This window comes from Callorhinus ursinus, unplaced genomic scaffold, assembly GCF_003265705.2.
Source record: "Callorhinus ursinus isolate GAN/ISIS: 27379988/994484 unplaced genomic scaffold, GSC_fseal_2.0 scaffold29, whole genome shotgun sequence".
Classification (NCBI taxonomy): Eukaryota; Metazoa; Chordata; class Mammalia; order Carnivora; family Otariidae; genus Callorhinus; species Callorhinus ursinus.
The window spans coordinates 1,025,566-1,161,888 of record NW_027397091.1 but is presented as its reverse complement, the minus strand read 5'-3'; the positions used below and the strand labels follow the sequence as shown (position 1 = coordinate 1,161,888).

Below are 136,323 nucleotides of genomic sequence, written 5' to 3'. Positions count from 1 at the left end.
CAGTCGCCCAACCAACTGAGCCACCCAGGCGCCCTCTTGACCCCTTTCTTATTCAAAGTTAACCTCTCTTTGTTTTGGAACCCTTTTTCATCCTGCTTTTTAGGGGGACCTTGCCTTTTCCTTGTGTCTCCTGTGCTAGCCCCCGGCTTCCCAGTCTATAAACCCAGTCCTAGCTTTCCTGTGCCTATTATGTGACCCTCCTGCACCACTTGTATGTTGACAGCCCCTCCTCCCTTGGCCTCTCCGCCCTCTGCTAGGGGCTCTCCTCTTGTAGCCCCCTTCTGGCTTAGTGACATCCACCTGGTTACCAAATCAGCCAAGCCAGAGATTTACATTGCTCCTCCCTCTCTTACGTCATCCTTTCTAACTTGACACCAATCATGGCAGTTCTCCCTCCTGCATGTCACAGGAATCTGTCCCCAACTATCTGCACGTTACAGTCTTAGTGTAGCTTTATCCTTTTGGGGCTCAGGGGCTACGTGTGTTCTCCCTGCAGACTCTGAGAAGGCCATGGAGGTCTGCCATAACACTCTGGCCAATTCTTTGAGCATTGTCCCTGTTTTGGAGGGACCCTCGCCACCGCCTGACTCCCGAAGCACACCTCAAGAAAGCAACGGGCAGCAGGAATGTTACCTCGTGTTCATCGGCTGCTCCCTGAAGGAAGAAAGCGTCAAGGACTGGCTGCGGCAGTCAGCTAAGCAGGTGGTTTCCAAAGCCCAGACACCTCTGGCACAAATGTGACCAGCACACCTCATAGCTGCTCCTGGCCTTGGGGTAGAAGCCCCTCCCATGACCTCCCTCCTCGTCCACCCTTCACAGGCTCAGCCAGCACTTTCAGGGATGGTTTGCAAGTAGGAGGAAGCCACTTGGGATAACCTCAAGGCAGACCTGTTCTTACAGCCATTTCTAATTCTTTTGCCAAGGCAAATTGCAGTTATTAGGTGGCTTAACTAGGACCTGGGTGAAACCTAGGGTTCCATGTGGATCCTGGGTCAGCCTGGCAGTCTAAACTCAAAATGTCTTTTCTTAGCTGAACCTAATTCGGGGCTGTCCTGTGTTCTGAGCCCAGAATCCTTCTATACTTGGGCTCTGTCTCTAGAAATGAGAAACAACAAAAATATGCTTACAGCTGTTTGCAAACCAAGACTTGAAGCATTGATACCAGTGAGCCCAGGGAGTCTCAAGGGAAGAGGATGCTTGCCTATAGAGGCACATAAGCATCTTTAGCCCAGTACTGCAAAGAAAAACAAAACCTAGACTGGAGTTAAAATCCTCTAATATGATGCAGGTCGGGTGCTAGGCCTCTTAGCACAGCCTCAGGGGTTGAGGTTGACTTAGAACTCTGGAAATAGAGTTGCTGGGCCCTGGGTCCTTTGTAGATGCTTAGTTGGAACCTGTCTTTTATACTGAGGGATGGCTGCCTGTAGGCTGTTTTTCTCAGATAAACTGGATAAACTCCTAAGTGGTTGAGTAGGGGACTTCATGTTGTCCCTTTGTCTGCATACCTGGCACTGGTAGGGCTTAGAGTCGAGGATCTTCAGAGACAGGAACATGCTATTTGCAGAAGCACTGGTGTTTCCTCTGCTGCTTGTTTCCCCTGGCACACAGGGTTCTGTGGTGGTAAGTGGTCTCCTTGAGGGGCAGGCAGGCAGGATATTGTGTCCAGGCCACGACAGTACTGTGCTTTCTTTCCCCACCGCTGGGATCTTAAGTCATGTAACTGGCCCTCAGAGCCCTGAGCCCTCACCTGCCCATGTACTCCATCAGCTCCGTTGGGACCTGACCCCTCCCTCCCTACATCTCTGCACAGAAGCCTCAGAGGAAAGCCCTGAAGACCAGGGGAATGCTGACTCAGCAGGAGATCAGGAATATCCACGTGAGTCCCCTAAGAGCCCCAAGGCTATCCGTCTGGGCTGGCACAGCTCCATCCTTTAGGATTCCCTGAGTGAGGGGCCTATTTATAGGGCATGCTGGAGGTCTTGCTCCTCTTAAGCCACAGAGGGAAGCTGGGTAAAGAGGAACCTCAGACCCTCCAACCTTGTAGCCTGAGAGGAAGAGGGTATAGGGACATCTGGTGTGACCTGGGCATGAGATGAGAAGCCGTGCCTGTGGGAGGAAGGGGTGACATGGAGCCCTGTTTTGACACACTGTTGAAGCAGCCACAGAAGTCCTTTCTCCTCTCATCCCTCCATGCTAGATATAAACCACAGATAAAGCAACAGAGCCCAAGAAAAGCTGTCTAGATCCAGAAGCTGCCAATAAGCAGGGGATAGAATTCTGGGACCACCATGAGAGGCTCTTTGATGAGCCCCTCAGCCTTCAGGCTGACTCTCAGCCTCTGTTCCAGTCCCGACCCCCACTGGGACCTTTTCCTGGGGGCTTGGGGGCAAAGGCTACAAGGGACACGGAGTCCAGGCCCCAGCACAGGCTGTGCCACTTCTCCCAGTAATGAATGGGTGGGAGAGGCTCTGGGACCCTAGGAGTCCCTGCTTTGGACTTGAGGAGGTCCCTTCATATCCAGCTTCTGTCCTGGGCAACCCTGGGTGCTCCTGGGGAGGAGACTGTGGGTACCTCAGAAGGCAGTCCTTGTAGTGTATGTTCCCCAGAAGCAGACCTTAAACATGGATTTGAGTACACGTAGCTTATTTTGCAAGTGATTCTAGGAGACACTAGCAGGGAAGTGGGAAAAGTAAGGGAGAGAAAGAAGGGGAGACAGCTAACAAAGGGTATGTTATCAAACCAGTACCACTGAGGATGAGTGGAGCTTAATCCCATGAGAAGCTCCCAGAGTTCCTCCCTGAGAGCTTAGGGACCTCCATCAGTCACTACTTGAGAACTGCTGCAGGGAGGACATTCCCTCGCATGTCTAGCCTTCCGTGGGGCAGAGTGGGCTGTCTTGCTAAGGTCATAGGCTTGTTTGTTTTTAATGAATGAGTAGATGATAGAACGTGGTCAGATAATTTTAATAGGACTCTTTTTTCCTACAGGTGAAACGCCACCTGGACCCCCTGCCCGCAGGCTACTTTTACAATGGCACCCAGTTTGTCAACTTCTTTGGTGACAAGACTGATTTTCACCCACGTATCCTTGGAATCTGTGGTGGCCAGGTTGGGCGTGTGTGGAAGCCTGATCGTAAAGAGGGTGTCTGCTAGAGCCACTGCAGCCCACCTCCTAGAGAGGGCTGGGTTCTGAGAGCATGCAGCAAGCCACAGAGGCAGACTTTTCATTTGGGCCTTCTGACGTCATTAAAATTAATTTCGCCTTCGTTCGCTGAAGCGTCTGTAGGTTGTAGTTTAAATGTAGCTGTGGTGACATCCTGCGTTCTGTGGTCATCAGGGATCATAATTTACAAGTTGGAGACTAGACGTGATTGCCAAAGGGCTCAGCTCTAGGACCTCATGGAGGAACCTTTGCCAACCCTGGCTTACTCTCTGTAGCTGGGGTGCGGCCAGTATAGAAAAAGAGCCTGGCAGGTAGGCTTTGTGTGGGCTGGGCATTCACTACTTAAGTGTCCCCCACCTCAGCTGCCCACAGATCCCTCTGGGCCTGGGCAGCCTCCCTTGTCCTCCTGGCTCAGGACTCTCTTCCTTAATGAGATACCAGTCATGGACCAGTTCATGAATGACTACGTGGAAGAAGCCAACCGGGAAATTGAGAAGTATAACCGAGAGCTGGAACAGCAGGAGTATCATGACCTCTTTGAGCAGAAGCCCTAGGGGAAGGCTAGGCCATACATCCTGGAGAACGTCCACCCTGGAGGTGGACGTTTAAAAATGGGGTTACTTAACCTCAGCTCTCCCAGAGGCCCTCCCTAAAGGGGCTGTCTTTCTTCTTCTTGGCCTTTGTGTACTGGCTTGAGTGCATGTTGTCTTTATTCTCTATACAGCGCTGAAGAGCATCACCTGCACCGCCCCACTGATGGGGGGCGGGGGGTCTTCATGGAGGATGAGCAGATAGGGACTGCCCTGTGTGTGGGGCTGGCAGCCCGGAACCTCTGGGTATCTCCTTTGGGCTGCTGAGGCACTGTGACTGTGGGGAGAATCATTTGTTACCCAGAGTTGCTGTTGGCAAGCAGAAGGAACCCTGGCTGCCTGAACTGTGCCCATGCCTGGGGGACCAAGCCACCACAGGCGTTGGGCCTCAGACACTGTCCCAGGAGAGCCCTGTCCCCAGTGGAGTGCCTGGCTTCCTGCTTAGGCCCCTTGCATTGAAGGAGCGGGCCCTGCTGGCCCTGGGCCCGGTCCTGGGGGGACCACCCCAGGCCCTGCCTGAGCCCCACCCACAGAGCCAGCAGCTTGGGCTGAGATCAACAGCTTGTTTTCAGATGAGGAGCTGTCCCTTACAGACTAAACTGAGGGGAAAGGCATGTTGCTTTCCAGAAGCATGTGGCTTTTGAATTGATACAAGCAGTCTCCCTGGAGGATGGTTTTGAGCTCCCCTCACTCTGGTTTGCCTCATTCAGGGCAAGAACAAAGCAAACCTGCTGCTTCGGCCTCCCTGGTGATGCTTTGCCTCACTTTTGAGGGGAGCATCCTCCAACCACTTAGTCTTAGGCCCAGGGCTCTGATCACTTGTGCGGCATCCCTGAAGGGGGCTCACTCTCCAGCACCCAGCCCTCCCTTGAGCCTTACCAGGGAAGGCTTGGTTTGTAGCCACAAACTTCAGGAAACTTATGTCCCCAAGCATTGTTGCTGGCCCTGGACTTGTTAGGCTCCTGTAGACCGGGAATTTCAAAGAATTCCAATATCCAATTTAGAATTCCTTCCAGGGGCTTTGTTTGCAGCTAGACCATAAAGCAGAGGGGAATTAGAAATGGATCCGGTGCCTGACTTCCAGAATTAGTTTGGGGTCGGGGGAGGTCACAGGCACTGATATTTGGGTGATGTCTGTTAGGACTTCAGCGCCTCAGCTGCCTAGATTGTAAATGCTTTCTGAATTTCACATATTTTTTTTTGCATGCCTTAGGAAGAAGCACATAGACGAAACCAGCAAAGTTTCCAGTAATGTAGAGGGGTTTTTGAGAATAGCCCCTGGCACAGAGGAGAGACTGAGAAAGGATGGAGCACATATGATCTGTGTGCCTGGTTACTCAGAGGCCTCCATGCAAGTAGCAAAGCAGGTGTTAAGGGCTTGTCAGTAAAATGTACTTGTATTAGAAAAAAATAATCTATATTTAAAGCCAAATGAACAAAACTCAAAATACCACTAAATAAGAAATCTTGCATGAAGAAAGCCTTCTGAAAAGGCCCATGTGTTCCATTCCCAACTCCCAAAGCTGGTGGTGACAAGGGCCCTAGTGTGGAGCCCAAGTCTGGGAGCACCTCACTTCTGGTGGGCCGGAGGCTGGGGTCCACAATGGGCCTGCCTCTGCTTCAGAATCAATAACGTAGATCTTAAGTGCAATTGATGAACTAAGCAATGAGTTACTGTAGCTTCTTTTAGCTCTACTGAGCTCTTTTTAAAAACTCAACCTTGAGCAGCCTTAGAGAAGGGAGAAGTGGGGTGGGTGGGTGGGGTAGGGGAACCATAGGCCATTTACTCCAGGTGGGTTGCTGTGAACTTTTAAATGAAAGCTCTAGATTGAGGAGCTCGAGCCATTTCCTGATGGCTGCACAAAAGAGTTTTTAAAAAGGGTTCAGAGCCCGCGCATAGAAGCGGGTCTTCCCACTGCGTGGGGCTGCACTACGTGGTGGTCTTGGTTTCTGACCGTTGTCCGCAGAAATGCTCTCTCACCAACTTGCCCCACTACCCCAATTCCTCTGCTGTTAGAGGGAAAACTGTGATTACCTCAACTTGAATATGAAACTGTGATTGAAAAAAGTCAAAACGTTAAGAAGTTCCAAAGCCAAAAAGGCAGAACTGGCTGAGGCCTCCATTGACACTCCTCAGCCTGCTCGGGAGTGCGAAGGGGCACACTGGCGAAAGGGCATTCCTTGGGGCGCACTTGCTGTGCCCCTGGTAAAGAGGCACACTGACTGTGTGAGCTCTTTGAGGACTGAGGCAGGGAGGATGCTCTTCCCCTCCCCCCCCCCACGCACTGCCCCTTCTGGAACCTGCCAGGCACCTCTGGGTTCTGACTGTGAAGTTTAATATCCACTTGATTCCTCTGGGAGCTCCACGTGGAGGGACAGGGTCTTAGGCTGTCTCCAGAGGAAGGGCCATGACACTGTGTTGTAGATTTTGACCGGGAGTGGATGCCAGGGACCCAGCAGAGACATCAGATGTAGTAGGTTCCGTAGGGACAGGCAGAGAAGTCCTCCAGGGGCTTACGTGCTTTTTGCCAACTTTCCTATTAGCAGCTTCAGTTTTATATCACCCAGAGTGAGTGTGATAATTTGAAGTCGCTGAAGTTATGGGTTATTTTACGTTTTGATGTGGGACTTTTTTTTCTTTTTTTTGATTGGAAGGAGGAGGCTGAAATTGGAGAAAAGGGATCACCCTAGGAAGGGGCTGCTGGCAAGGAGTCCAGTTGGCCCCATCCGAGCCCTGGGGGCTCTCTGACCTGAGACCAGGACCCTGGGCCCTGGGGGTCGCAAGAAAAAGTTCCCTCCTAAATTCTATTAGGATTTTGGAGAATTTTTGCACAGTAATAAGCTCTGGGTTGCTCTTTGGGCTTCTCAAAAGGGAAAAGTTAACTCAAAGATTGTAAACTATTAAGTATTCCAGTGTGTCGCTGACCTAGTTGGATAGTTGTACCTCAAAAAGTAGGTGAGAAAAGGCTTCCTTGTCCCAGGTTGTCAAATACTAATGACAGAAGAGCTCACTTACGTGCCAAAATTCACTTTTATACTAGTTTTTCAGTGCTTTAATATTTGTAACTTAAATTTTAAAACTCATATTTACAAACACTACTGTAACTTCAGTGAAACTGAATTGTGTGATTGAAGCTTTTTGCTTATTATAGTATTTATTACACTACTTAATTCAGTAAATATATAAAAGTAGCCTTCAATTTATTTTTATATTATTTTACACGTTTTTACCTGCAGTCGTGTATGTGAATTTACCTTGGTAACTGAGATGTCATGCTAAGGACCAATAAACTCTCACTGAACAAGCAGGACCTGGTGCAGTTGCCTGTTCCTGTGGACTCTGCCCCAAGGGCGGGGCGGGACTTGGGAAGGCTCGCCCCCTGGGACTAGGGCCCTTCCTTGGGCCTCCGGGGGAAGCTCTTTGCTGGGCAGCTGGGGAGAGGTCCTTGGGGTGCACATCCCCATCCCCAGACCCCAGAGGGCCCACAGAGAGTAAAGTTCACGAGGAGACCACCCTGTGTGGGGATGGGCACTCTCAGGACTCCCAGAACCCGAAGAGGGGCTTGAGGAAGCTGGCTGTGGCCATGGGGGTCCCCCAGGGCCCCAGAGAAAAGCCAGCCTGTCCCCACCCCTACCCTCATGGGGCCCTGGGAGAAGCTGCATCCACTGCTGCCCTTGTGTGCGTCCTGGTTGGCGGGGCACTGGTGTCTGTTCAACAGGGTGCTTGACAAGCTGGTCGGCCCGTGTAACTCCAGCCAAAGCTCCGTGAGGGGGCCATTGCTCCCACTTTACAAATGGGAATGACCGAAAACGAAAGGGGTGGGGCTGGCCCGGGGGTCAGAGCCACTGCCCTGGCGTAAGATCCCTCCAAGACGCCCCTCTGGCGCTGCCCTACCCAGGGAGCCTGGGGCCACTGGCTCCCAGGGAGAGGCCGCCCTAAGGCCCGCAGCTCTAGCGGAGTGGTCACCAGCACCCCTCTCTGCGTGCGGTGGGGGGCCTGGCTGGGGCCGTGGGCGATGTGGGGCAAGAGCTGATTGCCAAGGAGGTGCCACGCTTTCACAGAGACCCTGCTTTCTGTCCCGTTCTCAAGGCAGAGGCCTCCGGACAAGGGAAGTGCCCTGCTGGGAAGATGGAGAGCTGGCCCAACGGAGGAGGCAGCCTCCCTCAGGTGGTAGGGAAGGTGGTCTTGGGTTTGGAGGTTCTGTGTGCTCAATGAGTCATATACAAACCAAGGCAAAACTGCATGTGAGGGGCCCAGAGAATTGGGAGAGAGGGGGTGGCAGAAGCATCCCCTTCCTCACAACCCCTTTCCCCAGAGTCTCATGCCTCCCAGTCCTGCAGGGCCAGATTTGAACCTTGAGGGAGCTCCTGTGCTTTGAACTCCTGGGAAGCCACCAGGGCTTAGGGATTGCCCTCACAATTGTCAGGGAGATGGGGTTGACACTCTATGTGGAAGGGCTCCTGGAGGAAATGATCATTGAGGGCCAGGAGAACCGAGGCCAGGAAGCCTGGGGCTGGGGAGGAGGCCTGTCCCCACCTGGAGACCACAGTAGGGCCACTGGACTACTGAAAGCTGAGGGCATGCTTGACAGACTAGGAGCCTCAGAATCAGGGAATCCTGGCTGATCGATGGGAAGTGACTTGGAACAGAGGGTCTCCAGTAGAGCTGCTGAGTATCACAGAGCTCTCTCAGGAGCATGGAGAAGTAAGCATGTGTTCATTTCTATCATACAATCTAGGAAACAGTCATGCCCAGAGGAAACATGACAATATGCCCCCCCTGCCAGCCCATGATAGAAAGGGAATGGCTTGGTTGCTGTAAGAAGAGTCTAGGGTGGTACCAGCTCCAGTGTCATCAGAGCCCTCTCCCCATACTTGGTGGCCTCCCTCTCCCCTGGCAGTGAGGTTCCTTTATGCTGCCAACAGCCCCAACACCCCAAAGGGAAGACCCAGCCTACTTCTCCAAAGGCAGCACCAAAGTCTGAGGTCACATTGCCATCCCCAAACCAGTCACAGTGGTCAGGAATATTCTGACTGGCCTGGCCAAGGGTCATCGTGCATTTCCAAGGGCCCCCCAAAATCAGGTCCACTGGCGAATCTCAGTACCCCAAAAAAGGGCTTGCTCCCCTAGACCAGCATGGCAGACCATTTCTGAGCTTTTCTGTTAAAATCAGATATATACTTGATTTTTCTTTTAATTTTGCTTTCTGCTAGTCTCTTCTAGTATAAGTGATAGTGAACACAAAGTTGTTCTGTTGTGGTGGTAGTGATTTTTAACCAAGGGGGGGAAATGTTTTAATCGAAAACATTCCGTGCAGTAGGACCATTTCCCCCTGCAGACTGAGAAAAGACCACAATTATTTGGCTCTCTAGTGCCTCAGCATGCTCAGGGACACCAGTGTTCAATGGGAGGCTGTTTTGAGAATAATTTTTTTCCCCTAAATAAGAAAAATCATATAGACTGTAATGTGGGGGTGGACCGCTGCTCCACATTGCTGGGGATGAGAAGAGGACTAAATGGAGAGTGATTTTGAAGGAACAATTGACAAGTCAAAATGACTAATTAGACAAGAGCGAGGGGGTGACCTTCAGGTAGAAGTGGAAAAAACCAAGTGGAAAAAAACCCAATGTTGTGAAAGAATTCCAAAAACATTCTTGTTTCATTATCCAAAAATTTGGAGAAAAATAAATTTATCCACAAATTATTCCTGTTTTTCCCAGGCTCCTGCATTGCTAAAGTGACCAGCCAAAATAATTTGGTTTAAAAAAAAAATTGTATCAGGATCAATACATTTTATGTTAAACCAATAAATGACTGTAAATCTGCTTTTAAAAACTAATCAAATAAAATGTGAATATATGTCCATTTTATCCTACAATTACTACTGCTTTTACTGTACCCATAGAGAAGTTTTTTTTTTTTTCCTCACACAGCTTCAAATTTTTAAGAAACTACATATTTACTTAGAAGTTTCATGCCTGGATGAATGTACAAATAATAGCAAAATAAGGACAACAGGAAGAGGAAAGATGATTTGATAACCAAAAGTTCATGGAATTTTCTAGCTAAAAAGACTCCACTTCAACCTCTAGGCTGTGACTGTGAGTTGATGGGGGCAGCGGGTGGCAAAAAGAGATGTCCTCCTAAGGGGAGCAGGTCCTTGTTGGCCGTCCACGGGGCTTTCTCCCCTCCTAGGAGCCTGGATCTTTCAGTGTGGATATACAGCAACTGGGAGAGGGGCACCATAAGGCCTCACCCCCCCATCTATGGGGCTTGGAAATGTCCCCCAGGAGAGGAGGGTCAGTGAAGGCCATGTTCCCTCCCCCAGCCCACCAGCAGCACCAGAGGGATAACGTGGGAACAGCATCTCTCCTCCCGGGATGGTGAGGGCCTCTGAGGGGCTGCAAAGCCTGCTCAAGGCAGCAGAAACTCCAAGAGGCTTATAAAACCCCAGCCGACTTGAGGGAAGCCTGATGGCTGCAAGATGTGGGAAGCCATGCTTGCCAAAGGTCCAAGGAAGGGGAAGGCGGAGGGATGGGGCCTACCTGAAGTAGAAATAAAAGGATTTGGTGCCCCAACTGAGGAGTTTGGGGTGAGAGGGAGGGAACCTAGGGAATCAGGGGTCTCTGGCTGGGCCCCCATTAGGTGCAGCTGGAAAACCATAGTGGCAGTGGAGGATAGAGGGCTTCACTGGCTTCAAAGCCTCTGGGAACCATATGTGGAGACATCAGTTGTGCTTTCCACTTGTCACAGTTCGTTGAGCACCTACTGCACTGGGTGCTGTGCTGGGGAAAGACACACAGCCTTGCTCACAGGGAGCTCGTGGTCTGGCCCAGGAGATGGGGCCCAGGCAGCGACCAGAATGCAGAAGGCCATGCTGCAGCGAGGGGCCACGGGGCTCTGTGAGGGAAGGAAAGAGCAACTACTATGGCTGGTGGGAGCAGGGACGCCCCCCTCCCAGAGCAGAAGGATGAAGTGAGCAGTGGTAAGGGCTGCAGACACCCCTTCCAGGCACCCACAGCAGGGAGATTGCTTTGCTGTTTGTTTGTTTGTTTCTAAACACCAGGAGAAGCTGTTGGTGATGGAGAATGGATAGGGGTGGGGGCAAGTCAGAAGGCCAGATGGTGGACCAGGCTGGAGGCGAAAGGGGGCAGAACTGTGCCCTGTTCTGAAGGTAAACCCAACAAAATTTGCTCATGGATGCGACGTGGATGCACTGGAGCAACTCCCGGGTCCAAAGCAGACAGGTGGGTGGCGGACTTGGAAGCTCTGTTTTGCCTGGATTTGCTGAGAATTGCCTATTAGCCATCCAGGCTGGAGGGAGGGAGGAAGGACTTGCGGCGTGTCGCGGTCCAGAGCTCAGTGACAGGAGTCATGCAATCTGATGGTTGGCTGTGGCTGGAAGAGAGCCGTGGGGCCAGCTCCGACAGAGGAGGAGGGGGAAGGTGGTGCTGGGCCCTGCCAGGGGAGGGGGGAGGGCCTGGCAAGAGAGCTGAGGCGGTTTCAGTGCCGGATTGGGGACAAAACACATATGAGGGGGGTTGAAGAGAAGTAAGAAAGGGCGTGGAGATAGAGTTGCAGAGATAAGTCTGGAGAAATGTGCTCTGTAAAGCACCGCTGAGGAATTGGATGGTTCCTGGAGGAGGAAGGGAGTTCAAGGGAGTGGTTTTGTTTTTGTGTGTTTATTCTTATTTTTGTAAAGATTTCATTTTTAAGTAATCTCTACACCCAACATGGGGCTCGAACTTACAACCCTGAGATCAAGAGTCACATGCTCCACCTGCTGAGCCAGCCAGGCATCCTCTATTTTGTGTTTTTATATAGAGTTACTTCTCACTCCAGGCTCTACAATCTATAAGCCTAAGAGGCTTACAGGGGAAACTGAGTTGAAACTCCTTTGGAAAGCCATTAAGGGCCTTGTGGAACCCAGCACTCATGTCCGCAGCCCAGTAAAGGGAGCCCAAGGAAGGGGAATGAGACGAACTGTGTGTACCTAACGTCTGGATCCCTAACTGCCTGCCCGTGTAAGGACCCAGTGGGGCACAGGTAGGGATATCTGAGGCACCTCTATTTGCCCTCGGCCTCTAATCCACAGAAGGCAGGTGGTGGGTGGGAGAGCCAAAGGAAACAGCTTCTTGTGTTGGGGGGGGGTCTGCGGAGTTCTGGGGCTCCCTCCAGGGCAACTAGGGGAACAGAACCTGCAGGGGCAGATGGCAGGAAGCAGGGAAGGGCTCAGTGGACGTTCCTTTGAGAGTCAGGTCCATCCACCACTGGGGAGAGGCCTTCCCTGTGGGCTAAGCCATGGGGTCCCAGATGAGGGAGGAGGCTGCCCCTCCAATCCAGGGTAGCTTCCTGGAAGGCGGGTTGGAAGGTCTGGGTGTCTGGGAGCTGGTGCTGACACAGGAAGACAGATGCAGAAGCCTAGGCATTCCCAGATTGGGGGGGCGCAAAATAGGTGGCTTTTCAGGGGTCCAGTCCTGGTACCACCCACCCTATCCAATTGCTTCCTGGTAGTCAGCCTGTCTGTCCTTCAGCTCCTCCTCAACTTCCAACCCACCTCCTGGGGCCTCTGGAAGTCTATGAAATGGGCTGCGGGTCTAGCTAGAGGATATCTAAGGAAGATCCCAAGGGTGCAGGGGTTCTCCAGGAGACCCTGTGTGTCTCCTCCCAGGCTCAGCTGAGCCAACATGCGGCCAGCCCCCAGCTAGTCCTCTGAGTCTGGTAGATAATCTTCTGCGGCATCTCCTCTGGTAGTAAGGAGCTCAAGTGCTCAAAGCCCTCCCGACTCCCGGGCCATTCATCTGCAGAGGGATGCCTCCATGGCTTCCCTCCCAATGCACTATCTTGCCGGGAGGTGAAACCGATAGCCGGGCTCATCCGGTCTGCGCACAGGGGTCCGCCAACGCACCAGGAGCCCTTAGGGGCTGCAGAGCAACCTCTCCGCGGAGGTGGGCTCGCCTCTGCTTGCCTAGCCCGCCCTCTTCCAGGCCTGGGGGACAGTGGCTGAGGACTCCTTCCCAGCAGGAGGTTGCGGGGGTGGGGGGGGCCGGAATCGCTGCCAGTCTTCGGGCTGGCAGCCAGAGTGTGGAGGGGTGGGGGTTAAACTGGGGGGGAGAGTTCCTGAGTCCAACTGGGGCTCAAGGGCTGTGGAATCGTTTGCTGAGAAGACATCGAGGGTCAGGCCAGGGGTTCATCGCATGGGCTGGATTTGCCTGACCGGTCGCAGTGGACGCCGGCCTGCCCGCGCGCAACACCGCCTCCCTATACAAGCGCGCTCGCTCTCTCTCTCTCACTCTCTCGATTCGCTGAAGACCAGGCGCTGGCAAATGCACGTCCCCGGGTCGGGCTCCCCCGCTGTTCGGGAAGGAAAACCGGGCGGCGGCGCCACCTTGGGAAGGAAAGAAGCCGCGAGCCAAGACCTTGACCCAAGAGAAGGCCGGGGGCGCACCGAGGCCAGAAGAGAAACCTCGAGGCGCGCTGCGAGCAAACCCGACGCCTTCGAGCCGGGAGCGCCGCTGGCTCCGCGCACTAGGGCGTAGCCCAGGGAACGCGCGCCGGCCCATCTAGTTAGTCGGGGCGTGCTTCCTGGAGGAGGAGAAGGAGAGTTTACCACTCGAGCGACTGGGATGAATGGAGGGGGCGGGGCAGCTGGCAGGCTGGGCCTTGCCGAGGCCCCCTGCCGAGCCGGGGGCGGGGGGCCGGCAGCGCGCATAAAGCTGACGCCCGGGGAGTCCTCCAGCGACCCGCCGCAGAGGCACAACTTCGTGGGTCCTTGGGCCAGTCGAGCTTCTTCCCAGAAACTTCCCAGCCCCGCCCAGCCCCTAATCCGGCGACGCCTGGGCGGGCACGCGGGCTCGTAGGAGCCCGACCTACACGTTCTGGCGGAGTCGCCCCGGGCTCCCGGGAGCAGCCTGCTTGGGACCGACAGGAGCGCGGGTGAGGGCGCCGGGCGGGCGGACGGGACCCCGCCCAGGGCGGCACCGGGGCGGGGCGTCGAGCGGCATTAGGACCCAGGCGCGGCGCGGGGGTGTGTCGCCGGCTCCGGCCGCTGGCGCGCCCCAATCGCCAAGCTCGGGGTCCTGGAGATGGGGGGGTGAGGAGCCGGGGTGTGCGCGCGTCTGTGCAGCCGTCCGGCGGCCGATCGCCGGGGCCATGGCCGCGGCCACCCGGCGCATGTTCCATATCCAGCCATGCGGTGGGTGCCTAAGCCGGCAGGCGCGGCGAGAGGGCCGTCCGTTCTCCGCGGCCAAGGGGTGCTAGGCGGGGTCGCGGAGCCGTCGGAGCACCGGGGAGAACGCGGCTGCCGCCGGCCTGCCGAGGCCCCGGGCCACGGTGGGCGAGGGGGTCGTGGAAGCTTCCCAGGCCTGGGGTCAGGTGTGAGTTCAGCGGAGAGGGAGGGGAAGGCCGGGGGAGTACGAGGGTGGTGGAGGGAGGCCCAGGAAGCCTCGTGGACACTGCGTGCTCGATTTAATGTCCTCTCGCCGACTTGAAATTCTTAGTCTTTGAACCAATGCGGTAGCCAGCGGAGGAGTGGGGCGTGGAAGTGATTGGGACGGAGCTGTGGGGTCCCTAGCACCCCGAGCGCCGGGCCCTTCCCAGGGGGTACGCTGCCGCCTCATGCTACGTTCTGCCGGGACACCTTCTCGTCCCCGCGCTGCGGAAAAGCCTGCCCACTCTTAGGGATCCCGGGGTGTCCGACTGCCCCCTGCGAGGCCGCAGCAGCCTTTACCTCGCGGCCCTGACGCCTGAGGGCCAGCCTGGGGTTTGTACGGCCACTTATTTACCTGCACGTGGGGCGCCCGGGATGAGAGTAAGGTGTGCACCACCCCCACCCTTCCAGACCCTCGTCATTCTCGTCCTCTGTCCATCCCTGCAGCCTCGGATGCTAGCTTTACCGCCCCCGCCCCTCCTCTCTGGATGCAGCCCGGGCTCCCGTCCCGCGCGTCCGTCCGCATCCTGCCCCCCGACCCCCAGGGTCTCCGAGTCTGGAGGCGCTTTCCTCTCGTGCACGCGGCCCCTCCTGTCGCTTCCTTCCTCGCACGGAGCGGCACAAACAGTCGGGACCATCCGGGGCCCGGCGCGGTGAGCGCGCCCGGCGCTCCCCCTCCCCCGAACCCCCCCCCCCCCCCCCCCCCCCCCCGCCTTCTCCCGGGAGGACCAACGGCTCCGCCTCCCAGGAGGCCCGGAACGCGGGTGGCACCGAGGGGAGGAGGCAGTTACCAAGTCGGCCCCCTGTGACCCCCGGCGCGTGCGGTTGGGGGCGACTGCACGTGTGATGGGTGTTGATGGCCCCTGGGACCGATGTGAGAGTGAGAAGCGCTATGTGCGGGCAGGAGGCCCCTCCGCCCAGGTGCTGGGCTTGGCAGCGAAACAGCGAGAGAGGGAGGCCAGGGAGGCCGTCCACTACATGGAGGGTGGAGGGACGGGCCCCCTCCCTCCAGCTCTGGCGGCCGGTGCTGAATAACACAGTCCACGGTACTGCACGGGTGCTGTTAATAACTCCTGGAGGAAACGGTGCTGGGAACGTCTCCCCCCCACCCCGCTTGGCCCTTTCCCACTTGGGCAGACCCTAGCAGACTGGCTGAAGAGTGACAGGCTCGGCTTCCTCTGGCTCCGTAGGGGGCCCCTGCCTAGTGCGCCCCTGCCCTTTCCCCCCCAGGTTGGCCTGTATTGGGTACCTTGGAAGGGTAAGAAGGCATCAGCACGGTGGGTGTTGGGTGGGGAGCAGCTGGGCACAGGAGACTGTCCAGGGCTGGTTGGTGGAGCTGGTAACAATTCTTGGGCTTCCCTTACAGAGAACTCCTCTAACGTCATGTCACAGAACGGATACCTTGAGGATGTAGGTGAGTACCTCTGTGGGGGGGGGTGTGTAGAGAGAGCTCCTTGGTCAAAAGTCTCTAGGGAACCTGGTCCCTCCAGCTGAGTACCCATGGCATTGACCACCCATCTAAGGGCCTCTGCTGGTGCTGGGATGCCTTTAGAGCCTCCCGTCCAGGAGGTGGTGGTATGGTCAGGGGCGGACACGGACAGGTCACTCCAGTGGTCCTGGGAGGGCAGGCAGTTCCCTCTCCTGGGCTCTGTGGACCATCTGGTGACTTCCCTTGGTTCGCTGTTAGAATGCTCTGGTTACTGGGCCAGCCTTTAGGCCATGTCATATGTGCCCACATCCCTCAGTCCTTGCCCAGTCCCTGCGAGGGAGGGGGCTGCCATTGTCCCCCTAAAGCCATGTAACTGGACCTTTCCCTGCTTCAGCTCTCCTGCTTGCTCCGGACCAGCTCTCCCCCGTCCATGTCTCGGGGCTCTCCTGTGCCCAGACCTGGGGCCTGGCCTGACCATCTAAGGGGTGTTCAGTGGGACAGTGCTTGGACAGAGTGGTGATAGGCTCTGACCCAGGGCCCCCAGGGCCTGGTGACTGCGGGGGCCAGGCTGTTGGCAGGTGGGTTAGGTGTGTGGTTGAGCTTACAGGATGGACGTGGGGACATGGCCTTCTAGGAGCATTGCAGGGACCTGGTCGTGTCAGCTGGGTAGGTCCTAGGTAGATCCCAGAGTAGGGGAGAAGGGGGCAGTGTGAAGGGCAGCGCCCACAAATAATGGGTGCTGGTGGGGGTGACGGAAGGGAGGCTAGGGCAGGTGGGGACTGGGGAGGAAGGGGTTTTTCGTGGACATGAGTGAGCTCCATGACAAAAATGGGAAGGACATCTTTTGACTCAGAGCTCTGAGTGCAGTGCAGACCCAGCACCTCCTGCCCAGAAGGGCCCAGGCTGAGCACAGGACCCTGGGGGAATGGGGCCCGGGGTGTGCAGAGGAAAAGCGGCGGGCTGGAGTGGAAGTGAGTCAGGGTGAGTCACTGGCTGGCAGGTTTAGGCGTGCTGCCGGCCTGTCCCCGGCCCTGCACAGGTGTTTGTCAGGCATCCTTGGGATCTGGGCTCCAGGAGCCCCTTTCCTGGGAGTACTCCCAGGTGGTGAACCATAGGGACCCACAGGACGGTCAGGAAGGGGTGCCGGCAGGGCCCTAGGAGGACCGGCCGGAAGAGGAAGCTTCTGTGGAGCCTGGAAGAAGGCCCTCTGGGGAGGGAGGCCCTCTGCTTGGAGGACAGCGCTGGCTTGCCTGGGGTGTTGGCCAGCTGGCCTGAGGATGACCCATCAGAGGTCGGGAGTGGAACCGGGCCCGATGGACCGGGGGTCAGGATGAGGGTAGCAGGCCTGGCCCAAACTGCCATCCCAGAGCTCGCGAGGAGCCCAAGCAAGGGTGGAACATTTGCATGTCACCAGGACGGCTTCCTCTAGAGGAGGGGCACCGGGGCTGTGAGCCGATGGAGGAACTAAGGCCCACCCAGAGAAGGGCTCCGCTCTGGGAGGGAGTCCCAAGGTGCCACGACACTCCTTCTGCCTGCCATTGGGTCCCCCCTCTCAGCCCCTGACTGTATCTCTGGCTCCCCTACTTCCTGGGCCTTGTCTGCTATCTGGACCGAGTCTCTCAGCCTTGATGCTTCACCCCACATGCCCTCCCTGAAAGGAAGCACTCTAAAACCCTGTGCCAGTAAGGCGCGGAGGGGACTGGACACCACAGTAGTTCCGGCTTCCCTTGGGTCCCAACTAGGGAGCCCGGCAGGTCTGGGTCCTGTAATTTGGGGGCTCAGGGAGGGCAGAGGCCAGTCTTAACTCATCATTGCACCACCTACCGGGCCCAGAGTTGTGGAATGACCATATCTTTCTGTAGCTGAGAGGATACACATGGGTCGGAACAGTGCAGGGCCCTGGTTCCTGCAGCTGAAGAATGTTGGAGAAAGCCGTTGGGTGGGGGCTTCCAGCTGGCTGCCATACTCTGATTGGGGCTGGGCTGGGACTAGACATTCGGCCCACCTGGGCCTGAGGCTTCCTTCCTGGACTACAAGAGGCCTCCCTCACCACTCACTGAGAGTGCACCAAGGGGGACAGCCCAGGGGCCCCCGCTCCTTGAGCTTGGAGTCCCTCCCCCTGGTGTGTAGCACTGACGGCCGGGTCCTCTTTGGGGGTGGGGGTCTCTCTCGGTGGTGGTTGGGTCTCTAGGCTACCTCAAGTGTGAAATGGATGATGCCTCTGAAACCCGTGAGGAGAGCCTGGGGGATGAGGCCTTCGACACGGTCAACTCCTCCATTGTGTCTGGCGAGAGCATCCGTTTTTTTGTCAACGTCAACCTCGAGGTGCAGCCCACCCAGGCTGGTATGGGGGTTGTAGCAGGGACAGGCTGGGGGAGGGGGGCGGGCAGGGGACTGGGGGCTGGGCAGACACGGCCCCACGCCACCAAGAGAGTCCCGACGAGGTGGGGCGGCCCCCTGAGCCCTCCCGCTTTTCTCTAGCTGAGAGTGAATCGCCTGGCGGCTGCGGGCTCCTACACACCTCCCGCAAGGTGAGTGGCCCATCGGCAGGACAGGACCTTTGCTCCTGGACCACCCATTGGGGGTGGAGGTGGCTGCTTCCCTGGGGTAGCTCACACTGCTCCCTCTCACACCGGATAGACATCTCACGCTAGCCCTCGACCTGGCCATGGGGGCCAGCCAGGCTGGGCCGTCCCTCTCGGAAGGGGTACTGGTCCTGGTGGGCAGGGGCCGGGGCAGCTGGGGGGCACCACGGAGGAGAGTCCCAGGCCGTGACTGCAGATCTCACTCACGGGCCTGTGTGGTTCTATGTGTGCGGTCCCCACAGTATCTGAAGCTCAAGAACTTTGAGGAAGAGATCCGGGCACACCGGGACCTAGACGGTTTCCTGGCCCGGGCCAGCATCATCCTGAATGAGACGGCTACCTCACTGGATGACGTGCTGCGGGCCATGCTGTGCCGCTTAGCCCACGACCCCCACAACACTGAGCCTGACTGCAACTTGGACCTGTTCATGGCCATGCTCTTCACCGATGCCGGGGCCCCCACAGAGGGTAAGGGTGGGGCCTGGCTCCCCAGTGGGGCACGGGAGCTCAGGGAGGTGGGCTGGCGGGCCCTCTGACCCCCTTCACTCTGCCCTCAGCCCACCTGCTGTCAGATACCATTCAAGGGGTCACTGCCACGGTCACAGGGGTGCAATACCAGCAATCCTGGATCTGCATCATGTGAGTTGCAAGGCCACCACGTTGGCCTCCCCAGTGACAGTTGGCCTCCCCAGTGACAGCTGGCCCACCCAGTTTGGGGGTGGAGGGTGTGAGCACTCCCGTCAGAGGTCACTGGGGCGTCAAAGTCAGGGGTTCTGGGGGAGGGGGAGCCCAGCTCCCAGGGTGGCAACCGTGTGCCCTCCCCGCCCCTGGCAGCTGCACCTCCAAGGCCCTGCTGAAGCGCCATGTGTGCATCAGCCGTCTGGTTCGCCCACAGAACTGGGGGGAGAATTCGTGTGAGGTGAGGTTTGTCATCCTGGTGCTGGCCCCGCCCAAGATGGTGAGTAGGGGTCTGGGGGTGGCTCTGTCTCCTGAGAAGGAAGGTCCCAGGTTACTTGGCCCTTTCCCTGGATGCATCTCCTCCATGTGCTGGGGGATCCCAGAGTCCGGGCCCCTGAGGGCCTTGTGCTCATGCTGTCCTTCAGATCTGCCCCACCGAGTCTCCCTGAAGCATCCTTGCTAGGTCCTCATCAAGCCCTAATTTTCCCCGAGGTTGCGCAAAAAGTGGTATTTCCTTCTTGACTAAAAAGAGATACTTGTTAAAATTAGTATTATTCCAACGTGGGGGCTTTTCATAGGTCTGCCCCAACCCCGATCCTTCTTCCAGGTGGCTGGCTCTATGATTTCCTGGCCAGGGATCCCCACTTCTGCCTGGGCCATGTACCCCCTGGTCAGGGGCACATCTTGCTCGTGTGGGGGCTGAAGCTAGTATGGTTTGGGGAGTCTTCTTTGAAGGAAACGGATTTCAAAATCATAAATAGAAAATGGCGAAGGCCCCTCCCCAAGCCGGAGAAGGGCCTTCATGCTTAAACTTCCACTAGCTTCTTGACGATTCTGCCCCCTTAGGCAAAGCAGGCTCTGAGGGGAATGTCCCTCCCGGGGAGGTTATAGTGCTGGGAAGAGCAGAAGTGGGCTGTGCGTTGGGCAGAGGGAGTGACAGCTGGTGAGGCGGCCAGAGCCGTGGAAGGGGCAGCATCCCAAGGGCCGAGTGCCTGGACTCATGCCTGGTGACAGGCGCCAACCAGCCCAACACCTGGCTCCTCCTCTGGAGAGCAAGCCTGTTCTAGAGTGAACAGGAAAGCAAAGCGTGGGCAGGACAGGCCTGAGACGACTGCTCTGGGCAGCACGAAGGGGTTGCCATGGGGGAGGCTGGGCCCGGAGTTCATGGACACAGTTGACTTTGGTCAGGCAAGAGGGAGAAGGCTTGACAGGCCTGGAGCCCTTTGGAAAATCAAATAAACCGGCAGACAGTTGGGAATAGCACTAGGGAAGCAGAGCTGGGGAAAGGTTTGTCTCCATCATTGTGATCTCGTTATCCGCGATGATGCATGTTTGTGTTCCTCGGGACAATACCAGTACCTCAGTTTATAAGAACTCATGAGTTTATTAAGGAAATTCGGAGACTTGGTGGTGGTTCTGGTGATCTGCGGGATCCGTTGGCCAACTCCACTAATGCTTGACCTTTGGGGGACAAAACTTGCTGCCACTTCACAGTGGGGGGCACCTGCCCCATGCCTGGGACTATCAGTGATGGCAAGGGCAGGGCGGGGGACCCCCCAACTCTCCAGGAACTGCAGGTGTGATTTCTTCTGCCCCCAGAAAAGCACCAAGACTGCCACAGAGGTGGGGCGCACGTTCGCCACCATGTTCTTGGACATCACCTTCCGCCAGAAGCTCCTGAACACCCGCACGGAGGAGGAATTCAAGGAGGCCCTGGTGCATCAGAGACAGCTGCTCACCATGGTGAGCCAGTGCCCAGCCCTTGGCACCAAGGGCTACAACATGAACTCCATCTGCAGACACAGACCCCTACAGGTACAGCGGGGAGGCAGGCCTGGGTGGCTGCGGTGAGACATGGGCCATGGGCCGCAGAGCTGACAGACATCTGTCCCCTTCCCCAGCCCCTGAAGCACAAGGACTTTCTCCCTGTGGGGAAGGGCATCCGGGAGGACATTGCCCGCAGGTTTCCCGTGTACCCATTGGACTTCACAGACGGTACGTGGCCCTATGGTCCCCCACCCCCGCCAGAGCTCAGCCTGTGGCTTCGATCCCCAGGACAACACATGGGCCTGTCCTGCATCCCCAGCAAACTTCCTGTCCTGTCCCTTCGCTAGGCATTATCGGGAAAAACAAGGCCGTGGGTAAATACATCACCACCACCCTGTTCCTCTACTTCACCTGCCTCCTGCCCACCATCGCTTTTGGGTCTCTCAATGATGAGAACACAAACGGGGCCATCGGTGAGCCAGGGGCCGGAGGCTGGTGGGGGTGGGGCAGGAGGCCCAGGGCTGCGGCGCCCCCTGACCGCTCCTCCGCCACCACCTCCTCAGATGTGCAGAAGACCATGGCGGGGCAGAGCATCGGAGGCCTCCTGTACGCTCTCTTCTCTGGGCAGCCGCTGGTGGTGCTGCTGACCACCGCGCCCCTGGCCCTCTACATCCAAGGTGCCATGGACTGGCGGTGGGGAGGTGGCTCCTGTGGTCCCCGGCCCCAGCCTGGCCCTGACCAGCCCCCTCATCCTGCTGCCTGCAGTAATCTGTGGCATCTGTGGTGACTACGAGCTGGACTTCAACACCTTCTACGCGTGGACGGGCCTGTGGAACAGTTTCTTTCTCGCACTTTATGCCCTCTTCAACCTCAGTCTGGTCATGCGTCTCTTCAAGAGGTGACAGGGCCTTCCCCAAGCTGCTGGGACCCTCAAGCAGGAGGGAGACCAAGGCCGGGGATCTGGGTCAGCCTGCATGCCGGCCTCCAAGGCCCTGTAACCCCAAAGTGGATGGGGTGCCCGCACCGTATCATTGCCCCAAGAGAGAAGCGTGGGACCCTGGTCTTCATGGCAGGAGGAGGTTGGGGGCTGTGCAGAGGCTCAGGGAAGCCTCCCCCCACCCCCGCTGCCCGGCCCCCTGACAGTTCACCCCCATTTGATGAGGCATGACATCCCTCCCGCCCCCCGGCAGGTCGACAGAAGAGATCATCGCCCTCTTCATTTCCATCACCTTCATGCTGGATGCTGTCAAGGGCATGGTCAAAAGTGAGTGTCTAGGGCGCCTGGGTGGCTCAGTTGGTTAAGTGACTGCCTTCGGCTCAGGTCATAATCCTGGAGTTCCGGGATCGAGTCCCGCATCGGGCTCCCTGCTCAGCGGGGAGTTGCTTCTCCCTCTGCCCCTCTTCCCTCTCGTGCTCTCTCTCTCAAATAAATAAAATATTTAAAAAAAAAAAAAGTGAGTGTCTAGCCGGTGGCCGCCTGCTGCAGGGGAAACTGAGCTGACCTGGGGGACTATAGGCTGTGGCCAGGGCCGCCAAGCAGCATGCAAGCTAAGGCTCCTTCCACGGTCCAGGGTGCTCTTGGGAGCTGTGACCGGCAGAGAGCTGCAGTGCCATGTGCTGGAGGGTGACAGGGCTGACTCAGGCAGGATCAGAGGCACGGGGCCAGGTGTGGGGCACTGTCAGAGATCGGGGTGGTGGGGTGGGGTGGGAGGCGGTGGGTGGACAAGCAGGTCAGTGGGGCCCTCCTGGCTGACAAAGGCAGTCCCCTCCCTTCCCTGTCCCCCCCAGAAGCCCTTTCTCCCCTCGGGGGCCCCCTCTCCCCCACATCCAGGAGGGAGCTGGGCCTCAGCCTCCCTGAGCTCAGATGGCTGAGGCCTGCTGGCCTGTTTCCACAGTCTTCCAGAAGTACTACTATGACCATGACTTCGGGAACTATTATACAGACAGCACTTCCCTGGTGAGCCTGCTGGGCCTCGGCACCAGCCTCAACAACAGCCTCCACACTGCCCTCAACACCAGCCTCCTGACCCGCCCATCGCAGCTGACCTCCATGAGCCACCACGCCGAACACCCGGGCCGGGAGACCGCCGTGCTCAGCCTCCTCATCATGCTGGGCACGCTGTGGCTGAGCTACACCCTCTACCAGTTCAAGAAGAGGTGAGGGGGGGCCTGCGGGCGAGGGGAAGGAGGCACAAGCCCCCAGGCCACACTGATACACCCACCTGTGTCCCCAGCCCCTACCTGCACCCCTGCATGCGGGAGATCCTGTCAGACTGCGCCTTGCCCATCTCAGTGCTCACCTTCTCCCTCATCTCCTCCTACGGCTTCCAGGAAATCAAGAGTGAGTCGGGGTCCGGCAGGGGGTGCGGTGGGGTGGGGTCGCCCCTCGAGGGCCACAGGCTTGAGCAGGGGCCTGTACCTGCTGCAGTGAGCCAGTTCCGCTACAACCCCAGCAAGAGCCTCTTTGAGATGGCCGAGATGCACTCCCTGTCCCTGGGGGCCATCGCCAGCGCCATGGGCCTGGGCTTCCTGCTCTCCTTGCTCTTCTTCATCGAGCAGAACTTGGTGGCTGCCTTGGCGAATGCCCCAGAGAACAGGTTCGCAGGGCTGGGAGGGGGAGGGCTGAGCGTGTGCCCGATCCTCCAAGGGGCCACGGGGCTCTGGCCACATGTGCCCCTGTCTGCTGCAGGCTGGTGAAGGGCACTGCCTACCACTGGGACCTCCTGCTCATCGCCCTCATCAACAGCGGGCTGTCTCTGTTCGGGCTGCCCTGGATCCACGCCGCCTACCCCCACTCCCCACTGCACGTGCGGGCCCTGGCTTTGGTGGAGGAGCGTGTGGAGAACGGGCACATTTATGAGACGTGAGTGCGGGCCGGGTCCCTTGAGACCTGAGGCAAGTCATGTGGGCCCCTGAGGTGGGGGTGGCCCTGGGCCACATAGGACCCAGGAAGGGAGGGAGCCCCATGTGAGCTGAGGGGGGACCAGGCCCCACGGACCAGGGCCAGAGGTGAGCTGGTGCCCTGGGACGGCGCAGGATCGTGAATGTGAAGGAGACGCGGCTGACCACGCTGGGCGCCAGCATCCTGGTGGGCTTTTCCCTCCTGCTGCTACCCTTCCCGCTGCAGTGGATCCCCAAGCCCGTGCTCTACGGCCTCTTCCTCTACATCGCGCTCACCTCCATCGATGGCAACCAGCTCTTCGAGCGCGTGGCCCTGCTGCTCAAGGACCAGGTGAGTGTCCGGCCCTGGGAGTGAGGGGGCTGTGGGGCGGGTCACGGCTCCAGGCCTGCCCACAGCGGGTCCCTGCCGCCCACAGACCTCATACCCGCCCACCCACTACATCCGGAGGGTGCCCCAGAGGAAGATCCACTACTTCACAGGCCTGCAGGTCCTGCAGCTCCTGCTCTTGTGTGCCTTTGGCATGAGCACCCTGCCCTACATGAAGATGATCTTCCCCCTCATCATGATTGCCATGATCCCCATCCGGTACGGACGGGCGGGCTGGGGGCGGTGGCGGGGGGGTGGGGGGGGGGCGCAGGGGGAGGTCCTCTGCCTCTTGCTCTCTGACCCAGTGCTCACCTTGAGGTCTGTTCTCCCTCCACCCAGCTACAACCTGTTGCCCCGAATCATTGAAGCCAAATATTTGGACGCCATGGATGCTGAGCACTGACTGAGGCCCTGACGCACAGGCCCCGGCCGTATCCCCTTCACTCGTCCCTCTGGCTCTGTCCAGGCTGACTCTGTGGCCATGGGGGCCGGGGGGGCGGGGGGGTAGGGGTATGGGTGTCTTTTGGGGTGTGGCTCTGTGCTGCACCCCCTCCCAGCCGTCCCATCAGGCCTAGGGCATCTAGGCATGGGAAGGGGGGCGGGTGTTCCAGGGTAGGTGCCCGTCCCTGTCCCCATTAGCCTTTCGCTTGGGTCAGTAACCCTGCTCAGGGCAACTTCTGTCCAGAGTAGGACTAAGCAGGACGGATTTTCTTTTGATAAAAGAGTCAGATGTCTGAAAGAGAAACCATTTCCTTGATTGTGTAAGGAACTTGCTGTATGCACACTAGAGAATAAAACTCCTGTTTCTACGCTTCCATCTCTGCTGTCCTGCCCTGCCCCAGCCTCAGAGCCACCAGAGAATACAAGTCGGATGTAAAGGGGAGGCGGAATGGAAAGGACCAGGGTTTGTTGAGTGCCACAGGCTGTCACCTCCAGCCCCACACCATGGATGTTGGCCCAGCAGGGGGCTGGGGAAGATCCAGGAGGCCCTGGTGCTGCTGGGTTGCCAGGAAACCTTGCAGGGGAGGTGTCGTTCTGGGAAGAGCATGTGCAAGGGCCCGGAGGAGAGGGCTTGGGGCCAGTGCCGAGCCACGGCTGGTGGAGGAGAGACGAGCGGGCCTGGCAGCCCTGAGCCTGGGCTCCCAGAGGCAGCTGCAGAGCCACGGTGGTGACGAACGCCCTGTGTGGGCTGGGGCTGGGGCTGGGGCTGGGGCAGGGGCTGCACCCCGCACCAGGGCACGCATAGTGGGGCTGAACAGAAGTGGAAGACTCTGAGGGCAGGATGTGGGGATTGGTTTGACAGAAGGGAGAAGGGGCTGTGTTCCTGGCTTGGTCACTTGGTGGTTGGCCAGAGGCCCCATGACCTACCTTACAGGACTTTGGCTTCCCCAATACACCAGAGACCAAGGGCGCAGATGAGAGAAGACATCTGCTACCTCTAAGCTGAAAAGGACTCCCATCTAGATATGCTAAGAATTCCTGCAAACCAACAACAAAAAAGACCAGGACTCCAACTCCAATAGAAGAGGCAAACCTGTGAGGGGGCGGGGGGTGCCCCAACAGTAACGGGCGGCAGGAATGCTCGATGCCCTAGGTCACTTGACAAATGCAGCCCCAAGAGGGCTGGCCTCGTCCACGTGAAACTGGCAACACTGAGCCTCCCAAGGCCGGCCAGCCGCGTCGGGGGGGGGGGGGGGGGGGGGGGCCCCGGTGGTGGGGGGGGGGGGGGGGGGGGGGGGGGGGGGGGGTGCCCCGGGGGGGGGGGGGGGGGGGGGGGAGGAGCAGGGTGATGCTCCCCAGCAGGGGCGTGTGGGGACAAGCATGTTCAGTGTGGGTAGGGATGGGTAGCAAAGGGGGACGGTGTCTTGTGGGCCTGCGACATCACTCTAAGAGTTGATAGCAAGCACCGAGGGCTGCCCGGCCCTAAGCTCCATGTACCCACCCCATGCAGGCGGCATGTGATCCTTTGGGGCCCCCTCCCCAGTGGCCTGGGTATTCCGTCCAGGGAGGGCCGTATCCAGAATCACCAGGCGGGGAGCAGATGAGCCCCTAGCACCCCATGTCTGAGCCTCAGCCAGACAGCCTTTCCTGGGGAAACAACCCAGCTGAGCCTCACAGGCACATGGGGAGCAAAGGGATGATGTTGTGTCCTCACCCACACACACTGATGCACCTTAGGGGAAGAAACAACAGTTAAATACAGGCCATGGGCCATGCTGCCAGAACTGAGGAACAGTGACTGGAAGCGACATTCTCTATAACCTGCCTCCGAGCCCAGAAATAAGCCTGGGAGCAACCCCCCAGCATCACGCTCCCTCCTCCCCTGTTGCTTTTTTGAGTATCCTTGGGGTGTGCACCTCCTCCTTACCAAAGGAACACCTGCCATAAAGGAAAGAGATCCTCCCCAGGCCCCTCAGGTCCCTCTCCAGACCCCTCAAGTCCCTCCCCAGGATTGGCTTCTAGGGCACAGCGAGGACCTGGGGCAACTGAAGCAGCCTTCCCGAGGCGCCTGGAAGTCCCAGGCTGAACCAAGTCATATCTCAACTGGGGTGGAGACTCCATGCCCCCTCCCTGCCACAAAAACAAACTTGGCATTTTTTTTTTTTAAGATTGTATTTATTTATTTGCCAGAGAGAGAGAGAGAGAGAGAACAGGTAGGAGGAGTGGCAGGCAGAGGGAGAAGCAGGCTCCTTGCTAAGCAAGGAGCCCGATGTGGGACTTGATCCCAGGACCCTGAGATCATGACCTGAGCTGAAGGCAGACGCTTAGCCTCGTGAGCCACCCAGGCACCCCAGAACTTGGCATTTTCATCAAAAACCAACATTTTAGGGGCACCTGGGTGGCTCAGTAGGTTAAGTGTCTGACTCTTGATTTCAGCTCGGGTCATGATCTCAGGGTCGTGGGATCAAACCCCACGTCCAGCTCTGCACTGGGCATGGAGCCTGCTTGAGATTCTCTCCCTGTCCCTCCCTGTCACTCACTCACTCTCTCAAAAAAAAAAAAAAAAAAAAACCGACCCCAACATTTTAGCTGCTCTAATGTCATACTGAAATACAGCCGAAGCACTCAACTTCCACACCACCCACCCCCCAACCCAGCAAACACCATGGAGGCCAGCTGGGTGGTGGCCTCCCTCTGTGGGGGGCGGGCAGCATGGGTCTGGCATGGAAATGGTCAGCTCACAAGCTGAAACTTGAAGAATGAGAAGAAAGATGAGATACCCCAGCGAGCAGGTCATGCGAACACCCTCAGCTGCTACCCTTGCCCCACCATCCCCCACCCCCCCACCCCCCGCCAGGTTTCCTGCTCCTGCCCAAAGAGATTCAGGAAACACAGCTGCCCCGGGCAGGTTTCAAAGCTGATACATCCAGTTTATTCTGGAGGCAAGTGCCTTCCAGTATTTTTATTTCTACCACTTTAAAAACGTCGAGGGCGATTTGTGGGGTTCTTCCTGAACCCTCGGGCCTGCTACGGCCAGTTTAACATCCCAAGTCCTTTCAGGATCCCAGGCCAGGAGGCTGTAGGAGGGCCCACTGAATCCCCAAGGGCCCCAAGTTTCTCCGAACAGAGCCAGCTGCTCCTCCAGGGCTGGTGAGGCTGTCTCAACCCGCCCCCCACCCCCGCAGGAAGCGGTGACCCAGACGGCAGTACTTGGAGGGCTGCCTGTCTGATGGTGGAGGTGGCAGGCTAGCCTTCCCCAGCTCCCTGGTCGGGGCGATCACCACCAACTACCGGGGGAGCGAGGCCGCCGAAGTACTTCTGCAGCTCAAGCAAGGCCCGGAAGCGATGGGAGATGGTGTTCTTCTCCGCTTTGGGCATCTCTGCATACCTGAGGGGTGACAAGAGCAGTTCAGAGGGGCCCGGATTCAGGGGGTGCGCTTCTCTCACCCGTCCTGGAGCCCAAAGCTCAAGGAGTCGCCAGGAAAGGGTGGTGGGGCCACCAGCTCCTGGCAGCCAGAGTTAGTTTTTAAAAAAAAAACAGAGTTTTAAATTCCCCTGTAGGTGGAAACCCATATTAACGAATGTGGAAGGATGTTAGACTTGCCCTGGTGTGTCCAAAAGTCGTTACGGGAAGCCAGGGACAGGGGGATGAGCTGCATGTTTGATCAGCTTTGTCATCTGTTGACAGGAAGCAGTGGGGCCTGACGGAGCAACACAACAGTCTCCTCTTGTGTACTGCGGGGGGTGGCGCGGGACAGCCGGCCGGCAGCCCCTCCTCTGTGTCAGGCCTCCAGTGAGGTGAGGACCACAGCCCACCTGGGTGCCGCCGACCTGTGCTGTCCAGTATGTGGCCGCTAGCCACGAGTGGCCATGTACGTTGAAATCGACCGCAGCTAAATAAAACTACTTTCAGTTCCTAAGTCATACTGGATAGCCATGTATTGGAGCGAACAGTGGAGAAACAGAGCCTTTCTCTCTCTGGCGTTCCTGGAGGGTGCTACTTCACGTCGTCCTCAGCCCTGTCTGGCTACTGCGAGGTCTCAGGCCACCCTCCCTACAGGCCCCTCAAGCCTGGAACACTTGATTCCAGTAATGGCCAACATGTCCAGTGCAAACAAGGGGGAAGTAATGAGGACACTTGGCACTGTGGAGGTTTCATGCGGTGCCCCCAAAGGCCGGAAGTATTTTTTTTTTTAAGATTTATTTATTTATTTTGAGAGAGTGAGAATGAGAGAGAAAGAGAGAGAGAGTACATGAGAGGGGGGAGGGTTAGAGGGAGAAGCAGGCTCCTCGCTGAGCAGGGAGCCCGATGCAGGACTCGATCCCGGGACTCCAGGATCATGACCTGAGCCGAAGGCAGTCGCTTAACCAACAGAGCCACCCAGGCGCCCCAAAGGCCGGAAGTATTAACATTTTCCCAAACTGCACGGGGAAGCCAGATCATCCCACAAAACTGTCAGGTTTAGACGGGACAAGCCAAGGGCAGAGGGGAAGGCACCTGAGTCACACAGCTGCTCTGTGGGGAGCTGGAGCCCAAGGGCCCAGAACTCCCAGCTCTGCCTGGCTGCCTCCCATGCTGGAGATCAGCCCACGCGGATTCCTCGTGTCCACCCCAGCAGAACCGCCTTCAGCTGCAGCATCAGCCTACGGCCGGGCCCCGCGTATCTGCACGCCTGCACTTGGGCAGGGCGCCGACCCAACCCGGACCGTGGCTGTCCCAACCCCACCGCCCCGGAAGAAAACGGGGCTCCTTACGTCTGCTCATATCCATCAGGCTGAAAGCAGGGATCCCAGCCAAAGTCTCGGCAGCCTCGGGGTGCCACGATCTGGCCCTGCCAGGGGAAAGGGGGGGGAACAGGTGTATCACTGGGCACAGAGGAAATGCCCTAGGAGGAGGAGGGTAGCCAGTTTGAGTCTGGCTAGTTTATGTACTTGGTTAAGCCCCATGTATTCAAAATATATGGTTTCAAGAAGTCCGTAGTACCTGCAAATGTTTGCTGAATACATAAATAAAATGCAGTGGGACTGCTCTCCCTGCACGCACGCGCGCGCGCACACACGCACACCCTCCCTGCACCCACACGCACACACGCACGCGCTCTCCCTGCACACGCACACACACCCTCTCCCTGCACGCGCGCGCACACACACAAACCACAAACCTAATCAGCCCACTGACACCCCTGGCGCTGCTCTCCCCCTCTCTAGCTCTGAAAAACTGTGACCTCACTTGAAGAGAGTCAACTTGGAAAAACTGACAGAAAACACGTTCTCTGAATAGGAAGTTATGAGGCCCTGAACTAGGCGCACAAGCCCTATGACCGCTACTCATTTTTATTATGTTAAGTGAAATAAACTGCTGCATTTCTCAAACTACAAAAGAGGCTCTAACAATTAAATGAAGAAACAGAAATTACTCAGCACATTGTTCGATACATAAATGAGCTCAGTAAATACGGACTGCAATAGGCAAATTCCAACAGGAAAATGTTACAAAGAGAACCGATTTAATTCAGCACCGTGAGATGTCATGTTGCCATGAAGGTTAAAAAATAATAATTTTAAAAATACAAGGGAGGGGCGCCTGGGCGGCTCAGTCGTTAAGTGTCTGCCTTCAGCTCAGGTCATGATCTCAGGGTCCCGGGATCGAGCCCAGGGATCTGCTTCTCCCTCTCCCTTTGCTCCTCCCCCTGCTTGTGTGCACTATCTCTCTCAAATAAATATAATCTTTTAAAAAATAAAAAATACAACAGAAGTGGTAGAAAATGGGCATTAGCCACACAACTGCCAAGTTGTTCAGCCCAAAGGCAGATTCCGCTGGTGCTGGTGGGGAGCTGCATGACCGAGGTCCATTACTGAGCCACTCTGAACCTCGCCCACACCACGGTTTTCTGGTTCAATCTGTATCGGGGCAGGTAGTGTTCTCGGCACTGGAGCCCTACCAGGCCTAGCCCTGCCCTCGTCAAATGGACCTCTTGAGCAAAACAGGCTTTACACCAGTAAACAAATGAACGATTACAAAATGCAAAGTGCCTTAGAAGGAACAAACAAGGAGCTGGGCTCAAGAATAACAGGATGGAGTGACCTAGATGGGGAGCTCAGTGAGGAGACCACTCTGGCCACATAAAGTGGTCGGCAAGAACGTTCCAGGTGGAGGACACAGCTGGTGTTGGGACCCAAGATGGGGACGGGCTCGGCACAGGCGTTGTTGAAAGGACAAGATGACTGGGGTTTGGAAAGCTTGAGCGAGAAAAAAAAACAAAGAGAAACAAAGCCACGTCAGGTAACGTAGGGGCTAGCAAGCCACAAAGTGCTTGAAGCTGGGGAGACAATCGGGAACAGTGGGGACCCCAATAGTGGGTCACCCCAGTGACCAGGGCCCATCGGCAGGGACTACGGTTGTTCACACTTCTGATGTTTTAGAGTACATTTCTGTGAAAGTAGCAGACATCTAGAGTTAATTTTTTATTAAAAATGTAACCCAGCAATTAGGATGCAGCCATCATGGTTCTGCGTAAATATCCAAAGGAACCGAACACAGGATCTCAAGAGGCACACCTGTGTTTGTAGCAGCGTTACTCAGACTAGCCCAATGTGGAAGCAATCTAAGTGCCCACGGACAGACAAACAGACAAAACAAACGTGTAGATACATACAATGGATATCATTCAGCTGCAATAAAAAGGAGGGATTCTGTCACCTACCGCACACCTCCCACACAATTCTGTGTACGCTACCACACAAATGATCCTGGGAGGACATTATGCTAAGAAACAAGCCGGCCACAAAAAGACAAACACCGTACGCGGGATTCCACCTAGATGAGGGGTCTGAAGTTGCCAAACTCTTAGAAACAAAAGCGGAAGAGCAGTTGCCAGGGGTGGGTGGCGAGGGGGAAGGGGGAGTTTTTATCCAATGGGTATAGTTTCAATTTTGCCAGATGAGAAAGTTCGAGGTCTGTGGTACAGCAGAGCACATATAGTCAATACCATTGTACTGAACTCGTAACAATGGTAAAGATGGTAGTTTTTATGTTTTTTACCACTATTAAAAAAAAAAATTAACCAGGCAGGGCATCGTGAAATGTCTATGGACAGCACCCAGTGGAGACTCTGGGGTGGGGCTCTGTGGGCTACTCAGGACTCTGGATTTTATTACGAGCAGGAGTGATGGGCCAGAAGGCATCGTCCCGGACATGAGGAGGAAACGGGTGTGCTGCGGCGGGGGGGGGGGGGGGGGCAGGCCAGCCCCAAGGGTGGTGTGGACCCTGTGAGAAGCAGCTGAACCCAAGGCTCTGATAGGCAGACGGGGCTGTGCTGAAGGCTAGCTGGGGAAGAAATGAGCTGGGTAAAGTTAGACTCTATAGGAACATGAGAAGTTGGAAAGGATGTGAGATGCTCTAGGGAAGTCGTCACCTCAACACTGGGACAGGGACGGGAGCTGGAAGAAATTTGGGCTGTCCGTGTAGCCCCGGGAGCGGTCACCTTCAGCTTCCACATCTGCTTCTTAGGAGGGGACACAGTACAGAGCTCTGGGTGGACCAGGTCTCAACAGCCAGGAGCCACCGTGTATCTCTGGAACACCGGCCTCAGAGGTCAGATAGATTTCAGGATTGACAGCACTCCTAGTTGTGATGCTCAGGGGCATGTCTGGGCAAAGCTCTGGGACCTAACTGACAACGAGCCCTTCCCACCACCCTCCTGCCTGAGACCCTGGGCCACTGGCTGGAGCCACAGCGCCCTCTGGCGGCCCGCGGGGGAGGCAGCGTGGGTACGCACCAAGGTCCGGCCCCTGAACAGGCGCACTGGCTCGCTGGGGTCCCCGGTGCTGAGAGCGAACGTGCAAAGCGCGCAGGCAGACTTGTCCTCGAACCCAGCCAGGAGCTGGTAGAGACCTGCGGGGGGCGGTGGGGGGAAAGGGGGAGTGTAGTGATTCCTGTGCAGCTCAGCTCCCAGCCTTACTCCCCACCCCTGAGGCCCTGGAAAGCCACCCAATTTGGGGAGCTTATACATGTCATCGGATAGGTTTTGTGCTTAATACCCTGGAAATTGGGTGATGGGGACATGGAGCTCGTTATTCTATTCTACTACTGTACTAGTTGGGACCCCTCCCCCAGACCACCTCTGGATTCTCAATTCCCAACAGCTAAGAGGGAAAAGAGATTAATACCTTCAGGCTTTAACTTCTCCAGAAACCACTTTCTGCAAGAGAAATAAAGGTGAGTCAGACACCAGGTAGCTTCCTACCATCTTCTCTGGGCTGTACCCCCCTCACCCCACCCTCAGGATTAGAGCCCCAGGACAGCCAGGGGGGCATGGTAATGTCTTAACTCAAAATGAAGAGGAATAATCCAATAGGAAAAAGGATGGAAGTAAACAGGCAATGCACAGAAGAATCAATAAAACCTATGAAGGCCTCAACCTCATTGGTAACTGGAAAAATGTAAATTCAGGGGCGCCTGGGTGGCTCAGTCGGTTTAGTGGCTGCCTTCAGCTCAGGTCATGATCCCAGGGTCCTGGGATCAAGCCCCACATCGGGCTCCCTGCTCAGCAGAAAGTCTGCTTCTCCCTCTCCCTCTGCCCAACCCCCATCCTACTGCCTGTGCTCCCTCTCTCTCAAATAAATAAAATCTTAAAAAAAAAAAAAAAGGAAAATGCAAACTCAATTCAAATGTGGTAACATTTCACATTCCCCACACGGCAAAACATTCAAGTCCTAATACTCAGGGCTGGTGAGGGTACGGAGCCACATACATATATGGGTGCTATTGCCTTGGCAAACATACCGGCAATCCAGAAGTTCGAGATAAACATATCCAAAACCCAGCAAAAGCACCTCTGTGCCTACGCCCTCCAACCCCAGCAAGGAGCATTCAAAGTGGGGTATGTGTACCCTAGAGATACACAAAGGCCATCTGAGGGTGTCCAGGGCACTGGATAGTTTTAAGGAAATCCATTTTCAGATCTCAACTTCCTTATTTCCTTTTTCCTGAAACTGATCTGCCACGAATGTACCTCTCTAGCAGGTGGGTTCCGCTGGCCCATCTCCACTTACACAATCACATTCTCACACTTTACAAAAGAAAGAAAGGCATGCCTCTCCCATCCCTAATCCTTCCTCAGGGCAATGTGAAATATTGGTATTGTCACCAAGACAGTGAATGACCCACAATATCAGGTAACCAATCATTTCGAAGTTCAGGTGATTTTGTGGCCAGGGCCCTGCGGGGGCGGGGGGGGAGCGGGGAGACTCACATGTAGGGGCCAGGGAGGCCCCCGAGGGCGTTGAAGCACAGACAGGTGTCCTCCACCAGTACAGGCCCCTGTACCTGCAACACAAGGAGGCGAAGCCCCGAGACCTGTGACCGGAGTAGGCCCTGTCCCTAACCTGAATTCCCAGGCCACCCAGGCTGGGGCCAGGCCCAAGCTAGTTGGGGTCTACAGCAGCTGCAGTTAACAGCTATAGGAAACTGCCCCTGGCTAATCTCTTATCTTCCTTCTAGAGACAGGAACACCAAAAACTTGGAAGGTTGTAAAGCCTACTCCAGGCACAGCAACCAGAGAGGTGGGATTCATACTCAGACAGCCCGACTCTTCAGGAAGTGTTCTTTCCCAATTCCACAGAGATGTGTGAGTGTGGGGGCAGATGTGTGTGGGGAGAATGCAGGCAATGGAATGTATGTATCTGATAATCGGAGACAAGTGTGTGCATATGGGTACGTGTGTGTGTGCTTACGCGCGTGTGTGTTGGTCTGGGGTTACTATGCAGTAAAGGCTGAGAAAGAAAGGTAGTATTCCTCTGCCAACATTAACTGACCCCAATCTAGCTAGGCCTGGGCAGGTCCTTGAAGTTATGACCAATTGTGCCCACCCTATTATTCTCTGCCTGAGCCCAGCAGGTACAGCCCCCAGGAGCCCCCAGGATGAGAGGAGCAAGTTTGGGACACGCGAGGAGCAAGCACCTGGCGAGCTGCCTCCCGACACTTCTGTATGGAAATCTCATCAGGCTCTCCCTGGTACTCCGGCACTTGTTAGAGAAACAGATATACAAAGAGAGTCGGGTCACAGGGAGACAGAGAAATCAAACCATCTTTCAGAAATAAAACAAAACAGAGACATACGGTCAATTTTCTGTGCCACCAAAGTGCATGGAAACTTATCTCCCAGAATCTGAATGACCTGTTCCAAAATGAAAGAATATTTGTCACCATGTTAACAATTCCCTGTTACTACAGAAGCTGTCACCCACCTTTCTCTTCAGGTAACTCTCCTGACAGCCCCCTAAAGCTTAGTTAAGTCAGGCCCATGAGCCTCACTCCAGACTTCAGGGTCCCACTCCAGCAGATCAGCTCCCCTATCTCCTCAGTCTCCTACCCTCCTACTTCAGGTCTCTTTGTTGATGTTAACCCCCCACCCAGGGCACCCCCTTCCCTTCTCCCTGCTCCCTAAAACTCTACGTAACCTCCTATTCTGGCAATTCTCCATCAGGGGTTACTCAGAATTCAAGAGGCCTGCAAACCCGCATGGGGAAAAAAATGCCTTTATTTTCACTAACTCTTAGCTGAAATTTAGCATCTCTTTCAATTGTGAGTAAATATAGAAAACCAAAATAGCATCAGCAGTTCCTGTGACCTTTAAACCTATTAAAATCACAGATGTCATATCCCATTTACAGCTGTAGCAAATATCTCAAAATATTTACAACCCTATTTGAAAATTATGATAACTACACACGGCTAGATTGAATATTTTAATGCATTAAAAAAATGTATGGGTGGCTGGGTGGCTCAGTCGTTAAGCGTCTGCCTTCGGCTCAGGTCATGATCCCAGGGTCCTGAGATCAAGTCCCACATTGGGCTCCCTGCTCCACGGGAAGCCTGCTTCTCCCTCTCCCACTCCCCCTGCTTGTGTTCCCTCTCTTGCTGTCTCTCTTTGTCAAATAAATAAATCTTTTTTTTTTTTTAGATTTTATTTATTTATTTGACAGAGAGATAGAGAGAACAAGTAGGCAGAGAGGCAGGCGGAGGGAGAGGGAGAAGCAGGCTCTCCGCTGAGCAGGGAGCCCAACACGGGGCTTGATCCCAGGACCCTGGGATCATGACCTGAGCCGAAGGCAGCCACCTAAACGACTGAGCCACCCAGGTGCCCCAAATAAATAAAATCTTAAAAAAATAAATAAATGAATGAATCCCCAGTATTTAAATAAATAAATAAGTGTATGTTAACTAGATCACAAATATTTATATTGAGAATTGTACTTTAATAGAATTAGTTTCCTTTGTAACCCTATGTATTTTACTTTGTACATTTAAAAATACTTTCCTGAAAAACGGTCCACAGGCTTCATCAGCCTGCCAATGGAGTGCTATGGGATGAAGAGTTAAGACACCCTGTTCTAAGCCAACTTCATCTAACCCATCTTCCTCAGTGAGCCTCCTCTGGCCACTCGAGCCCCTTTTTAAAACATAGGAGGCCACATTCTCAGACACAGAGATGGGCTTGGGAGCTGGCACCCACTATCCTGCATGGGGTCCTTTTCAGGGTGGTGCTACTTGTCTGTTTGACTGACCTGGCCTCAGGATACCAAACTTTTTATCAGCACGGGGCTCTGGCTCTTGAGTAGAACACCCTGTACTGTCACAGAAGTGCCATCATTCCCTATGCTGTGGACAAATGAAGGGTCTGTCCCCTAATGACTGGGTCCCACTCATCTGCCTCAACATATCTAGTGGATGTCACCCTGATTCTGCACCATGACTCACCTCCTTGGCCATGGCTGACTGAGCAGGGGCAAACTCTTCACCCAAGCAAGGTTAATGACAGCTATTGTATGGCAGAAGCCTCACTGCCCCCACCACCAGGGGCGAAGTAAGCAGAAAAACGCTTACTAGGAAAGGGATGAGCATCCAGAGAGAATTAGGAGGACAAGATAGGCCCTCGGGAGACTCCTCAGGTCTTGTGGGACATCTTAACATTGTATTCCCAGAAGAGTCACCTAGTGGTTGACATGAGTTCCCTGTGTGTCTCTATTATTTGCAGCCAAAGGCTATCCATCCACCCGCAGAATCCTCACAGCTAGCCACAAGATTCCCAGAGTCAGGAACTTTGGGGATCTAATGCCTTCTTCACTCCTCCTCCCTACTGCATTGTAAAACCGACCTTCCAATCATCTCCATTTCACAGAAGAGGAAAAAGAGGCTGAGGACCACATTTCTGGACCGTGATGGGGCGTGGACAGCTCAGTTTGGTTGCCTGTCCCACGCTCTGTCTCGCCCCTGCCACCCCCAGCTCTGCAGCGGGGTCTGGATCAGCTCCAGAGGGGTGTCAAGAGTCCCGGTTTGGGGTCTAGCCTAATAGATGACGTTTGGGACAGATACTAAGAACCCGGCACTCCTTTGGCTCCCGCAGCTCCCGAGCTCGTAAGCCTGGATCCGTCAACGCCTTAATTCTATTAAAGCCAACCACCGGCCCGCTCCACTCCGCGCACACACGGCCCTTTCACTCAGCGCGGCCCAACACGTTCCACACGCCCGGGTCTGCCTCTCCGAGCCCCCTTCCGCCTGGAGGCCGCCTCTCCGCCCGATTCCCAGCGGGCCCTACCACCCGCTACCCCCAGCCGCCTACTGATCGGCCCCCCGCCCCCTCTCGGCACCTCCTCCAGCTTCTTGGCGTTCCCCGTGACAAACACGATCTTTTTCCCGGCCAAGGGGGCCGCCATGCTGACTCCCGACTGCCCTGCAGACCCACCGGAAGTCAACCGCTTCGAGCGGCAGGCACTTCCGGCTGACGCGGAAGCGGGCTGCGCAGCTTCCGGCCTAGGCTTCGGGACCGGGGATCCTCGGGGCTCCCACCCAGCGCCCAGCGTGTTAGCTGCAGCCTAGTACCTTCGGGCGAGAAGGCCGTCCTGGACGCCCGGCTTCCTTGCTCAGACCTTGGGGAACAGAGCGCCCCTTTTCCGGATGAGCAGTCTGGGGCGCCGGGCGCTAGAAGGGAGGGAAATGGCGCGGCCCGTCTGCGCCGGAATTGCGGGGTCTTCCCGGGACTGGCGGTCGAGTGTGTTGAAACCAGGCCCTCCCGCCAAGGGGCGCTCTCTTCGAAGACGAGAAGAGACCGTTGCAGCCACCGGCCCCACCCCTGCTTTCTCCCCTCTTTGGGGAGGGGGCACCGAGGGAGGCAAAGAACCTGCACCGTAATGAGTTTGCAGTCCTGTGCTCCGGACGGTTCGCCTTCTCCGCGGGCACCTCCAAATCTGCCCCTGAGAGCTGTTTTCTTTTGGGCAAGGGCTGCAAACCTGACCTCACCTCTAGCCCTACTCCCTTCTTTCCTTGCCCGCCAGCTCTGATCACCTTGATTGTGGGTTAAAAAAATAACTTGTTTTAAATTAAGGTATAATTAACATTATATTAGTTTCAGGTGTACAACTAATGATTTGATACTTGTATACATTTGGAAGCATTCACCTAAGTCTGGTTAACCTTGATCACCTTATAGTTACATATTTTTTTGTGTGTGATGAGAACCTTTAGATCTACTCTCTTAGCAAACTTTCAGATATGCAGTGCAGTGTTGTTAACTGCAGTCACCATGCTGTACATTTCCAGGATTATAACTGGAAGTTTATACCTTTCAACCCCCTTCACCCATTCTCCAGTAACCCTACCACCAATCTGCCCTCTGTTATCTATGAGCTTATTTTGTTTTTGGTTTTGTTTTTGTTTTTTTAGATCCGACTACTTGCCTTTGAATTTAAATTTGGCATAGCCTAAAGCAAGCCCGGTCTTTTCACTCATCTCCCAAGCTTGGGACCTCAGTATTTCAACTCCTTCATTCCCTCATCCCTACAGCCTCTCACATCTATCATGCCTTCTCCATGCCCACTGCCTCAGCCAGATCTTTGCCCCAAAATGTGCCACTTTGACATAAAGATTGAGTTAAAAGTAATAAAAACACAGCAGATGCAGTAAAGGCTCTCTGCCTCCCCCTTAACTCCCAAAATTTACATTGGAAAGGAGAGCCTGCAACAGGAAAAAAAGTATTAACAGAGACCACACACCCTCACCCCAGGAACTTATTTATTTGCATAATAGAGCAACCTTGTTTTTCCCAAATATCCCTTTTCACCTTGCTAATGAGTTTTTTTCCCTTTGTATCCTCAGGCCCCTACCCCTTCTTAGTTCACAGAAGCATCCTGTTGCCTCATTGTCTTTGGAATCTCTTGTCTATGTGGATTCCCCTTACACATGCCTGTTAAATTTTTTTTTTAAAGATTTTATTTATTTATTCATGAAAGACAGAGAGAGAGAGGCAGAGGGAGAAGCAGGCTCCCAAGGAGCAGGGAGCCCGATGCGGGACTCGATCCCAGGACCCCGGGATCATGACCTGAGCCGAAGGCAGACGCTCAACCATCTGAGCCACCCAGGCGCCCCATGCCTGTTAAATTTTAGTTTCTCCTCATAATCTGTCTCATGTCAGTCTGATTGTAAGGCCAGTGAGGACCATAGGGCAGAGGAAAGTCCCCCCCCCACCCCCCGACAGTAGCAAACGGTAGAAAGTGCCCCAACAGACCCACCTGTGCCACAGGCCTTGACCCACTGCTGAACAGTTGAACAAGTTGAACAAGTCACCTGTCTCCTTCCTCCAGGGACTCAGCAAGCACAGATTAACAGCAAGGGCAGATTCAGGGCCCCTCTCTCCTGGTGAGAGAACTCCTGACCGAGGAACATCAGAGGTCAGAGGTCTGTCAGTGCCTGGATGAGCTATTTTGCTTAATGTTCTTGTCCCCTGATAATCTCAGATTTTTTTAGACCCCAGGATTTGTTAGGTAGGGAATAGCAAAAAAACTGCATGTTCTCTAAAAACCTTTGCTCAATGACCTTACCGTAGCAGGAATATTGCACAGGCCAAAAGGCATTAACTGTGTCCTCAAGTGGTCCGGAAGGCCTGTTCAGGCAATTCGATGAAGCAATGTGTGAGGCTCCTTGGAGATCTGACCATAGTGGTTTAGATTCAGGGAGCAAGTGGCCGTCCTTTGTGTCATCTGTCTTCCTTCTTCATGAAGTCATGAGGTATCCCCAGGGAGGTGGAGAGGCAGAGGAGGTTCCCCTCTGCAATGTTAACCTCCTGACTGTTGAAAGCTTCGGCAACAACCACAGGCAAGAACCTGTTTGCCAGGGATGTGCATCCAGTGCCCCACACAGACAAGTACCATGTGATATAGTCAGTGTAGTGCCCCTGGGAGCACTAGGTGCTGGAGGGATCATCACCGAGGTTGGGGAGGCCAGGACAGTCATCTAACAAACTGTGGGAGTCCACAAAGCGTTGTTAAGCAGGGACTATTGTGAGTAGGTATTCACTTTAGCTAGACCTCACTCTAAAACTGAAGGCCTAAGAGTACAAGAGCTTGTGGGGAGAGAGGAAATACATGAATCCCTGAAATTGTATGCAAAAGTTTGTGTATATGTAATCTTTAGTCAGGACTTTTGGTTGCAGTGACAAAAATCTTCCTAGTCAACAACAACAAAAAAGAAATGTACTGATTGGTTTAACTGATGAGCGAAGTATAAAGAGATAGTCAAGTTCATAGTTTCTGTGAACGGAGAGAAAGGGAATTGTGTTAGTTCATTCATTAAATGGACTATGCTAGAGTTCAAATATGTTAATTTTTACTCTCTAAACTCGAGTAAGGAATATCACAGGAAATCTCTTTGGAATCATATACCCCTCAATTGTGAGGGAAACCCAGTTAAGCAAAAAAAGATGATTCTTGCTCTCAAGGGAGCTTGTTAGGTCCTATCAGTTCTACCTCTGAAATAGTTCTCCAATCAGTCCCTCCACTCCACCTCCACTGCTACTGTCTGAACCCAGCCCTGTTCTGTTCCTACTGGACCAGGGCAGCAGCTGTCTCACTGTTGTTCTCCTGGCCACCTTCCTCCCGGTCCACAGACCTTAAATAATATGCTTGGGGTCCAGGACTCTGAGAACCTGAGAACTCTAAATGAAAACTGAAAAAATGGTATCTGTTTGAGGCAGCAAGGAAGAGTTAGCTCTATTGACAGTTTGTTTTGACCTTCCAGAAACTTTCTGTGCATGTGCAAATTACACCCAAAAATGTAGAAAGTCTTAATTTTTAGTTTTTTTTTTAAGTTCATGTTTTTTAGAAATCTCTACACCCATGGGCTCAAACCCATGACCCTGAGATCGTGAGTTTGAATCACATGCTCTTCCAACTGAGCCAGCTAGGTGCCCCATAATTTTTAGTTTTTTTAAAGATTTTATTTATTTATTGGAGAGAGGGAGTGTGTATGTGCGTGCCTGCTTGCATGTGTGCACAAGCAGGGGGAGAGACAGAGGGAGAGGGAGAAGCAGACTCCCCGCTGAGCAGGGAGCCCAATGTGAGGCTCTATGCCAGGACACTGGGATCATGACCTGAGCCAAAGACAGATGCTTTTTTTTTTTTTTTAAAGATTTTATTTATTTGACAGAGAGAGACACAGCGAGAGCAGGAACACAAGCAGGGGGAGTGGGAGAGGGAGAAGCAGGCTTCCCGCGGAGCAGGGAGCCCGATGTGGGGCTCGATCCCAGCACCATGGGATCATGACCTGAGCCGAAGGCAGACGCTTAACCAACTGAGCCACCCAGGCGCCCTAATTTTTAGTTTTTAATAAATTTTTTATTATGGGAAATTCCACACTTAAACAGAAATGTCAAACTTACAAAAAATAGAAAAGAGCAGTATAATGAGCCCCAATATACCTATTACCCAACTTTAATAATTTTCAACATTTGCTATTTTTATTTCACCTATCCTGGCCTATTTGCTTGCTTAAAATTAAAAAATGTAAATTATGAAATATTCCAGAGTTACAGAAAATAATAAAATAGATGCAGAAGTTCCCACTATTCCAGCTTAACAAATGTTAAAATGTTCACATGGTGCCATCTTCTTTCAAATCTTCCACTTCATTGCATTGGTCCTTGGATCTTTGTGTTATCACACACACACAAAGCTTCATACTGCTCTTACGGTAGTTGCTATTTGCTTTTTCAAAAATCTTGAGTTTACATACCGTCCCCAGTATTTTTTTTTTCAAACGACTTTATTGAGGTATAATTAGTTCCGAGTTCCTAAAAATTCTTAAGAATTAAAGGGAAACTTAAATTCCCTGTGGGTACTTAAATTTTGAGTGCTCACTATGGAAAACTGGGTCAATAATTCTCGTATTAGTCTAATATGAGATAGCTAATTTTATGCTAAAATAGGTATAAAATTGCAGGTCTGGGTACAAAAATATCACAATTCATTTAAATATAAGATTTGGTCTCTTCCCCTCCCCTCTCTTCTTTTAACGAAATCATATGTCACAGATACGGGCAAAGCTCTGCCCCTAATCCCATCCATCGTTTTCCCTCCTAACACCTATCCTGAAGTTGTTTATCATTCCTAAGCAACTTTTTGTACTTTTTCTACATATGTATGTTTCTGTAAACGCTGTGATGCTGCTTAATGCTTTTAAAACACATATAAATGTTGTCTCACTGCACAAAATTGTTTGCGATAATTTCCAGTTATGAGTATTTGCAGGCCCCGAAAATTCCTCTAAGAGTAAAAAATTGAGGCGTCTCAGGGCACCTGGGCGGCTCAGTCGTTAAGTGTCTGCCTTCAGCTCAGGTCATGATCCCAGGGTCCTGGGATTCAGCCCCACATCCGGCTCCTTGCTCCGCGGGAAGCCTGCTTCTCCCTCTCCCACTCCCCCTGCTTGTGTTCCCTCTCTTGCTGTGCCTCTCTGTGAAATAAATAAAATCTTTAAGAAAAAAAAAAAAATTGCGGCGTCTACGCAGAGCGCGGCCTGGGCGGGGCCCCGGCTGGTGGGCGGAGTCTAGAATGGGAAACGGGAGGGGCCATACGGCCGTTGGGCGGGGCCCGGGAGATGCAGGGCCTCGGGGTGGAGGCGCCGGTTCCGCCTGGAAGCCGTCGTCATGGTGTCCCCCGTGGTGTACCTGGTGGCGGCGGCTCTGCTTGTCGGCCTTATCGTTTTCCTTACTCGCAGCCGGGGCCGGACGACAGCAGGTAGGAGATGCCGCCGCTCCAGGGCCGGTGGGGCCGCGTTCTCTGGCCTCCTGAGCCTTGGTAGGCCGTCGCCCGCAGCTCCTGCGCATGCGCCGTTATGCCTGGCTGGGCTGGAGAGCAGCTCGGAGCCGGATTGCGCTCGTCGCGCTTCAGGCCAGCCGCGCGCCTGCGCATACGTGCGCGTCGCGGACCCGGCGGCGAGTCGCAGTGCCGTAACCCTACTCGCGGACGGGATGGCAGCGCCCCTACACCTTTCTCCCACCCTCAAAGACAGCCTCACTCAATTCCTCTCCTCGCCTCCCGGCACTCTAGACCCAGAGGGGTCGGTCCCCTGGCGGACATGCTCCCATCCGTCATTGGGGCTGTCCCCCTGTGCGCCCCTAGGAGAGGCCGCAGGGGTGTCCCGTTCCTCCCAGGCTGGCTGCAGAGCGGGTGCCAAGAAGGCGGCACCTGAATGTTTTGTGCCTACCTACGAGCTGTAACTCCCTGAAACTCTCTCCTTACCCTTCAAAGAGAGCACCTATGCACCCTCCTCTCTCTTCTGCGCCCCGACCAGGAGCTCATGTTATCTGCCAGGGTACAGAACAGATACGCCTGTCATCCTCCATCCCCCATTTCTTGTCAGTATGTGGGGTTTGTGTATATGTCTGTGCCCCTCTCTGGACCCACAAGCTACTTCAGAGCACCTACATGCTCCAAGGGCAGGGGAGAGAGAGCTGAGGTAAGGCAGATAGCCAAGAAATCTTCCTGGAAAGGAAGCTTCAGACTTCAGGTGTGCTCCCGGTTGGCATGCCTTATAAAACTGTGGCAGGTGGTGTTAGGCAAGAAATAAATGCAGTCCTGCAGTGAGCATGCAGATGTGGTCTAGAGAAGTCAGGATGAGCTTCTCAGAGGTGCTCCTCCTGCAGGGTTCTAGTCTTCTGACAGAGCAGCTGGAAAGGTATCGACAAAGACAGGAGGAAACAGGTGATCTTGCTGCAGAAGACCAAGGTGTGGGTCTGGGTTATAAAGGCCTTTATGATCTGACAAACTGGGGCTTTGTGCATCAGGCAGCCAGAGCCTGGAGGAAGTTGAGTGGAGGGTGAGGCTTCCAGGTTGCTGCTTCCCTGCCATCAGGTGGGTTGGGCTACTAGACAGTTGTGTGATTCCTCTCTTCCCTACAGCTGGCCAAGAACCATTGCACAATGAGGAGCAGCCGGTAGTAACAGGCTCAGGGGCCCAGCCTCGGCCCCTGGAACCTGAGGAGCAGAGAGTCGGGGGCAGGCCCCGGCGCCGGAGAGACCTGGGCAGTCGCCTGCAGGCCCAGCGTCGAGCCCAGCGTGTCGCCTGGGCAGAAGTGGATGAGAATGAGGAGGAGGCCATCATTCCAGGTGAGAAGGGCCCAGCCTGGAGGAGAAAGGGGCTGGTTTAGGGCATGAAGGGTAGAAGAGTGGAGTGTGGAGCTAGAGTGTAGGAGACCTGTCTGGGAGCCAGAGGATAGGGTTGGGGGAGGGGAGACTTGGAACCCATCCGTTGGTCCCGGTTCTGGACCCTGACCCCTATTCCATTGGGCCAGCCCCCTCTTCCTTCATTTTGGCCTTCAGTGTCTAAGCAAGAGGGCAGGCGTCTTCAGATTGACCTAGAGAGTTCCTCAGCCCACTTTTTATATCCCTGCACCTTACTGGTATGGGCACAGTCATTTTCTGAGAGCTTCACCCTAGGGCCAGAGTACCTAGCCAAGAGCTTCTGCAGTTCCTGAGGTGAGGTCACCTGTAACCCTAGAAGGGTTTGAGGATGGAGACATTTTGTTGACAGAGCTTCCATATCCCTGGGAGACCAACAGAGCCCCTGGGATTGTGGGAAAAAAAATATCTCTTCTCCAGTGCTCAAACCTGGCTTGAGCCGGAGGAAGGGGCATTTGAGGCCTTTGCCCTGTACTTTTGGGAATTAGCCCCTTTGGCTCAAAAAAGAGGCACTCTGTGGTGCCATTCCTCTTGTCTCAGACTTGGGATCAGACGTCTCTGCTGCTTGGGCATTAACGGGTTTTTTTGTCTTTATTTTTTTGAAATTTATTTGAGAGAGAGCACGCACACGTGCAAGGCATGCATCGGAGCACAAGCAGGGGGAGGAGCAGAGGGGGAGGGGAAAAAGTGTGTGTGGGAGAATCTCAAGCAGTGCCGTGCTGAGCCCAGAGCCAGATGCGGGGCTTGACGAGATCATGACCTGAGCCAAACTCAAGAGTTGGACACTTAACTAACTGAGCCACCCAGGTGCCCCAACAGGTCTTTAACTTTTAGCTGGCCCTAACTTTAGGTAGTCTTGGGGTTGGAGCTGTCTTTTTGGCCAGGGGCTGAGCCTAGAACCCTCAGCAGTTCCTGACCACAGTGAGGACAATTTCAGATATGAGGCAAGGATACATTTCCCCATGAGGCCGTCCTTCCCTGGAGGTTTGGCTCAGAGACAAACCAGAGAAGTCTGCAAGCCCAAACATCCCTGCCTGTGATTTTCAGATGCTCAGATATTGGAACCTGACACCTCCCTTTTTGTGGCGATGCAGCATCTAAAATTACTATCTGTTCCCTTGCCCCATGATTCCCTCACCTTTCCCTTCCCTTACCCTCTACCCTCAACATGCCCCCCCCCCACACACACACTCTTACGTAAACAGACTCAGAGTGTTAATTTCTGCGTTCATGGTAGATGTCTGTGGAGGGCAGAGCTGGGCTACTGACATTTGCAGGTGAGAGGAACGGGATCCGCCGCCATGTGGAGAGGGACAAGGGGTAGGATGGATCCATCATCATCAGCCCTCTCTAGGACCTGACGTGTCTTTCTTTGGCCATACTCAGCCCGGGAGGAAGAAGGTATCGAGAAGCCGGTGGAAAGTCACCTGTCAGGGAAAATTGGAGCCAAGAAACTACGGAAGCTAGAGGAGAAACAGGCGCGAAAAGCCCAGCGTGAGGCAAGCAGGAGGGTTGGGGTGTGAAAGGGTCCTGCCTTCCTCATCCCCTGTCAGGCCCTCCCCTTGGGCTCTTTTCATGCTGCTTGCCTGACTGTCTCTTACAGCCTTGGTCCATGGTCTGACCCAAGCTTGGCCCCCTGGCCTGTTTGTGAGATGGGCAGGCTCTGGTGGGGGGTAGGGACGTGCTCCCTATGAAGGCCTCTCTCCAGGCAGAGGAGGCTGAGCGTGAGGAGCGGAAACGCCTCGAGTCCCAGCGGGAGGCAGAGTGGAAGAAAGAGGAGGAGCGGCTTCGCCTGGAGGAGGAACAAAAGGTGAGAGAGCCCCCCCCCCCTCCTGACCTCTGACCCATGAGCGGGCAGCCTTGCTTCTCATGCAGCTCCTTACACCTCTGACCTAGAAGATGGGCCTTGGACTGGGTTCAGGAGCAGGCCCTGGTTTATTTGGTCCCTGGACTCTAAACACAACCTGTGTAAAACCGCTGCTGAAAAGCAGAGCTAGAGACAGGCATTTTTGTGCATGTGATTTATTGAACATGCCTGAAGCATGTAAAGAAAATTGAGATGGTTGGAGTGGCTGAAACAAGATAAGCAAGAAGGAGAGAAATCAGAGAGGGAGTAGAGTCTGGATCCTAAAGGCCTTGAAGTTGTTAAAGGTCATTGTAAGGACTGATGGGTCCTGCCTGAGCCAGGGCCTGTTTAGGGCCTCACCTGAAGGAAATAGATGCTCAGAGAATGGGAACCACTGCGGTAGAGGTGGCTAATGAGCATTTGTTTGCCAGATGCTTCCTTCTTTCTGAGAACCGGTGCCCAAGAAAGGGAGCATCACAAAGGTGTGATGAGCATAAAGAGTGAGAGCCAGGGCTGCCCCAGCTAGGAAGAGCTCGCTGGTGCCTTTGGCCTCTCACTGGCCCTGCCGTCCAGGGACCCTGGACGGCAGGGAGCCTGGCTTTGGGTGCTGTAGCAAATGGGCCAGAACACAGCAGAGAAGGATCAGGGGAGATTTTACCTTTATTTTTTTACCTTTCCGAAGGTGATCCTGCCTGATGGATCTTAAATGTTCTGGGGTTCTCCTCCTCTGCACACAGTTTCCCCTGGGTTAACACCTTACCTACCCTGGTGTATTTCCCACGACCGATATCGATACATTGTCTTAACTAAACCCCACACATTATTCGGATTTCATTAATTTTCCCCCACTGTCCTTTTCCAGGGTCACTTCCAAGACGACACATTACACTTAGTTACCATGCCTCCTTAGGCTCCTCTAGGTTGTGACATTTTCTCAGATTTTCCTTGCTTTTAATGATCTTGATAGTTTTGAGGAGTATTGGGCAAATATTTTATAGAATATTCCTCAGTTTGCACGACTGATTTTTTTTTTTTTTCTCGTGGTTAGACTGGGGTTATGGATTTTTGGGAAGAAGATCACAGGAAGTGCCATTCTTTTTTTTTTTTTTAAGATTTTATTTATTTATTTGAGAGAGAGAGAGAGTACATGAGAGGGGGGAAGGTCAGAGGGAGAAGCAGACTCCCTGCTGAGCAGGGAGCCTGATGCAGGACTCGATCCTGGGACTCCAGGATCATGATCTGAGCCGAAGGCAGTCGCTTAACCAACTGAGCCATCCAGGCGCCCCTGAAGTGCCATTCTTGATGTAGCATATGAAGGATACGTGTTGTCAACTTGACTTGTCATAACTGATATTAACCTGGATCGCTTGGCTCAGGTTTTATTTGCCAGATTTGTCTGCTGTAATGTTACTTCCTCCTTCCTGTAGTTCTTTGGAAATAAGTCACTATGTGCAGCCCGCACTTAAGGGGTGGGGAGTTATTCTCCACCTTCTCAAGAGCAGAGTATGCAAAGTATCAGGAATTTTTTTGTACGGAAGATTTACCTTTCTTCCCTGTGTATATATTTAACTGTTTATACCAACGTGGACTCGTGGATATTAGTTTTGTGCACTGCGTTATGATCTGATATTATCTTATTTATCTTGTTATGTAGGTCATCAGGAGCTCTTGCAGTTGGTCCCCATGTACCTTTGACGTAACCTCATTGTTTTGTTTTCTGAGTACTCTCTTACTTTTTGGCATTGCAAGATGCTCCAGGCTTATTTTGTATATTCCCTGTCCCAGCTTTAGCTACGTGTTTTTTTTTTTTTTAAAGATTTTATTTATTTGAGAGAGAGAGAATGAGAGAGAGAGAGAGAGCACATGAGAGGGGGGAGGGTCAGAGGGAGAAGCAGACTCCCCGCTGAGCAGGGAGCCCGATGCGGGACTCGATCCCGGGACTCCAGGATCATGACCCGAGCCGAAGGCAGTCGCTTAACCAACTGAGCCACCCAGGCACCCTAGCTACGTGTTTTAAAAAATCTTTTTGACAGCTGTGGAAAATAGGATGACGTGGAGGGAAGCTATGGCACTAGCTGGTGGTGGTGATGGGGTGACATGGATGGACTGAGAAGTTTTCCGGAAGTTGAAGGCAGAAGTGGTAGATAGGACTTTATTTCTGACCAGCGGGCCATATGGCTGTATGACTCACTGAGCCAGGGACCCAGGAGGAAGACCGGACGTGTGGGGAGTAGATCACAGGGTCTCTCTGGGACATACTCAACTCGAGGTGCCTGTAAGATGGCCCACGTGGGTGTGTCACGGAGGAGAGATTTGGGGCAGGGGTACAACTGTGGCAGTCACTGGCAGGGAGGTGGTTGTTGATGCTGTGGGCATGGCGAGGTGGCCTGAGGAAGGGGAGGATGGAGGAGGGACAGGGCTGAGCAATGGAGGAGGTGAGGAGAATGGCCCAAGGAGCAAGAGGAAACCCAAGAAAGGGTGGGATCTGCTAGCCCAGCAAGGGAAGAGGAAAAGGTCGGTTCTCCCCAGCACCACTGAGAGGACAGGGTTATGAGGCTGACGGCTGTCCCTTGGATTTGGTGGGATGGATGGTGGCTGAGGCCGTAGCACTTGTTTCGGTGGGGTTGAGTATCAGAAGCCAGACTGGAGTGGGTGGGAGGGGTGAATGGATGATGAGGAAGTGGAGCCTGCGTGTTTGTCCACAGAGTTTGGACATGACAGGAAAGGGGGGTGGTCATTGGCAGGATTTTAGAGGAGAGGGGGCTGAGCAGCACACGTCTGGGAGGTCATGGAACTGATGAGAAGAGGGGCCTCTGCCTGTAGCTCATCTTGGGGTTGAGTGAGCAGTGTCTTGAAGGAACTCTGTCCCTGAGAAAGGGCCGGACTATATGCCCTGGTGCCCTGTGGGGGCAGCAGAGCCCAGAACAGGGATGGGGTGGGCATCCGCCCCCAGTGTACCTGACTCTTGTCCACAGGAGGAGGAAGAGAGGAAAGCCCGGGAGGAGCAGGCCCAGCGGGAGCACGAGGAGTACCTGAAACTGAAGGAAGCCTTCGTGGTGGAGGAGGAAGGTGTGGGCGAGACCATGACTGAGGAACAGGTGGGCCCGCTTCCCCTGGAGAGCTCATCTCTGCCCGCCAAGCCCTCCACCCCATGCCAAACACCCCATCATTCCCTGCCTGCCGCCCTTGTCAGGCATTGAGAGGTGCGTGGGCATCAGGCCCAGCAGGCTCTAGTGGCCAGAGGCCTTGTCCCCAGGAGAGGAGGCAGTGCCTCCGCACCCCTCACTGTGGGAAGCTCTGCTCACGCAGATGGCAGGCAGGTGGGTAGGCATAGACCCCTGTAGCCCCTGCAAGGGGGACACTTACCCCAATTTCTCTGCTCCTCTAGTCCCACAGCTTCCTGACTGAGTTCATCAACTACATTAAGGTAAGAAGCCACAGGACAGAGCCTGGGCGTCAGCTTCCTGCGTCACGCGTGTGTGTGGTGTGTGCGCGTGTGTGCGTGTGTGTCATGTGCACTCTCTGGGCGTGGAGGGAGTGGATCTCATGCCGGAGTGGGCAGGGGACCTGGGAGTCTGAGCTGCCTGGTCCTGGCCATAAGAGCCCCTTCTTTGACAGTGGAGAGGGACCTGGTCTGTGTGGGAGGCCTGAGCCTTCAATCACTTCCTCACATTCAGGGTTTGACAGCCTCCTTGCTCCTCAGACCCCATGCTCAGTGAGTCACTGTGTTTTCAAGTTTCTTCACATGTGTTTTCTGTCAGTTCTGTCACACTGAGGCTCTGCTGAGTTGAAACAAGCATCCCCTGCCACGTGTTCTTGATCAGGAACTTGGGTCTTCAGGGAAACAGGATGATGTTTCCTTTGGAATCTAGGGCGGGGCAACACGTGTGGCCCCCTCTGTCTGTAGCCATGCTGGGTACTGCTCCAGGTTGCATAAGCACGTCCTGCTCTGCTTTGCTGCTAAGCAACTTCTCTCCCACGAAAGATGCGACGAGGGGAGAGGTTTTCAAGTGCAGCTCAGAGGTGCAGAGGCGGCTGAGGGAAGGAGTGCAGAGGGAGTGGGGGCGGTGGAGGGGGTGCTATTAGGGGGTGCCAAGGAGCCAGGCCTTGCATAATCCTCCCCCCAGCCCTTCCAAAGGGAGCAGGGTTCAAACTCCCAGTGGTAAGGGGCTGGGCTCATAGCCCGGGGGCCTGGTATTCCTGTGGGGGGGAGAGCTCATTTCCCTCTGATGGAACCCTTTTCCACCCTGACACACTCGGGGGCTGACAGAACATCTCCCACACTTTTCCTGCTGCTGTTTGGAACTCGCCATCCCCACCTACCCAGCGGGCAGCGGCAGGTCTTGAGTCTGCCCTCCAGAAAGCCCTCGTCCACAGTTTCAGCTCCCCTTCTCCTCTGCAGAGACTTGAGTAGAGGTCCTAGGGGACAAGTCCAGGCCTTGCTTTCAGAGGCTCTCTGGAGAGGCCATTTTCTGGGCTTCTCCAGACTCTTCCGGACTATAGAAGTCTTTCCAGCCTGTGTAGGCTGATCCTCCTAGAGCTGCTGTCTTCAGGAAGAAGGAGGATTTCCAGAATTCAGCCCACCTGCCTTCTTCCAGGCTCCAGAGGAATGGGCCCTTTAATCCTGGGATTTCAGAACTGGAGGCATGTTTTTGTGCCGGGCATAGTTTATGTGCAGCGTAGGCCTAACCTGCTCTTCTCGATCCTCTCTCCCTTCTGAGCGGGCCTGAGTGGGTTGGTTGGTTTTCGTAAACGCACTTCTGGCCCTAGCACCCCCTCAGGCCAGGTCTTCAGGGACAGCTGGGGCGACTCTGTGGTCCCATTCTGAGCTGTCACTGAGAACCCAGTGTCTGCTCCCTGCTTTGTAGGTAGAGGCCGGCTGGCCAGGTCACCTTGTGCTTGCCACCCCCCGGCCCGACCGCCGCTCACTTGCCTCCCTGCTGGCACATTCATTTTGGCATTTTGAACAGTCACATGCCATTTGCAGCTGAGGAGGCATCACCGTGTCACTCCTCCCCCAGCTCATTTGCTATGGAAGATTCCTGGAAATGCAATTTATGGAAACGCAAATGACCGCCCTCTCTCAAGTCACGTGCTGTCTGTCTGTGGGGGAGGCAGGGCAGATGCCTGCGTAGGACCCAGCGGTGGACCCTGGGCCGCACCCCCAGCCCCCACCAGGAACTAAAGTTTCTACCAAGGGGGTGAGGGAAGCACGTGGAGCATGGCCGTGTGTGGAAGGCCCTGAGCAGATTGAGTGACAGTGATTGTAAGGGTGGACACGGTGCCTCAGGAGCGTGAAGAGGATGGTGAGCAGCGTGGCGTGTCGGGGTGGGGAGCTCTAGGCCAAGGCGGCAGTGAGCAGAGGTGAGGCAGGAGCGAGCTGCCCCTCTCCTACCAGGACCCTGGCTCATCGGGGCTTCTCATCTGCTCTCTCCTTGTCCACATTCCTGCCTCTCTTCTCACCGGCTCTGAGCTCAAGGGCAGGAGCGGTGTTTTGTTCACCACTGCGCGCCCCACGTTTCTCAGCTCCTCGTCCTGGCCGGTCCTCAGCCAACACAGGTCCTAGTGACGGTGGTTTAATAAGCTTTTGGCACTTGTCAGCCCCTCCCTTCATCTCTGTGGTGCGTCTCCTTCCAGCCTGTTCACAGTGTTAGAATGCTTCGGCCGGGTGCAGAGGAGAAGGTAGCAGCTGTGCTCGACTCTCCATGGGTGCCTGTGTCCCAGGGTATCCCCAGGCCAGGACGGGACTCTTGGGGCAGGTAGTGGTTTGGGCAGATCCCTCCCAGTAAGCAGGGGTATGAGAGAGTCGATGAGTGAGTGAGTGTGTGTGTGTGTGTCTGTGTGTCTGTGTGTGTCTGTGTGTGTCTGTGTGTCTGTGTGTGTCTGTGTACACGTACACATACAGGCAGCTGGGAGAGCGTGAGTAGTGTGTGAGGGAAACAAGGCTCTCCCTTGGGAGCATGGAACCTGCTTAGCCAGCCACCCAGAGCAGAACAGGTGGGTGTACCAACCTCAGAGGGCTCTTGTGCTGAGAGGCTTTCTCCTCTCCCCCTCTTTGCAGCAGTCCAAGGTTGTGCTCTTGGAAGACCTGGCTTCCCAGGTGGGCCTGAGGACTCAGGTAAGCCCTTGAAGGTGGCCTGCTCTGTGGAATGTGGCCATGGGGTCTATACGGCTGTCAGAGGGGGACTGCCTTAAAGATGGGGAGTCTTAAGGCCCTCAAGCAAGAGTAGACTGTAGGAATTTTTTGGCACCCCAGGAATCTTGTTTTTTGGCTAGACAGAAGAAAAAGAAAAAAGCCCAAACCCCATCACTCCAGCGGCCCCTGTAAGCGAGGCAGCCCAAACCCAGTTACCTTGACAACTCTCTTGCAAACAGGCTGCGTCAGCCTTCACAGCCAAATGTCCCCACCACTCCCCTCCTGCCTTGAAGAAAGCCTCTCTTGGGGGTCTTACAGGGCCCCGGGACCACGGCCCTGTCTCTCCTGAGCCCCTCCAGAGGAGAAACAAAGAGTCACACTGGGGATGGCCATGAGAAGGAGAGAAGGAGATTTGACTGTGGTGGGAGGGAGAGTGCAGCTGTCTTTTGGGACGGAAGTGCCCATCTCTGCTCTGAGACCTCTTCTCCTCATAGGATACCATAAACCGCATCCAGGACCTGCTGGCTGAAGGAACTCTGACAGGTGAGGGGGTGAGAGTCAGTCACCATAGGCCCTGGCCTTGGGGTGTGTCTAGCCACAGAGGGCCTGCAGGGATTTGTTGCAGAGGCAGGACGACTCCCCCCCTCAGCCCTGGGTGGGGAAGTGATGTGCAGGAGGGGCGCTGAGCAGAGGGAGATGCCCAGGCCTGGGAGTGGCTCAGGGTGACAGGGACAGGCCAGGGGAGCCCAGTCAGGTAGGCAGGCCTGGAGGGCTCTGAGCCAGTTGAGAAGGGGTGGGGGGGGCATTTTCAGGCAGTGTCGGGGAGGGGGCCCTAGAGGGCTCAGCCCCACAATCCTGTCCCCACAGGTGTGATTGACGACCGGGGCAAGTTCATCTACATAACCCCCGAGGAACTGGCTGCCGTGGCTAACTTCATCCGACAGCGGGGCCGGGTGTCCATCACTGAGCTTGCCCAGGCCAGCAACTCCCTCATCGCCTGGGGCCAGGAGCCCCCTGTCCAGTCCCCAGCCTGACCTAGCTCTTGCCTTTTGGACTGGGAGCTAGCACAGCCTACCTGGCTGTACAACTTGAACCCTCCCCTCCACCCTCGGGGAGAGATGGAATGTGGCCAGGCAGTTATAGATTAAAGGCCTGTGAGCACTGCTGAGCTTGGTGTGGCTTGGTGTGACAGAAGGCCTGGCCTGGGATCGCAGGTGAGCAAGTGAAGTCTAGTCCTCAGAACAAATCTTGGGGGTGAATGGGAGGAGACTGTGGAGGCAGATGAAAGTTCCATTCTTACCATGCATTCATTTGTTGAAACAGAATATTGAGCATTTATTGTGTTCCTTTGTACCCTACAAAGATGAGGATTTCTTTCCCTCCCCCGCTTCCCAGAGCAAAAGTGAGCAACATCTCTCCTAACTGGGGAGGAAGGTCTCACTGTTGGTTATATGGATGGTTTCAGGAGTCCTACAGAGGACTGAGAGCCCTTAAGGAGAAGAGGGAAGTGCCAAGGATAGAGTCCTAAGGAACATCAGCCTTTGAGAGGGAGGGAAGGGAGGGACAGAGGCTAGGCAGGTAGAAGGGAGCAAGGAACCTGCTTGAGCTGGATAGAGTGGTGCAGTGGAGAGATGCCCTTCCTACAGTCTATCCCATGAATTTAGCTCTCTATCCTGGACAGAAAGTTTAAACGGTGTGGGTGATTCCACCCACTGGTGGATGTAAGGACCATATGCTTAGGAGTGGGTGTGATGGGAGATGTCTCTCTCCTATAGGGTCAGTCACTCCGGTTCCCGTGGGCTGTTCGGGGCGTGAGCATCCTGCTGTGCTGAGGGTGAGGCATGGGTTTAAATGTGTATTTTTTATGCAAGGTTGCCCCTAAACATAGACCACCTACTTCTTCTGCCTGGTAGAGGAGGCAGCTTTCTGTTCGCACCCTGGAGGAAATGGTCTATGGAGATGGTGATGGAGACAGGACATCAGGCCGTAGGGTAGAGCCTTCCTGAGTGTCATCAAGGATGATTTTGACTCACTTGGTGCCATAAATATTAACTGTAGTGCTTAAATTCTAAGTGAGGCGTGACTACTGCTTCTGTCAGCTACAGGCACTCGGAGTCACCTGGAGCTAGGAAGGGCCACGTGCATTGTTTGGAACGCCATCTGGGAGCCCACAGTCCAGTAGGAGAGGGAAGAAACAGAGAAAGGTACTGGCAGTATGAGAAAGAAACATAAAATTATAAAGGGAAAAGAAAGCTTACAGTCTGAGTGATGCTTCTGAGCTCTGGTTGCTCATTAGAAGCCCCTGGGGAGTTGTCAGCAGTGTCATGCCAGGCTGCATCCTGAACCAGTGGAATCAGAATCTCTGGGGGTGGGACCCAGGCAGCATCAGTGGGAGATTCCAGCGGGCGCCTAGGTTGAGAAGGTGGTGGGGGTGGGGTGGAGAGACAGGCCATCAAGTTACAAGTAATTAAAATCTCCTCTGGAAAGGGCTTCTCCCAGAGCAAGACAGCAGCTCCAGGTCTCCTCCACCCTTTCCCTCCACCCTCAGCCACTGCCATCCAGGCAGCAGGAGGACTGTAGCAGCTCCAGCTCCTCATTCCACCCTCCCTCCACAGGCCAGGAGGGAGGAAGAGGCACATCCCTTTCTCACATCCTGGAAGCCTTCTAAAACCCCTTATGTCCCAAGGGCTTAGTGTGGAGGAGAAAACCTATGACCCTTTGTGCATTTTTTAGCGATCAATCCACTAATCTAAGAAATTTATCAAATGAGCAGTTCTTGAAATAGTGATTAACTTTTTTCTAAGTGCGTATAAACCGCTTTCACAATAAATGGAAACTTTCAGGTTTAACCACTCATAATTTTTCAAGCATTTAAACAATTATTACTTAAATATTCTCAGCATTTAAAGTCCCCAAATTTAATGTATAGAATTATTTTAAATGCTTTAACATCTCAAACAGTAGACCCGACACATCTAGTAGTAGTAGAACAATGACATTATTGATCTTTGTGTGTAATACTGAAACTGATCATAAACATCTCAGTACCATGGATTTACATTTGCTTATTTACTAGCTCTGGTTTTATTTCTTTTTCTTCCTGAGGGTACAGTTTTCACTTCTCTTGGAGCCCCAGGGTGATTATCTCAGGTTGCTGAGAATGTATATATGAAAGATGAAGAAGCAGAGACCCAAGACTTGACCTTGACTGTGACCCTGAGTCCTTTAGTTGTGTGGCCCCTTTTGTTCACCGACTAAGCCACCCAGGCACCCCACTCCTCTATTTTTATATTGAAAGTTTCTTACAACAAAAAGCTTAAAACTAAACACAAGGCGGGGGGCGGGTTGTGCCGGGGTGGCTCAGTCAGTTAAGCATCTGCCTTCGGTTCAGGTCATGATCTCATGGTCCTGGGATGGAGCCCCATGTCAGGCTCCCTGCTCGGTGGGGAGCCTGCTTCTTCCTCATGCTGTCTCTTGCTCACTTGCTCTAGCTCTATCTCAAATAAATAAATAAAATCTTTAAGAATAAATAAACACAAGGGGGCCTGGCTGGCTCAAGTCGATGGAGCATGTGACTCTTGATCTCAGGGTTGTGAGTTCAAGCCCCATGTTAGGTGTAGAGATTACTTAAAAATAATTTTTTTTTCAATTTGAAAGTAGTCCTTTATTAATTGACCAGATTACAGAAGTAATCATGGTAGATACTTTAGTTCGTCCTTCTAATAGGCCTATTGATGCGGTCTTCCCTGTGGCCAGCATCTCCACCTTCCACAAAATAGGTGGTCCTTTTCTTCAGTCCCTCTCATGGAGAAGATAATTTGAAGGGCCTAAAAATAAAATATTTTAAAAAATAAATAGGGGCACCAGGGTGGTGCAGTCAGTTGAGTGTCTGACTCTTGATTTCAGCTCAGGTCGTGATCTCGGGGTTGTGGGACCAAGCCCTATGTCGGGCTCTGCTGGGTGCAGAGTCTGCTTGATATTCTTTCTCCCTCTCCTTCTGGCCCTCCCACTTGTGTGTGTGCTCTCTCTCTCTCTAAAATAAATCATTTTAAAGTAAATAAATAAACACAATGAGCCCTAGATGGCCTCATGATCTTGGCTCAAAGTAAGCTTCAGAAAAGGGGATAAAAAAGCTGGGTCCTGTGAGGCCACCAGTAGTCTCCCCATTCACCTGGCAATCGAGTGACCCCCAGGCTACCCGGTGGCACCAGTGCAGGATGCACTGGATCTTTGTAACACTAGTTATTTAACACATTCAAAGTGTGTTTAAAAAAGCAAAACTAAAATTAAAATCTGCGGAGAGCCTACTGAGTACGAGGCAGGATGCTAAGCACCCCAGGGAATTGCAGTGAGCAAAACATGACCCTAGCCACGAGTGGGGGATGGGGCAGTGGTACTAATCTGATAGGGAGACCAGCCAGCAAGTGCATGGCCAAACACTGATCTACAAGAAGGACTGGTGGCTCACAAGGAGAGGCCTTCTGGGCTGAGGGGAGGACAGGTGTGACAATGTAAAGGCTTGTGATTCACTGAGGGGACGTGGAATGTTGGCTGGAGGAACAGGAAAGCCTGGGGCAAAGGAGAGAGTAGGTGGAAAGGGAGGTTGGGACCTGGTTGGGAAGGGCAGGGATTACTGAGCCCAGAAATATGGGTGATATTTGATGGGGGGGGGTGTGTTAATAGTGTTTCAAATGAGTAACTCATTTTTTTTAAAGATTTTATTAGAGGGGGAGAGAGCGCGCACAAGCAGGAGGAAGGGCAGGGGAAGAAGCAGGCTCCCTGTGGAGCAGGGAGCCTGATGCAGTGCTCCATCCTGGAACCCAGGAGCGTGACCGGAGCTGAAGGCAGAGGCTCAACCGCCCCAAGTAACTCATTTCTTAACCCCCCTTTGCAATCCCACAAACTATCATTACTCCATCAGCCCCTCCTTCTACACCCCCATTGTACCATCATCAGAGGGTACCACCTCAAGCCTTCACAAGTGCTTGCCCCAGACATCTCCCGTCCCAAGCCCCAGCCCCAAGATCAGAGACAACTATTCCACTAAGGCTGTTTTTTTCAAACTTATTTGACAGTATCTCTTAGTAAGAAACCATTTTTTATTGAGGACTTAGTCCATGTTTGTATGCCCGTGCATAGAGATAACTGCAGCTAAGGTGTCCAAGTGCTTTGCTTAGTGTGGTTAATGCATGTTGGCATTTGCTTCCCTAATCTGTGCAACTACTCACGGTGAGTACATTGATTTCATAACCCACTAACAGAACTCAGCCTACAGTTTGGAAAACAGCGTTCTAAGGAGCTTGTTCCTTTTCCGTTGAGGACTGGGCCAAGGATCAGTATCTGGGTGTAGAGTTGTGATCATATATAACTTGGTAGTCACGGGGTTGTACCAAAAACAATTTAGACTACGGCAGTGATGCCAAAAAATAGTTTTACTTGGTTTATCCTGACACCATACATAATTTTTGGCTTATTATACATTATTTGATTACTCATTACAGCAAAATGCATAAGGCAACCTTAGAACCTATCAAATACTGTGACATTAAACTTGTTTAAATATGACCTTCTGAGGCGCCTGAGTGGCTCAGTCGGTTGAGTGTCTGCCTTCAGCTCAGGTCATGATCTCAGGGTCCTGGGATCAAGCCCCACGTCGGGCTCCTTGCTCAGTGGGGAGTCTGCTTATCCCTCTCCCTTTGTCTCCTGGCTCTCGCTCTCACTCTCCATCTCAAATAAATAAATAAAATCTTTAAAAAAGTAATAAATAAATATGACCTTTTGCACATAACCTGTTAGATATACTGGCTGGTTTTAGTCATTTTTAACTTTCTTAAGTTTCTAATGTAGTGACACAAAAACTAAAACTAGTAATGCTCCAACTGTATTGTAACCGAGTAGCTGAGATTTAACACTTCTGTTGCTTTATTTCTCTTTATTTCTCATCAACGAGGTTAGTCAGGCCACATTGTAGTTGAGCTAAACCCTACTTTATAGAACAGCATAGTTGGGGGTACATAGGCTTGATGTCTACTTTGGCAGCTGGCTTTATGTATTTTGTAGTTTGTGCATATTGCCTTATATCAAAATAGACCATAGTAACAAATATGAATAGATGAGAAATTACTGAACATATAATCCATCATTGCTGAATTGTAGTAACTGAAAAGAGGAAAAGTTGACAAGTGATAAGGGAAGGACACGTGGGAAGTTTAGGGCCCAAAGGCAGGTAATAAAAGTCTCACCTAGCCATCTCATTTAGTCTGCAGTGATATCATCTGCAATGTAAAGAGTTAACAAAAAGGGCGCCTGGGTGGCTCAGTTGGTTAAGCGACTGCCTTCGGCTCAGGTCATGATCCTGGAGTCCCGGGATCGAGTCCCACATCGGGCTCCCTGCTCAGCAGGGAGTCTGCTTCTCCCTCTGACCCTCCCCCCTCTCGTGTTCTCTCTCTTTCTCTCAAATAAATAAATAAAATCTTTAAAAAAAAAAAAAGTTAACAAAAGGTTTTCTGCTAGACAGATTTACCCCAGCTTTTACAAAAATTAAATCTGGCAACATTTTTGGAGTCTGCATGTTTCCATAAAATTGATTAAAGATTTGAGCATAACCATAATACCATGATGCAATAATCATTATTATTCTGCTTAGGACTTTAAGAAGAATAACATCCTTCACAAATAAATGTGAGTTCATAAAACTCAAGATGGTGAGTGGTATGGTGGTGGCTTGTATTCTTTTTATGCTTTGTTTCTAAGTATCTTGAGGTTTACACGGTATAGATACAGATAAATTTTTTTGTTAGTATTATATAAACAAAGCATCAATTATGTAAAAACAAAAAATGTTAGGGACCCTTCAGAACATAAAAGCAAAAACCATCTTCTATTGGGAAAAATGTGTACTTTGTAAAGAAGAATGGTTAAAAGGAAAATACAGTCTAATAAGTTTTTAATATTTTTCCCTTTATATTTTTCAAGGTCCCATGGGGGTGTGTATGTAAACATCAGCTCATCAGCTTATAAAACCCCATGTAAAAGACCTCAGCATACTTGGATCATAAATGTCTCAGTTACAGTTTTATATTGGTCTGGATAACCCCCAAGACCTTTATTAGTCATGCCCAGGAATTTGTGGTCCAATTCCAGAGGTTTTTATTTCCTCATAAAGCAAACACAGCTTAAAAAGCTTTAGTACAAACATCCAAACTTAAGCGTGGATTAAAGTGCCTTGTTTGCCTCCCATCCCCCATTTGGCATTTGGAGGTCACTGCCCAGTCATCCCAGAGAAGCCCCATGTCCCCTTCTGGATAACTTGGTGGGTAGGACCCCAAAGGGTCAGGTTAATTGGTAGGTTTTCATTTGCATCTCTTCAGTATCCGCAGGGCTGGAGGTGTTTTCAATGGCTTGTTGGCCATTTGTATTCTGTGAATGATTTATTTCTCTTTTACCCATTTGTAGACCCAAGGGTTTTTGCAATTTCATTCATCATTCAACAAATGAGTGTTGGGTGTCTATTATGCATTTGCATTAGGTTTCTAGTACTGCTGTAACAAATTACCACAAATTTAGCGACATAAAACAACACAAATTTCCTATCTTTTAGTTCTGTACAAGTCCAACATGGGTCTTACTGGGCTGAGATCAACATAGAGCTATTTCTTTCTGGAGGCTCTAAACCATCTTCAAGCCACATCCCTTGGCCTGTGGTCCTTTTCCTCCATCTGTAAAGCCAGCTACCTTGCATCTCTAACCATTCTTCCGTAGTCACATGTCCCCTGCCTCCACTTCCGCCTTCCTCATCCACTTTTAAGGATCCTTATGATTACACTGGGCCCACCTGGATAATCCAGGCTAATGTCTTCTTTTTAATAAAGATTTTTATTTTTAAGTAATTTCTACACCCAACATGGGGCTCAAACTTAACAACCCTGAAGTCAAGATCGCATGCTGTACTGACAGCCAGCCAGCCAGGTGCCCCTAATGTCCCTATTTTAAGGTTAGCTGATTAGAAACCTTAATTCTATCTACAAGCTTAATTCTCCTTTGCCATGTAACCTAACAGGTTCAGGGGATTAGGACTTGGATATTTTCTGGGGGCTCATTAATTCTGCTTACCAGAGTGTTAAGATGGGGATGTGGAATTTTTTTTTTAAAGATTATTTATTTGAGAGTGAGAGCCTGTGGGGGTGGGGGGGAAGAGGGAGAGAATCTCAGTAGACTCCCCGCTGAGCATGGAGCCAGACTTGGGGCTCCATCCCACAACCCCCAGATCATGACCTGAGCTGAAATCAAGAGTCAGACACCTAACTGACTGAGCTACCTAGGTACCCTGGGAAATGAAATTTTAAAGTATCCTGTCTACATAGACGCTACAGATTAGTGGGGAATACAGATGATTAATCAATCACAATTTTTCTTCTTTTATATTATTTTTCAGATTTTGGTATTAAGATTACCTTTATAAAATGAGTTAGGGAGCTTTTCATCTTTTCCTATGATTTAGAATGATCTCTGTATAGATTGGGTAGAACTCAGCTGTACAACAGTCTAGGGTGAGTGCCATTTAAAAGGGTAAATTTTGAACAATGTTAACTCTTCTTGTAGTTACTTACTAAAAACTAATTAAAATCACGGTTAAGTAGCCTTTTCTAACTTGAAAGCTTTAGTTGGTGCATAAAAACAAGAAAATACCGAAAAAAAGAGCTCATTTTACTATACACAAAATGATTGCATCCTAGAAACCTCCAGATTTACACTTGGCTTGCTCCCCCACCTCCAAGTCTTTAACTTGAATGTCACTTCCTCAGGAGGGCCTTCCATTTTATTCGGAATTGGGATCCCCCAGTAATCTTAACTTCTTAGTATTTGCCACTTTCTAATCCCTATATATTTTACCAACTGTCTCCTCCCACTAGAATGCAAACTCCCACTGGGGCAGGGGTTTTTGAGCAGATATTTAATATTAATAGCCTGCTGCTTCTAAATTTTTAGAGCTTATTCACCTGTTTCTTCTTCCAAGCAAACTGCATTATCTTTTTGATTTTTTTTTTTTTACAAAATACATGCTCGTTGTAAAAAAAAAAAATGCAAACATTACAGAAGTGCCTAGAATCTTCTGCCCTCCTCCCTGCAATCCCACCATCTCAAAATAGCCACTATTAATAGTTTGATGTGCATTTTTTCACTTTCCTATGCAGGTACATACATATTCTTACTAAAATGATAGAAGATGGGGCTCTGGCTGGCTCAGTCAGAAGAACGTGCGACTCTTGATCTCGGGGTTGTGAATTCGAGCCCCACGTTGGGTGTAGAGATTTCTTAAATAAATATATTCTTTAATATTTTATTTATTTGAGAGAGAGGCAGAGAGCAAACAGGGCTGGGGGGGGGGAAGCAGAGGGAGAGGGACCAGAAGACTGTGCTGAGTGAGGAGTCCAACTCAGGGCTTGACCTTATCCTGAGATCAGGACCTGAGCTGAAATCAAGAGTCAGACGCTTAACCAGCTGAGCCACCCGGGTGCCCCTAAATAAATAAATATTTAATAAATAAATAAATAAAATAATAGAAGAATTAGAGTATGCATACATATGATTCTCTGCTCCTTGCTTTTTTTCACATAATCATCTTTCTATGTCAACACATAGACACCTGTGCCATTTTTACATCGCTGTTGTTACATTGCACTGGATGCATTGTGATTCATTTACTCAATCTTCCATTAATAGATTGATGTATTTACGTTTAAGTATTTCTGTTACAGTCAGTACATTAGTGACTTATCTTTGCACATCTATCATATTATTTGTGATGGCATTTCTTCCCAGAATGGAATTGCTAAGTCTGAGGATATACACTTCTCACATTTTTATAGATCTATTACCCAGTTGTCCTCCCAAAAGGTTGTACCGATTTATATTCTCAAAAACACCGTGAGTTCCTGTTTCCCTACAGCCTCACCAACACCGCAGTACCATCAGTTTTTAAGTTTTGTCAGTCTGATAGACTCTTTTTTCCCCTCCAGCTTTATTGAGATAATAGACTCTTGTTTTAATCGCCTTCTCTTTACCATTGGTGAGGGAAGGGTTCCCACCCTAGGGTTATGGGGATGGCCAAACACAGCCCTTGACACTGGACAGGTCAGATCGACAGCAGTTTATCAGTCACGTATCCTCACAGCTCAGGGAAGGACACCACAAGCCACATGGGGCCATCCGGGTGTTGCACTCAGAAATACAGTGAACAACCAGAAGCTGTGGAGGACAGACAAGTTTTATAGCAGCAAGAGGTTGAGGTGTGCCTGTTGTTCCTGCAGGGAATGTCATTGGTTTGTTTGAATGATTCCACACGCTGGCAGAGAACTGAAACCTGCTCTCAGAGATAAGCAGAAATGCACCTGGTCGATTTGATAAGGATTATTTATTTGGCTAGGGCAACGATCAGTTCAGCTATTTGAGACACTCCTGATTTTACCAGATGTCAAGGCACAAAATATTGAATCTTAATTTCAACTGTTCCTGGTTAATTATGAGGGTTCTTTTTGGGTACTGATTTTTGAGTGACTTTTTGGCATATATTATGACAATTGTTTTTTTTCCCCTCTCATTTAACAAACTCATGGACTAATTTCATATGCAGTCACACTTAATTTTATTTCCTTGAGTTGTATTTAGTAAATTTTTCCCCCTGAATTGATAAGTATGATTGGTTTGCAGTTTTCCTTTTTATGCTGTCTTTATTGGGATTGGTATAAGGAGAACTGTAGCCTCATAAAATGAAATAGCTTTCTAACTTTTCTGGGCTGTAATACAGATTTACAGGGTAAGGATTATCTGTTCACTGAAAGTTTGAGAGAATCCTTCCATTAAACCATCTGAGCCCAGAGCCTTTTTTGGACATATTTCTTAGATAATGTTTTCAACATCTTTCTTATTTTTGTAATTGTATTTCCCAGAAAGTGGTCCACTTTATTAAGGCTTTCATATACATTAGAACAGAGTCAACTATGGTATTCCTTTATTTTCCTGTTGTGCTTCTTAAATGCAAAACCACATTCTCTATGAAATAGGAACAGAAAACTAAAAAGAGATTGAGTGAGATCAAGACAGAGGTGGGGTGGAAATTGGCTAAAATCAAAGAAAGATATAACAAGCAGAATTAGGGGCGCCTGGGTGGCTCAGTCCGTTGATCATATATGCCTTCCAGCAGCCTGGGTCATGATCCTGGAGCCCCTGTGGAGCCCCTTGCTCATCAGGAAGCCTGCTTCTCTCTCTCCCTCTGCCCCTCCCCCTGCTTGTTTTCTCTCACTCTCAAATACATAAAATCTTAAAAAAAAAAAAAACCAACAAGCAGAATTAGATATCTTACTGGAGAAAACAAAGAGTACCCTTGACTCTGCAGAAAATTAAATCTCTGATGGTGAAGAAAAACATGAGATACTCTCCCAGGATGCAGAGAAAGAGGACGAAGAGATTTCATTGACAGCAGTAATCTAATATGATAATTTTAGGAGAGAAAAACCCTGAAAGCAACCCTGTTCACAGAATGGACAGGAACATTTTAGAAGAAAACTTTCCTAAGCTGAAAAGACCACTTCTTTTCTGGAAAATTAATAGACTTATGCTGGCAAATATTTAACTTTTAAGGATAAAGAAAAATCCTAAGAAGCACCAGGCAAATTGCTCACCTAACACAGACCAGACCAGCTTTGCTACCTTGTTTTTTGTTTGGAGATATATTTGACATGTTAACATTATATTAGTTTCAGGTGGAGTTTCTACCATTTTAAGACCCAAAGGACAATGGGATAAGGACAAGAGAGCCTTGGAGACTCAAGAATTCTATAAAAAGTCAAGCCATAAAGGTATATTACTGTGTAAAGACAGTAGAAAGGCATTCCTACCTAGGGCAAAGGCTTAGGAAAAAAACATTCAGGAGTCCTCCCGGAAATCACCAGTAAAATGAGAGATGGGTCCGACTGAGGAATAGAAAAATTAGAGCATAAAAAGCTGGCAGTGACATTGATACCGATTAAACAGAGTTGGCAAAAGCCAAAGGCAATGATTGAAAAACAGGATTTTGTGGCTTGAAAAGTGTAAACAAAACTGGGTCTATCATCCTGGATTAAATGGACAGATATAAGTAGGTATGAGGGCAGCAGGCCTAGAGATAGAAAAGCACATTAAATTTTTCATTACATAAAGAGGAATATAAAAAGGAATAATTTGTCGTTGACTTTAATGATTTGTGAAAAACTGTATTTTTACTTGATAAACTCAAAGGCAACCACCAGGAGAATTAAACACAGGCTTTCCATCTTGCAGACCACTGTAGAAAATAAAAGTAAATATGGAAAAATCCAGAAAACAGGAAACAGCAAGAAATACATACTATAAAATAGGATGACAGATAACCAAACAAATCAGCAATGACCAAATAACAGCTATGATACAATGGGTTAAATCCCAGCTAGAGTGGAGGCGCTGCAGTTTTTAGGACAGACCCTTTGTGCCTCCAGGCTTTTACTCATGCTGAACCCTAGGCCTGGTTTGCTTCCCCGCCATATTCGCCGTATTCGAGGCTAAGATCGCCAGTCCCTGACGGCTTCCTCCCGGCAGTCCTCCCGGGCCAACCGGGACAGAATGAGCACTCCCGGTACAGAACGAAGCCCGCGCGTGCTAAACTGGTACTCCAGGTGAGGGACGAAGTCCTCACCTCCGCCTCTTACCCCCGGATGCAGCGTGGGGGTCGGGGCTGGGTCTCCTGCCAGGTGTGGGGCACGGGGTGAAAGCACTCACACCTTGCTGGATTGTATGTAATGTGTATCTTTTTCCTCGTTGCCCTCCTTTTACCCCCCGGACAGTGAGCCTCCGCAGCAGCAAGTTTCAAACCGGCACCGTTTGCTGCCGGACAGAGTTACGGCCCCTTGAAGCCTCTTAAACGCCGGCCAGCGGTCCCCGTGCCCAAGCGGGTCTTCCCTCGGCGGTGTCGGATTCCCCCCCGGGAGGGCTAGCCCCGCCCCGCCCCGCCTCGCCCCGCCCCCACCTTGCAGACTTGCGGTCTCACGGCGTTCGCTGCGAGGCCGCGTCCGGAAGAGCAGGAGCCGGAGAGAAAAGGGGCTGGGGTCGACATCGAGAGCCCCTTCCCCAAACCGGAGGGGCTCCTCCCGGTTGCCAAAGTAGTGGCGGAGGGCGCGGTCCCACTGGATTTGTTAGAGATCAGAGCCTGGGGGTTGAACCCAAGGGGTTGGGGGGGTGAGAGGCGACGAGCAGAGGGACTCAGGCGGACTTACGCAGCTCTGGAGAGGGTGAAATAGAGGGGTCCCACGCGCGAACCCAGACGCAGCTACAAAGGGGTTAAAGCGCTGCGCCCCGCCCCAGCCTGGGGATTGGCGGCCCTGGGGGGCGTGGCCGGAGGGCGGGCCCGCGTTTGCCGCAGCCGCGGGTGGGCGGGGCCCGGGCGGGGAGCGGGAGGGGCGCGGAGCCGAGCCGGGCCCGCGCCGCGCGCCCCGCCGGGCGGGCTTCGGGCTGCGCCAGCGAGCGGGGCCGGTGGCGCCCGCTCTGAGGACCCCGCGCTGGACCCTGAGGCAGCGAGTAAGTGAGGCCGGCCCATCGCGGCACCCCTCCCGGCTTCGACCTGTCGCCGTGCCCGCTGCACTGCGATGCTCGTCCTGCCGGACCCGGAGCTGGGGAGGGGGCGCGTCCCGCTGCTGGGGTCCCGGGGCGGGGGAGGGGAGTGGAGATAAGGCCGATGATGTCATGGATGCTTCACTAGGCCTGGGGGGAGGTGGCGGCCGGAGGGGGTGCGGCCCGGATTATGTCACCTCTTCCCTCTGCGCCCCGCCCCCCGGGGCCACACGCGCTGGTAGGGAGGTAGGGAAGGTGCGAGAGGGATTTCCTGCACCACGGAGACCCTCGGGCACCTCCTCAGGACAGCCTGTGGCCGGGGTCTCTATCTGTTGGCGCTGCGGGCCGTGGACTGCTGGTGAATGGCGAACACCCCCACTCCCCTGCGCGGAAGCTCGTGTGTGCGCGCGTGTGTGTGCTGGGGTAGGGGGGGCGCTGTCAGCCCCCTCAGTCCTTAAACACCAGCTTCACCAGAGCCAGGATCTAGGAGATGGTTCCCTTCCCCCGTTGACACCAAGGAAAGGTGGATCTCCCCTCACACATCCCAACCAAGAAGTTCTGAAGACCTCTGCACCCCAAAAGCCCTACAGTGCCCTCAGTCCTCTTTCTCCCTCAGTCCTTCTTCCCGGAAGCCCTTCCTGATTTTCCTGTCCAGATTCATTGCCTCTTTGCATTGCTCAAAGCTAGCATTCCCACAGCATTGTCTCTGTGTCTCCTCAGGGTCAGGGCCCAGAGAGCCCTAGGACTCTGCCATCTGTGTCCCCAGGGCTCCCCCAGTCCAGCCCCTGGGGAAGCTTCAGAGTGAAATCTCCCTGGAGTAGCTTGAGCCAAGTGCTCCAAGGCCCCTGCTCCCCAGGGCCGATCAGGGATGCTGTCCTGGGAGGCAGCATTTGGATTGGTCCTTGAAGGATGCAGGGTGGGCATAGAGAGCTGGGAAGAGATTTTGTGTGGAGTGGAGAGGAGCTCAGGTCAGGGGAAATAGGAAGGGCAGCGGGAGATGCCTTGAAAGCCCTGCTGCAAGCTCTGCTCTGGTTCTGGGGACTGAGAGAAATGCCAGGCCTCTTACCCATAATACATTTACTTCTTAAGATTCCTGTAAGGTAGGTGTGAGAACCCGAGGTGAAATAACCTGCATGCATTCACCCCTAATCAGTTCAGCTGGGATTTACACTTGAGTTGATGCCTCCAGAACCCATGTCGGCTGTTCTTGGCGCTGCTCGTGGAAGAATTTGGGCAGAGCAGGGACAAGATCAGCTTTGCCCTTTAGAAAGAGTCCCCTGGCAGCTGTTTGTAGGAGGGAGTGCAGGGGGGAAGAGGCCAGTGAGGAGCCGCCAGTGAGGAGCCCCCAGCAAGGGTGCTGGCAAGAGGGGCTACTGAAAGCTTTAGGGGGCAAATGGGCTGGTATAGGGGCCTCTGAGACCACAAGAGAGGGATAGAGTGTTCTTAGCTTTGGGAGGGACAGAAGTACGGAGGGGTTGAGTGGTCACTGCGGGTTGGAGGGACCGGCCCATGTAGAGCCCAGGTACAGATCATTTGACCCCTTTATGACCATCAATACTCTGCATAATGTCCCAGGCAACGAAGGTTGATGGCACAGAGAGAGCCGCAGAGTTGGGCAACAGGCTGTCATCCCAGGTTGTTGAGCTGATGCCTTGAGGCTGCCTATGCAGACCATGCTCAGCCACCTGGGCCAGTTCAGGACCCTAACCCATACGCGAAGCTCAAACTCTTCCGCTGGGCTCAGTTTCTGTCTCTCAGGGAAACAAATGCCCTTCCTTGTCCTGCCAGCTCCCTGCTGGGGTTTTGAGAAGAGAAGCTGCAGCAGCCCAAACTCGGGCAAAGGCAAGGGGCGGGGAATGCTTACTGACAGGTTAGAATTATGGCAAGACACTCTTTGGGGAATGAGGCTCCAGGGAGAGCTGCTCTGGGTTGATAGTCAAGGATTCCCCAGGTAGAGCAGGAGCTGGTCCCAGGAGACAGTCCCGGGAACACCTCATTTCCATCTAGGACTCTGTGCATTGAGCTTGTCTGGGGGCCACACACATCCCAGGGAAACAGTGGTGCAGAGTGGCCTACCACCAGCCTCAACCTGTGGTCAGATCCTCCTTTTGTGGATCACAAAGTAGTACTGCATGTTTGTACTGTGCCCTACAGCCCAGAAAGCACCCTTGCAAACACTGTCCCCTGTCATGCTCATCATCAACATGACCACTTCCGAGGTTTGCTCCTACCCACATCCGGGCATCTGCTGAAGCCCCCTTGCCTCGCTCGCGCATCTCACTATTGGCACCTTCCTTCGGCATAGCAACATACTCAGGTTTCTACCATGCTTAATTTAAAATTAGAAAAGAGCCTTTGGATCCCAAACCACCTTAAGTTACTGCCTTCTCTGGCCTTCTCTTTCACCAGGGAACTCTCCCATCTCTCCCTCCAGACCCAGCTACTCTTGTAGCCTGGCTTTGCCATGCACCACTTTTCTGAAGCCAGTGAGGTTTCCAGCTGCCAGATCCAGGATACACTCTCCAGTCTCGACTTTACCTGGCCCCTTTCTAACACGGGGAGCTGCTCTGACATTCTTGAAGCCCCCCAGCTTGTTCTGCAGGGCCTGCCTTCTTCTGGCCTCCTTCTTGCGTCCACACTGGCTCCCAGGCTTCTGGGGCCCTGCCACCTTCTCACGATGCTGGGCTCCACCCACACCACCCTTGAATGCTGACCACTGCAGTCTCTTTCCACCCAGTATGTGAGAGAGATCTTTGTCTGGTCTTTCCCAAAGTACCTGTTTCCCCAAACATTCTCCCCCTGTTTTGTTAAGGGTGTCACACCCACCCCTTGCCCCCACCCCTGAACCCCATCTCTATGAAGTTTGGTCAGTTCTTCCTCCCAGACCCTGCCCAGGCCTTCCCACTGGTTTCAAGCCTCAGGCCACTCAGCTTTCATCCTCCTAGTCCCCAGCTGCTCCCCACACTGTACCCGAGGATGCTGAGAAAGGGGTCATGCTTAGGGTGGGAGGGGGATTTTGAGTTGAGGGGTAACTGAGCTGGAGTACGCGGGGAGCGGAAGCAGAGCGGGGATGAGAGTGAGGCCCTAGAGGCACTCACTCTCAGCGTCCTGCACCTGCTGACACTGTGCTGACGTTCTGCGCTAGGTGCCTCCCTTGCCTCACGCTAGACTCAGCCTTGCATGTGGGGATAGACCGGCTCCTGGGAGGAAGGTGGTAAAGTGCTGTTCTCCACCCCTGGGGTGGGAGGGGGGCAGACGCTGAGAGAATGGAATTTTACAAAGGCAGTGGGGCCTGGCTTGGTGGTGAACTTTCCAAGCACTTAGGGCTGTAATTCCAGGTGTGGTGGCCAAAAGACTCCTGAAGGGCAAGAGTTTTGTCAGGTTCCCCTGGTCTGGGGCCTCATAGGGAGGACATGGCATCAGAATGGGCATCTGGGTAGAAGACAGTCTGAGGGGCACTCGAGGGGCATGGAGTGCCACCTGGACCCCTTCACCTTGGTAGAGAAGGAGGGCTTCTTGCCTGGTTTCTCATGGGAGTGGGGGGGGGGAGCCTGAAGGGTGCCCCTGCCACCTCTGGCAAACGGATTCCAGGGTGTGCATCCGCGGCTGGCACTGCCTGGTGCCTTGGCCCCGCTAGATTATGCAGATCTCTAAGGCAGGTGTTTCCCGGTGTGGATTTGAGACAAAGGAACCAGGAAGTGGGGCCTCCCTGAGCACAGGTAACCCGAGGCCCTGTCGCCCTGCCTGCGCTGCCCCCCCCCCCCGCGCCCCGCTCCTGTGGGTTGGCCTTGGGGGCGGGGGGCGCACGCTCACGGAAGGGCTCAGAGGACTTCACGGTTCAAGGTACAAAGGGAACGGGGGAAGGGGGTAATCCAGGAAGTCTTCCCGGTGGCAGTGAATTCTTGGGATGGGAGGCGCGGAATCCCCTGCGGACGCAGGTGGGTGCGGAAGCCCCGCGCCTGCCCCCCCCCACCTATGGGAAACGCAGGCCCGGAGGGAGGCACGGCCTGCGCCCGTAGTTGGTGGCACCGCGTCCTCTGCCCCTGTCTCAGCCAGCCCCGGGGCTTCTGCAGAGGTACTGACCGTGGGGAAGGGGCCCCTCGTGCGGCCGAGTTGGGAAGACCTCCGGAAGGTCCGCTCGCCACGCCGCTACAGCCAAGGTTCCCGGCCGTACGCGGGGCGCGGGGCGTGCTCTAGGTGGCGCCCACATGCGACCCAGGGGCGCGCGGCGCAAGACTCCCGTCCCTCCCGCGTCCGCCTCCTCGGGGCGCCTGGCGCTCGGCAGCTCCATGAGGTAGGTCCTTCATTCCTCCCATTTCGCAGAGGAGAAAACTGTAGTCCGGGATGGCTCAGTCGGCCCGTCCAAAGTCGCCCAGCTGGTTCGGGCCGAGCCCCGACTGCGAGAGTGAGGCACATGGCCCCAGCAGACCGGGCCTCGGAGGGTCCCAGGCTTGAGGACCCGTCGGCCCCCCACTCCCTTGGAAAGGCAAGGAGAGGAGCCTGCGTTGGTAGTGAGCCTCCACTTCTGCCCTTGACTGCAACACCCTAGGTTAGGGGGCCGGGGAGGACCTCTACTCCCAAGTTTTGGTTAGGGGTGGGTTCTCTCCTTCCCTTAATTTCTGAGGTTCCCTATTGAATTCAAGTATTGTACCTTTCCAACCCCATCTCCCCAGCCCAGGAGGTTGGGTTATAGGGATCCAGACCCAGGGTAAAGAACGCCTAAGTTTTGGCGGCTGCAGTGAAGAATTGGGGCTCATGGAGGAGGTGGGGTTGAGGCAGGAGCTGAGGAGTGGAATGCTGAGCTGAGCAAAGCTGGGAGGGTATGTGCATGGTGCCCTGGGGCTTGGGCTTCATCAGGTGGGCAACAGGCACCCCCATTACCAAGCTGTCACTCTTACCCCAGCCCCATTCCTCCATCCTGGGTGTCTGGGAACTCTTGTACCCATTATAGGGAAGGGGACACTGAAGGGCGGGGTGCAAGTGGGGGTGGGGCTGACCTATCTTTGCCTTCCCACCTGTGCCCGCAGTGCCCCCCTGGCTCAGTCATGGCGAAGCTGGAGACGCTGCCTGTGCGCGCTGACCCAGGGCGGGATCCTCTCCTGGCCTTTGCCCCTCGGCCCTCTGAGCTCGGACCCCCAGACCCTCGCCTGGCCATGGGCAGTGTGGGCAGCGGGGTGGCCCATGCCCAGGAGTTCGCCATGAAGAGTGTGGGCACCCGCACGGGGGGTGGGGGCAGCCAGGGCAGTTTCCCCGGCCCCCGTGGCAGCGGTGGTGGGGCCAGCAGGGAGAGACCAGGCCGCTACCCCTCCGAAGACAAGGCTCTCGCCAACTCCCTCTACCTCAACGGCGAGCTGCGGGGCAGCGACCACACCGATGTCTGCGGCAACGTGGTGGCCAGCAGCGGGGGCAGTAGCAGCAGTGGGGGCAGTGACAAGGCCCCGCCGCAGTATCGCGAGCCCAGCCATCCACCTAAGCTCTTGGCCACCTCTGGCAAGCTAGACCAGGTCGGTCCCCAGGGCCTTTTCTCTGAGGGGAAGAGAGGAGGGTAAAGTGGGCCCTGGAGGTTGGGGTGCAGGGGCCAGAATGGAGGTCGGGCTGGGGAGCCCTGGGGTGGGGTCTTGGGGGCTAAGTCTAGCTGGTGGTTCCAGGGCGGAGACTTGGCTTTTGGGTGCCATGCGATGGAGCCCCGGCTGGGAGGGACTTCCAGGATGGAGATTAATTGGGGGTGAGGCTGAACCTATCTTGGCCAGAGGGAAGAGGCTGGGGCCGAGGTTAAGGCCCCATTCTGATGCCCACTCCCCCTTGCTTGCTTTTTACTCAGTGCTCAGAGCCGCTAGTCAGGCCTTCGGCCTTCAAGCCCGTTGTACCCAAGAACTTCCACTCCATGCAGAACTTGTGCCCCCCGCAGACCAATGGTACTCCTGAGGGACGACAGGGTCCTGGTGGTCTCAAGGGCGGACTGGACAAGTCTCGGACCATGACCCCAGCGGGCGGGGGTGGGGGCGGCCTCTCAGACTCAGGCCGGAACTCGCTCACAAGCCTGCCCACCTACAGCTCCAGCTATAGCCAGCACCTGGCACCCCTCAGTGCCTCCACCAGCCACATCAACCGCATCGGCACTGCCAGCTACGGCAGTGGCAGTGGCAGTGGCAGTGGCGGCGGCGGCGGCAGCTCGGGCTACCAGGACCTGGGGACCTCTGACAGCGGGCGTGCCTCCAGCAAGAGCGGGTCGTCCTCCTCCATGGGGCGGCCAGGCCACCTGGGGTCGGGGGAGGGCGGAGGTGGAGGCCTGCCGTTCGCGGCCTGCTCACCCCCCTCGCCCAGTGCCCTGATCCAGGAGCTCGAGGAGCGGCTGTGGGAGAAGGAGCAGGAGGTGACAGCTCTGCGGCGGAGCCTGGAGCAGAGCGAGGCCGCGGTGGCCCAGGTGCTGGAGGAGCGGCAGAAGGCGTGGGAGCGCGAGCTGGCGGAGCTGCGGCAGGGCTGCAGCGGGAAGCTGCAGCAGGTGGCCCGCCGCGCCCAGCGCGCCCAGCAGGGCCTACAGCTGCAGGTGCTGCGGCTGCAGCAGGACAAGAAGCAGCTGCAGGAGGAGGCCGCCCGGCTGATGCGGCAGCGGGAAGAGCTGGAGGACAAGGTGGCCGCCTGCCAGAAGGAGCAGGCTGACTTCCTGCCCCGGATGGAGGAAACTAAGTGGGAGGTGCGGGCAGGGGGCTTGGGCTCTCCCTCTCTGAGTCTCCTTCCTTCTGTCGCTCTGGAAAAACCCAGAGCTGCTGCCCACTGTCCCAAGGGGAGTGAAGGGGGAGGGGCACAGAACTGATGAGGAGGGTCTTTGAGGACCAGAGCGGCCCTGGGGGGCTGGAGGGGGCTGTATGAGATTAGCCATGTGTGTCCTGAGTAGTCCAAGGGGGGCCCGTTGGGGCATTCCTGCGTGTCCCAGGAGTTAAGCCTGCATCTGGGGATGCTCGGCGCCGTGGGCTGGAGGGAGGGGCCGGCGGCCCGCAGGGCTCTGTCTTGACCCTGGTCCTCTTCGCCCCTGCCCCTGCCCAGGTGTGCCAGAAGGCGGGGGAGATCTCCCTCCTGAAGCAGCAGCTGAAGGACTCGCAGGCCGACGTGTCCCAGAAGCTGAGTGAGATCGTGGGGCTGCGCTCGCAGCTGCGGGAGGGCCGGGCCTCGCTGCGGGAGAAGGAGGAGCAGCTGCTCAGCCTGAGGGACTCCTTCGGCAGCAAACAGGCCAGCCTGGAGCTGGGCGAGGCAGAGCTGCCCCCGGCGTGCCTCAAGCCCGCCCTGACCCCCGTGGACCCGGCCGAGCCCCAGGAGGCCCTGGCCACGTGCGAGAGCGACGAGGCCAAGATGCGCCGGCAGGCCGGGGTGGCCGCCGCCGCCTCGTTGGTTTCCTTGGACGGGGAGGCTGAAGCTGGCGGGGAGAGCGGGACGCGGGCCCTGCGGCGGGAGGTGGGGCGGCTGCAGGCCGAGCTGGCGGCCGAGCGGCGAGCCCGGGAGCGCCAGGGGGCCAGCTTCGCGGAGGAGCGCCGCGTGTGGCTGGAGGAGAAGGAGAAGGTCATCGAGTACCAGAAGCAGCTGCAGCTGAGTTACGTGGAGATGTACCAGCGCAACCAGCAGCTGGAGCGGCGGCTGCGGGAGCGCGGGGCAGCGGGGGGTGCCAGCACACCCACCCCCCAACACGGCGAGGAGAAGAAAGCCTGGACGCCCTCCCGCCTTGAGCGCATTGAGTCCACGGAAATCTGATCCCCTACCTGGGCATGTGGCCTTTTGACAAATGCCCTGTCAAAGGCCAAGAGTCCCCAGTGTCCCCTTCCTGCCATTTCTCTTCCCCATGTTCCCCATACCCCCAGACCAAAGAGGTTCTCAAAGCAGCTGTGACCAGGTCCCTCCCCACCCCCCACTGGGTGTCCTTAGGGCTCTACCACTGGCCCTCTGGGCAGCCCTCTTGGACCCTCCTCCCAAGGAGGGGAGAGAGGGAGGCTGAGTGATTGGGGGTTGAGGGGCCCAGGCAGCAGGGGAGCCCGTGCCCCCCTTCTTGGCACTGCTTTGCGGGAGATGGGAGGCGTCAGGCCTGCAGTGCCATGAGATAGTCCAGCCCTCAGTAGGTCCGGGCTGCCCCTGTTGGCCACCCCGGTGTCCAGTGACGCTCTCTGTGGTCACCTCCAAGGCCATGTAGCCTGAGGGAGCCTGCATGGGCTCTGCCGAAGCTGACAGACCTTGGGCTCCTGGCCTCTCTTCTTCCTGCCCTATTATCTCTCCCTGGGCAGATTGGCAGGACGAGTGGGAGCAGATGGCCCATATGTGGTTGAGAGGGCTACCTGCCCAGCTCCTTCCCTCCCCCCACCACCAAGGTCTCTTGGGCTCAGGCCTCGGAGCCTGGCCTGGTCCTGAGTGTATGTCCATATGTGTGTATCAGGGGCTGGAGGGAAGGCTGGGGGTGGAGACTCTGCCCAGGGAAGATCTGCTCTCCTGTTCTTGGGAAGGGTCACCTGGAGACTTCTTAGCTCTACCCCACCCTTCTGGCCAGGATCCCACAGGGTGATAGCCCCATCTGCTTGGCTCACCCCACACCCAGGGCCGCTGTCCGGCTCTAACTACAGCTATTAAGTGCTACCTGCCTCTCAGGCACTCCCCTCACCCGGTTTCTGAGGTCATATGAGTGTCTGTGATGTCTTCCTGTGTCTTCTCCCACTTGATTCCCCCAGCCTCCCTCTGCTTTCACGCTCAGAACATCATTGTCCTAGGCCGCCTCTTACCCCCAAACCTCACCTTTTCTTCCAGTAGAAAATTCTGCTTGATCTTTGGTGCACTGCCCACTTCCAAGCTCCAATGGGCCCAAGCCTGAGCCAGAGGCCTTTGTTTTGGGGAGCGAGGGGGGATGGTTGTGATTGCCCTTGAAGGACAAGGCTGACCTGAGAGGAACACTGACCCCTGAGTTCCCAGGACCTCGAAGTAGCCCAATGTTTGCCCAGGGTAGGCCTGGCACGGCCATCAGCGGGGGTTGGGACACCACTGTCACTTCCCTTCTCCTCTCGGCATCCTCTGAGTCTATCTCCCTAAGATAGGAAGGGAAAGGCAAATTTCTAATTCACCAGCAATAAAAATTAGAGGAGGCTTGGCCCTCAGCCCTTGTATTTCTCTCTTTTCACTCTCTTCCTCCCACCCCCAAGACGGGGTTTGGAGGCACGGTGGAGAGAGCTGGCAACTACTGTGAGCAAGTTCCCCAATCCCTGACCAGCCTCCTCCCATGACTGGTGACTGTTTAATGAGCTGTGCGTCCCCCACAAAAACAAGAGTGCCCCCCTGTGTGGCCTCTATCCCTCTGCACAGCCCCTTCCCGGTGACCCTCACCAGATCTCTGAGCCAGGTGAGGGGGGCCATCTGGCAATCACTGCCCATTCCACTCACCCCTCACTGTACCTGTCCCAGAACCTGGGCCTGGGCCAGAGGGGCAGGGGGAAGAGAAGGCATTAGTAGGAAAAAAAAAAAAAATAGAAAAAAATATGAACAGACTCAGCTTTGGGACTTCCAACCCCAAAAGAAATTATATATAAATATATATAAATATATATCTCTACCATAGGTGATGGAAAGACTTCGTTTTCTTTTCCCAAAGAAATAAAATGGAGAAAGCCTCTCGAGTGGCATTCTTTGGCCTGCTTGTGTCTTTGCAGGTTTGGGAGGTGAAGCCTGGGTGAGGGGGGTGTGGAGGGCAAAGCTGGAGTAAACAGATTTCCCAGAGGAGGCATGAGACCGGAGGTGCTCACTGGGCCGTGCGAGAAGGCTGGCCCAAAGCCCAACCTCCTCCATGTCGCCCAGGAGGAGTCGTGTTTCCAAGTTTCTGCCCGATGGGGCTTTCTCTTCAGCGCGGATTGTCACCCTGAAGGGTTTCAAGGTGGTTCTAACTCAGCGTCTGGACACCAGGCTGCTGGCTGGAAGGCAGGTAGGTGGTGCAGGACAGCTAGATGTGGTGTCTTGAGCCACCTTACAGTGACCGGCCAGTGTTTGAGGACAGAAGACAAAAACATGAAGCTTGAGAACAAGGTTCTAATTAGTGGTGAAGCCCCAAAGGCAGAATGGACCCAAGAGTGCTGTGAGCAGGGAGCTGTCCTTTATGATAACTGCCTCTCATCTTTACAAAGCCCCCCCCCCCCGGTCAAGAACACACCCCACCACAAGCAACAACCTGATTTACAAGACCTTAAAGAGTGGTTTATTTTTCCTCACCTGACAATTCTGGTCACAAGCATCCTGTCATAGGTATTGGTTCATCAAGGACATAAGACTTCATTCTCCTACTCTCCCACCCTTAGCATGTAGTTCCCTCCATGCCACAAGGTGGCTGCCACAGCTCCATGAAGCAATTGAGGCAATACTACTTTATCATGAAGGTAAAAGCTTTCCCAGAATCCAGCCAGGACGTTTCCCTTTAAATGTTGTTGGCCAGAACTGAGTTGCATCCTCTTCTCACTTCAAGGGAGACTGGGAAATTGAGTATTTGGCAAAGAACAGGATTGTCATGGCTGCCTAGGAGCAATATGGTTCATCACCTGGGGATGGGCCCTCTGCTCTCTCTGGGTTCTTCTGGCAAAGAGAGTCATAATCAGCAATTAGGAATGTTTGCTCTGGTCTGGTCCAAGTGAGAGAATCAGGCAAATTGCCCTCCGGAGAGCTCAGGAATTGGGATGCCAGGCTTGCACCTCATTTGCAGTAAAGTGTCCTCCCTGCATTGGTTTTTGCCTCCCTGACAAGATGGTGCCCTGGAAGGAGCGTCAGTTCTCAAGTCTCCTTCACAGCACTTAGGATAGGTGGACCAGCAACCAAGGCACTGACAAGGTATGACAAACCCAACTGGCAGTTCTCAAGTTCCCCCCCAGAACAGCAGTCCGGGACCAGGCCCTCCTGGAGGGTCTCTTCCTTGCTAGTTGCTGACAGTGGCTCAGGTGTGAGCCCCTCTACCCAGCGAGGTAAATGATGACCCTGCTCATCAGTATATGCACAGGCCTCCTCCAGCTCCAACTCCTCACATCCATTTCTCCTAACTGGCTCGGCTATCCATCACTAACTCTTCTCCTGAGAGCGCTTCACAGATGCATCTCTATTACAGATGCGTGATTATCCTCACCATACAGTTGGGAAACTAGGCTTAGATAGTTGATGTGACTTCTCCAAGGCTATAAAACCCTGAGTGGCGATCTGGGATTCGAACCAGTGTCAGGGCTATTCAGCGACTTCCAGCGCGGTCCCTCCACGGCGCCGCTTCCCCTCCGCAGGTCCTAGACTCCCGCGTCCTGTTAGCAACGTCCTCCACTGGAAAACGTCCTTGGAAAACGCTGACAGAGTCTTTTGAGCCTCGGCCGCACCCGTCACCAGCGCAGCAGGCGGAAGTAGCGGACAGTTGGCCGGAAGTGGGGCTGTGAGGTGCGGGTGTTGCTGGAGGAGTCGTGGTGGTGCGGCGTTCCCGCGGGATCCGGGGTCTGGTGTTGCGGCGCCCGCGTTCGCCAGGCTCAGGTGAGTGGCGGCGCCCAGGGAGGAGGTCGCGGCGGCCGCTCCCGCTCCCTGCCCGCCTGGCGCTTGGCCCGCCTCTCCCGTCCTGGGCGGCGCAGGGCCGGGCACGCGCCGAGGCCGGGCTCCGCGCTTCCGGGCCCGGCTGCGGACTCCTCTCGCAGGCCCGCTTTAGGCAGCATCTCGGCGACCCCGCCACTCCAGAATTCTGTGACCTTGGGCAAACGGTTCGTCTGAACCTTGACTTTTCCTCTGGGAGACGGAGATAATAACTGCCTGCCTCGCAGGGCTGTTGGGGGAATGCAGTGAGGTGTTTTGCCGCACTTCTTATCACACTTTCACGTGCGGGCTGATCACTTGGGGATCTGGAGATTGTGGCCGTAGGTCTGCGGTAGGGTCCGAGGTTATGCATTGCTGACCAGCTTCCAGGTGAGGGTGAGTCTGATGCCTCTGGTCCGCAGGCCACAGTTTGAGCCGCAAAGTCCTACAGTATTTTGCTTAGTACTGGGTCAACCTGAGTCTTCAGTAAGTATCAATACGACGTATACCTAGTCCCCATTTTTAACAGACGGTTTCTAGTTGCACAGACCTAACTAAGGGTATTATCGACGTCTTCCTCCCTTTCCTCTCCAGAGATAAGAAAAATAATTGCCCTTTCTCTTTCCGTACAAATCATGACACAGCTCTTCTGTCCTGACCCACGGAGCTTTGGGTCCTCTTTATACCAGTTACTCATCCACTTCCTCAGTCCATGCTTCTTTGCTCACTCACTGTAAACCCTCGAATAGCGCTTCATCCTGTGGAGCTGGTGGCCAAGTGCTTTAGCACCAGTGTGTCTGGTGTTCCGTGCTCTAGTCATTTGTTGCAGCTGGCATGTTAATTCCTGTTTTCTGCACCTTGCTCACACTTTGTGAGTAGTAAGAACAGCTGCTTTACCACAACCAGATTCTCCAGCTCACTGCTCTGAATGGCCTCAGGCAAGCTCTGGGGAGTTCGCTGCTGCCTAGTAGCCCAAAAATAAAATCTGAAGACTCAGTGTTGCATAATACAGCAGAGACAGGGAGGCCTTTGGCGGTTGTGCAGGCCTAGTTTATTTGACAGTATGATTTTCTTCCCCATTCATTCCCCATTACTTTTCTGATTCCCAACAGGGTCTTGTCACTCGTCATGCAGATAAGTCAACTTTGATATCAGAGAATTCTGAAGTTTCCCTTTCAACTGCCTGAAAACCTGTACTGCTCAGCCTAGCAAAGCTAGAATAGATAAAACCAAGTATTTGGTTGAGTTGACCAGTTGACATGGCTTTGGATGCAGATATTTCTCTACTTGCAAGGCTTTGGTCATTCCTTTAGTAGCTCCACTCGCAACAGGCTGAGAGGACATGAGTGCCTGCTCTCTGTTGTTAAACCCAGAGATTTTCTAAAGACAGAGTGTTTTGACACATTTTTTAAGAGCAGTAGCTCTAACAGAATCATCTGTGGGGTCTTGTCAGACTGTATCTACCCAAGCCCTTCTTGCCATTCTGATAGAGGAATAGCAGAGGCTTAGAAAGGGGAGAAGAGGGCTATATAAACTGAAGAAAAAAAAAAAGTTTCACAGATAATTGTGATGTGCTGTTTTCTCCAAAAAGAACAGAAACTAGAGGGTGCCTGGGTGGCTCAGTTGGTGAAGCCTCTGACTCTTGCTTTCGGCTCAGGTCCTGATCTCAGGGTTGTGAGATCGAGCCTGGGTGGGGCTCTGTGTTGGGTGTGGAGCCTGCCTAATATTCTCTTCCTCCCTTAAAAAAAAAAAAGTGCAAACTGGAACAAAGTGGAGGGGATGGTCTGTTAGACTTGGTTTTGGTTTGGCTTAACTCTGGGTGATACTTACCTTGACCTAAACACCTTAGCAGTAGTGTTTGACCTTCATAGTAGTAGTAGGTCCCTCTCTTGTAGGCTCTGCTCCTGTGTGGAAACCGAAGCACGGAAGAGTCTAGCCCAGTTAGCATTTGCATTAACAGCTAAGGGTCCTTAGGTCAGTCTCTAAGCCCTCACCAGGGGCATTAAAGTTCTGTAGACTCTCAACACCTAGAGAAATTTAGTTTTTTGTTTTAATTCTCAGGGTTACTCAACAAATTATTTGCTAAGACAAGATTAGACTTTGAAGTATCCATTTTTTGTGGCAATTTTATCAGGGCGTGCGGGGTTTAAACCTTTCTAGCAAAAGGACAATAATCAGAATTAAGAGAGGAGATCCCGTAACTGGTGAATTGGATATGCTGAGAGTGTCATATACTTAATCTACAGTTAGCATGGCTGTCTTCCTCCATCTGGCTCCCTTCCTCTAACTTCTGGACTATAGTTTAAATGAAGCTATTCGACTTTGCTCAGACCTATACCTGGAAGGTGAAAGGTAAGAGGCTTCACTCCTGTGAAATCACATCATTCAGGGCGGTTGGGCAGTGCCAGGGGTCTCTGAGGCTCCATTCTGGTTTGTTAGGTCCCCTAAAGAGGAGATGGGGAGGAGAACGTACATATAGTTTAGTTTATACACTTAAACTAGGAAAGGAGCTTTGTGCTGATGTCACATGTCTTTGAACCTCTAGAGAAGGTGTCAGGAGTTACTGATTGGGCATCTCATAGTATTCCCTTTCCATCTTTCCTAAGGATTCCCTGGGAGTCCTTAAGTAAGGAGAAACTAACAAACCCAGCTGTGTTTTCTCTGGGCAAACACATCTGACAACCTCTCCTTTGCAGTGCCTTTTCTCCTCACTGTTCTGCTTTATGGGTTCTGTATCTTCCCTTTGCTTCTTTCCTTTCCTTCTCCACAGTACTCAAGACCAGACTTCTGAAGTGATTATATTTCAGACCTGTATATGTAGATACGTGTCTCAGGAGTTATGCTAAAAGTTGCATGGTGAAAAAGTAAGTAGCTCCTATTTGCCATTTGCAGTTGGCTTTGCATGCTTCTACGATTCTTTGTCATCATTTCTGTTACTGGGCATCCATAAGAAAGTTCTATAAACAGTAGGAATTGCTTGGACTAGAAAAACTTTTCAACATTTTCCTTGAAACTTAAGGTTACTTTCTTTGAACACTGTCTTCTTGAAGAATACCTTAACTTTCTGTTAGTACATGCGTTTGGCAAATTTAATTTTTGTCAAATTTGGACATGGTTTACACAGTCCAATAGTTTGATGGAACTTATAACACCAAATATTTATTCCCTTTCTTTTTCCCTCCTTTTTTGTTCTGTGGAGGCACTTTCCACTCTTGTTTCTTTTGGCATTTATCAGTATATTTCTTTTTTTTTTTTAAAGATTTTATTTATTCATTTGACAGAGAGAGAGAGAGAGAGACAGTGAGAGAGGGAACACAAGCAGGGGGAGTGGGAGGGGGAGGCTAGGCTTCCCGCTGAGCAGGGAGCCCTGTGCGGGGCTCTATCCCAGGACCCGGGGATCATGACCTGAGCCGAAGGCAGACACTTAATGACTGAGCCATCCAGGCACCCCTAGTATGCGCTTTTTAAATCTGCATTATTTCTAAATAATGTATTTGTGTTGCTGTTTCTTGATTTCTAGGAAGTATCTATATCTTTGACTTCTTTATTATGGGCTTTGAGGCTCTGGCCTCACTACCCAGCCTCCCCTATTCCTCTTCCCCTCCCTGCATCCTCCATATATAGTTTGCTCATAATTTTTGGTTAAGCTGATATTCAAGGTTTATATCAATAAGATTATGTAAATATTTATAGCTGAGCGGGGAACCATTTTCTGTCTTACACAACTTTTTTGTTTTCCTGGAGTTAATAATTTTTGTCACTGTTGTTACTGGCTTGGTTTTCTGTCTACCAATTGCTTGTCCGTCCCCAGATTATTCCTCAGAAGTATAAACCTCTCTCCTTGGTAATATTTACCTCCTCTGGCATGAACTGGTTGCTCTTTATGTCTGCTCACTGTTTCAGTATTGGGATCTTCATCATTATCCTGGGGTTTCCTTTTTCTTCTCTCCTGAGTTGAGCCCTAAATTCGGGATCCCTTATCTCCCCTGCCAACTTCCAGGTCTTCAGTTATGGTACTTCTCCTTACCTCGATGACGGAATATCTGGTATACCCATTCCTTCCTGTAGATTTCGGTCTTTGAGATCTTCTCTTTGTTCTTTTTGTAAGCGGTATAAACTAACAATAGTGATAGGTCAGATGCTAGACTACAGGCATAGCTCATTTTGCACTTTATTGCACTTTACAGAGAGAGTTTTTTACAAATTGAAGGTTTATGACAACCCCGTGTCGAACAAGTCTGTTTTTACCATTTTTCCAACAGCATTTCCTCACTTCCTATCTCTGTGTCACATTTTGGTAATTCTTTTTTTTTTTTTTAAGATTTTATTTATTTGACAGAGAGAGACACAGCAAGAGAGGGAACACAAGGAGAGTGGGAGAGGGAGAGGGAGAAGCAGGCTTCCCGCTGAGCAGGGAACCTGATGCGGGGCTCGATCCCAGGACTCTGGGATCAGGACCTGAGCTGAAGGCAGACGCTTAACCCATCTGAGCCACCCAGGCACCCCACATTTTGGTAATTCTTGCAATATTTCAAATGTTGTTTATTATTAATTGTGTTTGTTATGGTGATTTGTGATCAGCGGTTATGACTTGCTGAAAGCTCAGATGATGGTTAGCATTTTTTTTTAGCAGTAAAGCATTTTATAATTAAGATATGTCTGTTTTTTAGATATAATGCTGTCGCGCATTTGACAGACTACAGTATGGTATAAGCATAACTTCTGTGTTTACTGGGAAACCAGAAAATTCCTTTGACTCACTTTATCATGACACTCACTTTATTGCAGTGGTCTGGAACCGAACAACGCTACATCCGAGGTTTGCCCGTATTAGAGGTGAGAGGGGCTTTTGAGTTCACCCATTCTAACCCTCCAGCTCCCTGGCGTCTGGAAACCCTGTAGATTGTTCTCCCCGGGTCCTCCCCACTTCTTTGTCTGGAGTCTGACTCCTCTTGTCTAGAATACACCTGCACTGTGGATTTTGGAATCAAGACAGTCTTTGATGTCAAACCTCACTCCATCCCTTAGCTGTGTAACCTTCAGCAGGTTTCTTAACCTTGTGAAGTGTCCTTTTCCTCATCCACAATATAGAGATAATAAGACCTACCTTACAGAGAGGTTGTAAGGATTGGAACTAATGCAGGTTTAAAAAGCGTATACTAGGGGCGCCCGGGTGGCTCAGTTGATTAAGCATCTGCCTTCGGCTCAGGTCCTGATCCCAGGGTCCTGGGATCAAGCCCGCATAGGGCTACCTGCTCAGCAGGGAGTCTGCTTCTCCCTCTTCCCACCACTTGTGCGCTGTCTCTCTCTGTCTCAAATAAAAAAATACAATCTCTTATAAAAAACAAAACAACAAAAATAAATAAACGAGAAGCATATACTAGGCTTGGCACAGAGGAGGCCCTAAGGTGATTGTGGCTGTTGTTTTTTCCATCTTGGGACTTAAGCTGTATTTTTACAAATCAAAAAGAACCACGTTAATTCAAAATACAGAATCGATACCACTCAAACATTGATGTTCGAGGAGATGGTTTTTTTCCATTTTCCAAATGGTTCTTTTGTTCATTTGAGGACCATGCACAGTAATTTCATTAAGTACTCTTAGGTAGGGGCGCCTGGGTGGCTCAGTTGGTTAAGCGTCTGCCTTCAGCTCAGGTCATGAGTCCAGAGTCCTGAGATTGAACTCCACGGCAGGCTCCCCCTGCACGGCAGGCTCCCTGCTCAGCGGGAGCCTGCTTCTCCCTCTCCACCCTGTTCATGCTCTCTTCTCATTATCTCTGTCGCTGTCTGTGTCTCTCTTTCTCAAATAAATAAATAAAGTCTTTAAAAGAAAAAGTACTCTTAGTATTTATTGAAGTAATTTAAGTTATTTAATGCACTTTTAAAAGTATTTATAGGCGCCTGAGTGGCTCAGTTGGTTGAGTGACTGCCTTCGGCTCAGGTCATGATCCTGGAGTCCCGGAATCGAGCCCCGCATCGGACTCCCTGCTCAGCAGGGAGTCTGCTTCTCCCTCAGACCCTCCCCCCTCTCATGCTCTCTCTCTATCTCATTCTCTCTCTCAAATAAATAAATAAAATCTTAAAAAAAAAAGTATTTATAAAGGCATTTGTTAAACTCGTATACTTTTCTGTATTAACGGTTTCAATGCCAATAGAAAGGGGAAAAATTAATTTATCAAAGATATAACAGAAAGTCTCCCCACCAAAAAGCTATATAATTACTTTCCTTTTATATAAATTTTTTAGGTGCTGGCACTCATTTGTGTTCTGTTTGTTCCACTGTATATTTGTATGTGCTTTTTCTCATGTTGATGCCTGCCACACACTTATCCTATAAACCAGCCCTCTACTTCCCGGTGGACATCTGAATTGTTTTCAGTTTTTTGCTTTATGTTTTTTTAAAGATTTTTTATTTTTAACTAATCTGCACCCAGTGTGGAGCTCGAACTTAAAACCCCCGAGATCAAGAGTTGCATACTCTACCAGCCGAGCCAGCCAGGCGCCAGTTTTTTCTTTCTTTTTTTTTTAAAGATTTTATTTATTTATTTGAGAGAGAGAATGAGATAGAGAGACAGCATGAGAGGGGAGAGGGTCAGAGGGAGAAGCAGACTCCCTGCCGAGCAGGGAGCCCGATGCGGGACCCGATCCCAGGACTCCAGGATCATGACCTGAGCCGAAGGCAGTCGCTTAACCAACTGAGCCACCCAGGCGCCCGCCAGTTTTTTCTTTAGAGCACAGTTATTTTGTAAAAAAATGTTTTGTCTTTTGTTGTTGTTACTTCAAACTAGTTCCCAAGATGAGATGAAAGTCTACAGATTTGAATGGTTTATGGCTTTATTTGCAAATTCTGTTGAGCCAGATGTAGATTCCAGGTTCTAAAGCAGGTCTTCTTAAAAGCCCTATTCTGTCAGAGCACCCTGGTGGCTCAGTCATTTAAGGTTGAACTCTTGGTTTCAGCTCAAGTCATGATCTCAGGGTTGTGAGGTGGGGCTCTGTGCTAAGTGCAGAGTCGGCTTGAGATTCTCTGCCTCTCCCTCTGCCCCCCACTTCTCTTTCTCTCCCTCTCCCCCAGTCCCTCTCCCACCCCCCCAAAAAATAAATAAAAAATCTTAAAAAAAAAAAAACAAACCCTATTCTGTCAACGGGAGAGTTCTGTTACTTGCTCTCTTTTGTTCCTAGCATGCCTGTGGTGCAATATTGGTTGAGATTCCTCGTGACTATTTTGAGGCATAAATTTCCAATTATCTCTAACTATTAAAGGAAAAGTTATTTCAGTACTATTTTCCTAATGTTTTCTAATTTTTAAAAAATTGGCCATCTGCATTCATAGGCATAAACTAATCGTCTATAGCCAACTTTTTCTGTAAAGGGCCATATAGTAAATATTTTATGCTTTGCAGGCTGTGTGTTTTTCTGCCACAGTTACTCACTTTTACTCTTGTAGTGAGAAAGCAGGCATAAACAATATGTAATGTGTGGCCTGGCTATGTTCAGATAAAACTTTACCTAAGAAACAGGTGGAGGGATAGATTTGGACCTGTGGACCATCGCTTGCTGACACCTGGTCTGTAATATCTGGACCGATAGATTGAAACTTAGTGGACAGAATGGTCCACAGGCCACAGTAAAAGAACTAAGTGTATAAAGATTTAATGTGATAGAATTCTACTGTGGTTCACAAAGAAATTAAAGTATACACTCTTGCCATCCAGAGAAGCCTGTATAGCTGGACTACCCGAACATAGCCACTGGCCTGCCCTGTGGCCACCTGGTTCTCCTGCTGTGGGCTCTGGAGAGAAGGGGCTGACCAGGGAGCTGGGCAGGAATTTCAGAAAGTCACTCTGGCACCCTCAGAACCTGCAATGGATCATGGGCAGCAACAACCCTATCTGGTCCACATCTTGGCGGCTCAGGGCTCACTGGGTTTTGCTTGTCAGGCTTTGGCATTTCTCAAGTGGAAGGAAAGCTAAAAGCCTTTAGAGAAAACAGGAGTATAGCAGAGTCAGTGTCGTAGCCTCTCAGGGTTTCGACTGGGGGGGGGGGGTACAGTGGGACCTGCGCTGCTCAGAGGCAGGGTCGTAATCAGCATCTGACTCACTGGCCACATTGCTGACCAGCCACCCCTGGAGGAGAACTGTGCTCCTGCCTTGCATGTCAGCAGGGCAGATGTGTGACCTGGTGTTCCCTGAACCCCGAGCCCAACTTTGAGATGCTTTTTGCTTCCCACCCGTGGATCGACAATGAGCAGAGTGCATTGGCTTTCTGCCTTCTCCCACCAAAATGAGTTTTTGAGTATATGTTCCAATTGCGTGACTGCTCTGTGATAGCGATTCGGTATCTGATAAGCCTCCTGGAGAGGAGACAGGCATCTTCTAAAAGGTGTAGGAGCAGCATTAGAACAGAATCCCGTCATCAAGAGCTTCATACCTTAGGAACAAGGAGGGTTGTCGTGGGCGTAATTAAACTTTACACCAGATCCCACTTTTTACTTGTGGAGTTAGCACAGCAGCTTTTACCAACATTCTTACTCTCCAAGTGGGCCCTTTATGCCTTGATACCAAGGAGAAGGAGTTTATCCTTGATGTGTGCTGTCTTGTGCTTTGGGCATTCAATAGCATGGAACTTACTTGAGTGGACAGCAGTGTAGCTTAATCCCTTTCTTAAAATGTGTGCGTTTTGGTATTGTGATAGGTGGAAGCCACTTATTCTTCATCTACCCTTTTTTCAGTATCTGCCACCAATTCTGGCCCAGTCATTTGTGACCCATGGCTCTTGCGATCTGCCGAAGATTTCCAGGCAGTTTCTGTGGAACGCCTCCCCGTCCAGCTCTAATCAAGCACCATGCAAACAAGAAATTGCCTGGACAAACTCGTGAGGACTGTGTTCTGACTGCCAGAACGATCGCTACTGACCCCAGAACGGCAGCCACTCTCAAGTTGTTAAAACCTTTAGGATACCGAACGTTTTGCCATCCTTTTGCCTACAGTGCGACCCAGAGTGTGATGTACTGGAATGTGGGAAGCTGCGCCTGGAAGGGGGGACAGGACCCTGCAGAACACAGCGGCCTCTGCCGGCCTGCCGAAAAAGTTGAGAACATTCATAGCGCTTCCTCTTCTCGGAGGCTCCTGACAACCAGCAGCGCCCTCCCAGGTTCGGAATCCAGCAGGGCTTCTGCCTCTCGGGCCAGCCCACTGAAGCCCGGCTCCCCCCGGGCCGTGGGAGTTGTTGAAGACGATATAGAAACGTTTGATTCCTTTGAAGACCCCCGAGGTTTCCTCCAGCTAAGACCAGAATACCAGCTGCACAGCTATAGCAGACCGGAGACTTGTGAGCCCCTTTCTGTTTCAGAAGGTGAACTCATTCTGCACAGAGTCACAGTTTATCAAGATAATCTCCAGCCTCAAGTCATTGCTGATTATTTCTGTAAGCTGAGCTCTCTGCCTACAGAGCAGCGTCCTGTTGTGCTGTCCAGTACCAGCTTTGCTTTGCTCTGCCAGCTGAGTGTGAAAAACATACAGCTCTTTGAAGTCCCAGATCTGATCAATATTTTGAAAGCCTTTGTCAGTTTAGGAATCCCTTACTCCCATTCAGTGCTCGATGTGTGTGAAATCAGACTTTGTGCTAAGGTGTGGGACATGAGTCTGGATCAACTTCTCCTGGTGGCCGACCTCTGGCGGTACTTGGGCCGCAGAGTACCCCGGTTTTTAAAAATCTTTTTTAGTTATCTTAATTTACACTGGAACGATCTATCCTTATCCCAGCTGATTCACTTAATTTATATTATAGGTGAAAGTCGTCAGGTACCCCAAGACCTCATGCAAAAACTGGAATCATTGATCCTCAAATATATAGATTTGATCAATTTAGAGGAGATTGGTACAATCTGTTTGGGGTTCTTTAAATCAAGTAGTAGTCTCTCTGAATATGTCATGCGGAAACTTGGAGACTTGGCTTGTGCTGACATGCAGCATCTGAGTAATTATGCCTTAGTGAATATTCTTAAAATGTTCCGTTTCACTCACGTGGATCACATAAATTTCATGAAGCAATTTGGCCAGATTGCTCCTCAACGAATTCCTTTTCTAGGAGTTCAGGGTGTCATGCACCTGACTCTTGCTTGCTCAGCCCTGCGCATCCTGGATGAAGGGCTAATGAATGCTGTGGCTGCTTCTTTGCCTCCTAGGGTGGCATACTGTCGAAGTAAGGATGTAGCCAAGATTCTGTGGTCATTTGGAACTCTGAATTACAAGCCACCCAATACAGAAGAGTTTTATTCTAGTCTGATAAATGAGATTCACAGAAAGATGCCTGAGTTCAAGCGATACCCAGAACACCTGCTCACCTGCTTGCTGGGCCTGGCATTTTCTGAGTACTTTCCGTTAGAGCTCATCAACTTTGCTTTGAGTCCAGAGTTCATCAGGTTAGCTCAGGAGAGAAGTAAGTTCGAACTCACTAAGGAGTTGTATACTCTTGATGGTACGGTTGGCATTGAGTGTCTGGATTACAGAGGCAATCGTCTTAGTGCTCACCTTCAGCAAGAGGGGTCGGAAATGCTGTGGAATTTAGCAAGGAGGGATATGTGCTCAAAGCCTGAATTCATAGAAGCTCTCTTTTTACTTGAGAACATGTTGGGTGGGCCCCAGTACATCAAACACCATATGATTCTGCCTCATACCCGATCTTCTGACTTAGAGGTCCAGCTTGATGTTAACTTGAAGCCATTACCATTTAACAAAGAAGCCATATCAATTGAAGATGAAGCCAGATTGAGGCTGAAGCACGTGGGAGTCAGCCTTACAGATGATTTGATGAATCAGCTTCTAAAAGGGAAATCAAGAAGACATTTCCAGGGAGAAATTGAGTCAGAGACTGAGCAGCAGGCAAGGGAATTCGAGAAGGTGCCCATGCATTTGGGGAGCTCCCCTGGCAGTGTAGCAGACAGATTGGGGGCCATGGAGATGGCGGGCCCTCATCCTTCAGCCTGCGTGCAGGCCCCACATGTGAGGCTGGCTATTCAGTTGACAAACAAGAACCAGTACTGCTACGGTTCCAGGGATCTGCTTGGATTGCACAACATGAAGAGGCGGCAGTTGAAGCAGCTCGGATACCGTGTGGTCGAGTTATTCCACTGGGAATGGCTCCCACTCCTGAAACGAACTCGCTTAGAAAAGCTGATGTTCCTCCATGAGAAGGTGTTCACCTCTGCTCTCTGAAGGGCTTTCAGGGACACTGTGACTCGTAAATGCTGTAGAGATGTGCTGTGCAAGGTGTTGGGAAACCGTTATAAAAGCTGGAATATAGGTTTGGTAACCAAATCCTCTGTTGAGGAGACTTTGCTGTGCTCTTTGTCTACGGCAGAGTGAAGTTAGTGTTACTGTGGATCAATTGTAACCAGGCCCAGTTGGACAAGTTGTCGCTAGTTTGTGCAGGTGACTAATAAACCTCTTAATGTGCCCTGTTTTCAAGTCCTATCATATTTTTCTTACTCTCTTGACTGGCCTTACCTCACGATGATTTTGAATTTTTAAGATAAAAGTGTAGGTAGGGGCGCCTGGGTGGCTCAGTCAGTTAAGCGTCTGCCTTTGGCTCAGGTCATGATCCCGGGGTCCTGGGATCGAGCCCTGCATCGGGCTCTCTGCTCAGCTGGGAGCCTGCTTCTCCCTCTCCCACTCCCCCTGCGTATGTTCCTGCTCTCACTGTCTCTCTGTCAAATAAATAAATAAAATCTTTAAAAAAAAAAGATAAAAGTGTAGTCAGGCATTTTCAAAGCCAAGTTTTTGAAAATGGTTTTCATATACTTTGTTTTAAAATAAGAATCTTTTGGAGCACCTGATTGGCTCAGTCGGTGGAGCATGTGACTCTTGATCTCAGGGTCGTGAGTTCAAGCCCCACGTTTGATGTGGAGCATACTTTAAAATAAATAAGAATCTTTTACAGTTTCATTTACATTTCAGGGTTTTTCCCCCATGCGTGTTTTCTTCTCCCTTTAAAATTAAAATCTCATTCGCATTGACATTTGGTTGGTTGTCCTTAGTTGCTGGTTCTTCCTGTTTACAACAGCCATTTCAGATTTAGTGAGCTTAATGTCATCCTCTAGCCCTCCTCTTCTGCGTTTCTACTTCTCTTGCATTAAACTCTCCCCCTACCTTCCGCCCGGATATTTTCTCCCTAAAATTGGACGTGGAAGAGTAGAATTAAATGAAAGCCTCTTGGGCCAGTGATTCCCAAATCTGATGACCAGGTAGAATGTTTTTCATGATAAGTAGCTCAGACAAGAAGGAAATGCATTACCTCCCATGATAGGAAGTCTAGTGGGCTTCAGGTTTGGTTGTATTAGAGCCATAAGCTAAAGAGATTGTACATACAGATTCTGTGTATATAGATCCAGTATATATGTAAGCAACTTTGTAAACATTTGGGGTCTGAGAATTTTAAAAAGGGAGGGATCCCACCATTATTCAGGTTTCCTCCCAAAGGCCACTTCCCTGCCCATGCTAAAACAATATCCCCGTTGGCTTTTGATTGTGCTCTGTCATCTTCAGCTTCATTTTCCTCACTGCACTCAGCAGTATCAGAAATTACTCTGTTTACTTACTGGTTTCCCAGTTGGAAGATAGCCCTTTGAGTTAACTGTGTCTAGTTAACTAATTTATCTACAGTGCCTAGAATGGGTCATGGCATAGAGATGATAATGTTTAGTGAGTATGGTCTGGGAATTTAGAGTGGTTGCGCATTGCTGGAGAGCTGGGGTGGAAAGAAGGCAGAGGGTGTGGGTAGAGAGAGAGAGTGCATCTGGGTCACAGCTTACAGTGTTGCTAAAGCGCGTAAGTCTGCAGGGGCTGGGGTGCCTCTAAAGGAGTTTAAGTAGGAATAATTGGGCAGATTCATGTTTTAGAATTGTTAGGTAAAAAGGATAGAACTAGATTGGGGGTGGGGATGCATGAGATATATTAGGGATAATATTTCACAGATGTGTGCAAGAGCTCAGGTGAGAGCTAATGAGGGCCAGAACTATGGGAATGGAAAGTCTCGGTTTCAGGGATGTTTGGAAGGAGAAAAAGGCAAGACTTGCTAATTGCTTGATTAGGGAATGAGGATTTTATTTTATTCTTTTTAAGATTTTATTTATTAGAGCACAAGCAGGGGGAGCTGCAGAGGGAGAGGGAGAAGCAGGCTCCCCACTGAGCAGGGAGCCCAACACGGGGCTTGATCCCAGGACCCTGGGACCATGACCCAAGTCGAAGGCAGACGCTTAACCAACTGAGCCACCCAGGCGCCCCTGGGAATGAGGATTTTAGTGCCTACTACACTGATAGGGAGTCAGAAACTAAAACTGGAACCAAAGCAGGAAAGGTGTTTGGGTGAGGGTTAATCTGACCTGGTGATGCTAAGATGAGCTTCCAGGCAGAAATACCCAGGCTGGAGTCTCAAATGGGGATGAGGACAGGTGGCAATCAGAACCACAAGTGAATGAAATTGCCTGGGATAGGTGGGAAGGACGTTGTTATAGTTGTGGAGCAGGGGAGGGAACATAACCAAGAGTAGAATACCAGCATTTATAGGGAGGGCGAAGCCAAGGGGACCCAGGAGTAAAGACAAAAAAAAGAAGAGATAATCAGACTTAGGGAAAATGCTAACAAGTCTGTCAAGGGGCCCCATACCACCCTCACTAGAAGGATTCACAGAACTCGTAAAAGCTTGTTATACTCACAGTTATGGTTTATTACAATGAAAGGGTACAGATTAAAATCAGCAAAGGAAAGAGGCACATAGTGTAGAGTCTAGGAGAGACCGGGCACAAGCTTTAGTTGTCCTCTTCCAGTGCAGTCACATGGACAGCTCTTTTTTGTTTTGTTTTCTTTTCTTTTGTTTTCAAAATTTTATTGATTTATTTGAGAGAGAGAGATCACAAGCAGGGTGGAGGGGGAGAGGGAGAAGCAAGCTTCCCACGGAGCAGGGAGCCCGATGCGGGGCTCGATCCCAGGACCCCGGGATCACGACCTGAGCCGAAGGCAGACGCTTAACCGACTGAGCCAACCAGGTACCCCCTGGACAGCTCTTAATTTCATCCCAGCAATGATGTTTGCCAACATTTACCGATATTGCCAATCAGGGTAGTTCACTGGAGCCTGTGCAGAGTTTTTATTGGGGGTCAGTCAAGTAGGCATGGAGTGCCCACATGGCTGACCTTAGTTAGTTATCCAGTCCCTGCCCCCTTCAGAGGTCCAACTGACCTGGCCCAAGGCTCCTACCATAAATCACATTGGTAGTGTAGGCTCTCTGCTGTGGCCAAGGTCTCAGGTAAATGCAGACAGTCTTTTTTTTTTTTTTAAGATTTTATTTATTTATTTGACAGACGACGAGAGAGGGAATACAAGCAGGGGGAGTGGGAGAGGGAGAAGCAGGCTTCCCGCAGAGCAGGAAGCCCGATGCGGGGTTCGATCCCAGGACCCTGGGATCATGACCTGAGCTGAAGGCAGATGCTTAACGACTGAGCCACCTAGGCACCCTATGCAGACAGTCTTTTGAAGGATGTTCCAAACGCTTAGAGATTAGCTCCAAGGAGCTGGCAAAGGGTCAGGTATTTTTTGGAATGTGCAGGATTTGAACACCCCAAACCTGCCGAGTTAACCTTTCACTGCACAGAAGCCAGTGGGAAAGGAGAATATTGCAAAAAGGAGAGGATTTGGGCGCCTGGGTGGCTCAGTCGGTTAAGTGGCTGCCTTTGGCCCAGGTCGTGATCCTGGGGTCCTGGGATCAAGCCCCTGGTCGGGTTCCCTGCTCAGCAGGGAGTTTGCTTCTCCCTCTCCCTCTGCCCCTCCTCCCCCTTGTGCTTGCTGTCTCTCTCATTCTCTCAAATAAATAAAATCTTAAAAAAAAAAAAAAAAGAATTTGCACCATGTCGGTTGCTAGGGAGAGAGCAGTTATGGCAAGAACCAAAAATCTCGGGGTACCTGGGTGGCTCAGTCGTTAATCAGGGAGCCTGCTTCTCCCACTCCCGCTCCCCGTGCTTGTGTTCCCTCTCTGGCTGTCACTGTCTCTCTCTCTGTCAAATAAATAAAATCTTTAAAAAACAAAAACAAAAGTCTCCAGTAAAGTTGGCAACTTGGACATCACTGATGACATTAGCAATAGCAGTTTGATTGGATTGTCAGGGCGTAAACCCGACTGCACACCTGTTGAATGTTGAGAGTTAAGGTTGCAAATGTTGAGGCAGTTCCTTGAGAACCTTTGAAGAGAAGGGGAACCTTGAGCAGGATACAGAGTGGGGCTAGGATTGCCAGATAAAACACAGAATGTCTAGTTAAATTTGAATTTCAGATACATAATGGATAATGTTTTGTGGTAAAATACAGATAAAATTGGCCATCTTTTTTTAAGGGTGAATATCAGTGACAGTACATTGATGCTGTTGTGCAACCAATCCACCACAATCTAGTTCAAGAACATTTTTTCACCCCAGAAGAAAACTCCATATACCCATTAAGCAGTGACTCCACTTTTCCGCCTCCCCCAGACCCTGGCAACTGCTAATCTGCTTTCTGTCTCTGTGGATTTGCCTATTCTAGATATTTCCAAAAAGTAGAATTCTGTAGTATGTAACCTTTTGTATATGGCTTCTTACACTTGGTATAATGTTACTAAGATTCCCCCATGTTATGGCATGTGCCAGCTCTTCATTACGTATAGCTAAATAGTCCACTGTGTGGACATCCCCTACCTTGTTTATCCATTCATCATTTGTTTGACCTGGGGTTTTTCCACTTTTTGGCTATTGTGAATAGTGCTGCTGTGAACACTTATGTGCATATTTTTGTTTGAGCACCTGTTTTCAGTACTTTGGGTATATACCTATGAGTGAAGTTGCTGGGTTATATATTCTATATTTAACTTATTGAGGAACTGCCAGACTTTTTTTTTTTTTTTAAGATTTTATTTATTTATTTTAGAGAGAGTGAGAGCAAGAGAGCACAAGCAGGGGAGATGCAGAGGGAGGAGAAGCAGGCTCCCCGCTGAGCAGGGAGCCCAATGCGGGACTCGATCCCAGGAGTCTGGGATCATGACCCAGGTCCAAGGCAGATGCTTAACTGACTGAGCCACCCAGGTGCCCCCTGCCAAACTGTTCCACAGTGGCTGTACCATTTTACATTTCCAACAGCAGTGTATTAGGATTCCACTTTCTCCACATCTTGGCTAACACTTGTTATTTTCTGTGTTGTTTTTTTTTTCTTTTTTAATAGCTGTCTTAGTGAATGTGAAGTGGTATCTCATTGTGGTTTTGATTTGTATTTCCCTAGTGACTAATGGTGCTTAGCATCTTTCTTTCTTCTCTTTTTTTTTTTTTTTTTTTTAAGTAGGCTCCATGCCCAGTGTGGTGCTTGAACTCATGACCCTGAGATCAAGAGTGACATGCTCTACCGACTGAGCCAGCCAGGCACCCCTGGCATCTTTCAATCTTAACAGTACTGAGTCTGTAATCCATGAACAGGAGATGTCTTTTTATTTATTTATATCTTTTTTAAATTTCTTTCAGCAGCATTTTATAGTTTTCAGTGTATAAGTCTTGCACCTCCCCAGTTACATTTATTCCTAAGTATTTTTATTCTTCTTAATGCTACTGTAAATGGAATTTTTATCTTAACATCTTTATGAATTGTTCATTGCTAATGTTTAAAAATGAATTATTTATCCTGCATTTTTTGCCTTGTTCTTTTTTTTTTTAAGATTTTATCCATGGGTGTCTGGGTGGCTCAGATGGTTAAGCGTCTGCCTTCGGCTCAGGTCATGATCCCAGGGTCCTGGGATCGAGTCCCACATCGGGCTCCCTGCTCCTTGGGAGCCTGCTTCTCCCTCTGCTTCTCCCTCTCTCTCTCCCTCTGTCTCTCATGAATAAATAAATAAAATCTTTAAAAGAAAATTAAAAAAATAAAAAAAAAGATTTTATTCATTTATTTGACAGAGACACAGTGAGAGAGGGAACAGAAGCAGGGGGAGTGGGAGAGGGAGAGGCAGGCTCCCCGCCGAGCACGGAGCTCGATGTGGGGCTGGATCCCAGGACCCCGGGATCATGACCCGAGCCAAAGGCAGACGCTTAACTGACTAAGCCACCCAGGCGCCCCTGCCTAGTTCTTTTATTAGCTGTAACAGTTTTTGTGTGTGTGTTGATTCTTTAGGATTTTCTATATATAGGATCATATAATCTATGGATAAAGGTGGTTTTGCTTCTTTCTTTCTACTTTGGAGACCTTTTTATTTTCTTTTTCTTGCCTACTTGCTCTGGCTAGGGTTTCTTGTATGAAATTGAATAGAAGCGGTAAAAGCAGGCATACTTCTCTTGTTCCTGATCTTATGGGGGATTCTTTCATTCACCATTGAATATATTAGCTATGGGTTTCTCACGAATACCCTTTATCATGTTAAGGAAGTTCCTTTCTGTTCTTAGTTTGCTGAATGTGCATAAGTAATTTTTTAGCATATGTCACAAATAGTACACAGGACATTCGTATACTAAAAGAAGAAAATCCATTATTTATCTGATTTTCAGATACAAGTAGGCAGTTTTTATTTTTATTTGCTAAATTGGCAACACTAAGAAAAACTCAATACCAAGGCAAGGTTTTTTGAGTGGGCTGTTGAGGGCAGAAGAGACTTACATGTTGAGGAAAGGGTCAGTAGTCAGAGATAAGTTGAGCATTCAAGAGCAGCAAGAACAGATGGAATAAGGTCCAGCGGTCAGGTTTATACATGAAGAACATGGCTGCTTCGCCTGGATTCCCATAGAATTTTGCTGACCCTACTATTAAGGTGATGAGTAAATGGTAGAACCCTTTGTTCATCTCCTTGTTTTGAGACTGTGGGTCTCTTAATTTTAAGAGTGCCTTGATTTGAGCCTATGAGTTTCTTTCTTTTTTTTTTTATTAAAATTTTATTTATTTATTTGCCAGAGAAAGAGCACAAGCAGGGGGAGTGGCAGGCAGAGGGAGAAGTGGGCTCCCTGCAAAGCAGGTGGAGCCTGATACGGGACTCAATCCCAGGACCCCAGGATCATGACCTGAGCTGAAGGCAGTCACTTAACCAACTGAGCCACCCAGCACCCCAAGCCTATGAGTTTCTTAAGAGTAAAAGTTGTGTCTACCTGTGCCTAGCAGAGTGCCTTGCATGTAGTAAGCCATTGAAGGGTGACTGGGCTCCAAGCATATAGGATTGCAAGCCTTTTCTGGGTGCACACCTGTGTTCTGGTCTTTTGTGCATCTCTCACTGGTGGATGACTGTGTGGGATGTGCTGGGACAGCTGTCTTTCATTTTAACCAGCTCTAAGAAAAATGAACACAAGTCACATTTTTTTCATGGATGGACAAGTAACTCAATTTAGAAATTATAAGAAGTATTGTACTTCTTTAAAAGCTGAAGTGCCCAATTTATAAAATTGCTCAGTGCATTGATATTCCACCCACTCTGAGGTTAAATGCTTTTCTCTTATTTGACAGGTAATCTTTTCTTCTTTTTTTTCCTCTGTAACCTGTTTGAGCCTAGTCTTTAAAGTATGTGTATCTGCCAGAATTACTTTCCATTACGTTTTTGTGAGACTCAAAAATCAGGTTGTATAACTCAGCTATGGCAACTTCTTTTTAGGCCAAAGGCAGATGGATGCTCAGGTGTTCAGAAAGTGTCATGGTCACCTTATTCTCTTCTAAATCATCCTTCCACACTTCCCTACCCCCATGTTCTGAGTCCTTAACCACAAGAAGGTTTACTTAGCTTCAAGCTCCAAAGAAGTACAGATAGAAACCTTCCAGATAGGATGACCAACTTGTCCCAGTTTGCCTGGGGCTTTTCTGGTATTATCACAGAAGGTTCCACATTCTGGAAAAACCCTCAGTCCTAGATAGACCACATGGTTGATCAGCCTACTCTGTACCCCTTCTCAGCCCTTCCCGCGAGCTTGCCCTTCATCAGCCTGCGTACAGGGGGTGCAGAGGAGAAAGGTCTATCTCCATCTGGCCATCCAGTCCTGGAGGAACTGTCAACTGCAAGAAGTACTCTGAGCATTGTATCTACACCCTCAGTCCTCTCTGGTATCATCTGTGACCCCAGGACCCCAGTCCAATTGTTTAACTACTTACATGTACTTTAAACACACAAAAGGAAAAATGTAGCCCACCACTCTACTGTTCCATATTTTAAATTTCTGCATGGCCACCATTACCTCCCAAAGTATTCATGTGTACATATTCCTAGATAATAGATTTTTTTTAAGATATATTTATTTATTTAAGAGAGAGCATGGGCAAGTGGGGAGGGGGGCAGAGGGAGAGGGAGAGAGAATCCTCAAGCAGACTCCCAGCTGAGCATAGAGCCTGACATGGGGCTTGATTCCAGGACCCTGAGATAATGACTTGAGTGAAAATCAAGAGCCAGATGGCCAGGTGACTGAGCCACCCAGGCGCCCCTTTAGATACAGATTTTTAACAGATGTGTGATCATAGTCTTCTGTTTTTGTGGTCTTTTTAAAATTTTATATATAGTTTTGCAGTTTTTGTATATAGTCATATTTATCATTTAAGTGGCTGGTACACCAAGAATAAACATGTCACTCAAGTGTTTTTTTTTTTTAAGATTTTATTTACTTATTTATTTGACAGAGAAAGATATAGCGAGAAAGGGAACACAAGCAGGGGGAGTGGGTGAGGGAGAAGCAGGCTTCCTGCTGAGCAGGGAGCCCGATGCAGGGCTCAATCCTAGGACCCTGGGATCATGACCCAAGCCAAAGGCAGATGCTTAATGACTGAGCCACCCAGGTGCCTCAAATCAAGTGTTTCTTACAGTGTGGGTAGTGGGATTCACTGGACTCTTCAGTTGACCCCAGGCACCTCATTCTTGCCTTAGATCTGGGTAAAGAACTTGAAGACTTACGTGGTAATAGGGTATTTGGATTTAGGGGCTCCTGACTGGCTTAGTGGGTAGAGCACCTGACTTTCGATCTTGGGGTTGTGAGTTCGAACCCCACATTGGGTATAGAGATTACTTAAAAATAAAATCTTTAAAATAAAAGGCTTCAGGGTGCCTGGGTGGCTCAGTTGGTTAAGCGGCTGCCTTCGGCTCAGGTCATGATCCTGGAGTCCCGGAATCAAGTCCCGCATCAGGCTCCCTGCTCAGTGGGGAGTCTGCTTCTCCTGCTGACCCTCCCCCCTCTCATGTGCTCTCTCTCTCTCTCTCTCTCTCTCTCATTCTTTCTCTCAAAAAAAAAAAAGATCTAATAAAATAAAATAAAAGGCTTCTTAGAGGACAGTACCAGAGATCCTTGTGATGGAACTGTTCTCTGTCTTGACTGTGGTAGTGATTACACAAATCTATATATGTGATAACATTGCATAGAATTGAATCCACAGGCACATGTGCATGAGTACATGTAAACTAGGGAAATTGAATAAGATCATGGATTGTATTGTTGTCAGCTTCCTCCTGGTGACAGGACATGTAGTAGCTATGCAAGGTGTTACCATTGGGGGAAACTGGTTAAAGGGTACATGGGATCTCTGTATTGTTTCTTACAACTGCATGTGAATCTGCAGTGATCTTAAAAACTTTAATTAAAATCTTTAAGAGTAAAAGATTTTTTCAGGGCGCCTGGCTGGCTCAGTCGGTAGAGAATGTGACTTTGATCTCAGGGTCATGAGTTTGAGCCCCACATTGGGGGTAATTTACTTTAAAAAAAAAAAATTTCCTTGAAGGTAGTTTTGAAATCCTTGTGAGACAGTAATATGTTATACATAGTTCATTTTTCTCCTTCCTCCTCTTTAAGGATACCCCTCCCTCAAAAAGAAAAAAATTAAAGAAAGAAAATGCCCAGGGAGAAATTGAGATTGCTAGTATATTTCTTAATAGTGTGTACTTTGATGCCTTCAGGAAGCCATTTGCAAAGATAGCCCCTCATGTAGTACAAAAAAGATAGTGGGAACCCCTTGAAGGGTGAATTGCCTCTAAGTGGTTCAGAATTGCTTTGTCATCTAGGAGGTTAATGGCAGGCTTTTCATTAGTGTCATTTCTTTCCCTGGTTAGAAGCCTTCTATGACTTCCTTCTGACCAGTAGCTTTCAAACTTTTTTTTTATCACAGTCCTCAGTACGAAATGTCTTTTACATCAAAACCCACACTAATGGTGCTGACTCAGTTGGTAGAGCATGTGACTCTTGATTTTGGGGCTGTGAGTTTGGAACCCCACATGAGGTGTAGAGATTAAACAACCCATAATAATAAATAGATAGAAATGTAGTTTCAATTATATATTTCACAAGTTTCACAAAACACTTCCCATCCTCATGGATGGTACACTCTGACTCTATTCTACTTAATTAAAAAAAAAAAAAACCTAGTTATGTTTCAGTAATGTGAGTTCTTGATTCTTGATCTGCAATTTGGGAGAAAAACACTACCTCGGACCATAGGTAAAGTAGTCTTAAGCCCCTTGGCCTTAACATTCAAGGCCCTCCCCATCTGCTTCTGCGTTTCCATCCCTGTCTCCTCCTCCCTTTCTAAGAAGCTAAGTGGTATATTCAGCATTTCCTAAACCAGCCTCACTGTCCTGTCTCTGTGTGTTGGCTATTACTGGTCCCCATCCCTTGTGTCTTTCCCCTGTTCCTGTTCTTGCTTCCTGACTCTCATAGTCAAGTACATATTGTCCATTATACCATTAGTGTGTCATATCCGTCCCATTTCAGAGTTGTCCATGAGGTCAGGCATACGTCTTCGTTGTCTCCATTTCAAACATTACTCCTGTGAATTCTTCCCTGAATTCTCTGGGTATACTTTTGGCCAGTATTTTTCCATTTTTTTCCATCAAGAGCCACAATAAGAAATTTTATATTGGACCTAGGATGTAATTTGTTATATGTATTTGGATAAAACTGAAGGAAAAGTTTCATACAGTAGGGGCACCTGGCTGGTTCAGTCGGTGGAGCATGCAACTTGATCTCTGGGTTGTGAGTTCAAGCCCCACGTTGGGTGTAGAGATTTCTTAAAATCCTAAAAAAAAAAGTTTCATGAAGTAATGCCCATATTGTGTGTATTTTGATATTTTATCTTCTCTTTCAGTTAATATTTCTTTTTTCAACCCATAACTTGATTTCAAAACCACAGATTGAAAAACCATTCGCTTAGGCCATCCTTCCCTACTCTGAATGTCATTTGCGGAAAGCTCTGTTGCAAACTTTTATATTCCATAGTCACTGTCGGAAGGAGGTCCCATCATGCTCAAGACTTGTGGACAGGACCATTTCATTTATTTTTTCTTTCTTTTTCTTCTTTCTTTTTTTTTTTCACAAGACTCGTAGAGAATGTTTGTTACAGCATTTTTTCATAGTAAAAAAATTACAAACAACATGTAATAGGGCAATGGAAAAATAAACCGTTTTTAGTCCTCCAATTGAATATTATGGAGAAGTTAAAATGAATAAATTAGATACCAACATTTCAACATGGGAAACCTTAGAATAATAATGCTGAATGGAAAAGCCAGTTGTGAGATGATGTGCATGGTATAATATCATTAAGGTACATTAAAAATACATTAAGACCACTGCATATTGTTTATAGATACACACATACCCAATACTGATTCGAATGAGAGACACCAACATCAGATAGAGTTTGCCTCTTGGTAAAAAAGGAGAAGAAATAAGGATTAGTGTGGGTTTTGTTTGTATCTTTTCAGTTTTTTCTTAACACCAAAATGAGAAGCAAACATGGCAAAATGTTTACATCTGCTAAAGCTAGGTGGTGGGTATAAGAGTGTTTACTATATTACTTTTTTTTTTTAAAGATTTTATTTATTTATTTATTTATTTGAGAGAGAGAGAGCACATGAGAGGCGGGAGGGTCCGAGGGAGAAGCAGACTCCCTGCCGAGCAGGGAGCCTGATGCAGGGCTCGATCCCGGGACTCCAGGATCATGACCTGAGCCGAAGGCAGTCGCCTAACCAACTGAGCCACCCAGGCGCCCGTGTTTACTATATTCTTTACCTTTTTATCTGAAATACTTCCTTTAAGAAAGGAAAAAGAATCTCTAATGGAAACCGACGTGTTATCTCCTTATAAACCTTTGTTATCTTGCTGTCTTATAATGCTTCAATTATCTGGCTCCAGGCTACTTCTCTGAACTGCAGAGCACTTTAGCCATGATCCGTGGCCCTCGGTTTATACTCAGACCCAGTCTCTCTTGTACCTAGATGCCAGCTTTGGAAAAGGAGGCTCTCATTTTTAAGTATTTACTGAAGTAAATGTATAAGTAAATAAGTATTTGCAGGAGTTCAGGTAACATGGTTATTTCCCAGGCAGGGCTGAGGAGAGTCTTCCTGGGTGAGGCTGTCTACATTTTCATATGTTGAGCTGAGCCATTCTTTTTTCCTGGATTTAGCATTAAGGCAGGAAGCACTTGACCTTAAAAGATCAGGGGTGTTGGAACCAGAAAGGTGATAAGATCACATAAAGGCCTTGAAGGCAGACGGAGTCCTAGAGAATCCTACAGTGTTTGGACATCACTATTTGCCAAAGAAACAGTTACTGTCATTTGTGAGATGGTTTCAAAAGGATCTGCCAGGGCGCCTGGGTGGCTCAGTTGGTTAAGCGACTGCCTTCGGCTCAGGTCATGACCCTGGAGTCTCAGGATCGAGTCCGCATCCATCAGGCTCCCTGCTCCGCGGGGAGTCTGCCTCTCCCTCTGACCCTCCCACCTCTCATGTGCATTCTCTCTCTCAAATAAATAAATAAAATCTTAAAAAAAAAAAAAAGGATCTGCCACTCTTCCTCCATGGCACAGTCATTCGTTTCAGTTTGATCTCCAGTTGTTTAAGTTGTTTCAGTCACCCCCCCCAATTCTTATTAGTAGGCTTTTTTTTTTAATTGGTGCCTGGCTGGCTTAGTCGGTAGAGCATGTGACTATTGATCTCAGGATTGTGAGTTGGAGCCCCTCGTTGGGTATGGAGATTACTTTAAAAAAAATAAAATGTTAAAAAAAAATTTAAGGGGTGCCTGGGTGGCTCATTTGTTTAAGCAACTGCCTTTGGCTCAGGTCATGGTCCTGGGGTCCTGAGATCGAGCCCCACATCGGGTTCCCTTGTTCCGTGCAGAATCTGCTTCTCCCTCTGCCCCTCCCCTCTTCTCGTGCTCGCTCTCTCTCTCAAATAAATAAATAAAATCTTCAAAAAAAAGGTTTAAAACGAAAAAAATAGGCTTTAATTTTTTAGAGTGGTTTTAGGTTTACAGAGAAATTGAGCAGATAGTACGGAGAGTTCCCTTATACCTCCTCTTGTTTGCATACCATTTCTTCAAATACTAACATCTTGCATTAGTGTGGTACATTTGTTATAATTGGTGAGCCAGTATTGAAACATTATAATTAACTGAAGTTCATGTAAATTAAGGATCACTGTGTTGTATGGTTCTGTGGATTTTGACAAATGCCTAATGTCACATGTCTATCATTACGGTATCATGCAGAATAATTTCACCACCTGACCATTTCATTTTTATCTCTGTATTCCAGTGTCTAGCACAGGGATTATAAATGTTATATGAATGTGCAATAATATCTTGTCTAAAATTAGACAGGAGCAATCAAATTCAGTGGAATTTGAAAAACATTTAAAGAACAGTCTGACACAACCAAATAGAGCCTATCCTAGGAATAAAAGGATGGTTTAAAATTAGAAAAATGTGCTATCTCTCATTAGTCTGTCAGATAAGAAAAATAATAAAACTCAATATATAGAGAAAATCAGAATTCAAAGCCTATCCCTGATTTTCAGAAAACTCTGAAAATTAGAATGCTTTATTAACATAAAAAGAATATTTCAATCAGCATTATTTCGGAGATGATACACTAGAACCATTTTCTAATGGAAAAAGACAAGCATGGTAACTCTATTATTATTTCATATAATTCTGGAAGTTCTAGCTTTGTCTAGAGACAAAAGGGTTACCGTTTTGAGAAAGAGGCTCTCATTATTAAGATTGTAGAAACCCCCCCTAAAAAAACAACTGAAAATCTGTTAAAATAATTGGTTTAATAAGATAGCCAAACATACTATAGATACCCAAGTGAAAAAGTTTCCTCTATATAGCAAAACTGGTTAGAATAATTAATGAGATAAAAGGATCCTATTAATAAATAGCCACCTTAACAAGAGACATGTAGGACTCCTTAAGAAAAAAAGTCAAAATTGTACTAAGACAAAAATTGACTTAAGATTTTTATGTTTCTTTTCCTTAAGATTATTTATTTGAGAGAGAGCAAGAGAGAGAGCATGAGCGGGAAGTGGGGTTAGGGGCAGAGGGAGAGGGAGAAACAGACTCCCTGCTGAGCCAGGAGCCCGATGTGGGGCTCGATCCCAGGACCCCGGGATTATGACCTGAGCTGAAGGCAGATGTCCGACCATCTGAGCCACCCAGGCACCCCAAAGAATGATCCTCTTAACAACCTAATAAAACAGGAGCCAGCTTCATAGAGGTGTTTCTTAAGAAATTCCTTGCTAGGGCGCCTGGGTGACTCAGTTGGTTGGGCGACTGCCTTTGGCTTGGGTCATGATCCTGGAGTCCCGGGATCGAGTCCCACATCGGGCTCCCTGCTCGGCGGGGAGTCTGCTTCTCCCTCTGACCCTCTTCCCTCTCGTGCTCTCTATCTCTCATTCTCTCTCTCTAATAAATAAATAAAATCTTTAAAAAAAAAAAAAAGAAATTCCTTGCTAATGGGCCACACAAAAAATCAGTAGTTGGTAAAGCTATTTGCAGCGGTTCCAGGAGTGTGGTGATGGCTGTGTATGGGATTTGAACATGAGGGTGGTCCAGTACACTGCCCTGAGGAGCAGCTCAGGGGGAGGATATGTTATAGAGACTACAGTTAGGATTCCCAGCTGATGTGTCGTGCTACCCTGGTGTCCTGTGAATTTTCACAGATAGGCCACTAATTTTTTTTTTTTTAAGATTTCATTTATTTATTTGACAGAGAGAGACAGCAAGAGAGGGAACACAAGCAGGGTGAGTGGGAGGGGGAGAAGCAGGCTTCCCGCTGAGCAGAGAGCCCGATGCGGGGCTTGATCCCAGGACCCTGGGATCATGACCTGAGCCCAAGGCAGACGCTTAATGACTGAGCCACCCAGGCGCCCAGGCCACTAAATTCATTTTAAAAAATGAATGGCGTGAAAGCCTGACCTAAGCGTGTTACATTTATCTTTGCCACAGCTGAGGATCCACACTGCTAAGCAGCCTATCAGGTGGTGGTCTGGGATATGAATGCAGCAGTCGGGGGCGGGGGGCAGGGAGGAAACAGGAGGTGCCACTTAGACTCTCATTACAAAGAATATAATGTGGATGGACTGAACAGTCTCCATAAATATTCTCTCAAATTAGATTTTGGTAAGTGCTGTGAAGAACAAGTGAACTACGTCTGGTCAGATGTAGGTCCATACGCTTTCACATTTGGCTAATGGTATTAACCACCTCTTAGGAAGGCTGAGAAGCCTCGTGAGGTAAGATGCTTGAATAGAGAGCTAGCGTATCTAAAGATTTTCCTAAAATAACAGCTTGAGGCTTGATCCAATACATGTTGAAAGGGGCAGTCAAGGTCAAGGTTTCCAAATTTCTACATTGTAGAGCATAGCCACATTAATTTAGGTTTGGGAGAATTGATTTTTAAAAAATGAATGGTATGAAAGCCTGACCTAAGTAAGAGGGGAAAAAAAATAAAACAAAGTTGTTAAGTGTCCATATAAGTTCCTGGTAAGGGGCTGCTGGGTGGCTCAGTTGGTTAAGCATCCGATTCTTGGTTTCGGCTCAGGTCATGACTTCATGAGTCATTGGATCTAGCCCCATGTTGGGCTCCATGCTTGGGGAGGGGTCCACACTCAGTGGGGAGTCGGCTTGAAGATTCTCTCCCTCTGCCCCTCCCTCTGTGTACTCTCTCTCTCTCAAATAAATAAATCTTAAAAAAAAAAAAATTCCTGGTAAATCCTTCAAGGTAAATGGTGTCCAAGTAGATAGTAACCAGAGTGGTTTGGAAGGTTTAGAAGCCGGCTTCACCTCTCTTTAAGCCACAGTGTCTTCGTCTGCAAACTAAAGACATTAGTATCCACTTGAGGGCTAACCAGTTAGTAAGATTAAAACTGAATAAAATCCCTGATGGCCTTCTCTAAGCCATTTTATGTATGTGTTTTTCTAGCCAAAGTTGTGTTTTGTTACTAGAGGGTCCTTGTCTCATGACTCACTAGTTGTTGTTTGTGTTGCTATGACACGGTGCAGATAAAACCTTGTATCTTGTCCTGCTGGTTGGAGGGACAGTCAGAGTCTCCCCTCTCAGGGTGTCTGAAGGGGGATTTTTAAAGTTATGAGGTAGCTGAAGTTTGGAAGCCCTTTGCCTTGCCCTCATCCAGGTCACCTCTCCAGTCCGACTGTGGGAGCAGGTATCAGGTGATAGCTGAGCCAGGGTTAAAGGCAAAGGGCACAGTAGTCCTGAGGGTGGTCACTTCTGGGCAACTTCATTTCACACTGCCATTTACGATTGAGTTGGGTCCTCGGATAATATTGGAAGACTTTTCCATTTGGCTTCATACTCACAGGTAAGCCCTTCATCGTGGCTTCCAGAGGACCCCTGCCCAACTTGTTCTGGTCCTGGCATTTAAGTTCTCAGAGAAATGAATGTCATGATGTGTAGAATAAATGAAAGTTAGAAGCCCACAGTGTGAAGTGTCCCAAGAAGATAGCAAGGAGAGAGGAAGAAGGTAAAGGTGAGTGAACTCAGTGCCTCCCGCTGGGAAATCAGGTCCACACTTCAAGGAGCTGACAGCGTTTCTCTGTGGGTTTGTTTTTGTCCCTGAAATTCAGAGAGAGAAAAGGCCTAAGAAGTGGACGGTGGGGTGGAGGTAATTGCAGACCTGGGGCCCTTTATCTGACTCATCTGAACCACCTCTCAGCATTTTGATGTAATGACACAGTTTCTGTCTCTTTGCTTGTTCTTAGCAAAGCCCCATCCCATCAGAACAAAGCCCGAGGACAGGGTGGCCCACAGCAGTGCCTGACCTCACCGTTCGCTCAGGGCCAACCCAGCTCACACTCGCACATCTGTTATGTCACCACCTGTGTCACTGTCATCTGTCTTCCTTTGGCATTTTAGGCTGGCTTTTCCAGAAGAAGTGTTTTGTTTCCTTGGTCTGGGCTTTATATTCATTTTACTGCTTCTATATTCAATTAAAGTCAATGGCTTAATTGTACATTGAAAACAAAACCAAAAGACTTAACAAGAAGCCACTGCCCTGACTGGGCAGGAGAACTGAGGGCAGTGCTACTCTGAATGTGCTCTGGTTTCCGGACCAAGAAGGGGCACATATAAGGGCCCTGAGAATATTTGCAGGTGCAATTCCTTATACACTCATTTTTGAGTTGTTGTGGAGAACAAGAAAAGTGTCAGAAGCCAGAGACGTTAACACAGTCTTCCCCTGGGGGGGAAAAAAGAATTCTGTAAACTAGTCCATGTTGATTCCAGGCCAGATTCTAGAATATTCTTTTTTTTTTTTAAAGATTTATTTATTTTTATTTTGAGAGAGTGAGAATGAGAGAGAGAGAGAGAGAGTACATGAGAGGGGGGAGGGTTAGGGGGAGAAGCAGGCTCCTTGCTGAGCAGGGAGCCCGATGCGGGACTCGATCCTGGAACTCCAGGATCATGACCTGAGCCGAAGGCAGTTGCTTAACCAACTGAGCCACCCAGGCGCCCTAGAATATTCTGACAGAGAGATGGGCATGCATGCCTCATAAAGTGTGAAGTACTAAGAGTTTCAACACAGGTTCACAAAGAATAGGAGACTTTAGGCCAAGGGTTTTCTACATCATCAGATTCATCTCCCTCTTTTTTTTTTTTAAGATTTTATTTTTTTTGAGAGAAAGCAGGAGTGAGAGAGATCACAGAGGCAGAGGGAGAAGCACACTCCCCGCTGAGCAGGGAGCCCGAAGTGGGGCTCGATCCCAGGACCCCGGGATCATGACCTGAGCCGAAAGCACCTACTGATCATGATAACACAGACCCCAGAGGGTAACCTTGTCCCTGTTGGGCTAACAGTTTTTGTTGTCTTGTCTGCCAGATAGAAAAACATAGAATGCCTGGCTGGCCTCACCCAAGGAGTTCAGAGCCGTTGGCAAGGCCTGCTGCTAGGAGGGCTATTTCTAGTGGTTTCCCTGCTTCTGTACAAAGAATACCAAAGGCTTTTGGACATTGATCTTTGTTTTTCTTCCAGTTTTATTGAGCTATTCATTGACATATCACATTGAATAAGTTTAAGATGTACCACATAATGATTTCAATATTTGTATATAATACAAAATGCTTACCATAGTCAGTTTAGTTAACATCCATTATCTCACACAGTTCCAGCTTTTTTCCTTGTGATGAGAACTTTTCAGGTCTACTCTCAGCAACTTTCAAATATACGATACAGTGGTAACTATAGTCACTGTGCTGTGCGTTTCCTCCTCAGAGCTTATAACTACATGTTAGTACCTTGTGACCAGCTTCACCCATTTCCCCCAGCCTGGACATTCGTCATTAAATTTGTCCTTCTGTGGTGCTTTCCAAGTCTAAGATTTTCTGTTTCTCAATGATGGTGTTTTGTACTCTTCTTTTTTTTTTTTTTAAAGATTTTATTTATTTATCTGAGAGAGAGAGAGTGAGAGACAGAGAGCATGAGAGGGAAGAGGGTCAGAGGGAGAAGCAGACTCCCCGCTGAGCAGGGAGCCCGATGTGGGACTCGATCCCGGGACTCCAGGATCATGACCTGAGCTGAAGGCAGTCACTCAACCTACTGAGCCACCCAGGCGCCCTGTTTTGTACTCTTCTAATTTTTTGTCTTAATAAGAAAATGCAATTGCATTGACAGGTGTTAAATGACAAAGATGCCTAGCACTGTGATTATTTTCTGTGACCTGTTCCGTTCGGAACCCTCTGGCTGCATAGTTCTATTCTCTATGCTCTGCCACTTTTGACTCTCTCTTTCCCTTGGGGAGCCCCTTGCAGAGCTGACAGGCCCTTGCCTCCAATGGGTCCATCTGTCAGCCAGAGAACCAGCAGTCTTGGCCAAGCTGCTCAGTGTGCAAGAGAAAGCCCCTCTATCGGGGCGCCTGGCTGGCTCAGTCGGTGGAACATAAGACTCTTGATTTCAGGGTTGTGAGTTTGAGCCCCACGTTGGGGTAGAGATGACTTAAATAAAACTTAAAAAAAAAAGCTCCTCTGCAATTTTTCGGTGACTCATTCTTCCCTAGCATTACATGTATGATACGATGAGACCATTCTCATGTGCGTGGAAGTCTTTATTACCCTGTTTGATTCTCTTCCCTTAGGAATCAACTCCTAAAAGTTTAGAATTGAACTTTAACTTGTCTAATACCAAGTTTTGTTTTTTATTGAAGGCTATTTCTGATGCTTGGAAGCTACCCTTTCAGCCACAAAGATGGTCATCAATCTTTGCCTCCCACAGTTCAGACCAAGAATTTATTGCAACAAGGTAAGCAAAACAAGTATATGCACATAAATATACGATGGCTACTTTTCATGTTTTTCCCCATACCTGCCTTGTGTATGTGGAGGTGTAATGTGCTTTCACCTTCTCTGTTTTAGATCCCACCAGGTGACACTTAAGTAAGCATGGTCAGGCCCCACAGCTAGAATCATACAGCACTGTTAGAAGGTGAGCTGTAGCTCATTTTCTGGAGGGTCGTATTCATTGTGCTCTTCCCTCTGATGATAAAATTTAATTCCGCTCAAAGTCCTAGTGAAGGTAGAGATACTGTCTCTCCCCTGCCGTTCTTCCCGCTTACTTCCCATGCTAGAGATGATGGCTTGTATTTGTTATTTGGATTCCTTCTTTATTATTTGAATTAAGCTGCTTCCCCTTTTGTGCAAAGGAGGTTATCTTTCCACAGCCCGGAGCAAGGAGTAAGGAAACTGCAAGGGGAGATCTGAACCCTCCCCTGATTTGGACCTTCTGCACACAGCGTACTATTTCAGGTTCCCAGACTGTGAAACTGATTTCTGCCAACGGAGACACAATTTCCCCCTGCCATCTGAAAAGAACATTCCTATGAAACCTTTCATAAGCTGAAATAGTGTAAAATGAAGATTATCCCCTGCCTTCCGAAAGTTCACCTTAGGCCACTTTGCTTTTACGAAAGGCCTATATTAGTGTGATAATGACTTTTCTTCGTAAAAGGAAAAATTCTCTCTGGATTTCTTTTGGTTGGTAAAAACAGGTACTAATGTAGGTCTTTCATAAAAGCAAAGTGGTGTGATGTGAGCTTTCAGATGGGGGGGTACCTGCATCTTAAAATCTCTACCTGTGGGGCGCCTGGGTGGGGGTGGCGCGCCTGGGTGGCTCAGTCGTTAAGCGTCTGCCTTCTCCTTGGGTCATAATCCCATAATCCCAGGGTCCTGGGATCGAGCCCCGCGTCAGGCTCCCTGCTCCCTGCTCAGCAGGAAGCCTGCTTCTCCCTCTCCCATTCCTCCTGCTTGTGTTCCCTCTCTCGCTGTGTCTCTGTCAAATAAATAAATAGAATCTTAAAAAAAAAAAAGATCTCTACCAGTTATAACAAATACTGGAAATTTAAGAGGGGAAGAAGTTACTCACATTCCCACTCCATAGCATATTCACTGTTCTAGATTTCCCGTAGTCTTATGGTCCTTGTTTCTGAACACACCTTTTTTTAACCAAGTTCCAACAATCATAGATTTACAAGATTGTTCATTGTGCCTTGCTAGGGAAACCAATTGGTAAAGTCCAAATACAAAATTAAGAACTTTAGTGAACATCTTTGTTTTCCCCTAAATCTCTCTGGTTTCATCCTCTGAAATAAGAAAAAAAAAAAACAAAACATTGGTATATCAGCTTTTTTTTTTCTCAGAGACATTATTTTGAAGGAATTTTTGGTTGGGTTGAGCAGAGTTTTGTTCGTATTTTTTTTTTTTTTTAAAGATTTTACTTATTGGGGCGCCTGGGTGGCTCAGTTGGTTAAGCGACTGCCTTCGGCTCAGGTCATGATCCTGGAGTCCCCGGGATCGAGTCCCACATCGGGCTCCCTGCTCAGCAGGGAGTCTGCTTCTCCCTCTGACCTTTCCGCCTCTCATGTGTTCTCTCTCTCTCTCATTCTCGTTCTCTCAAATAATAAATAAAAAATCTTTAAAAAAAAAAAAGATTTTACTTATTTATTTGGCAGTGAGAGACACAGCCAGAGAGGGAACACAAGTAGGGGGAGTGGGAGAGGGAGAAGCAGGCTTCCCACTGAGCATGGAGCCCGATGCGGGGGCTCTATCCCAGGACCCTGGGATCATGACCTGAGTCGAAGGGAGCCGCTTAACTGACTGAGCCACCCAGGCGCCCCTTGTTCGTATTTTTTAAGAATAGGCAGTACGTAGGAACAAGTTGCCCTCGGCCTTTGAGCCGAACTTGAGTGCTTCCCCCCGCCCCAAAAAAACCCAGGAGAATTCGGTGTGATAGGGAGCATTTTAAATGAGGAACTTAATACTTTCTTTAAATAATTTTCTTAGAAGTGGCAAGTTCTTGAAAACTGGTTGTCTTCATTTGGATCTCATCAAATGAATGCATCTCGTATTTGTCATTAACTTTAGATATCAGCTGATGGTTATGAAGTAGAAAATCTCATCTCTGAAGACCTCACAAAGAGAAGTCATGGTTTTAGGACAGAGTATTTCATTAAGCCACCAGTCTATGTGACAGTTTCCTTTCCCTTCAGTGTGGAAATCTGTAGGATTAACATAGACCTCACAGCTGGGGGAGGCCCGAATGTCACAGGCCTGGAAATGTACACGTCCGCCTCACCCAGCAGAGCGTGTTGGAATGCCCCCGAGTGCCGGGCCCCGGGCCCAGCCGAGCCATCCATCCCGGACAAGGAGGCATTCACCTTGGTAGGCAAAGTCTTACTGAAAAACCAGAGCCAAGTGGTGTTTAGTCACAGGGGCTTCAAGGCCAGGCCACCTTTTGGTCCAATGGAAGCCACACTCCCCTCTCCCGCTGTTGTGGCACAGGAGCTCTGGAATAAAGGGGCTCTTTGTCTTAGCCACGTGGCCCATCTCAAGATCTGTATCACCCATGTGACAGGCAGCGGTATCCCTTGCATCAAACGGTTGGAAGTGTGGGGTCAGCCAGCTAAAACCTGCTCTCAGGAGGTGATAGACAGTGTCCTGCTGCTTGCCTCCGAGAGCCTCCCTCAGGACTTGGCTCTGCAGGCTCCCGCCTTGCCCATGGAGAGTGACTGCGATCCCGCAGGCCTGTCTGAGGGCCAGCAGGCCCCCTCCAGCCTGCGGGAGCTAGCCGAGGTAATTCGGGATGTGCCTGAGGAGTTCCTGGATCCCATCACCCTGGAGATCATGCCTTGCCCCATGCTGCTGCCCTCGGGCAAGGTCATCGACCAGAGCACACTGGAGAAGTGTAACCGCAGCGAAGCTGCGTGGGGCCGAGTGCCCAGCGACCCTTTCACGGGGGTGGCCTTTACTCCGCACTCCCAGCCCCTGCCTCACCCCTCCCTGAAGGCCCGGATTGACCATTTCCTGCTCCAGCACTCCATTCCTGGCTGCCATCTGCTCGGGAGAGCACAGACTGCGTTGGCAGTGACCCCCTCTTCCATTGCTCTGCCCTCTCGGAAAAGGAAGATGGAGCACGCTGAACACGCCCCAGACGGTAGCCTCGGTATCAGTGCTTCCTGTTTCTCTACCACAAGCCTTCTGGTCTCACCCACTACCTCAGAGCACCCCGCTAAGAAAATGAAAGCTGCCAGTGAGCTGGGGCTGACGCACATGGACTGCTCAACAGGTACTCCACGTCCTACGTCCATGTCCGTGGTCATCCCTACGCTTCCCACATGACACTTGGCACTGTTGCCCTGTGCTTTATGCCTTGCCACCTTAAATTATCCTCACATTTACTGGTGTAAAGCACTACACATGCATGATCTCATAGCTTCTCTGGTCAGGAATCCAGGCGTGGTTTGGCTCTGCCATCTGCTTCACAGTCTTCCACAGCCACGGTCACAGTGTCTGCAAACCAGATGGAAGTCACAGTCTTGTTTAACCCAGTCGTGGTGGTGACATCCTATCATGTTTGCTATATCCTGTTAGAAGCGAGTCGCTGAGCCCAGCCCACACTCAAGGGGTGGGGGTACCCGGGTACCCAAGGCAGGAGTATCTGGAGGTGGGTCTCATTGGGAACCATTTCAGATGCTCTCCCACACCATTGATTCTTATTTCGTTCAGTGGTGGTTTTTTTTATTTGTTTGTTTTTATCTAAGATTGGTGGTTGAATTTTGTCTAATGCCTTTTCAATGTCAATGGAGATGATGCTACAATTTTTCATCCTGAGATCTTTTAATATGAAAAAATACATTAATAGGCTTCTTAATATTGAATAGCCAGTACTACATTCCTGGAAGAAACTCCCTTTGGTCATGCTTCTTTTAATGTTTGGCTTGGTTCTGTTTGCTAGTGTTTTATTTTGGATAAATAATTTGGACTGTCATGTGTATGTATGCATGGGCACATGCCATCTTTGGTCATGTTTTGTTATCAAAGATTTATTTGCTCCATAAGAAGAATTAAGAAATTTTCCTTTACTAAACTTTAGAACAGTATAATAGAGTGCTCACTTTGGCAGCACATAAACTAGAACAATATAATAATATTAGGATCATTTACTCTTTTACATATTTGGTAGAATTTGCCCATGACTGTTTGTGCCGGGTGTTTTGGAGATAGCTCTTTGACACTTTTTTCTTATGAAAATTGGTCTGTTTAGATTTTATCATTCTTCTAATTTCCTCTCTTACTGTAAAAACCATAGGCAAATAGTGTGCTTAAAGGTTACATCTGGTTTTGAGTATAAGTTTTAGTTAACATGACCCTCAGAAACTCCTGGAAGCATCCGAGGTGCAGTGGGGTGGGACGAGGAAAGGTCCTCAGACCGGGCGGTCTCTGAGGTCTCCAGTAGTGTTGGCCTTGACAGATTTGTGGATGACACAGGACCGTGCTGACCTGTGCTTCAAGGTCCCAGGCAAGTCCTACAAACTGTAGACAAAGCGTTCTACTCTCTGCTTTAGGGCAGTTTTGTGAACCCTGCTACCAGGCAGGTCTCTGGGTTCTTTCGTGAACAGCTGTCCCCCTCCCCCTTTGCCTTCACCCTCAGCCCACTGCTTGGCTTTCTGTGGACCACACCGAGAAGGTCCCTTAGATCATGGAGTGGGCAGAGTGAGGTCTTTGTTACTCCACTTGGTAATGACCACTTTGCTTTACTCAGCAGGAGGGAGAGGACACAAGTGCCCAGAGGGGCAGGCCAGTGGCCCTGCGGAGTGGCAGGGGCCCCGGAAGAGAGGAGACGAGGAAAGGCTGCTGGTGAGGCAGTGGACAGGGAGCAGGGGCACAAGGCTGGGCCTTCACCCAGTCATTTCCTTGGCCTGCAAGACCTGCAGAAAGTAGGGTGCAGTTCCGCAGGGGAGCCACCAGGTGGCCCGGGCCTGCCCCGCAGTTTGTCCAAGAGGAGGAAAGCTGGAGCGGAGCCCAGGAACCCTGGAAGCTGGGTGGGATGGGTCCCCAGGGCTTTAACTGCTAATATTCTGTCATCACAATTCACGAGTGGACATTACGGAGGAGGTTCTTTACATTTGTGTCCATTCGAAGCTGGAAGTGCTGTTCGAGTAGTCCTCCAAGGACTTACGGCTTGCTCTTCTCTTTTACTGAACCTCTCTCTGGATATTGTGGTCTGTGCATCTCTTGTCAGGTCCGGTGTCCCATGAGCAGAAGCTGTCACAAAGCTTGGAAGTTGCCTTGACGTCGACCCTTGGCTCCATGCCCTCCTTCACAGCTCGGCTGGCCAGGGGGCAGCTCCAGCAGCTGGGCGCGAGAGAAAGCAGCACCTCCTGGAGGCCAGGCGCCGGCTCGGGTAACCAGGGCCCCATCTGTCTCCTGGGAGCCCTGGAACAGGAGGCTGGGCTTTGCCTCCGGGGCTCTGCCGACCCCCATGCCCGGCTTCCTCAGCCCTGGCGCTCGGGCCTCGGGGAGACCCCAGTCTCTTTCCTTTTCCGGGGGCAGTTGAGGAGCTCCTGTGAAGTGTAACTCTTCACAAGAAAGGCTTTCTTTAGTTGAGTCTTAGTAATTCTGTGGGCTTAGGGCTTGGCAGCTCTGTGGTGTTTCGGTGAGATCTAATATTAATTGTTCTGTCCTAAGGACTTTTGTTTGTTTCTCCTTTGTTTAGTTTTCATATCTAGTCCGTCTCCCATCCGACCTGTGTGTGGTTTATTTTATGGAACTATGGAGGGAGTCTGGCGTTGTCCTCTTCATGCCTTCCTGTCAACATTGTCCCTGGTGTTTCAGCAAAGAACTGGGGCAGCTTACTGAGCCAGTTTTTGCCTACCCTGAATCTGGGACCACATTAGATGATAGAATCAACTAGGCTACAAAGTGAGAGAACCTGCTGGAATGCTGGGACGGGTTTTACAAGATGAAGCCTGAAGGAGCTCATGATAAGGCGGACACTCGATTCCTGCTGCCCCTCCAGACCTGGGCTGAGCTCTTGTCTGGATCCCAAGCGATCTTAGCTCTTCCGCTTCTCATACCCACCCCCCTGTCTCTCTGATTACGTTTCCACCCTGGCCAGCCCCCAGAACCTTCTTGTCCAGGTCACCGGCAGTTTCCATGGACTCCAAACCCAGCGGTCACTCACCCTCTCAGCAGTGGCTGATGCGGCTTCTTAGCACCACCTTCCCAAAACACCTTCTCGCTTGGCCTTCTGGATGGCACACTCTTCTCCCTGTTTTCACCATCCCTTTATAGTTTCCACTGCTGACTCTTCCATCTCTTCCAGACTCTGGTCCTGGACCCTCTTCTCTGTCCTCCCAGCAAGAGCCCACCGGCCGGTGACCACCTATGCTCACCTGTAGCTCCTTCCTCTCCTTGGAGCTCAGACCCCAACCTCCCTGACAGCTGCCTGGCACCTCCACATGGGAAACTCATGGATATTTCTTGAGTGAAATTCTAACTCAGAACTGCAAACACCCTCTGGAGGATCCCCCCCGCTCCCGTAACCCCACTGCTGATAAAGAGCAGCATCTTCTACCCTTTGGTCAGGCCTGTAACGTGGACATCATCCTTGGTTTCCTTCAACATTCCTGATATCCGTTCATCCCCAGGTCCTGTTGGTACTCCTCAATACCTGTCGGTATTCATGCCTCAGAGCCCCGTTCTCTGCTGCCCCCCGGCCCCAGCTCCTGTGCCGTGGCCCCCGTCTCCTTCAGCAGCCCTGCAGCTCCCTGGCAGCCACCCTTGCCCGTCGCTCACGGGAGCCAGAGGCGTCTTCTTTTGCTCTCAACCAGCTCGTGGCTCTGCACTTCTTAGACGCCTCTCAGGGCATCCGGTTGAGCTTTGAATAACATCTAAACTCCCGCTGCCTGTGAAGGCCTGCATGCCCCAGCCCGCCCCCGGCCCCCCTTTGCGGTCTCGCCCGAAGCCAGTCTCATACGTCACACCTCTGGGTCCTTTCTTTCATGGACCGGCCATTTTCTCGGTTTGGTTTGGTTTGGTTTGGTTCTAGACCAGCCATTCTTTGTACTTGCTCTCCCTTTCTTTCTGCATGGCTGGTCCCTTTTCTTCCCCCAAGAGGCCACCCTGACCCTCTCCGGAGGGGTGTGGACTGGGGAAGAAAGAGCAGCGTCCCAAGGCCAGGGCCACAAGAAAAGGAAGCGCAGCGGGTGCAGTTCGGGGAGGGGGTGGCAGGACTCAGCCTGTGTGGCCCCCATTCGGGGAGGCCCTGCAGGAAGCAGGGAAAGAGAGCCTGCAGCACGGGAAGGGGGTCGGCAGGTCAGGAGGGGGCTGCTGGGCTGAAGAGAAGCAGGTGCCGGGCTCAGCGGGCAGGTCTGCTGCAGACAGACCTCAACCCTGCCTCTCTGGTACCCTCCTTCCTCCGCTGACCTGCCCGGCCCCTGCTGCACCTGACCCCTCTCTGCTTTTTCCTTGTCTTGTGGCATCTCGCCTTGTAGTTTTGTTGTCAGGATGCGCTTGTGCCCCACTCTGACCTTGGCAGCCTGTCCCAGTGGAAAGTAAGTCCTGCTCGGAGACCAGGAGGGAGGGCTCGGTGTGGCCTGCCTGCCCTCAGAAGCCAACTTTTCTTGAGCACTCATTGGAGCACCAAGATTTAATCATTGAGGGGAAGCCTCCCAGGTTCCCAGGCTCCCCAACACCCTGTCCTCCCGGATCAGCCAGAAGTGGCCTCGGGAGGGATACAGCCATGCTGCCACAGGGGTGGAGGGTGGGGAAGCTTCTTGTCCCGCTCCAGGCATCTGCCCGGCCATTGGGACGGGGCCTGAGCGAGGGGGCCGCTTTCCCTAACCTTGGCTTATTTTCCTCCCTAATTTACCAGAGCAGCCTGGGAGCGTCCCGGGCCCCGAGTGCGCCTCCTGCAAAAGAGTGTTTTCTCCCTACTTCAAAAAGGAGCCGGTGTACCAGCTTCCCTGCGGCCACCTCCTGTGCCGGCCGTGCCTGGGCGAGAAGCAGCGCTCCCTGCCCGTGGCCTGTGCCACCTGCCGGCGGCCGTTTGCCAGCCAGGACGTGCTGCGGGTCCACTTCTGAGTGAGCAGCCTCGGCCCAAGAAGACCCGTCGAGGGGAGTCGCTGAGAGAGTGGGGGTCAGGATCCCCTGAGGTCTGGCCAGGGCCCCAAGCACACAGGGGCCCTTTCTTCCCCAGGGGCTTTCCCCTTTGTTTCCTTCCACAGTGTAGCACACGGGCCAGAGTATGGGGTGGGAGGGGGCACCCCACTCCTGCTCAAGTGGCAATAGGATAACAAAGCCATAGTTTGGGCTGGGAGGGATGGGGGACTATCCCTGCCCTCCTGTGCCTCCCTGCCACCCCACCCCCTTCCCCTGCCAGAGCCCAGGGCCTGTGAGAGCCGGCCCCACCCTGCTGGGGGGCCCCCCCGACGTGGTCCGTGCACACATCCCAGCCCCGCAGGGTAGACGTGAGTGCAGCACAACAGACTGTGGCTCGGAATCTCGAAGACAGCTTCCGCCTTCGGTGTCACCCGGAAGCCGGGAGTGCTCCGTGGTGGGGGTCTGGAGTGAATGACTCAGCCCCCAACTGGCAGACCACTCCGAGCCTTAATAAAGTGATGGTTGACGTCTTTCCGCTGTGGGCTTCCTCCTGACAAAGTGCCTGTCTGTCGTCATATGTCTGTCCCCCACTGGCACCCACACCAAGTGGGGCTGTCACAGGGCAGCCTCGAGCCGGCCCGGCAACCCCATCAGGCTGCAATTCAGGTCAGTGGCCTGACAGACGAGAAGTCACATTTCGGGATGCATCTGACGTGCGAGGGTTTGCACGTGGGTGTGAGCGCCAGTGGGGAGGCCCGGCACCCACCGAGCTGCTGGCCGCACTGCCCTCTGAGGCCCACCGACCTTTGCTGCACGGGGCCCCTGGCAGAAGTACTTAAACAACTCGGCTGCATTCTTTTCACTCAAAATTTAGTTTTGTGGCGTCCCAGGGGAAACTCTGTGCTCCTACAACTGTTTACTGCATGGAAGATTCTAGTTGCTGGAACAATGTCCGTGAGAAAGTGTGCCGGACCCTTCCCTGCTCCCCGTGAGTCCCTGTGAGTCTGCGGGAAGGAGGGCCTGGCGGTGCTGCACCAGTTCGTCGTGAGGTTTCAGGCACGCACTGTGGGCCCCGAAACCCCAGCCGCCTGCTCTCCTCCCCTCCCACAGGCCCGCTGCCTCCTCTGCCCCGGGGCGGGGGGGGGGGTAGGGGGCAGGGAATGAGGCGCTGGCAGGGAGGAGCGGAGCTTATTACAAAAGCTTACTAAAAGCTCTGATTCTTGGACTCTAGTCCAGACCCAGGAATTTAGAGATCTGGGGGTGGGGCTAGAGATTCCTAGGGGGTTTGTGTGTCCCCAAAGGAAATTCCTCCCCCTGCCTCAGGCGGCAGCCTTGCCTGAGACTTCAGGGTCTGTACTGGTGGGCTTTCCTCTTAGCCAGTGAGGCCCCTGGGTGCTCTTTGGCTTTAAAGGTCTGGGCCTTTCCAGATTCCTGCCTTACCCTCCTTGCCTCAATGTATTGTAAGAAAAGCCCCACATTTGTGGCAGAAGCGGCGCTGGGGGTGGGGAGATTCCATTCCTCAGCCTGTGGTGGCCTCAGGGTAGCAGCCCCCTCAGCCCTCCCGGGCAGGTCCACTACTCAGGAGCCCTGCCGTCTGGGGGTGCCTGCTGTTTGGGGGCCCCCTGTCCGCCCCACCCCAGGGAGCCAGAGGCAGCTGCTTCCAGTGTGGGGTCTGCATGAGGCACCCCCAGATAAGGGCAGAGCTGTCTCCCCGCCTATGGAGGGGCCTCGTGATCTGCCTTTCAAACTGGCTCCTGCTCCCCAATTGGCCCTGGTGGGAAACCAGGCTTGGGAGCCCCTGGGGAGGACAGTTCCTGTCCTGTGCCCAGGTGGAGCCACACCCATGTCCTTGGACATGCATCCGTTTTGATCTTACTCTTTTTTTTTTTTAAGCTCTATACCCAACATGGGGCTTGAACTCAACGACCCCAAGATCAAGAGTCACATGCTCTACCGACTGAGCCACTCAGGCGCCCCTTTACCTTAGTCTAGAGAGTCCCCCAAAAGGATGTGGTCTTTCACCACCCTTGCCAGAACGCTAAGCATGGCCGGGCTGATTCTCTCCCTTAGAAAATGGGAATAACCATTCTCTTGCCACCAACGAGGCTCAGAGGGCAGTTTACTTCTCAGCAGCATCCCCAGGCCAGGCACAGAGCAGCTGACCAGTGAGCACGGAGCTGGGCCCCACTGACTCTGAGAAGACTCAGGAGCGCAAAGCCTCGATGTGGCCCGCTGCCCCCTCGCCCGGCCGCAGGTCCCGCGGGGTCACACGTCTTCCCCTTTCCTCTGTCATGTACTCGAGACACCAAGGCTGTGTGGGGCGCGCAGCCCTGGGCCCTCTGAGAGCGGGGGCCTGGGCCCCAAATCTCCATCTGTGAGGAGCAGGGCGACCTGGCGTCCTGGCCATTCTTCCTGAGGGGCTAAGGAAGTCTTCAGTCCTTGGCCGCTCTGTGGCCCGATTCGGGTCGTTCGCTCCAGGCTGGGGCCCCGCCAGCCCCGGGGACAGCGGGAGGGAGGGCCGCTCAGAAGTCCTGAAGGTAGAAGAAGTAGAAGAACCAGACGGCTAGGAAGAAGATGAGCATCTGCTCGGTGCTCACAGAGTAGTACTCCATGTCCTGGCAGCCTGGCGGCAGCGCCCCACAGCACCTAGGGCCCCGAGCCCTGGGCCGCACTGCCGCCTCCCGTGCATCTTCAGCCCGAGGCCACTCCGCTGCCAGGAGCTTTTCCATCCCCCAGGAAACCAGCCCTCTGCCTCGGGGGTTGCTGTAAGTAGGTCTGCAGACAAAGCGACTTGCCCCTGGAGGAAGCTGCGGCCCTGCCGGGCTTCTAGGCCGCTCCTTGGCTGCTTGCCTCCCGCCTGTGGGGTTGTGATACTGGGCCAGCTGCCATTGTGAGGGCTCTGGGCGGGGCGGGGCGCCTCAGGGCTGTCCCCCGCCACCCTCGCAGGGCCCCCCCGCCCCCTCCCCCCAGCCCCTCCACAGCCTGCACTGGCCTACCCGGCCCCTGCCCACTGGCTCCCGCAGATCTTTCCTTCCAGTTCTAGGCCGAAAGGGGCTGGCTGGGCTGGGAATCAGCCAAAGATGCTCTGTCCAGCTACCTGTGGCAGAGGCCATAGCCCAGGCTCCACCCCGCGGTAACGCACTCCCTCTCTTACAAAGAAATGCCACAGATCAGAGGGGTGACGAATCTTGAGAGTGGCTCAGGGATGAAGGGAGGATGAAGGAAGAAGAGGCAGCCTGGTGGCCTTTGGCACGTTTTCTCCACCAAGGTTTGTGCCAATAGCAAGATGATGCTACCTGCAACCACATTATTGAGACGCGACCACACAAACATTGTGGGTTGGGTTTTTTCCCCCTTACAATATCTTTCTATAAGGGGAAAAAAATACGTATATATGCTGTGTGGTTCTGTTGACTGCTCTTTACCTTACCGTTTTTTTCATGGACATTTGCCCTTGTCTTAGACACTATTCTTATTATCAAAATCATTTGGAAAAACAAGCCAGAATAACCAGGAAAACCCTGGAAATGAACAGTTTGGGTTGCATGGGGAGAGCTAACCCTTGAATACACAGACCAATGAAACAGTTAAAAATCCAGCCGACCAACAGAGAAAGATGGATGTTTCACGAAGTGGTACTGGGGCTGCTGGAAGAAGGAAACCATCCAAGAACTAGAAGAAAGTGGAAAATGGGATGACTGGGAACCTGGGAGTGAGGAAAATGTTCCTCATTCAAAATCCAGATACAGTGAGAGAAGATTGACAAATCTGACTACACTGAAATTAAAAAAAAAAAACCTTGTACAAAGAATAGCAAGCTACCATTAGCAAGGTAAAAAGTAAATTACAACCTGGAAAAAGTATATTTGTAAGGTGTATTACAATGGTTCCTATAGCTTCTAAAAATAAAGATTCATAAAGAAATGCACACAGCCTCTTAAACATGTCAGAAGATGCTCAACCTTGCTCACAATATGATAAAATAAAAGCAACCCCGAAACACTATCTCTTGTTTAGCAGATGGGCACGCGTCTCAAAGTGGGGCCGCACTCCACTGCTGGGGCTGTGGGCTAACAGGTGCTGCCATGCACCGCGGGTGGCAACGCGAGCTCTGCGGAGGGCGACGTAACAGTTTCTAGCAAAGTCACATGTACATGGACCCTCTGACCCAGCCATCCCGCTCCCAGGATTGTAGCCCAAAGATTCTCTGGCAAAACTCGGAGAACAACTCTGGCGCCACCGGAAGCGGCAAGCAACCTGAGCAGCGGACCCAGGTACCCCCGCGGGGCCTGAGGAGCCGTGTCGCCCCCTTGCGGAGGACCCAGGAACAAGTGGTTTACACCCACGTGTGATTGGGCATATATTATCATCAAGGAGGTTATGGAGACTCTGAAGGCCACCCATGTGTGTTTAAGAAAAAACACAAACTTTGCATTCAAAAGTTTTTTAATAAAGTTTCTACATATTGAGTACACTCGGGGGAGGGGCCGCGGGGGGCATCCTGCTGAGTGCTTTGTTTGTATGACCTCGTTTAATCCTTGTGTCTCTTTTTTTAACTTAGCTTTCCAGACAACATGGGGCTTGAACTTACGACCCCGAGAACTAGGGTCGCATGCTCTAAAGACTGAGCCAGCCAGCCCCCGCCCCCCAATCCTTAACTCCTAAAGGAGGAAACTGAGGCTCAGGTCCATGAAGAGCTCAGCTGACTGACTCCAAGGCCACTCTTAACCCCTCAGATGCTTTACTGGTGGCAGAGGCTGCCAAAGAGCAGACTCAATGGGGCGCCTGGGTGGCTCAGTCGTTAAGCGTCTGCCTTCGGCTCAGGTCATGATCTCAGGGTCCTGAGATTGAGCCCCGCATCAGGCTCCCCGCATCGGGCTCCCTGCTCAGCGGGAGGCCTGCTTCTCCCTCTCCCACTCCCCCTGCTTGTGTTCCCTCTCTCGCTGTGTCTCTCTCTGTCAAATAAATAAATAAAATCTTAAAAAAAAAACAAAAACAAAGAGCAGACTCAAGTCCCCTCTATAGGAGTGGCCTGAATGCTACAGCACAGCTTTCGAACGTTAAAAAATATTACACGTCTAGGCACAAAAATAAAAGCTGTTCTGCCGAACAAAGATTCAGCACAGTTCACTTCATGTAAGTGGGGAAATCTGCTTGAGATATGAATGGAAAAGTACCCATCCTGTGCGGCTGCTGAAGGAGGAGGGTGTAGGAAGGAGCAAGGAGTCAGACAGGGAAGGAGCAGGTGCAGAGCGGCCCTGGAATGGTCTGTGGCAGGCTGCGGCGGGGACTGGCCTGCCCCCCCAACTGTGCTGGGCTTGCCACCCTGCAGACCGCACCCCGAGATGTGGGATGTGTGTGGCTGAGGGAGATGCTGTTTGAAAGAGAAACTAGATGAGTGGGAAACAGTAACCCAATGAGCCCTGTGTGGTCCTGGTGGGGCGGGAAGGCATGAAGGATGGACAGACTGGGGGCGCCTGGGTGGCTCAGGAGTTAAGCGTCTGCCTTCGGCTCAGGTCATGATCCCAGGGTCCTGGGATCGAGCCCCGCATCGGGCTCCCTGCTCGGCGGGAAGCCTGCTTCTCCCTCTCCCACTCCCCCTGCTTGTGTTCCCTCTCTCGCTGTCTCTCTCTGTCAAATAAATAAATAAACTCTTAAAGGAAAAAAAAGGATGGACAGAGGGGGGGTCCGTCCCAGGAAGGTTGTTGGGAAGCAGAGGCAGGAGTAGGGAGGAAGGTGGGCAGTCTGATAGCCTCTAAACCAGTGGAGAGAACTGGGTTTGAAAAGATAGTGGGTAGGGACACTTGGGTGGCTCAGTCAGGGGAGCATCCGACTCTTGATCTTGGGGTTGTGGGTTCGAGCCCCATGTTGGGTGTAGAGATTTCTTAAAATCTTAAAAAAAAAGAAAGAAAGAAAGAAAGGAGAGGTGGGTAGAGAATCACGGTTGAGGGAGGCAGAGACAGGCTGGCCTCCCCTCCCATGGTTCCCGATACCCTCCCCTTGGGTCCAGGGCCCAAACATTAATCGTGACTCAGCTGATGAAATGCAACCCCATGGCTCATTAATTAGGAAGCCTGTAATTAGCCTGTCTCAGGAACCAGGATCCTCTAGAGAGAACCCCTCTCTCCTGCCTTCCTCCCCCTCCCACCCGAAGGATGAGATCAGGCTTGGTGGGATCTGGCCCCTGGGAATGAGGAGGGGCAGGGGAGCATGAACACCCGGGGAAATGAGATGCTGGGGCACGCGTTTATGCATGAGATGGCCTTGCCCATTGACCCTAGGTAATGAGGCGACGGAAATGACAGTAGGCGCCTCCACCCTGAAAGTTTCTGGGGGCAGGCTGGGTGCGACTGGCTAGATCTGGCCCAGCTTGGTCTGCAAAGCAGTGATCACTGCAGTTCAGTCTCAGAGCCAGCCGGTCTGGGGCAAAAGAAACAGATTCAGCAACCCAAATGCCATCTCACACAGGGCTGTTACTCAACAACACCTCCTAAAATCCCTCTTCCTCCGTCCACCTCCCGTTCACCTCCCTCCCACGCCCCTTCTCAGCATGCTGATCCATCACCTCCCTTTCCCAGACTCCTTGGAAAAATCGATCTCAAACCTTAGTCTTCGTCCTTTCCTCCTGACTTCATGCCACTGTGACTATTTTATTTTTTTTTATTTTTTAAAAGTTTATTTATGTTTAAGTGATCTCTACCGCCAGCGTGGGGCTTGAACTCACAACTCCAAGATCAAGAGTCGCATGCTTTTCCAAAAGAGCCAGCCAGGCACCCCCAACTGTGACTCTTTTAAATAACCAGTTGCCGGGGCGCCCGGGTGGCTCAGATGGTTAAGCGTCTGCCTTCTCTTAACTCTGGATGGGCTTGCGGCTGCTCTGACCAATGGGGTGTAGCAGCAGTGACCCTATGTGATTTCGGAGGCTGTCATAAAACGCCACATCACTTCTGCCTCATTTGCTGGGACACTCTTAAAGCCCTTGTTTGCTAGAACACTCCTCAAGCACTCTGGAAGCTGGAACATTCAAGAAGTCCAACTATCCCGAGGCCACCAAGCTGTGAAAAGCCACACAGAGAGCCCAGCCTGTGGGTCATCCCCGTCCAGGTGCCGAGGCATGTGAATGGAGAAGTCTCCAGATGATTCCAGCCCCTAGCCGTTCACACTTTCCAGCAGAGGCCCCGGTCACTGTGGAGCAGAGAAGAGCTGTACTTGCTGTGCCTTGTTTGGACTCCTGACCTGCGGAACCTAGGATCATAAGATCATGGTGGTTCTGTGTCACTGCCTTTTGGAGAGGTTTGGTATACAGTGGTAGTAACTGGAACAATGACAAGATCTTAGACAGCTGCTACGGGGAGAGCTGGGGTGGGGGTGTGTGTTGGGGGGAAACCAGGAAGGCAAAGCTAGAGTCGTCCTCAGCACAGAGGGGGAGGGGAAGGCCTAAAGATGTCCCTCTCCTAACACCTCACGTTCTGACCCGCGTCTGTGGGCAGGCGGCGCAGAGAGAGGAACGTGACACTCCCTGGGCTGGCCACTAACTCCGGCATTTACTCGAGACCCACCGCAGCGTCCGGGGACCCCCTGAAGAGAAGGACACTGTCTAGAGGGGTGGAGAGCCAGGGAAACACGTGAATCAAGCATTCTCGGCATACACGTCAACCTGGAGGAGGAGGAGGTCAGTTGTGCTGAGCGTAGTGGTGGGGGCAGAAAAGATGGGACTCCGGTTCTGATTTCAGAAAAATACCTCAGTGGATTTTTGGTGGTGGATTTGCTCTACAGCATCCGTTGGCCTTTCACCCTGGTCTTCTTTCAAGCTTCGGTTTCTTTCTCCATCGGATACAGGCCGAGGGAGCTTTATTCAGACGCCTAAGGGATGGGCATATGAGGCGAGCTATGCCAAATAGACACCCCTCCCTAGAATGTGAACCCGAGCAGAGGGACAAAGCCGAAGGCGATCATCCTGCAGATGATCGGCCCCCAGATGCTGTGAATATGGCCGGCAGCTGACCTGTCTCTGAAGACTTGGCCTCAGCCAATGGGAGCCACCGCACCAAGAAAATGCCTGGGAGATCCCCTCCCCGCCAGCCTCCTTGACCAACACCTAATACCCAGATATATAACAAAAATCAACCCCCTTGCCTCAAGGTAGGACAACTCTGGTGTCACACTCAGAGCTCCCTGTGGGATCAGGCTGAGCCTAGATCCAGCTGACACCGCATCTTTGCCTGGCTTCTTCCCCTACCCCGTCCAGCTTCACTCACCCCCGAGGGCCCTCCCTGCCCCATAAATCATGTGTACAAGAATCCCCATTGCAGGGGCTGCCGCTGGGGGATCCGACGCATCCATTTCAGGAGACATTCCCGGCTTTATGTTTCATGGTCCTCCAGGACCATATCAGTTTCTGAGCCTGGGTCTCTAGCTTTCCCCTAAATTAGGAGCTCTTTATTGGTTTTTTTTTTTTTAAAGATTTTATTTATTTATTTGAGAGAGAGAATGAGAGATAGAGAGCACGAGAGGGAAGAGGGTCAGAGGGAGAAGCAGACTCCCTGCTGGGCAGGAAGCCCGATGCGGGACTCGATCCCGGGACTCCAGGATCATGACCTGAGCCGAAGGCAGTCACTTAACCAACTGAGCCACCCAGGCGCCCTATTGGTTTTTTTTTTTTTAAGATTTTATTTATTTATTTATTTGAGAGAGACAGAGATAGTGACAGAGAGCATGAGCGAGGAGGAGAGGGAGAAGCAGGCTCCCTGCCGAGCAGGGAGCCCGACGTGTGGCTTGATCCCAGGACCCTGGGATCATGACCTGAGCCGAAGGCAGATGCTTAACTGACTGAGCCACCCAGGTGCCCCTAAATTATGAGCTCTTAATAGCCTTCCAGTAAATTCCTTTTGCTCAAATTTTCCAAAGCTTGTTACAGAACATAGAACCAGGAGTAGAGGGCTGGCAACAGACTCTCAAGAACATGAGGGGCATGTAGGATTGTCCAGAAAGGGCCAGAAGATAGTGAAACTGACATTCATATTGTGGTTTGGACCCCCGTGTCTTATGGCAGGTGGGGATGAAGCAGCTGAGTCCTTGGAGTCCTGTGACTCCTGAGAGCGGGTTTCTGGAAGATTCTGGTCTGCTGACACAGGATTTCAGGCTTTGAGGGCTTCAAGGACCAGTAATGCCTAAGGGGCCCTGGCCTCATGCCTTAGGGGCCCGACTCTGACCCTCCTCCGGGTGAGACCAGGGGCTATGCCCTCCTCAAATGTGGACCCTGCAGCCTGTGGCCTGGAACAGTCTACCTAATATTCCCATGACCGTTTCTAGGGCAGGAGGGGTCCTCTTGTCTGGGTCTGTGACCAGGTGGGCCCCCCCTGAAGTGTGCCCACATGCCTGCATGGTGGAAGGAGGAGGCCGAGGGCGAGGCACACAGACAGAGCCCAAGCCTGCAGCCTGGAGCACCCACTTGTGTGCGTGTCCCTCAGGATGTGGGACAGAACAAGGCTGAGGGAGAGGCCAGCTCCCCCCCAGCTGCCCTGGCTGCCAAGCTCCACTGCAGATCGGAAGCTGGGCGAACCCTTCAAAGCCTTGAAATCCGGGGGGTGGTGAGCCCTCTTGGGGCTGCTCTGGAAGCTCGGTGCTGGTTGGGGTCCTGCTCCTACTCCTTGCCTGCTGTGGCATTTCAGGACATTTGCTTAACCCTTGGGTGCCTCGGTTTCCACACCAACAAAATGGGGACGGTTGTCATGTCACATCTCATGACATATGGCTTATAGTGTCTGAGCCGAGAACTCATTGTCAGCATGCAGTAAATGTTAGCTAGTTCTACATTATTCCGTGTGCCCTGTTTGGTGCAGAAAATGGATAGGTCTCGGGGCGCCTGGGTGGCTCAGTCGTTAAGCGTCTGCCTTCAGCTCAGGTCATGATTCCAGGGTCCTGGGGTCGAGGCATCGGGCTCCCTGCTCCACGGGAAGCCTGCTTCTCCCTCTCCCACTCCCCCTGCTTGTGTTCCCTCTCTTGCTGTGCCTCTCTCTGTCAAATAAATAAAATCTTAAAAAAAAATAAAAGAAAATGGATAGGTCTCGGAAAGTGAGGGGATCTTTCTGAATTTGATCCGGACACATCTCCAGGAGACCAGCTCCAAATACAGTCTTCCCAGGGGAGTAAATCAGCACAGACCCCCCAGCTGCCTATGGCAGCTCTCGATCTGGAAAACAGTTTTTTGCTTCTCTCCACTGGGGGGTGGGGGGCGTAGAGAATCTCTAGTTGTCAGAGGAATGGTGAGTGGAGTTCCCATCAATATCATTTTTTTAAAGATTTTATTTATTTATTTGAGAGAGAGAGAGAATGAGAGATAGAGAGCACAAGAGGGAAGAGGGTCAGAGGGAGAAGCAGACTCCCTGCCGAGCAGGGAGCCCGATGCGGGACTCGATCCCGGGACTCCAGGATCATGACCTGAGCCGAAGGCAGTCGCTTAACCGACTGAGCCACCCAGGCGCCCCATCAATATCATTTTTAATAATAATGAGTAATGAGGAGTCTTAAAATCAAGGTGACACTAAAATATTGGCAACAATATAATGGATGAGAGTGAAGGAATTCCTGGTTAAACATCCTAGGGAATTCATCTTGCTCCGGAGGAGGAGAGGGAGATGCGCAGCCTCAAACATTGTTTAGGTAAGCTACTAAAAGAATAGAAAGAAAATTTAAAGATAACCGATCTGGGGCACCTGGGTGGCTCAGTCAGTTAAGCATCCAACTCTTGATCTTGGCTCAGGTCTTGATCTTGAGGTTGTGAGTTCAAGCCCCCACCCATGTTGGACGTAGAGAATTTTTTTTTTAAGATTTATTTATTTATTTGAGAGAGCAAGAGCACAAGCAGGGGGAGGGGCAGAGGGAGGGGGGGAGAAGCAAATTCCATGCTGAACAGGAGCCTTATGTAGGGCTCAATCCCACACCCTGAGATCACAACCTGAGCTGAAAACAAGAGTCAGACGCCCAAACAACTGAGCCACCCAGGGTATAGAGATTGCTTAACATAAGATCTTAAAAAAAAAAAAAGATAGCCAATCTATTAGAAGACAAGAAAGAAGGGAAAAGAAGTGAGCGGATGTCATAATAAATAGAAAACAGAAGCTAAATGTGCACAGATGAGCCCAAGCGATCACCACAAAAGTCAACAGATTAAGCCCGCCTTGTGAAAAAACACTCAGTAAAAAATCAAATCCTGCCATGTACTGTTTCAACAGACATTCCTTTTTTTTTATGAATTTTTTTTAAAGATTTTATTTATTTATTTGAGAGAGAGAGATAGAGAGCACGAGAGGGAAGAGGGTCAGAGGGAGAAGCAGACCCCCCTGCTGAGCAGGGAGCCCGATGTGGGACTCGATCCTGGGACTCCGGGATCATGACCTGAGCCGAAGGCAGTCGCTTAACCAACTGAGCCACCCAGGCGCCCTCAACAGACATTCCTAAAGCACGGAGGTGGGACATGAAAAGATGAGGGAAAAGAAGGAGAACGTAGCCACAGTAATATCAGGCAAATAGAATTTAAAACAAAAATACTAATAAGGATCAAGAGATTTTATTTAAGGTTAACAGAAATAATCCATCAAGAGCACACAGCAGTCAGAAACTTGTATGCGCCTAACAGCATACCCTCAAAGCAGGAGAGGTGGATAACGCAGGACTGCAATGAGAGGTGTCAGCAGACCTGTCCTAGGGAGGGTAGCTAAGCACACACATGTGTGGGAAGGCAGAGAAGGTACGAACCACTGGAATCACAATCTTGACCACTTGATTCTTGCATAATACAATTAGTTTTCAAGGATTCGTGTAACATTACCAGACGCTTAAGATCGGCAAACGGGGGCGCCTGGGTGGCTCAGTCGTTAGGCGTCTGCCTTTGGCTCAGGTCATGATCCCAGGGGTCCTGGGATCCAGCCCCGCATCGGGCTCCCTGCTCAGCGGGAAGCCTGCTTCTCCCTCTCCCTCTGCCTCTCCCTCTGCCTCTCCCCCTGCTCGTGCTCTCTCTCTATCTCTGTGTCTCAAATGAATAAATAAAAATCTTTAAAATAAATAAATAAATAAATAAAAAGAAGAAGGGTGCCTGGCTGGCTTGGTTGGTGAAGCACGTGACCCTTGGGATCTCAGGATTGTGAGTTTGAGCCCCACACTGGGGGTAGAGATTACTTGAATAAATAAAATATCTTTTAAAAATTAAAAAAAAGAAAGATTGAAAATTTATGAGCCAAGCACTAAACGCAGTCAGAAAAGAAGTACAGAATTAACTCAAAGACAAGATAAAATGAAATTAATGAAGATAACAGCATAAATTAATGAAACAAATTGGAGATTCAATAAGAGGTTGATTCTTTGAAAACTTGAATAAAAGGCACCAAGAGAGGGGGCCCTGCAGTCCTGGCTGGGAGAAACATAACCTTGGGGGTTGAGGGCATGGCAGACAAAGGTGATGCTAAAGTGCTTGTGCATCATCCAGTGGGCAGTGGGGAGCCATGGAGGGTCTGGAGGGTCCCTGAAGTTAAGCACAAAGGGAAGTGGCGTGGTCGGTCTGGGCAGCTGACGATGGGAGCCTGGGCTCTGCAGGCGATCCAGCCAGAGCTGAGACCAGGTGCAGCCTGAGGAGGTGCAGGAATTGGGGGCTGAGGGTTCCTCCGCCGGTAGCTCTATTACTGCCTCGCTGTGTGACCCCAGACAAGAAGACAGTGAGCTTCCCTGTGCCACAGGGTCCTCCACTTGAAGTGATGGAGAGGATCCTACAAATCTTCCCAGCCTGGGCCAGCAGCCACTCCCTCCCGGTCCTCACTAACAGGACCCCATTTCAGGAGGGGCCTGCAGAAACACGCAGCCCTGGGGTGAACCTTGGCTGACCTAACACACAGCCAGGTGCTTGCTCAGCCTGGAGGGGCTTGGGAGTGGGCCCCTGGGTGAAGGTGAGCGTCCCCCAGAAGGGAAAGGCTCAGAGGAGGGAACCATTTTGTGGCTGCCCCCTTGCCATGAGGAGAGATACCCAGACATGTGGAGGGTGCCAGAGGGAGTAAGGAAACCCCGGGTGACACCCCTGAACCCTGAGCCAGCCACAAGACTACCAACCTCCAGCTCTGAATCCTAGTAAATATTAATATCCTGGGAGTTTAGTCCCCGTTGGTTATGAGGCAGTGGAGTGCTGAAGAACACAGACCCCGGGGCCCAGTTCTGCTGGTCTTTACCTGTGCTTCCTTGGGCAAGTGTCTCAACCTCTCTGTCCCTGTTTCCTGTCTGCAAATGTCAATAAAATATACTTTCTCCTGGGGCACCTGCGTGGCTCAGTCGTTAAGCGTCTGCCTTCGGCTCAGGTTGTGGTCTCAGGGTCCTGGGATGGAGCCCTGCATCAGGCTCCCTGCTCCTCGGGCAGCCTGCTTCTTCCTCTGCCTCTCTGTCCCACCCCTCCCCCTGTGTATGCTCTCTCTCTCTCTCTCTCAAATACATAAAATCTTAAAAAAAAAAAAAAAACTTTCTCCTTCTTAGGGTTTTGTGCAGATTCGAGAAGGAAATGCATGTGAAGTTTGGCCCAGCACTGGCTCATGCTCAGTGCTACGGAGTCTTCGTTGTCGTCTGTGGGTCAACATGCTCTGGGGCCTAGTGTCCTGGGCTGTGTCCTTACTGCCGCCCCCCGACACACACATAGACACACAGACACACACACACATAGACACAGACACACAGAAACAGACACACACACACAGACACACACAGACACACACTGACACAGACACACACACACAGGCACACACACAGACACACAGACACAGGGACACACACAGAGACAGACACATACATAGACACACACACAGACACAGACACACAGAGACACACACACACACACAGACACACACACAGACACCCACACACAGTCACACACACACACACACAGAGACACCCACACACAGTCACACACACACACACACACACAGAGACACACACACACAGACACACAGACACAGACACAGACACAGACACACACACACACACGCAGACACACACACAAACATCCTGCCTCTTCACACCTTATCCAGCCAGGTGTGCCCTCCCCGGCCTTCTTCCCAGGACTCCCCATTTGACCTTCAGTCCCCAAACTACAGGCTCCAAAGGAATATTCGAGAAGACTTCCCGGCGCCGCTCTCCCACGGGGGCCCAGGCGCTGGGGTGCGCCCCTTTCCGGGGCGGGAGCACGGGCCGGGCCCCCAGGGGCGGCGAGTGACGCGGGCGCTGCGCTCATGCGCTCATGCGGCTCTCCGCAGTCAGGGCACGGCTCCCGGCGGCGCCGCCGGTCCCCGAGGCCCTCGCAGCCTCTTCCTGTCTTTCCTTGGGGCCTGGGCGCCCGCTCCCGCCGCCCAGGAGGCCTGGCCCTTCCCCTGGGCTGCGTGGCGGGGGGTGGGGGGGGATCGGGCTCAGGGGGCCGCGGGGGAGGGGGCAGCCACAGGGCCCAGCCCAGCAGGGACACCAGGCCAGGGCGCCCGGGGTTCCAGCCACAGCTGGGAGTCCCCAGAGGCGACTCCACCCATCCTGCCGCTTACAGGTGTTTAACACTGAAGACAGGGTCAAAACTATGTGTCCCGGTTTATTTTGCTTTTTATTTAGATTGTTTTTGCAAGTAAGACCTGTTATGAGGCCTTTTCATTTCTGATCCTTTGAAGCTTAACGTAACCCCCTGTCGAGATCCGATGAACCTTCACTTTGAGCTCCCCCCGAGAGACGTGAGACGAGGAAGCCAAGGTTTGCCGTTTCTCGCTCCTGGTGTGGACCCATCTCAGCTCGGGGCCTGTCTGCCTAAAGCCCAGCATTTTCTCATGCTTGTGATCCTTGCTCGGTGGATCCTCTTTGATTCAATTCAGTGAGCAGTTTGGGGGGATCCTACAACTTTGCTCCCTGCAGTTCACCTCTTCACAGTAGACAGAGCATTTGTGTGTCTACACTGCCGAGGGTCCTCAAGTGTCACTGGTGGACCACAGTGAGGAGAGCGAAAGGTGGACTTAACTGTGGCCACAGAGGCCCTTTGAAAGTGAGGTCAACCCCCTTCCGACAGGCTGTGTGCCTGTCATGTGGTGCGGGCTCTGGATTGATCCTGAGAAAAGGAGAACGAGAAAGAGGAACGGATGGACCCCCGGGGGCAGTTAACTGTTACCTGCTCTCAGAAGAGATGGTCAAGAGGCGCCTGGGTGGCTCAGTCGTTCGGCGTCTGCCTTCGGCTCAGGTCATGGTCCCAGGGTCCTGGGATCGAGCCCCACATCGGGCTCCCTGCTCCTTGGGAGCCCGCTTCTCCCTCTCCCACGCCCCCTGCTTGTGTTCCCTCTCTCACTGTCTCTCTCTGTCAAATAAAATTTAAAAAAAAAAGAAAGAAAAGATGGTGTAACAGTCAGGAAATAAAGAGTATTCTGAGATTTGAGGCTTAACCTGGAGGCTTGCAACTCTTTGTTTTGTAGCTATTTCAGAAACTCTTAACCTTTATAGCACCTTGGTCTGATTCCCTTAAACCCTCATTGAGACAGGAAGTGAGGTTGTTAGTACATTAAGCGAGTAACTTTGGGAACAGGTGTGGCTTGCCCAAGGTCACAGAGTAACCCCCGGGAAAGCTGAGGCTGGTACCCAGAGCTTCCCGCCCTCCCCACCTCCTTTCCATAACCTATTGAAAACCCACTGTGTGGCAAGCACCGTACCAGACTATGGCACTGAACAGAAAAATGAAGTCCTTTCTGCCCTGGGGGTCTCACTCTGGAGGGACACAGCCATACACATGCACAAAAGATAAACAGACAAGGAAATGAGCTGCAGGTTGTAGTAGGTGCTATTAACCCTTCAACACTGACTCAAGTTAGAAAGTAATGGAGGCGGGGCTGAGGGAGGGATGCGCCAGGTGGGCAGTCAGGGAGGTCTCCTCTTAGGAGAGGACACCGATTCACCGAAGCCAGGTGAATGAAGCCTACGGAGGGGTGAGGGTAAGGGGGGCTTCTAGGACAAAGAAACAACACTTTCTGAGATTTCAAAGCAGGAGCGAAAGGAAGCAGATAGATTTGAGATGTATTTTCCAGGTAGGACTAATTAATAAAGAGGGAAGTGTAGGAACGTGGGGTGTTGAAAAGGTCCATGTGACATGTGAGGTGATATATTTGACATGACAGCGCAGTAATAAGACTTTTTCTAGCCCCTGCATGTTCCAAGAAGGTGGGCGTTAGGCCACACAGCTGGCCTAAACTAGGCCTGTGGCCTCCACCACAACCAAGAATCACAAGGGAGCAACAATTTGGACCCAGCTTCTCTCCAGGCCCCATGAATGGAATGAGAATGTTCCTCCTGGGTTAACCCAGGATGCTATTCTCTCTGGAAGACTCTCTTCAGCTCTTTTTTTTTTTTTTTAAGATTTTATTTATTTATTTGAGAGAGCGAGAATGAGAGAGAGAGAGCACATGAGAGGGGGGAGGTTCAGAGGGAGAAGCAGACTCCCTGCCGAGCAGGGAGCCCGATGCGGGACTCGATCCCGGGACTCCAGGATCATGACCTGAGCCGAAGGCAGTCGCTTAACCAACTGAGCCACCCAGGCACCCTCTCTTCAGCTCTTAATAAGAATAATGGCATTAGGGCCCCTGGGTGGCTCAGTCGGTTGAGCATCTGCCTTCGGCTCAGGTCATGATCCTGGAGTCCCGGGATGGAGCCCCGCGTCGGGCTCCCTGCTCAGCGGGGAGTCTGCTTCTTCCTCTGCCCCTCACCCCCCTCTTGTGCTCTCTCTCTCTCTCTAATCAATAAATAAAATCTTTAAAAAAAACAGAATAATGGCATTAACAATACAGTACTGTTATTAATTAGCTTTACAGTGGTGGAGGAACTTTCCTAAAGCTCTTATGTATTACATGATTTCAATCCTCACGACCCTAGGGGGTGGGTACTAGTTAGTATCTTCCCGACACTACACTGGGAGAAGGTGAGGCACCAAGAGGTCAAGTAACCTGCCCGAGTGGTGAAGTTTTGAGCAACAGAGGCTAGATACTGACAGGCCACTGGGCTCCAGTGTCCTCAGAGTCCATAAGGGGATGTTCCTGAAGAGCCTGGCGTCAGGTCCGGACTGTGGGAGGTCTCTCCCTGGGATGCCAAACCCCTTAGAGCACTTGGTGGGGAGAAGGCAGCCCAGAGCTTTCTTGGGCACCCTGGAGAGGAGGCGAAGAGCCTGGGGCTGGGAGAGCCGGGGGCTGAGCAGATCCTGAGAGGAGCAGGGTGGCTGGCCTGGGTCCAAGGACCAGAGGGGCTCTGCGGTGGCCCAGGAGAGGGAGGCTTTAGTCCCTTCATCCCACCGGCTTGGGGTCGTGAACCAAAGTCTGCTTTCTCAGGCTGGGCTCGTTTGCTGTGGCTCCTCCAGCCCCCCAACACCAAAGCTCCCTCGCCCCCACTTCCACCCTAGGCCCAAGAAGGTACCTGCCCCGGCCCCCACAAACTAGGGTCCTTGTTGGGGTAGGGATTGGGGCAGGTGGCTTTCCCCCCATCTTTGAACCCTACTGGGTCTGAACCCTGCTCTGGGTGTGTGTGGGGTGGGGGGTGGCAGTGTCCCCCCCAGGAGACTAACCCTCCTGATGGGGTTCTGCACACCTGACGGTCCTCTGTCTCACCGATCCTGGGCCAGAGCCGACCCTGCTCCCTGCACACCAGCCCCTCGGGCCCCCCTCCCCACCTTCTCAGGGGGCTGTGTCTGGGGACGGGCCCGCTGACCCCCAGCCTCCTCTGGGCAGCCAGAAAGATTGGGGATGGTCTCCGTGAGACCCCCCGCCCCCATCCATCCCTCTCCCCGGGTCCAGAGAGCCACAATCACGGTCGCAGCAGCTCCTGTCACACGGCAGCCACGCGGCTGCCAGTAACAGCCTGCAGGCCGGCACCCCTCCTCCCTAGCCGCCCCCCCAGACAGGTCCACGTGCGTCCCCAGATGCCTGAATCACTGCCTGGCGGTCGTGGGCTCCTGGGGAGTCACTGGGGAGGGGGGGTGGCGGCCACGTCGTCTCCGGGGGAGCACCTGCAGACATAAAGAGGCAGCCTGCAAAGGCAGCCCAGCACACTCCACACACTGTGCCCACCTGCACCAGGATGCCGGACACCATGCTCCCTGCCTGCTTCCTGGGCCTGCTGGCCTTCACCTCCGCCTGCTACTTCCAGAACTGCCCGCGGGGCGGCAAGAGGGACTTGTCTGACCTGGAGCTGAGACAGGTATGAACGTGGCACAACTCGGGGCTGCCTGGAGGGGACAGAGCCCCTGGGCCCGCGCTGCCCTGCCGGGGCCGGGAAGGAGGGAAGTTGTGGAAGAGGCCCGGCTTTAGGGGAAGCAGCAGGGAGGCTTGGCAAGGCTGGGCAGGGGTGGCGGGGGACAGGCTGTCAGGCAGGCTAGGACAGGCTGCAGGACTGCCGGGACACTATCCCCATCCAGGCAAGGGATGCAGGGAAACCCGTGTTTCTCCAGTAATGGGGCTTGGGGCCGATCAGGGAGAACTGGATAGCAGGGTCTCCTCTGTGCCCATCGGAGTCTCACAGCCGCAACGGGCTGTGTCATAGCCAGCATGGGAGGCCTTCCCCATCCAGCCGTCACCCTCTCCTAGCCACAGCTCCCCGGGGCCCCACGCAGAAGCGGCCCATTGCTCTGAGCTCCTTCGAGTGAGAGTGCCACCTCCTGCAAGGCAGTTATGCTGGGAACCTAGCCCAATTCTCCCGCCTGCTTGTCCAGTCAATTCCCTTCCCCATGCTCAAACCCTCCCAGGCCGCAGGGGGCTCAATTCCCGGCTATTGAACAAACTTGAGTGGGTCTGTGGGCAGCCCCCACAGACTACCCTTCCCTCTGTTTGGCACCTTCCGACACCTGAGTCAGCGAGGTGCCCCGTGCCCTTCCCTGGGGCTCAGGCTCCTGCCACCCACAGTTAGTGCCTGGACGGTGAGCCCAGGTCCGGGCCCCCAGAGGCCCACCAGCTTGTCCAATCGGGCCAGGAAACGGGAGGAGGGGCCTGGAAGTGTTCTGGGCGGGGCAGAGCCCTGTCTGCCGGGGGCGTGCGTTCTAGAGATCAAGTTTGAGTCCTGGGGACAGGGGAGGAAGGTCTGCCTTAGGGGAAGGGTGGGCGGCTGAGAGGGGCGCGCACACCTCTGATGGCCCCAGAGCTGAGAGGGAGGGTCTCCTCGGCGCAGCCCGGTGCGGAGCGAACGAAGGGGGAGGGTGCCGAGGGCTGTCACCGAGAGCCGGTCCTCAGTCACCTGAAGACCCGAGGACTCTAATGGGCGTGCGCCCCCTCCCGCGACCGCGACCCCCGGCCTCGCTCGGCCCGCGCTCACCCCCCGCCCTCCCGCCAGTGTCTCCCCTGCGGCCCCGGGGGCAAAGGGCGCTGCTTCGGGCCCAGCATCTGCTGCGGCGACGAGCTGGGCTGCTTCGTGGGCACCGCCGAGGCGCTGCGCTGCCAGGAGGAGAACTACCTGCCGTCGCCCTGCCAGTCCGGCCACCAGCCGTGCGGGAGCGGGGGCCGCTGCGCCGCCGCCGGCATCTGCTGCAGCCCGGGTGAGCCGGGGGCCGGGGACCGGGCCGGGGGGCCGGGCGGGGGCGGCCCCCGGGGTCCCCGCAGGCCTGGCCGATCTGGGTCCCACCCGCGCCGCGCTCACCCCGTGCCCTCCCCCCCTCCCCTCCGCCCGCAGAGAGCTGCGTGACCGAGCCCGAGTGCCGGGGGGGCTCCGGCTTCCACCGCCGCGCCCGCGCCAGCGCCAGCGACCGGAGCAACGCGACCCAGTTGGACGGGCCGACCGGCGCCTTGCTGCTGCGGCTGGTGCAGCTGGCGGGGGCGCCCGAGCCCGCGGAGCCCGCCCCGTCCGGCGTCTACTGAGCCGCTCGCTCGCCCCCCTCCCCCCCTCCCCCCCTCCCCCCCGCAGCCTGGAAAAATAAACCTTTAAAAATGCACCCACGAGTGTCTGTCTCCGTGTCCAGGGGCGGGGCGGGGGCGCAGAGGAGACGGTGGGGCGCGGACCCCCCTCCCTCACCCGCCCCAGCCAGTCCGCGATCCGCAGAGGGGAAGCGATCTTGGCTCGGTAGAGGGCTACGGGGAACTAGGGACGGCGCGACCTGGGGGGGCCCTGCAGGGGCTGCGTGGATCCTCCGGCAGAGGGACAGAAGTGAAGGCGAGGAGAGGAAAAGACATTGGTGGACAAGATGGCAGGAGAAGTCAGCGGAAGCCCAACGACGGAGAGAGCGACGTTGAGAGCGTCCGAGGGAAGAGAAAGGTCGAAGGGGAGCCAAAGGGCGACCGGGGGTTCCCCTCTCCATTTACATCCCAGGAGACCGAGGCACGACTTCAGGGACCCACCCAACTCCCCAGATTTCCAGTCTCCTATTTCATCCAGGGCTGTGCTGTGCTGTGTGTGTGTGTGTGTGTGTGTGTGTGTGTGTGTGAGAGAGAGAGAGAGAGAGAGAGAGTTTGGAGCGGGGAGGGGGGGGGCGCGGTGGGGAGGCAGCAAATCACCGCAGACGCAGCAGACAGAGGGCCAGGTACTATCTGTCCAGGAGGAAGTTAGCAGCCCTTCAGCCAGAGTGGAAGACAGAGCCCACTGAGACCCTAGCCACATGCCCCCATCCGTGTAGGCACACAGATCACACACACTA

General features: G+C 51.8%; 8 protein-coding genes across 33 annotated transcripts in view; 7 read left to right on the top strand and 1 right to left on the bottom strand.

Annotated features, from left to right (window-relative positions):
• The window catches only part of DNAAF9 (dynein axonemal assembly factor 9), a 129,922-nt gene extending 122,858 nt beyond the window's left edge, over nt 1-7,064 (top strand). For all 4 annotated transcript variants that reach the window (XM_073878312.1, XM_073878311.1, XM_025876579.2 and 1 more), the window contains 4 exons: nt 497-702; nt 1,811-1,876; nt 2,988-3,081; nt 3,604-7,064. In XM_073878312.1, coding sequence (XP_073734413.1) covers nt 497-702; nt 1,811-1,876; nt 2,988-3,081; nt 3,604-3,716 — 479 coding nt within the window. In that variant the 3' untranslated portion in view covers nt 3,717-7,064. The remainder of the gene's footprint in view (nt 1-496; nt 703-1,810; nt 1,877-2,987; nt 3,082-3,603) is intronic.
• A 5,994-nt stretch (nt 7,065-13,058) lies between these two features.
• On the top strand, nt 13,059-24,724 carry SLC4A11 (solute carrier family 4 member 11). Of its 11 annotated transcripts, none has more exons than XM_025876199.2 (20): nt 13,059-13,689; nt 15,549-15,596; nt 17,803-17,955; nt 18,093-18,142; nt 18,439-18,664; nt 18,754-18,835; nt 19,031-19,154; nt 20,474-20,689; nt 20,776-20,869; nt 20,989-21,114; nt 21,205-21,318; nt 21,407-21,539; nt 21,832-21,905; nt 22,537-22,798; nt 22,876-22,982; nt 23,070-23,238; nt 23,331-23,504; nt 23,678-23,873; nt 23,959-24,128; nt 24,249-24,724. In XM_025876199.2, exons 2-20 carry the CDS (start codon nt 15,566-15,568, stop codon nt 24,310-24,312), a joined length of 2,565 nt encoding a protein of 854 aa, XP_025731984.1. In that variant the 5' UTR covers nt 13,059-13,689; nt 15,549-15,565; the 3' UTR covers nt 24,313-24,724. The 11 variants fall into 11 exon arrangements, 10 of the variants coding, with proteins under 10 accessions (XP_025731984.1, XP_025731983.1, XP_025731985.1 ...); XR_012374101.1 differs by lacking the exon at nt 13,059-13,689 and adding an exon at nt 13,772-13,948 and having other exon boundaries at nt 23,769-23,873; XM_025876198.2 differs by lacking the exon at nt 13,059-13,689 and adding an exon at nt 13,773-13,948.
• Nucleotides 24,725-27,275: 2,551 nt separating this feature from the next.
• On the bottom strand, nt 27,276-37,126 carry ITPA (inosine triphosphatase). Of its 4 annotated transcripts, none has more exons than XM_073878303.1 (9): nt 37,002-37,126; nt 34,471-34,528; nt 34,312-34,376; nt 33,605-33,678; nt 32,520-32,551; nt 32,085-32,244; nt 29,645-29,665; nt 29,106-29,182; nt 27,276-27,738 (listed from the first exon to the last, which is right to left on the bottom strand). In XM_073878303.1, the coding sequence occupies exons 1-9, from the start codon at nt 37,065-37,067 to the stop codon at nt 27,638-27,640; spliced, it is 654 nt and encodes a 217-aa protein (XP_073734404.1). In that variant the 5' UTR covers nt 37,068-37,126; the 3' UTR covers nt 27,276-27,637. The 4 variants fall into 4 exon arrangements, with proteins under 4 accessions (XP_073734404.1, XP_073734402.1, XP_025732228.1 ...); XM_073878301.1 differs by lacking the exon at nt 29,645-29,665 and adding an exon at nt 36,238-36,344 and having other exon boundaries at nt 32,129-32,244; nt 37,002-37,121; XM_025876443.2 differs by lacking the exon at nt 29,645-29,665 and having other exon boundaries at nt 32,129-32,244.
• A 5,120-nt stretch (nt 37,127-42,246) lies between these two features.
• DDRGK1 (DDRGK domain containing 1) lies at nt 42,247-53,008 on the top strand. The gene is made up of 9 exons (XM_025876441.2): nt 42,247-42,416; nt 43,580-43,786; nt 45,245-45,357; nt 45,567-45,668; nt 48,680-48,802; nt 49,093-49,131; nt 51,766-51,822; nt 52,335-52,383; nt 52,708-53,008. The coding sequence occupies exons 1-9, from the start codon at nt 42,326-42,328 to the stop codon at nt 52,872-52,874; spliced, it is 948 nt and encodes a 315-aa protein (XP_025732226.1). The 5' UTR covers nt 42,247-42,325; the 3' UTR covers nt 52,875-53,008.
• Nucleotides 53,009-65,326: 12,318 nt separating this feature from the next.
• LZTS3 (leucine zipper tumor suppressor family member 3) lies at nt 65,327-75,100 on the top strand. 4 transcript variants are annotated; one of them, XM_073878300.1, is made up of 4 exons: nt 65,327-65,427; nt 70,488-70,964; nt 71,282-72,154; nt 72,505-75,100. In XM_073878300.1, the coding sequence occupies exons 2-4, from the start codon at nt 70,506-70,508 to the stop codon at nt 73,201-73,203; spliced, it is 2,031 nt and encodes a 676-aa protein (XP_073734401.1). In that variant the 5' UTR covers nt 65,327-65,427; nt 70,488-70,505; the 3' UTR covers nt 73,204-75,100. The 4 variants fall into 4 exon arrangements, with proteins under 4 accessions (XP_073734401.1, XP_073734399.1, XP_073734398.1 ...); XM_073878298.1 differs by lacking the exon at nt 65,327-65,427 and adding an exon at nt 69,206-69,754 and having other exon boundaries at nt 71,282-72,091; XM_073878297.1 differs by lacking the exon at nt 65,327-65,427 and adding an exon at nt 69,208-69,754.
• Nucleotides 75,101-76,849: 1,749 nt separating this feature from the next.
• On the top strand, nt 76,850-88,462 carry FASTKD5 (FAST kinase domains 5). 2 transcript variants are annotated; one of them, XM_025876512.2, is made up of 3 exons: nt 76,884-76,971; nt 81,793-81,840; nt 85,733-88,462. In XM_025876512.2, the coding sequence occupies exon 3, from the start codon at nt 85,770-85,772 to the stop codon at nt 88,215-88,217; it is 2,448 nt and encodes an 815-aa protein (XP_025732297.2). In that variant the 5' UTR covers nt 76,884-76,971; nt 81,793-81,840; nt 85,733-85,769; the 3' UTR covers nt 88,218-88,462. The 2 variants fall into 2 exon arrangements, with proteins under 2 accessions (XP_025732296.2, XP_025732297.2); XM_025876511.2 differs by lacking the exon at nt 81,793-81,840 and having other exon boundaries at nt 76,850-76,971.
• UBOX5 (U-box domain containing 5) lies at nt 76,853-116,206 on the top strand. Of its 6 annotated transcripts, none has more exons than XM_073878321.1 (6): nt 76,884-76,971; nt 81,793-81,840; nt 107,447-107,541; nt 109,659-110,859; nt 112,816-112,977; nt 115,455-116,206. In XM_073878321.1, exons 3-6 carry the CDS (start codon nt 107,488-107,490, stop codon nt 115,868-115,870), a joined length of 1,833 nt encoding a protein of 610 aa, XP_073734422.1. In that variant the 5' UTR covers nt 76,884-76,971; nt 81,793-81,840; nt 107,447-107,487; the 3' UTR covers nt 115,871-116,206. The 6 variants fall into 6 exon arrangements, with proteins under 6 accessions (XP_025731795.1, XP_025731797.1, XP_025731798.1 ...); XM_073878322.1 differs by lacking the exon at nt 76,884-76,971 and adding an exon at nt 79,281-79,356; XM_025876010.2 differs by lacking the exon at nt 81,793-81,840 and having other exon boundaries at nt 76,853-76,971.
• A 17,535-nt stretch (nt 116,207-133,741) lies between these two features.
• AVP (arginine vasopressin) lies at nt 133,742-135,624 on the top strand. The gene is made up of 3 exons (XM_025876664.2): nt 133,742-133,904; nt 135,030-135,231; nt 135,366-135,624. The coding sequence occupies exons 1-3, from the start codon at nt 133,785-133,787 to the stop codon at nt 135,548-135,550; spliced, it is 507 nt and encodes a 168-aa protein (XP_025732449.1). The 5' UTR covers nt 133,742-133,784; the 3' UTR covers nt 135,551-135,624.
• Nucleotides 135,625-136,323: the final 699 nt, after the last annotated feature.

Excerpts from the sequence above, each read along its gene's own strand:
- DDRGK1 (XM_025876441.2), top strand. The coding sequence starts at position 42,326 with ATGGTGTCCCCCGTGGTGTACCTGGTGGCGGCGGCTCTGCTTGTCGGC. Across the intron at positions 45,358-45,566 it reads CGCGAAAAGCCCAGCGTGAG|GCAGAGGAGGCTGAGCGTGA; the intron begins GCAAGCAGGAGG and ends GCCTCTCTCCAG. Across the intron at positions 51,823-52,334 it reads AGGTGGGCCTGAGGACTCAG|GATACCATAAACCGCATCCA; the intron begins GTAAGCCCTTGA and ends TTCTCCTCATAG.
- SLC4A11 (XM_025876198.2), top strand. The coding sequence starts at position 13,906 with ATGGCCGCGGCCACCCGGCGCATGTTCCATATCCAGCCATGCG. Across the intron at positions 15,597-17,802 it reads CGGATACCTTGAGGATGTAG|GCTACCTCAAGTGTGAAATG; the intron begins GTGAGTACCTCT and ends TTGGGTCTCTAG. Across the intron at positions 24,129-24,248 it reads ATTGCCATGATCCCCATCCG|CTACAACCTGTTGCCCCGAA; the intron begins GTACGGACGGGC and ends CCCTCCACCCAG.
- LZTS3 (XM_073878297.1), top strand. The coding sequence starts at position 69,368 with ATGGGAGGCGCGGAATCCCCTGCGGACGCAGGTGGGTGCGGAAGCCCC. Across the intron at positions 69,755-70,487 it reads GCGCTCGGCAGCTCCATGAG|TGCCCCCCTGGCTCAGTCAT; the intron begins GTAGGTCCTTCA and ends CTGTGCCCGCAG. Across the intron at positions 72,155-72,504 it reads TGGAGGAAACTAAGTGGGAG|GTGTGCCAGAAGGCGGGGGA; the intron begins GTGCGGGCAGGG and ends GCCCCTGCCCAG.
- UBOX5 (XM_025876010.2), top strand. The coding sequence starts at position 107,488 with ATGGTCATCAATCTTTGCCTCCCACAGTTCAGACCAAGAATTTATTGC. Across the intron at positions 107,542-109,658 it reads CAAGAATTTATTGCAACAAG|ATATCAGCTGATGGTTATGA; the intron begins GTAAGCAAAACA and ends CATTAACTTTAG. Across the intron at positions 110,860-112,815 it reads GCACATGGACTGCTCAACAG|GTCCGGTGTCCCATGAGCAG; the intron begins GTACTCCACGTC and ends ATCTCTTGTCAG.
- AVP (XM_025876664.2), top strand. The coding sequence starts at position 133,785 with ATGCCGGACACCATGCTCCCTGCCTGCTTCCTGGGCCTGCTGGCCTTC. Across the intron at positions 133,905-135,029 it reads CTGACCTGGAGCTGAGACAG|TGTCTCCCCTGCGGCCCCGG; the intron begins GTATGAACGTGG and ends CCCTCCCGCCAG. Across the intron at positions 135,232-135,365 it reads CGGCATCTGCTGCAGCCCGG|AGAGCTGCGTGACCGAGCCC; the intron begins GTGAGCCGGGGG and ends CTCCGCCCGCAG.
- FASTKD5 (XM_025876511.2), top strand. The coding sequence starts at position 85,770 with ATGGCTCTTGCGATCTGCCGAAGATTTCCAGGCAGTTTCTGTGGAACG.
- ITPA (XM_073878303.1), bottom strand. The coding sequence starts at position 37,067 with ATGGCGGCCCCCTTGGCCGGGAAAAAGATCGTGTTTGTCACGGGGAAC. Across the intron at positions 33,679-34,311 it reads GTCGGGAGGCAGCTCGCCAG|GTACAGGGGCCTGTACTGGT; the intron begins GTGCTTGCTCCT and ends CTTGTGTTGCAG. Across the intron at positions 32,245-32,519 it reads GGAGAAGTTAAAGCCTGAAG|GTCTCTACCAGCTCCTGGCT; the intron begins GTATTAATCTCT and ends CGCCCCCCGCAG.